Here is a 144179-nt window from a genome sequence, read left to right as displayed (position 1 = left end):
TTCCTTCGAATTTTCCTGAGCAGCTCCTTATCCATCCAAGGAGGTCTCCTGGCCCTCCTGCTGCACTTCCTTCTAGTTGGGATGCAACACTCCTGAGCTTGTAGCAGGTGATCCTTGAATATCAACCAACAGTCTTGGGCCCCCCTGCCCTCTAGGGCTGTATCCCATGGAACCTTACTAAGCAGGTTCCTGAAGAGGCCAAAGTCTGCTCTCCTGAAGCCCAGGGCAGTGAGCTTGCTGCACGCTCTTCTCACTGTCCTGAGGATCTCGAACTCGACCATCTCATGATCACTGCAACCAAGGCTGCCCTGGAGCGTCACATTTCCAACCAGCCCTTCCCTGTTGGTGAGCACGAGGTCAAGCATGGCCCCTCTCCTTGTCGGCTCTTCTATTACTTGCAGAAGGAAATTGTCTTCTGCACAATTGAGGAACCTCCTGGATTGCTTGTGCCAGGCTGTACCGTCCCTCCAACAGATATCAAGATGGTTGAAGTCCTTCATGACAACAAGGACCTGTGAGTGTGAGGCTGTTCCTATCTGTCTATAGAGCGCTTCTTCCACAGAGTAGAGCGCTTCATCCACAGAGTAAACACATGTGTTGCTTATAAGAAAAACTGTAATGTCATTCCCAACTTCTAGAAGAAGTGTTCCTGCAAAAAGGCACGTAAAGAGGAGTAGCTCTCCCTGTCCAGGGATGTGTGGAACAGCCTGGTTTTGAAGACAAGCAACACTTCTACATGCGTTTATTTGGTGGCATGTGCAAGTGGTATTCCTCAAAGTCAGCCATCAAGTAAGCAACATGGATGACACAGATGCAACCAAAGTATGTATTTCTTCCCAGTGGCTCCCTCCAGACTCTAGCTTTTACCTTCTTCAACTTCAGGGGAAAGTTTTATTTGGGGGAGGGTGAAGATATGGGTGATTTGGGTTTTTTTTAATTTCTATATAATTTCAGTAGATTCCCTAAGATAGAAAACTTCAGAAATCAAGCAGCCAAATATATAAATAAAAGGAGAGAAAAAAATTAAAAAAATGATGTCACCCTCCAGCAGTTCCATCAAGGGATGACATTTTAAATCACATCATGTCTCACACCCATTTCTTAGTGCAAAATAAATCACTTGAACAGAGTGCAAGCCAATTTTTACTTTAAAAAATGTTGTGTCCTAAGGCTCTCTTCTTGAACTTCAAAAGCATACTTCATAATTACTCTACCTATCAAAGGAAACCCAATATTTCACCTCCAACCTCCCTCCGCTTGTGTTATAATTTCTAATTGTTAATAAATTATATTAATTTTAAACTGGTTATTCTCTCTTGAAATTACATCTTTCAAATGAGTATGCAAACTTATTTTACATTAACATATTTACTTTAAAATTATATTTTAGTAATTTGTTTATTACTTTTCTTCCCTGTTAATTCTGATATTACAATTTCAATCTTGGGTTACCCCATTTAATTTTATTTGAATACTATTGTCTCAGTTTTAGAGTCAAAACCGATTTCACAGAGTTTGAGATTTCTGGCGAGCAAATACTTTTCCTTTTTTAGCACATTTATGTATTTTTGTCTGGAAGCTTTGTTATGCACTTTTAGAGGCTTTTGTCATTGCAGACTTAAGACACAGGAGGAAAATTTGGAGGGCTTACAATCTAAAACCTGCTCTTACAGGTGCATGCAGGAACTCTTAAAGAATAGGCTATACAAGTGCTTCGGGCAGGGCTACATTATTTTCTTTAACCAGCAGGTATTTTACTTAACACTCGGTCCTTGCAAATACATTAAAGAAGGCCAGACTTGTCAGGCTTCTGGTATGGTATTTTCTGTACAGGCAAGGGTGCTTCTGAAAAAGGAAGTAAGGTTCCTGTGTGTATTCAGGTCTGATAACAAAAGCATCATTCTTCATAGAGTCCAGCAGTTAGCAGTTAAGAGTTCTCACTGATTTTTTCAATGCAGGTCACATGCTTAAATGGATGAATAAGTATGCAAAATGGTGGAACAATGTCAGCACGCTGATGCTAGTATGACATAAATCAGCATTCTTAAAAACTCCAGCATGCAGAAATTACTCTCATGGCAGGAACAACCAAAATACGTTGCAAAGTTTTGTGCCTGAAAGCAACCTGGGAAACAGGCAGAGAAGTTCACACCCAAGCAATGCTCATTTGACTTCTGAGGCTCTCGGAGTGGATCAAGGCATACTGGAGCACTCTACAAAGGAAAAAGCACATCCAGTTGGTGAACTGAACTACGTGGCTGAATAAACAATTCTCCCATTGAAAAGTCTCCCCAGAGATGCCTTTGAGATTCCTGGGCAGCACACAGGAAAGAAAAACAAAGCAGAGATTGTCCCGGGAGGATACATTGCGAATGTCACATTAAGACCAGTGTCTACAGAACACTGTTCAGTGCCAGGTGGGTTCTCTTTAGTCTACAGGGTGGATTTTTAATTCAAAACAAATAATACTGGGACTGTCTCACCATCCCAGCAACTTACACAGCCACGGACAAAAGTATTTCTTTCAAAAGTATCAATAGACAACTGCAAATTGGCCATGTTAGAGGAACTCTGGCTACCAAAGGCGTAAGACAAATAGCCTGTATCTCAGAGATTGCTACCCCCAAACCTGCCACATTTTCTCATCTTGCCCTCAATATTCTTTATGAATGACAGTCTTCCTGTAGGAAAAAAAATCTGGATTTTGCTTTTCTTTCAGCCAAGCTTTCTGCTCACAATCAAATCCACAGAGTCAATAACTTTCTGTGAGTCGACAACCATCACTAGTAGATCACAGGAGGACTGAATCACAGGAAGATGGAAGAAGTACAAGCACACCAAAGAACAGTCTCAGACCAAACTGATGGTCTTGCATAAATCTCAAGACATGCTTCGAAGTCCCAGCTCATCAAGATGAAAATGTAGCTCCTAATTCCTCCCATATGTTTCAAACAAAATGTTATGAATGAAAGATGGACCTTCTTCCCAGTTGTTCCCTTCCAGCACAACCCACCCAGCTCCGGATTAACCCACTTTGTTCTAGTTCCGCCTCCTCTGTGTGGTCAGAAGCAAAGCAGGGAGCTGTGCCAACCGAGACACTGGACTTCTCTCCAAAGGAGCAGATGCATGAGGTAGAAGGCAGCACACACTGGAAACTCAGATGTTGAAACACGTGTTTTTCTCCAGCAAAATGAGAGAGGGAGGAATCTTTGTGGAGCGAGGCAGAGTAGTTCTTCTCTTTTATGTTTGCAAAAGCTTCCAAAAGAGAAGTGTCTTTCAAACAGAAATGAGGCAGGGGTAGCTTTCCAAGTGTTCTCATTTATTTCTGATAGTTGTCTTTTCTTAAGGAGCAACATGTTTTCTCTGGAGTCTGGCATAGCCACTGGCTGAAGCAACAGATGTACCATACCAATGATCCTGAAGAAGAAAAACACATCTGTCTGCAGTAGCATTTTGAGCTCTGAGGACCAAGTGTGTAAGCCGTAGGAACTTCACAGGCACTTGAACTCCTAATTTATTCATTGTTGATTGATTTGTATACCTTTATGCAGGAGCTTTGGTAATACACAATAATGTATATAGATAAGTTCTAACATATAAATTACATTTGATCCCCATTTTAAGATATCAAGCTAAAAAGAAAGAAGAGGAGGCTTTAGATATCTGTGGCATGTCATTAGATACTTGTGTATTGAGGCAGGCATTGGACGTTTTACAGTGTACACAATTGGCACACCTGGGAAAATGCATACGCTGCCAGCTAAAATGCTTAATCTCTTCTTTAGCATATTTGTGGTTTAATTACAAAACCTAGTGAACAATTAAAATTCAGGTCAGCACACAGCAGCAGTACCAGCCTTTGATGTGGGGTCAGTATTGGTCACAGTCCTGTACTCATTACATAAGTTAATCAACTTAGTGGAGTAAATATGACAGGACTGACCAAAAATCTACGTAATTACCATTGCTCTGAGAGCATTGGCAAGCAGGGCCAGTTTATTTGTTTGATATATGAACATTATTTCTTCTAAATAAAGCGCAGATCAGGAGCTGTTAGTGTAAAGCAGATTTGTTTCTTCCATGAGCAGTCGCTCTCATAGCTGCTGCCTGTCTGCATGCATGTGTGCATGTGGCAGGGTGTGCACTCCCATATACAGATATGCAAGCACACCACACACACACAATAGTCTCATCATTAGATTTGTACAAGTGACTACTTCTGCCCCTGCAGCAGCATCCCACTGACCACAGCTGATTATGTTCCGTGCTGACTCACAAAGCCATTGCGCAGGCCTCACTGCAGTAATTTCATATGAAATAACACACAGGTTACTTTTCATCTCAGTAAAAGCAAGGCATCTGTGTGACAGTGGTGCAGAAATTGGCTAGGAATATATGGCAATATATGTTTGTGACTGCCCCAGCCATCTTCACTCCTTGGTCAAGCTCACAAGACCTACTTCTTGTCAGTGCAAATTTCTGGGTACCTTTCAAAGAGTAACTACTTCATAGAAAAGAGTTGCTACAGCCAGATCAAACATTGCGTTCTCTTGCCCAGATGTAGATTGTCCTTGATCCGCAAATAGAGGAAATGTCTCACAAGCTTCAGGCAGGTCATACTCCATCCAGCTTGAGGGATGTAGCTAAGGCCAACATGTCAAAAACCTCTGTATTGGAAAAGAGATTCCTGCTGGCTTTTAGGTAGGATGCACAGTGCTGGCTTCCATCCTAAAAGCTAGGAGTTATCAGGCTGTTCAGCCTGGGATTTTTGCAATAGGCACCCCTTTACCCCTGAGAGGAGAGTGACAGCTAGGAGGTTTGAGCCGGGATTTTTGCAACAGTTACCAAATTCCCAGGGAAATTCAGTGAGAGCTGAAGAGTTCTGATCCCTCACATGAAAGTTGATAGCAAATTAATATGCATTTCAATGGGGCTAGGAGTAGGTGTGGGTACCACACTCCCATAAGCTCTTTTGAAAATCACAGACTGAAATGATAATGTTCTGGTATTCCAAATATACAGGGTTAGGTAATTTTTTCTAATTCTTAAAAATGTATTAGTCATAATTTTCTTCTGCATTTCAGTCCCTGTGAGATAAAAGGAGTCTGGCTTTACAAGCAGCAAGGTTTACCAAAATACCTCCCAAGAAGTTTTAAACCATTTCCTACAGTATTTCTAAATTATTTCCTGCTTTTTCTTTCTGAAAAATGTGTGCCATACAGGGTATAGGACTATGGCACTGTCCCGCCTAAGCATTTGTCTGGGCTGATGTGCGTGTTTGCGGTGGGTGTCATCTGAACCCTATCCATCACCTTTGTGACATCCTCCCTAGGAGAAGCCATCCAGCCGTAGGTGACAATTAACCAAGGGAGGAGACTGTGCGGATACACACAGCCATAAAATACATGACAACAGAGTACAGCATGGCATTGTAGTGGCATGCTGTGCTTTCATTAGGGTGTGTCAAAATATTAAAACAGGATAATAAAGAAGAAAATGTTTGTGTAATAAATCATGGGTCATCCCTTTGAAAAAACAAAAGCTTAATTGCTATAGAGACAAGGTCTGTGTCTTCTTGTGCTTGTCTGTCTCAACGCCCTCTTTATATAGAATTGAAATAACAATAAATAACAGGAGCCTTTAAGTGCTGCTACGCTACTAATGCATACTACTAGTAATAGGTGTTGATGAACAGATCTTTACAGCTCATTTTCTGTTTGAGTCCTACTCCCTACAACAATCTGCTCTCTCATTCTCCCCACCCACTGCATTTAAACGAACAAACCACGTTTTCTTTATGTCATCTCTATCCATCCCAAGAGCTTTGATCACCAAAGGGAACATGTCAGAGCTGGCAGTGTTCTTGTTCTGGGGGAAAGGTTGAAATTTTGAACTTATTTTTCTTGTGCATCTGAATGACAGCAAGTATTTTCAATTGTTCTCTTTTTCCAAGGGAAAAACCACTCTGGTCTGGATAGCTTCTTCTGTTTAGCTTCCCTTTAACATAGCATTTGTAGTTTGATCTGTTTTATTTTTAAAAATGACTTTTTAACTGCTTCCTAAAAAATAAAAAACAAACCTTCAAGAAAAAATTGCTTGGAAACAAAACACTGAAGCTCCTTGTTGTGGCAATTATCAAAAAGGACATATATCTTGCTTTTGTATTTTCAAATAAGATTCATTGACATGGTCACAAACCCACTAGGCATCCATTGTTTTTTTAATAAAAATGGCATTTTTGATGGAAAAACATTCCAAATTATTTTTCATGGACTAGTTGATGCTACCAGGGACAAGTGCAATGTCATCTTGCTATTCCTCACCTCCCTGTTATTGAATTTTGCTGAGAGTTATTCTGCGGACTTCAGCTGGGTCACCAAGTGTGTTACAACCCCTTGAAGTGAGTTGGTGGAGTACCAATACTCCATTAGGGGCTATATAAATACGTATCCATAACAGATTGGGTAGTGCCAGCCACCAGAGCCGTTTCTGTCACCATTCACAGCAGCAGAGCTGGTCCTATGCCCTCCCAGGCTTTACCTCGAGAAAGCTTGTTTGGCTTTTTTTTATTCCCAAGTCTGGAAAACAGGAGCAGTTCAAGGGCAGTGCAGTGCAGAGCCAGCAGGAGGTGCTCCTATAGCAAGAAAATCTGCCCAAAAGAATAAGTCAGATATGTGGCACCAAATTTCCCTTCCACTATAACATAATAAACATTTAGCATACTCAGAAAAAGTGTTTCAGCATATCAGGGAATCCAGTTTGATCTCTTCTACTGCAGAAATCTAGACAGGTGCAATATTTCTCTTGTTTTTAAGTTACTGTAATCAAGGATATTGCAAAAGAGGGAAAAAAAATAAATGAAAATGTTATTAGGCTCTAGCAGACTTGCAATTTCTTAATTTCTTCAACAAATGCCCATAGAGTATTCCATCTTTATCCTCCCAAGTCACTGAGAATAACACATCAAAGAGCATGTTTGCATTTCTATAATAGATAACAGCGTTGACATAAGCTTCAGGGTTCATACAAACTATAAACTGAATTACCAATCTCCTATCTCACATATTTATAAACTGTAAGTTGAGCCTGGAGAAAAAATTCCAACTCCAGGTGAAATAATTATTCCTGAGCTTTTAAAGAGCCACTTCTGAGCTGCAATCTGAATTCCAGTGGATGTGAATTATCGGTTTGGTTGGTACCAGCCTCTGCTTGCATGCTGAGGATCGAATGGTAACCTGGACTCTGATGGTCACTGCTGCAGCAAGTCTGGCATCATTGTTTGAACAAGGGATTTTATAAAAGCTGCAGGTCTCTCTCTTCCCTGGCCAAGGAAGTGATTTTCCACTGCCGTGCTCTTGTGTTGCTATCAAAGCTCTCTTGCAATACTCTGAGACGACAGAGAATGAACAGAGTAAGCCCTGATGGCCCAGAGCTTCTGCTTACAATCCTGAAAGCATTACAAACCATGACACTTCTCTCCTCATACCTTATGCAGGAAGAATATAACTCCTCTAATTTCTATAAACCAGAAAGCTCATGTAGAAAAAGCCTATTTTTGGAGAAACCACGCATCTTCCAACCTTTGACACCAAAGCATCAATAAAGGCAGGGGACCCTGCCTAAGAAGCAAAGGTCAGTGTCACAGATAGAGTGCTTCCATTAGACCACAGGTAACCCAGTGGCAAGTATTCCTTTAACAAGGGCCAAACTGGGAAAAGTCAACAAAACCTGCTTTTCTCCTATTGCCAAGTGATGGGTTGCTCATGACTCACCCAAACCACAAGCCTGAGACCATAGTTCCTCAGGTTAGGAGGCACAATGGTGAAATGCAAGGTCTGGAGATGGTGTGAGTCATTCACGCAGCAGCTCTCTATAGAACCACATTGAGTTTTTGTGTGCTATATTGTCAGAAAGAAAAACAAAGCAAAAAGGAAAACATTATCTAAAAAGGCTATTGTGCTGTCTCACACAAATGTTAAAAGAGAAACTGAAACCCTTAAGCCAATACAACTTCTGGAACTCCTATACTGGTCTTAGCCATCAGCTCCTTGCCATAAATCCCTAAAGCATCTCTTCTCCTGCTGCTTCTGTTCAGCATACCCGAAAGGAGAAAAAACAATAGGTGTCAGAGGAAATAACTTCTGACTTGATTTGAGGATTTGAGGCAGCATGTTCTTTCCCTGGGTAGTTTGACAAAGAACGACTGGGGCCTCACGTGGATGCATTTGTTTCTAGACCTCACACAAAACAACAGATGCAGTATTTTATGTGAACTTTACAGTAGTATTTGGTTCTGGAATACATAACAGCACATAGGCATTTAAGACATGCAAAAATGGGGGACTTTAATTGTTAGGGGTTTGTTTTGAAAATTCAGACGTCTCCTGTTAAGATCTTAAGAAACTATCTTGTCAGAAATGGCTCTAATTTTTCATCTTAGAGACTTTATATTACCTCAGCCTTATAGTTCCTCTGCACAATGCAGATACGAATGATCCATTTCCTTGCATCATACCCTATTGCATTATGCAAACACTGGAAATTCATTAAATCCAATATTAATAACTACTTTGCAACTGAAATAATAATCTATTTTTATTTCAGCTATAGGGCAAAAAGCTTTTCTCCAATGTGTTGCTAATTTATGAAGCATTTACTAATTTAACACACCTTCCCTGACAGACAGTACTGATTCCAAACTAGATAAAACATACACGAAGTTTTGCTGCGTGGTGACAAAACCATCTTATACAATGACTTTTTGGAGGTTCTCTTCGTCTCATCAGTGATTGATTCTTGTTCGCTTGCTACTGCACCAGTAAGTGCAGAGTTGGCATTAGGATTTGGGGTCAGATCAGCAAAAGGGTTCTGGTGACAATAGCAGCATTCACAAGCTCTTTCAACGTGGCATGGTTTATTTAATTCAGCAAACACTTAGCTTTGGCGGCAGAGACAGGCAAAGCAATGTAGACGGAATTATTAAGGTAGAAGTGCAGAGAAAAAAATTTCTCCTGGCTAGACCATGTCTAGATTCAAAGGAAAATTGGGGGAGGGGGGGAGCAATGGAGTGGGATTTTTTTGTTGTTGTTCCTGGGTTGTTTTTTTTCTGAATCAGAGTTCCTGTTCTTGTGCTGCAAATGGCAGAAACATGAGGTGAGGATCATTAAGTGGTGAAGGCTCTGTGGCTGACAGACTGTAGGACAGATTCAGCTCAGTCTCTTAACTCTGCTTTTCTGCAAACTGAAACACTCTCTTACTTTTCCTGTTGGAGACGTTATCTAAGAGAATCAATACATGGGGGAGAAGTAAGTTCAGCTTTCTGGGAAACAGCGAAGCAGCACTGAAAAGACTTTCAAAAAGGCCCTAAGAAGTACTTGACTCTTGAATAGGTTAGTATTTAAAAAAATGGACTGTAAGTGAAAGATGAAAAACTGTTCCAGTAGAATATGCACCAACACTTTAAAATGGAAGCTTACAAACAAGAGCCCCTTTGTTCAGCGGCGCTGTTTCAGTTGGGTTCTGGAGGCTTTTTTGTTCCTTTCTGGCTCCAAATTGCGTTAAAGAAGCTAAGAGTAAATCTTGCTCCAGAATCTTGCTGAAAAAGGTATTTTTAGAGTAAAACACACAAAAAGGCACATAAACATGATGGGATAGATTGTTTCATTGACTCTCATGTCAAACAATTTCAGAATTTGGTAGCAGCAGAGAAGTGGGAAACATCCTCCTGTCCATCAGGGAAAAGGACACCACCACCCCAAAACTGAGTTTACTAAATAGCATGCAGGTTATTTACTAAATAACATGCAGGTGCAACTATTACTGAGTATCCCTGATACATGACATCTTACCGTCAGGGGTCTTCCTTTTTTCTTCTCTCCAAATGGCTTGCAGCTTTTCTGCATGCACTGCTCTATAACCATCACGGCTGGCAGAGGTGTTTGTGCCAGATGCCATGCAGTTTGAAGGAAGAAGGGCTCCAGGGTAAAGCTTTTGCTGTAAGGCTCCTTCAGCTTTACAGAGAGCTTTCCCTGCCTTTCCCAGGACAGCATCAGCAAAGGCTCCTCACACTGCAGATAATATCTATGTAGGCTGCAGTCAGCAGAGGTGGGTTTCTGAGGGAGGATCTGGGCTTGCAGAACTGAGTGAGCAGGTTTGTGTTCTTCTAACAGTTTTGTTTGTTTTAGGCACTTAAAGCCCTACAAACTTAGAGAGCTGTCCTTATAGTTTTTATCCAAATCAAATAAATCAGTATTCCCACAAAATTCCTGCTGATAAAGCCTTCCTGTTACAACAATGTGGCTTAATGCGCAGACCTACTCACCATTACTAAGTGGATGGTGGGCTGTGTACAGAAACCTTCTTAGGTTAAGTATGTACAGTTAATGGTGTAGACCAGCGCAACAGCTTGTTTTCATATACAGTAACTTGTGCAGAAGAACACCTGCCATTGGAAAGGAAAAGTATAGCCAACAAACTAGCCCAGCTAAGAGTACATATATTGCCCCACAGCTACATGAACTGAACTCAGGCAGGGCAAGGACATAACCAGGGAGGCTGCCCTGGTTCAGCAGCCTCCTACCTTTCCAGGTAGAGGGCTGAAATCTTCCCCTTAGGAAAATTGCTCACAGCATCCCAGCTTGGCCATCTACCTGAAATAAAGACATTTTCAACCCTCAGAATCGAAGTCGTACGACACACTGCATTGCACTGTATGGCTGAAGTAAGTGCTGCTGCTCTGACAGGCTCCCACCGGGCTGCCACCACCCTCCACATGAGTTAATCAAAGACCTAAGCAGCACTTACAAGTTGAAATAACACATTTATCTAGTATTTGTGACTGTTAAGGACCTGCAGTATTACAACTGCCAAGAAAAAGGCATGCCAAGTGTGCTTCATCTGAGTAAAGAACAGGGGAGAGCAAGGTTTCTTCTGCAGCAAGACAAGGAGCTGTGCTGCTGACTCACACAACAAGGATATCCCAGACCCTCCTCAGTCTGCCTGCCTTGGCCACTGCCTTGGCTGCAGAGATGTTCACACCAAGCTGCTCAGCCTAGACAGAAATGCTATACACACACATACATATATATGCACATATAGGTGTTATTCAGACTCTAATTGGGATTAGAGTCCTCTTGTGTTCCTCACAGTACAAATACAGAGGACAGCATGGGCCTGCTCCAAGAGGCAAGTCTCTAAAACCACAAGCAAGGATTAATCTTAAGCAACTGCTGCCAAGACTGCTGAAAGTATGTGCCTGAAAACTCTTTCATTGTCCCTTGTGCTGGAGACTGAGAGATTAGGAATGAGCAACCGGCCTCCTTCAAAAGACTTCCTACAGGACCCTAAGTTCAGAGGCACTACGGTGGCTCTGGCAACTGGCTCCTCGACTCCATGAAGAGTTCGTGTTTTCTCCCGTTTACCGAGGAACAATTGTCACTAAATACTTCTAGGTCTTGGTCAATGCTGTTTTCTTTTTCTTTGTTGGCCTCATGTCTGAATCTCATAAAATTAAGACTGAGACAGTAAGTTACCTTGGGGCAATTTTCAGACCATCCATCTGTTGCACATAACTTCACAGGCAAAAGGGCCTGCGCTGCTGATATACCCAGCACAGAGGGAAAGACTCCCCAGATGGCAATTGTGAAGGCTATGTCACCTCTTGTGGTCAGACCAAGGGCTGCTGTAAGCCTCTAACAAGCTTTGCTTTCAGAGCTGAACACCTAGATAGCTCTTCCAGCCCTGGGATGGCCAGGAAGTAATTTTCAAGGACTTCCTCCGCATCTTTCATCCATCTTCTTCGGCACCACTTGGTTTAGCCACCAGTTGCACCTGAGCATTCCCACCTGTAGGAAAGCTGCTGCCTCCTCAGTTTCCCACTGTTCAGCTGGTGTGTAGCTTCCCTGTTGCCTGCTCACCAGCCAGGCTCCTCTCCTGCATCTCTGCCAAGCCACTGTGCTGTGTGGTCTCTGTCCTCAATCAGCCTTGCCCATCTTCCCTCAAAACCACTTCCAACAATCCTGTCAGGACACAGCCATTTTCTTCCTGGTCCATGTTTCTCTCCAGGATTCTCCAGCTACACAGGGATCTTGAAGAAAGCTGAGCACTTGGGTCAATCTCAAGCCATGCTTTTTTCATGTCACTCAAGTGATGGCTGACATTTAGGCTCCTGGCAGAACAAAAGGGTCAGAGAAGTGAAATGTTAACTATTGCATGGCTTACTAAATTATGTTATATTGATCCCTCCATTATCATAGGGATGGATTTCAGAATCAGAGTGAAAATTGTTGCTGCTGCTATTTCGTCTTCTACCATATAATAAACATGTATCTGCGCTTTCGATAGGAACAAGGTGCAAAGGATCTCTTGCTTGTGGACAGACGATAGCCACTCTAGGCAGAGGTCTTTAGCCTGAGCTGAGGATTCTTGCACTTCAAGTGGGGGGTTCTTCCATTTACACAGAGCCCTGCTGAACTGACATGCAGACGCTAGCCCAAGCACGACAGTTACAGGCACTGCTCCACACCAGGTTATACTTACTGCAGGGGCCTAAATTACACAGCAGCCAAGGATAACTCCCTTTGAAAAGGCTTGCAAGGTGCTATCTGTTTCCCAGGTCAGAGTCAGGACTTTTGAAAGTACATATGCTTTATAAGATCCAGATCAACTGAACAAAGTAACATCAATAGGACCCCCTGCCCTGCTTTAGAGTTGGGCACAAGGGAGCTGCACCCATGCCAGGCTTGAAATTAGCAGCAGCTCCCAAGGGATGTTGCAGGCTTACCCAGCTGTAGGGAGTGCAGAGGGAGGATGTGCAGCAATAACAAGGGAGGCAAAGGTGTGACTGAGGGGACAGGGAGCTTCTGAGAGGTGACAAAGAGCTGAAGAATAATGAATTTCCCCAGATATGGATAATTCAAAGTTCAAAAATAGGATCTTCCTCCGAAGCAGAAGCTCCTCTGGAGAAAGACCTGCAAATGCAGACAGCATCCCATGTGCAACAGAGGCTGCGCAGAGAAGCAGGTGGAGAGATCTTCCTGCCTGAGTCAGGTCTTCCTCCAGAACCACAACATCAAATCCACCAGCACAGGGAGGGGTGCAGATGAGGTAAAAGCAGCTCATTACAACCCTCTGCAAGAGCTTGCATAAAGCAATGGACCTAAACACGCCCAAAAAGCTGCTCTTCACCCTTCCTCTGGATCCATCTCTGGAGTCTGCCTCTGTTTTTAAAAACATCCATAGTAATTCCTGAAGCACCACCATTTCAGTATCTATGTACAAAACCTCCTGATGTGTTGGGCTTTAGTGAACCAGAAACTACCTTAAAAATACAACATAAAATTAAAGAATTCACTGTTCATAGCTCCAAGTAGGGAACCAAGTAATTAATATACAGCTTAATCTACAGCTTCTGCTATACTTATACAGCTCTAGTGCTTTGGCCTGCAGCCCCTTTGGTTTAATTGCTCTCGCTAAAGATAGCACTTTACTAATGCAAAATAATCTGGCAAATCCTATGCCTGTATCAGGCCTAAATGCAGGGTGTGTAAGAGGAAAAGAAGAGAGCCCAATATAAAAAGGTGTTTGCTTGCATTCAAGGGAAAACAGAAAGGTTTACTGAAAGTTGAAATAATATCTCACAAATTCAATTAAATCCCACTCACAGATGATTTTTCTAGTTGTCTAATATTATTTTTATTATGGTGAGTGTTTCATGGATGATCTTTTGTTCATATATAATATTGAGCCACAGCCCGTCTGCATGCCGATGGTACCCTCTTTAAACAAATATGAATACCATGCAACACTCTGCTTTTTCTTGTATAAAGATTTTTTTTAAATGAAACACTATTTAGATGCTTCATGGCCAGCAAACATATATAAATGTTATGAAACACGGTCTTGGCTGTGAGAGAGGTCTGAAAGACTGAATTCCTAGAGGGACAGACAGGAAAAGTTTTATTTCATTATTAACATAGTAGCAGCATGCACACATCAGCTGGTATTAATCTTGGTTATAACTTGAGGCCAGTGACCGATGGCATGCTTCAAATTCAAATTCTGAAGGGGAAAAAAAGGTGATCCTCTTGATTGATACATTAAATCTCATTTTATATTAGATTTAATTACAGACATCTGGCTTTTCCATCACAGCACGCATTTGGTCAGTTTCTACAGTTTTCAGCTTTCAACTTTACCCTCCTCTGCTGCATTACCTTTCCTGTGCCCCAAAGAACTGCCTGCAATTGAAGGTTCAAGGACTTTTAAATCCAAAGGATGTATCCAACCAGTCATGTTTCATAGCTAAAATGTGTTTGGCTAATCCTTGTCTGAATCCATTCAGCATCTGGGCCTCCATAACATCTTACAGCACAGAGCTTCATAATTTAATTACACATTGTGTATAAAGGTACTGAAATTAGTAAAAGTTATTAAATTCTTTTAGTCAAAAAGAGCATTATTAGCTGGAGTCTCCTGTTTTATTGAAAAGCCTTGCTACATGGTCAAGGATGGTCGGCTCTGCTGATGAAGGTTCACCCAGATATGCAAAACGCTACTCCTTCCTTCTGGCCAACAGAACACAGAAGAGGCAGTAAGGCAGGAACAGGAGAGAAAGTGCAGCTTTCTGTGTAGATATACAAGCCAGAAGATGGCTGATCAATCACGGTGTAATGGCCTGACCTGCCAGATGAGCAACAAAATCCATGATCTGAACCCTGTCTGGCTTCAACCCTCTGCAAGTCTCCTGGCCAGTCTCAACAAGTCCCTATCTCTCATTACCCTTCTCCAGCCAGGCAGAAACCAACCTCCAGGGCTTATTCCCAGGGGACTGAGAGCCTACTGGCCTGGCTGAACTCAGCAGGAATCACAAGTGGTCTGATAGACTCAGGACAGCACTGCACAGGGTATTCTGTGATGGTAAGTGCAACCATTCACTTACAGTTTTCTCCTTTAGCCCACACTGTCTTTAATGTCATCCCTCTCTTTTTCAGCTCAGGCTCTCATCTCTAGGTCCCTGCTCCAGCACAATTATGAGTCAGGGTCTGCAGAATTTGATCCAAACCTCCTTGTGTGTGGTGTTCACTCTCCTTTGGCAAACCTGCCATGCCTGCGGGACTTCTGCTCAGATCCCTTTCCTTCCCTCAGCCTCAAAGAGCCTTTCTGAAATTTTGAATTGCAAGCCAAAACTGCATGTTTTCACAGGACATGGACACAGTAGCCCATGAGACTGACGCAAAGGAGAAGAGAGAGGAAGGTGAAGTGGCCAGCTGCAACTTGGACTGATGGTGCTTTTCGTCAAAAGGAGGGCCCTAACTGCTGTCCCCATATGCTGTGCCTCTCTGTCTCCTAACCACTGTGAAGACATGTACTTCTGGACCATTATCAGATCCAAAATCCTGAAGCTGTGATGCCAAAGATGATGAGGCTATGAACAATGCCTCAGACTCCTTCAAACACTTAATGGTCTTCTTCTGGCACTTTCCTAGGAAACACCACTGCCTTTGACTGGCATTCAGCTATTACTGTTTAATACCTCCATCAGGCAAATTAACGGCAGTCACTTTCTTGGGAAGCGAGAGATGGTGCTTCAAAATCAGACCCACCCCCAAATAACTTCCTCAGCAAGAAGGAAAATTCACCACCTCGTTACTTGCTCCAATCGCTTCCCCTGGGGGACGGCTGCACGTTGTTCCTAGTAGAGTAAGTTCCCCAACACAGCCTGGCTGTGGTTCCCTCTCCCCATCCAGCTGCGAACGGGGGACAGACTTGGTCAGACAGAGGTCAGGGAATTCAAAAAGAGTAAAAAGGAGTCATGCTCTGGGAGCACACATTCACTGCATTGCTGAACTGTCTTACTAACCCGGGAGAAACCTCCCACACTCCCATGCCGCTAGTGCACAGCTGCCACTGGAAAGCTGCCCGCGGAGCCTCCCTCCCCTCCCACCTCTTTCAAAGGACCTTGTCTGGAGCTACCAGGCTTCTGCCGGCAATATTTGTCAGGGCACAGAGGACTACTGTCACTTAAAAACAAGCAAGGGATTACAAGATGCTTTGATTTTGTTGGGAGCACAGAAAAGGAATGGCCACTATTTTGAAAGCTAGGAGGAAATGCTGGTGCACAGTCAGCTCTGCATGTTTGTTGTATATTTGGCAGAATATATCAATTGCTTTATGCTGAATGCCACAACAGGCTTAGCTATAGCCACGCGAAAGGCTTTTGTAAAAGGATGACTTCCCCACAAAGCACCTCTCATACTTCCGGGGCTACAGATGCTAATTTGCAAAGTACAAGCAAGTACCAATAGAAATAAACATATTCAACATAAGGCGTCCAACAATGTATGCACAAAACCCCTGGCAAAAGCATTTCCCTTGTGCACCCAAGAAGTTGCAGTTGGAGACACACATTGGCAATTCTGAATGCAAATATAGAGGAGCAGAAGCAGGACTCACTTGGAGGGGCCTTTGAAAACCTGCCCATGGACACGGCGCCCCGGGTGCGGCATCCTGGTTCTCAGCGATGAAGAAAATCTCATCTGTTCTGAGACACATATAACATTTATTTATTCAGGATCAGAACTTCCCCCTCCAAGAAAGTAGGAAATGTTGTCGTAGATGGGCAAAACTGCTACTGCAATTACAACACACTTCTTCAGCCAGAATCTCTCATAAATGTAGTGACCAGCAAAACTACTAAAGTCTGGATTTTCAAAGGCTCCCTCAGGGATGTAGCACTCTACACCCTTTGAACATCCCTTCAGCCCTTTCAAAAATCTCAGCCTAAAAATCCCTGCTGAGGGGCAGCACATTGCTGTGCTCCTTTCAGGTCTCACCTTTAATACAACATTAACCTCACATTTTGCATTTTCCCATGTGTGGCCTTCTGAGTTTGGTTCTGACTTTGAGTCCTGCCTCCCCTTTTATCCACACACTGTGGATTATCTGATCTGATGGGTCACCAGAAATAATCCTGCAACGGCACTGCTCCATGTAAGGGTTAGTTAGCAAGCTACTTCACAACACCATTTATTTGAATAAGCCATGTCACTTCCCCTCCATTTTATCCTCTGCTTAAAGAATGAAGAAAGCAGCCCCTGAAATGCTAACTATTTTAATCTCAAAATAAGATAATTTAACATATTCGTGAGATCTGAGCCACCAATGCCTTCCTCTAAACAAAAGCTCTTATAGTAAAAAGGTGCTGGTGAGATTTACCCACTCAAATCTCATAAAGCCCATGTTGCTGCAAGGGCTAAGAAAACCTAGCTCTTTAAACAGAGTAATTCTGAGCTAAGAACATTAATGGCATCCCAGAACTGGAAAGCTGGATGTGTAAATTAGAAAGCAAAAAGCACATATACACTCTTAATATCCTAATACCTATTACATGTGATCTCTTTCAAAGTAGCTTTAAACGAGAAGTGCAGATGCTCTTTGATATAGCTGTTACAAACATAGCCAGGATGCCCTTTGTTATAATTTTAAAAAATGAGTCTGCATTTCATAAGGACTCATAATAACCGAGTTTCCAAAACCAGCACACATCATTCCCTTTTTGGGTTTTTTTCCTCCATTCAAAGCTCAAATCTGCAGCAAATATGGAGCAGTTCCCTTCACTCAGCAGCATCCTCTTGGCTTCTCCCAACCACAGAAGCCCTTTTAGCCACCATGAGGGAAAGGATGATGAATGTAGTGAGGAATCCTCCTCACACCACCCCTACCTAAGCCTTCTGAAGGCCACCAGGGACTGGCATCACTGCTTCATAACTTAGAACCCCACAGCCCCAGTATCATCTGGAGACTACAGAGGGCGACCCATGACGATGAGCAGCTATGGGGCTGTAGGCCAGTGTCTGCAACCCAAACCTGAACCCAAACCCGAACCCAAACCCAATGCCGCACCAGCTATCTGGACCTTGCATTTGCAAAAGCACTGAAAAGGGACTGCACTACCAAAGGTACCATCTGCCTGATACAACACAACAGTGAGGGTGCTTTGGGTTTTGCCCCAAAACCATCCAGATCTGTTATTTACAGCTTTTCTTAAGGCATTCATCAAAGGAGCAGCAAGCCTCTTACATGCAACATTGCATTTTTCTCACAGGGTGAAAAGGAGGCTTAGAAGTATTATCCTTGTTTTAGAGTCAAGGAACAGGTCCTTATTTCTAAATACATTCATGGATCCCAAGGCAGCCCAGGGCTGGCTCCCCAGCCATGCCGTGCAGCAACAGCGATATGTGCAGGAGACCACAGTGATAACGCTGCAGAGCCCAGGGGTAATGTCGCATCCCTGCTCAGAGCCTGCTCACCCCACACCCTAATGGAGAAGGATTTATTTGCTTGAGAAGAAATTCGAGAGTTCAGCCCATATATTCAATTTGCGCATCGATCAGGTGTGTTACCCAAATAGGGTGCCAAACACACACTCAGGGAACACACACAGTGCAGTCCCATTGCCTTGAAAAGGCACTGTAAAAGCTTGATTTGGGAGATTTTGAAATCCCACGTCCTTGTTTGTGCTTTGCAGCCCTGAGGGAGCAGTGGAAGCATAGAGGTGGGTGGCCATCCCTACAGCCCCGGGGCAGGCAGTGCACGCAGTGCGCTGGTGGGGCCCCCCGGGGCTCCCCTCCCGCACTCCAGCTCTGCCCCCCATGCTCCTCACAGCCCCTCAGCAGCGGGGTGCACTCCTTCCCGCCGGGAAGCCACAGGGCACAGCGGGGGCTGCCGCAAAGGGCGCCCGCCCCCAGCGCGCTCACCCTTCGGGGGCCACCCGCAACATTTCCTCTCGGGGAAGGAAAACCCGCGGAGGGTTTGCTTAGAAAGGCTCTCTCCAAACTGGCACTGGCCACTGGGCGTGTGGAAAGGGGCTTTTGGCCACTGTCTGCTCTTGTGTCGATCGGTATAAGAGAGATTCCCCCCGGGGCCGCGCAGCCCCGGCCGGGCCGGTCGCAGGGACGCGCCGTCGGGCGGCACTGCCTGGCTCCACAGCCCGGTGGTTTTAAACAAAAGGGTTCGAGGTTTTGGTCAAATCTTTTCTTCATTCATTTTTCCCCAGAAAATAACTGCGCCCCCTCCCCCACTTCAAGAATATATTTTATTTTTATTATATTTTTTCCCTTCCCGGAGAAAACCAGCTCCTTCCCGCCGGTCGGTCCCTCCCCACCATGTGCGCAGCGCTCCCCCCGCTCCGCCGTGCCTCCGGGCTGGCACGCGGCCCGCCCGGAGGATTTTCTTTTCTTTCCTTTTTTTTTTTTTTTTTTTTTATTATTATTATTTTATTTCCACTGCACATTTCGGCTCCAGCTCCCCAAACTCTTTGATCTCCCCCGCTGTCTCCTTACCCGGAAGAGATCCCTCGCCCGCTCAGCTGGGAGCTCGGCGCACACGTGGGCGCCCTGGCGCGCCTCCAGCCTCCTGCCAAATTTAGTCACACAAAGGGCCCGGGGGGGGCCGAGGAGGGATGAAAGGGGCCGCCGACAGGACATCAAAGGCGCCGCCGCCCCGCCCCCCCCTTCCCGTCCCTATAGTGGGGCTCCCGGCGGCGGACTGCGCTCCACACGCCAGGGTGTCCCCCCCACTCCCGGCTTATTGCACCCTGTGGGGGGGGGTACCCGGTACCCCAGTTCCTCCCTCTCCTCGGTCATTCCCCCCGAGGATCAGCGGGGGTCGTCCCGCTGCGCTGATCGGGAGTGCTGCTCCTCCTCCCCCCCTCGCCTGGGGACAGCGGCTGGTTCCCCTCCCGTCCCTGCTCGCCCCCCGGCCCCGGGGATGGGCTGGCCGTCGGGGAGTGCGCCAAGCTCCCGCCCCGCAAAAACAAAACAAACAGCCCCAAAAAACAAAAAAAAAAAAAAAAAACAAAAAAAACCCTCTAAAACGCAAAACCTGCTCAAACGACCAAAAAAAAAAAAAAAAAAAAAAACACCAAAAAACAAACAAACAAACAAACAAACAAAAAAAAAAAAAAAACAAAAAAAAAAACAAACAACCCAAAACACAACCTCAAAAATGCAAAAATGTGCAAAATGAACCAAACAAAATACAGGAAAATACACAACCACGCTCAAATGAAACAAAAAACCCGCATCTAAACCCCCCAAATAACCCCCGTTTAAGTACTGAACGGGGCTGCAGCCGCGCGCCGGACGGCAGCGGGCACGGCGGTGGGAACCCTCCCGGAGGGGCGGGGAGGGCAGCGCGGTCCTGCCAGGCGCGAGGTGGGGAGGACACCACTACCCAGGGCCTTTCCCCCCCTTCCTCAGCCGTGCCCCCCTCCCCAGCCCCACGAGATGCGAGTTAAGAGACAGCTTTGCGTCGTCTCCACTGAAATCTGGCGTTGGAGTTGAGGTTTCCTGAGTTTATCCTCTTGTCATAAATCATTACGGTCTCCACCTTCTCCCCACCGCCCCGTCGCCGTCCGCTCCCCCTCCCTTTCTCCCCTCCTTCCTTCCCCCCCCCCCCCCCCCCCCTTCCCCGTCCTTTTCTGCCCTCAAAATCCTTCCACCAAAACCTGATTCTGGAAAAACTCCAGCCCACATGAAGGGGGGGACATCGGGATGGCGGAGGGGCGGGGGGAGGCTGCTTTTCCAGAGGGACCCTGGAACGAAACAGAGGGGCGGCTGCGCTGCCGGCCCCTCCGGCGGGGTCTCCTGCTGCTCCCGGGCGGGGCCGCCCCGTCGGGAGAAGGGGGAGCTGACACGCTCGGGCTCTCGCCCAGGCTGGGGAAGGACGGGAGACCAAAGAAACCGGCCCGGGGCACCTGGGACTGGCCCGGTTGTTCGGCGCCCGCCGAGAGCCGGGAAAGAGGAAAGGGGCGGGAGGGATGCGGCGGCATCTCATCGCACACACATCTCCGAGCTGCGTTTACCAAACAACCGCTTCCCGATCGCCTCTCTCCAGCCAACTTCGGGGGAGAGAGGGTTTCCCTGCACCCCGGAGTGCCGCACGACTAAACCCCTTCCCAGGGTTTACATTTCCAATTTCTTTCTTTCTCGAGTATTTATTTTACGCACTTGTTCGACTATGAGGAGTCCATCCCCCTTCTCCCTTTCCCGGGGTCTGGCCGGTCTCGTTTCTCAGCTGGACAGTGACTGCTCGTCCGTGGACGCTGGTGCCGAGGCAGGAGTGGGCGTTCGCCCCGTTCGCCCGCCCTAGCCCAGCAGCTGCTGGAAACGGATCGAGCATCCACATGTTCCTGATCCTCCGTCTCCCGACGCTTAAAGGTTCAGGAACCTCGCGGGGCATGTGCACAGCACGAAGCGCACTTTTCCGATGCCAAAATCATGGGAAATTGTTTCCTGCAAAATGTGAGCGCATCGCGTTCGCAATATAAAAGAAGTTGCGGATCCGAACGTTTCCCAAACGCAGCGCCTGCTTTTGTTTGAACGGGTTTTGTTATTTTTTTTTTTTATCGCATTTAAATGCACTTGTGCTCTTCACCGGGGTGATGCCGTGCAGCCCGGGAGCTAACGGGGCAGCGCGGTTGCTGAAGGAGCGGGACGGGGCGGAGGGGTGAATCTCAGTGACTGCTCTGGCTCCATGTACCGGTCTGATACCGGGCCGTTTCCCCGCTGCCGCTCGGGGTCTGTGCACGTTTCTGCCGGGCACTTGCTGGACTCCATCGGGATATATGTTAATTCTGCCCTTCGTCCCAAGCGGGCACGGGAAGCGCTCGGGCAAATCCTCGCACGCTGCCCCTGCTCCCCACACCCGAGCAGCTCCATGTGACCACAGCAGGCCCCCCTTTTACCCCTTCCAAATGGGAAGTCTCAACAAAGCAGCCCTGCTTTTGCAGGTCTGTCTGCCGCGGGATACAGCGAGTGCCTCCGCCTGCCTCGGCGGGCTCCTGGCTGGGAGGGAGGGATGGGAGCGGCAGTGCCCGGCTCGGCACACGCACACAGACATGTACATGTAGACACACACAAACACACAGAGGCTGCTCGGCGCAGCCCGACCGAAGTTTGCCCGCGGGCCGTCCCACACCCGCTCCCCCCAGAGCCGATGGCGCCCTCCTCTCTCCGCCGCCCGGCCCCCCCGCCCCGGGCGCGCTGTCAGTCACGGCGGCGGCTCCTTTCATCCTCGCCGTCCCCGCTCCTCCCCGACGGCGGAGGGAGGGCGTGAGCGATGCTGAAGTTGCGCCGCCACAGCCCCGCGCCCTACCGCCGCCCCTCGTGGGGCGCCGTGCCCGCTTTCACCGGCAGCGGTACCATCCCCGAGCCGGGCGCTGAGCACGGAGGCTGCCGGGGGCGCCTAGGCGCCGCGGCGGCAACTCTTTTCCCTGGCCGCGGGCGTGGAGGGGAGCGGGGGGAGCCTCGCCACCCCCTCCATCCCTCCCTCGTTGTTGCCCTCCCTTCCTCCCGTGACCGCTTCGCCGCCCCCACTCCTCGCGGTGCCGCCGGGCCCAGACGTGCCCGGTGCCGCGGGCGAAGCTGTGGACAAAGGCCCGCTGGGTGCGCGCCGAGGGCAGCGCCGTCCCCCGGGGCGCCCCCTCCCCCTGCCAGTCCCCCCCAGGCATTTTAACTCGAGCCCGTCCGGGTGGCGGCAACTTCACTCAGAGGCGAAACTCGGGAGGGCTGCTCTCCCCTCCACGTACCCTCACCCCCAGGGTGAGCCCGGGCCCCGGGGGTGGGAGTGAGTGGGGTGACGGGGCTCCTGGGGGGCGGATCCTGGCGCTGTCCCTGGGGGCGGGCAGGATACAAACGGGAGCATTTCGGCCTATTCCGGCCGTGCGGCACGGCGGGGTCAGGCTCCCCGCGGGGCCGGGGCCGTGCGGGAGCAGGGGTACCTCGGCCCCGAGGGGGCGGGCAGGCGGGCGGGGGTCTCCAGCTGCCGAGAGCAACCCCGAGGACTTCACGGGATTTTTCCTTCTTCTCTCCTCCTTCTTCTCCTCTCTCCTCCTTCTTCTCCTCCCTCCTCCTCCTCCTCCCCCCGCTGCTCCTCCCGCTCCCCTTCCCGCGGCGGGCCGGCGGCCGCAGCAGACGCCGCGCTGCCGTGAGGATGCCGCAGCTGCCGGGGGCAGGGGGCGGTGGGGGGGACCCGGAGCTCTGCGCCACCGACGAGATGATCCCCTTCAAGGACGAGGGGGACCCCCAGAAGGAGAAGATCTTCGCTGAGATCAGCCACCCGGAGGAGGAGGGTGACCTGGCCGACATCAAATCCTCCCTCGTCAATGAGTCCGAGATCGCCCCCGGCGCCAACGGGCACGAGGTGCGCGGCCGCGGGGTCTCCGCGGGGGCAGCTCGGAGCGGCCAAGGGGGGCGCGGGATGCTGGCGGGGTCTGGCCGCTGCCGCCGGCAGAGAGGGAGTTTCGGTGGGGCATCAGGGAAACCCCTGTTTTCCGAATTTCCCCTAAATGAAAAACCTCATCCCAACTGAACTCCCCTTACCAAGGGGAAGCGGGCAGAGCCGAGCGGGCTCCGCGCCCCTCCGCTGGGCTGGGGGTGGGGGCGGCCCCCTCCGCGCTTCTGCCCGGGACGAGAAAGTTCCCGCGAGTCCCCCGACGGTGCCGTAAGTGGTATGAGACCGCAAGCAGCCATGAAATTTCCTCGGTAAAATACGCTGGGTCGGAGCAGTAGCCGTAAAGTCTTTAAGGGATTTGCATGAAACTGTTTGGGAAGAAATACCCGACACTAAAACAACTTCAGGAGCAACGAGCGGGGAACCAGCGGGGTTTTAAATTTTTTTTTTTCCTTGTGTATATTTTTTTTTGTTATTTTTTCCTTTTTTATTCCCCCCCCCCCCCCAAAGGTCTGGTAATGAGGGCAACCTGATTTTCATTATTAATTTTTGTATCTTTTTACCAATAGTGTTTTGGCCACCAAAGCTACAAATGTTTTCCAGAAATAAGACTCTTTCGTTAAATGTAGGGACGCTTCTGCTAGAAACGCATTGCAAAGCTCCGTAGTTATTCCCGTTGTCATAAAACGATCGTTTACACAAACGTTTCTGGTATAGTTGCCTTCCAGGCGACTTAAGACGGAAAAGAAAGATGCTTATCTTTTGCTCTAACTTTTTTCCTCCTTATACAAGAAGCTGTAGCGGTGTGGCAGATAGGTGAGCATCCATACAATGACTTTTTTCCTTTTTCTCACTCTTTTCTTATGGTGGATTCCCTTCGGTCAGGTTTCCAGGCAGAATCAAGCGCCAGATTCCTACCATGATAAAGGCAGAGAGCACCCCGAGGAAGGTGAGAAGAGCATGGTCTTGTCTTGCAATATTGTCCCTCCTAGTCCCCTTGTGAGCCTCCACATGGTCCACAAACTGGAGCTTGGTTTCTTTTGGGAAACATAAATTTAGTACCCTTTGGGGGAGAGAGATGCCAGGGTGCTTTCAAAGCACATTTAAAGAGGAAATCAGTGTGCAGGACGTTTATCTCAAGTGACCAACTGGTATTTCGGTTGTTTAAAAACTGATAAGTAGGCCAAATGGATCTTTGTTGAAGAAATAACTATTTTTAGGATATCAGCTTGAACTCATCTATCTCTTCACTCATACAGTGCAGCTGAGTTGTGTGTGTGTGTGTGTGTGTGTGTGTGTGTGTGTGTGTTCAGAAACTCAGTGCTTTTTCTCCATGATCGAAGTCTGTGACTTAAATTTCCTTTTTCAAATCTAAGCATGAGCAGACCTCTTGCTTTTTTTAACGTACCAGCTGGTTAATTTTGATTGAGGAGGGCAGAGGAAATGACAGAGTTCGCTGTATATCACTTAGGAAGCTGGACACACACACAAAGAAAGTGTGCTGTGAAAGATGGGAGATTATGTTTAAAATGAAATGCTTATCATCATGAACTAAACCAGATCATAAATTCCATATAAAGACAGACACAGTTCTGTCTTGGTGCTTTCCGGGACTGTGAGGCAACCATAATCCAAACTGGTTGGTAAACAGCCTAAAAGCCCTAATGCCCATGCTCGCAGCATCTTTGCAGTGAGGGGGAGGAGGTCAGCTCGATATAGTTTCCTTTTCAGCCTTGCATCCTCTTAAAACCTCACTTTCAAGTAGTATCACTGTCACCAGTCATGTAAGTGGGAGACCTGTTCACTCCTCTTTTCAGGACCTGGACTCAAATTCTTTATTTTCCTACAAAACAGGTGCCCTCACTTGGCTTCTCTCTTGTCTGTAGTGCCATGTGTGTTCAACAGCCCACCCCCACCTCCCAAAATTGTTAGGGTCTCCTTCCAAGCCAGCCTCTGCCCTCTAATTGTTGCCAGTGAGCATGGCCAAAATGAATTGTTTGCTGCACACAGTGGCTCAGCAAGAGAAGGAAATGATTACATCTATTTATCACTGCCCTGTTCCTCCCTTTTCTAACAATGATGCTGGAAACCGATACTGGCAATACTTCTGAATCCACAAATCCTAAAGGGACGTATAAAATGGGGGGAAACTGCTACTTGAGAAATGTAATATCATTGCTGATGTTTCTGCCTGGATTTGAACAGGGACTTTCAAAATAAATAGTTACTCTGAGGCTGTTCCGTATTTTAAGCATAAACTCCTCACTGAGAGTACTTGCTCCTTTAATAATTAACTCTTCTTAAAAAATGTTATTACAAATTGCTGCGTATCCCTCTCTGTCAAAGGCAATTTCCATGAGTAAAGAAACGTTTGCATGCAAAATATTTTTATGAATGCACAATACCTGTTTAAGTGCTCTAACTTGCAAGAAATGCGTATGTGGGCAATAATGTAATCATTGTTTGCTCTTTCATAGGAAAGCATCCAGACAGTGGCTTATACAGCAAGGGACCATCATACTCTGGTTATTCTGGGTATATCATGATGCCAAATATGAATAACGACCCGTACATGCCTAATGGATCTCTGTCGCCACCCATTCCCAGAACAGTGAGTTATCTCTTTCAAAGACCGGTTTTGGCAAGCTGGGTTTCCTCCTGTTCAACCTTCAGTGTGTGTTCATGCCGGGGTTTTTTTGAGTAGCTTCAGTTATGGTGAAGTTTGCACTTCTGCTGCTCAGAGCCTCGGTCCACTGGAGTTTGAGAGCTCTTAGAGGTGTTGGTCACGATCGCAGTGGAAAAGCTGAGATTAACGTCTGTGGTGTCTGACATCCTTTGAACAGGGCTGGGGGCTTTGTGGGGGGAGCCCTGGTTTACGACTGTAGGATAGTGTATGGCAGAATGATGTAAATGCCATCTTTGTAGTGACTGGGACAGATGTAAATTTTCTGGCTTTAACTCTTCATTTGTTGAGGAAAATTGAGGGCTGGAAGCAGAACTGCTAAAGTTGCTTGTCAGTAAGATGAAACGATCGGATTCTTTTTTTTTTTTCCTTCAGATGTGGCATTGCTCTTTGTTGATTGATATTTATTTCTGCCATCAGTTGCTCTGCATGAAGGCTTTATGTATCTGGCAGCATTGCTTTGAAACATTCTCTGTATCTTCAGCCACAAATTGTGAAATGCTCATTTAGGAACTAATATAAACCGTGCTGCAGTAGTTACCGCTTTCCTTTATGTTGTGGCAGGCGCTGATTCTTCCAGGTTGATCCCTCTGCTTCCATTGGTGTAGATGCATTTTCAATGGACTTAAATGTAGTTTTAATTTTAAATAGTCAATTCCCATTTATTTTTGTAATCCTCTTGGTATACGTATAGAGTGATGGGGAGGCAATGTTAAAACAAGCTGTGGAAATTATATTAGTAAAACCAGAGAGGAGCAGGAAACAAATTTGCTTGTAGGCACCCTGGTGAAAAATCCCGCTGCAATTGTATGTGCTGTGATATGGGAAGTTGTATGCTGTCACTTCCCTGCGATAAAGCTGTGTTCCATGTTATTTACTCTTAAATTTTTACTTGTAGGTCTCTGTCAAACAACTGGCATTATTTTGCTCATCCAACGTTCTTGATTTTTCTTCAGGTTGTGGCTTTTTGAAAAGCAAAAAAGAGGGGGCCTAATCTGTATTGGTAATTGACAGCAGCAAAGTGTGCTAAATTAGTGGATGTTTGGATTTGGAATGACAGGGCAGTTTGGCACTGGGAAGCACATGGATCTGTCCTCTTTATATGTTACCATTTGTGTTTGAAAGGTTTGCAAAACCTCATGCAGTATACTGCTTTCTGTAGCGGGGGGGGGGGGTGGAGTGGGTTGTGTATAAATTACAGTTCAGAGGCCTACAGCCGTTTGGGGTGAAGCATGATGACCATGGTCTGTTGGTATTTGTCATTGTAAATGCTGCTGTACAGAAAACTTCAGCTTGGATGTGTTGTGGGGAAAAGCATGCAGCTTCAAGAGAGGGCACTGAAACTGAGGGCTCAAACTTTCCCCTTAGAGGCCTGGGAAACTTCAGACCTTTTTTTACCCCCTCTTCCACACATTACCTTCCTAAGAAAGTCCCTGGTGCTGGTGCAAGGCTCTGAACAACAAAATCCAGTTTAGTTATTCACTGAGGATTTTCTCTGTGTATGCGTGCCGTGGGGCTGCTTCTCTGCACTGGTCTGGCATCAACACCCCCAGAATATTGGCTTCTTGTGGGAGGCCGTCAGCTCAGGTACTTGAGGAACTGTCCTACATATGTACGTTGGAGGGGAGGAGGAGGAAAACACATCTGCTTTCTAATTGTGAAGCTGCCTGCCGAACATCTGAGGGGCTAATTTAGTTCAGTGTTGCTCTTGCATGTTCGAGCAGCACCACTATTTCGGTAAAATAGTGCTGTTGCAGGGCTGCAATGTTGACATAAGCCTGGAGTTCGTTCAGCTTAACCACAAGGCTACACGCTTGAGTTATTAAATAATTTTTTTTGTTTAATTGAACTATAATCTTTGTTAGTCTCCTAGCTGACAGCTGGGTTTTAATGCGTGCGAGATCAAAACGCTGCATCCAGGAGATGACACGCTCTCTCATGGCCAACCAGGGCTCCAGTGCCGCATGGTTCTGCCTGTTCACCTTCATGAGGTCCCCACCACTGCCCCGCAGGTTTGCTGTTGCTGCCCTTTCCTGGGGGATGTGTCCGGGACAAGGAGCAGCCGAGATCTGCAAGCCTGGAGGTGGATGTGTCCCCTGGGGTGTCAGCCCCCGGCCATTTGTGCATGGATCAGCCCTGCTGTGTGTACCTGCGCCCTGCCATTTGCATGATAAAGCCGCTTCTTGTTGATGCATCTGTTGCCTGGAGGTGTTAGGCAGGATTAAAAAGCCGCCCTGGGGCGCTGAATCCTTTTTTCACCTTGGAAAGACCCTGCTGCTTGCAAACTGCCCAGGGGATGCATCCTTGGGGGAATGCAGGCAGACCCAAGACAGGGACCGTCTATGACCAACGCAGCCTTGGATCTCTATGTCATGACAGAAAGAGCAAAGCTGTCTTGGAATGGGAAAAAAGTTACTTTCACCAGCATATGTAGGAAAAAAGAAGGTCTTTTATTTAAAAAAAAAAAAAAAAAAAAAAAAGAAGGCAAACACTTTGCATTGTTGCTTTGTAAAATTAAAAATACAAGTCTATAGTCAGCCACAATAAGTCTAATAAGCTGTAAAAGCAGGAAACTGAAGTGTAATTTCAGTGCAGCTTTTGGAGGGGAAAGGGTAGAGGAGGAGGACTTCAAGTCTTCCAAAATCTGCTGTTATTAGAGTGGTCTCATCTTCCCCATTCTCCTCCTCCTTATTTTTAATTTTTATTTATATTTATCTTCTTTTTTTTTTTTTTTTTTTTCATTTTACTGGCAACCAATTTGCATTTTGCAAGTTGTATTTGTAGGAGCGGGAGAGTGTTAATTACAAGTTCAGGTACAGGCCTTGCACCACAGTTTGTATTCTTATCAGATAGCTGGGTAGGTAGGAAAGCAAAGCAGTTGGTTTGGGTGGCTGCAGGAGAAGTGGCAGCACGTGATGGTACTGAAACCACAGCAACACCTGGCGTATGTGCATCCTGTCTGCTCGAGATATCTTTTGATGGTTGCTCAGCATTGTGGGGGTACTGAAGGTGGGACACGGAGGCAGCTGCTGGTTTTCTAACGTGGGTGGGTTTTCTGACTTTTTCGTTCACAAGACTAGCTTTGGGGTAGCAAACCTTTCTTGTCTGTGTGGTGGGAACCTGGGTACAAAGGAGGTGACTGAAGAAGAATCATTTCTCTGTGTCTTAAATTCATCCAGAAAATAATTTTGTCTTTGTTCCTCCCTCTTCCCCAATGAATTAAACTTCCTGTGGATTTCTGCAGCCTTTTTCTCCCTTTTGTCTGTTGTTCTGTGTTGCTGGGGTCTGGGTTTGTTTCTTTGTGGCTAAACTGTCTCTTTGTAGCAGCTGGAGGTGTTAAGTGGGTTGGAGGATACAATCTATAAACACCTTACAGCCACTTGCAAACCACAGCATATCCATTTGAAAATGATGGAGAATTCTGCTAAGAGAGTTTGAACACAAGGAGCAATGTTTATAAGCAGCAGGACCCTCTACCCTGCCCAAGTTTTGGATATTCCTTGCATGCTTCTGCATGGAGAGGGGTATGGAGGTAGCTCCTCTCTTGAAGAGTCCCAGGAGAAATTATGCAGATAATATGGACAGGAGGAGGGGTGAGGGTAGAAATAGCAGGAATGAGTAGCTTCAGAGCCTCAGTAAGAGGGTTTTGTTTCCCTCACTGTATCTTGCGGTCCCTCTGAAAGCAGACTGGTTCACTTGCTTGTGGGGAATTTTTGGGACCCCAAGGGGAACTGCAGAAGGACATGAACCTGATTATTCATAATATTGTCTTTTCCTGAGAGTTCACTTTTGCTGACTGTGCAGTTGTAGGCGATTGCTGGGAGCTGTGGTCAGCTGAAAGCTCTCTGGGCCAACATGAAATGGGCTTAGTAGCACAGATATTGGAGCTCAGCTCCTGCTGCCGAATCACACATCAGAAGGCTTTGCTCTAATTCCCAATTTGGCATTGGAGCAGGATGCTCCAAGGGCTGTAGGCAGCTGTGGTCCTGTTGCATGTCTCTTTCTTCCCCCTGCAACCCCAGACCTGTGCCTGAGGAAATGGGTTGCACAGGCAGCCGAGGGGCTCGACAAGCTGGAGATGCTCAGCCAGCACTGAAGCTCTGCTGCTTCACCCTGCATAGCACGTCTTCTCAGTGAAGTTTAAACCATGCCGATTAGTTCCTAAGTCTTTCAAATCAGGTGCAGAGGAGCACAAAGCTTCCTGACTCTATGGAAGCAGAACTTGCTAGGGTTTATTTGGGTTTGCTGGGGAGGAATTTTAGCACTATTTGCTGAGGGGCTCAGTGAGTTGCACCAGGGGAGAAGAGGAATCTGCACAGTGCTAATAGAGGGACCTCACTGCTGCAAATGCATCTGTCAGCTGCTCTGGCTCAAGCGTCACAGCTGAGCAGTCTAATGTACAAGCCAGGTCTCTGTGAAACACAAATCCAAGCCATGAATGGTTGCAGACCAAGTTCTGGTGGTGCCTTCTTTCTCTCTCTTAGTGAAATTCATTCTCCATTTGGAAAATGGGGCCTGTAAGTTGGCCTTTGTCTGAAGCTTGATCTGGTAGCTTTCAACAAGATGGCACAATCCAGGCAGAGTCTTACCAATGTCCATGTGGTCTTTGGGGATGTACTGGTGAAGAAAACAGCCTTTCTGCTCTTGCTGTCTTCTCCTTGTCAGGGTGAAACAATTAGCGAATCAACCTAGTTGTGAATGGGCGTATGGGGAAGGTTCTCCTGAAGCCACGCACATGCAGCAATTGTGTGTGTGTGGCTTCAGTGGAGGCATAATCAAACCCCCCACCCATTACAAATCGTCAAAGTTGGAGCGTTTGTATATCAATGTGCGTTGGTGCTTTTGTATATCAATATGTGTGTATGTTTATGTCCTAAATCTCCTTTTTTCTATATATCTAGGAGCTAATTCAATATAAATTGTAAATGGCAGAGCTGCCACCTACATTTTAAGGTGGTTTTAAAAGCAAAATTTCATTCCTCTTGTTTTGGTGCTGTGCCACCTCTTCTCCAGCTTAATCACAGCCCAGAAAAAATGTTAATAAGAATAACTTGCTACTGACTGCAAGTGCCAGCTAGGATATGGCTCAAGAAGAAAGCCTAAAGCTTCACAGGTTCAGGCATCAAAAGAGGAAAAGACTTTCTCCGGATACTTGCAGCGCTGCATTGCTGCAGGCATTGTAAAGCCTGGGTACCGCAGGCCTGGCTCCTCCCGAGTACTTAACTTCTGTTTATAGTTAGGGAAAACTCCTCCTGATATGGGAAGGAAATAACCCACACAAAAGCATTTACTGCTGCTGTAATATTTCTGAAGTCCCGTTAGAGAGAGGCATGTGCTTTGTTTGCTAGTAGTAAAATACTGTGTCTGGCAGGAGAAGGCAGATGAGCAAGAGTCTGCTTTAATACAGACACGGAACATTTTACAGCCTGAAGTCTGCATCAAATGGCCTGCTGTGATGTCCTGTGCTGCTCTTAACGTGAATGGACACCATCAGTAACCAGTGTATGTCAGAGGGAAATGCTGCCACAAGCCAGGCAGTCTGCAGCTCCTCATCTTGGCGGAGGCAGGTTGTCCTCTTGCAGTGCTGCTCCAGTTGTATGTAAATCACTCCCATTTACCCCAAACCACCCCCACCCTGGCTATCAGGCATTTATCTCTAAGCTGGTTTTGGCTGCTGTGAAGACTGTTCTCATCTGGCTGTTGGGTTTGGTCCCTTCTTGCAGGACGCCAGGGAAAAGGCAGCGCAGCTGCTTGGTGTGCTGCTGCTGCCCAGGCAGTTGGGGATTAGTGTCTCTGTCACTCCGGCCCTTCATAAGCATTAGATTCACTTAAGAAAATTGCATTCAGAATAACTTAATCTAGCAACCCAACGGCTTCTATTTTGAGACTTGGATCTTGTGGATATGTTTATTTAGTTTGGGTTTCCCACTTCAAAGGAATCTGTCCTCTCAGCAAGAAAGTGATTGAGCACTTAAATAAAAATATATTCATTGAATCTTTGGGATTGAGCTAAAAGTGCAGTAGGGAGTTAACGCTTACGCCAACTGTGCTAATCAGCCAGGGATTGCCTGTTCTCCTAAAGGGGAAGAAAAGTGGTCTGAACTGCCAGAGGAGAAGTGGCATGCCTACCCCTGGCTTCTGGCAGTGGTACTGCTTACTGATGCTCCGGGTTGAGATGAAGGACCTAGAATATCTTTGTGATCTTCAAAGATACCAAATTGCTCTCCTAGAAGAACATTTTTATGGAGCTGAAAGGTCGACTCGACATTTGTTTGTTTGCTTTAAGTGGCTGGGGGTATAGGTAAGGTTGAGGCATAAAATCAATAGGATGAGCTTAGTCAGCAAAAATTACAAGTGTGAAGTTTCAAGGCTTTGATTGAATATTTATAAAATGGGCAGCTTGACTTAAAAACTAAGTGTACTGTCGTCACCAGCTGTAACACATAAACCAGAGAATCGCTTCGTTTAGGAGTTATGAGGCAAGCTGGAGAGCAGCTGATTCCCAAAAGCGTCTGCCTATCCAAGCCCTTTCAGTGCTCTAGCCCTGCACTTCAAACAGTGCCGCACAAGTCAGCAGGCAGGTTTGCTTCACCCAGGCCAGCGCACAGGGAGAAGTCCCTTGGGAGCCTGTGATTGCATGCACGTGTTTGCCACAAAGTACCTTCTGAATGTGCTGGCACTTCGAATGAGCAGGGGTGTATGCGTGTGCAGTCGGTGCAAGGAAGCTCTAGTAAGGCTGCTTCCACAAAGAACAGAAGAAATCTGTCTGTAGACCCCTGCTTTTTCCTTCTCCTTGCTTTCTGAGTAGGGAAGCTTTAAAGTAGGTTGAAGCAGGCTGCTGCTGTGTGTCCAGCGTAGTGCCAGGCACTGCACATACTTGATGGCCCTGCTCTAAGAAGCCTACAACCATAACTCACGGGAGCTACAACAAACCCCGTGGTGTCAATATGGGAAGTGAGGTTTCACAGAGTTGAAAGGCGTGATACTGAAATCCCACTGATACTGATGGCAGCTCAGCTTCCCCCTTACCTGGTTTGAACAGAGTTCTGGATGGGGGTGCAGGTGTTATCCAAAGAAAGTCAGTCTGGAGATGGTCTGATTCGTCATGTACAAAACCGGGGAACATTCGTCAAAAAACAGGGAAAGGGAACATGAGGCTTTTGTTGGCTCACAGGTGGAGAGTGATGAGCTCTAAAAAGCTATCCCTGTAGGACCTGTATTTCTGGGTCGGGGTCCTAGTGACACTGGCTGCTCAGAGACAGTCTCAGTAACTGGTCGCCTAGCTATGCTATAAGGCTCCATTTCATCAATTTTCTGCCTTTCTGTATTTCAAAACTGCCTCAGAGATTTATCTTTGTGACCGTCTGTTTCTCTCCACAGTCTTGGCATATCTTCTTGCCTTGATCTTTCTTTATCCCTCCCAAATCTGCATTGGCAAGCTTTGCGTAGCATAAAAAAAGTACAATATGGAGGTGACGATTAAAGGTGTCAACGCTTGTCAAATGCAGACAGTGCTTGGGAAGAAGGCCTTTTCCCTGCCGATGTGCTAAAATGCTGATAAATTGTGTCCAGCGATGCAAATGTGTTTATTTGGTTAAAATACCACAATCCAGCGTCTGTTTAGGGTCTCTAGTTTCTGAAGTTTGACTGGTGCTGTATCAGGTTTAGGAAGCTGCAGTTACAAGTGGCAATTGTGTTTTCGGTTGCGCTGTATCCCCTACACCCAGTCCTGTACTGTCTTCATTGCAGTTTCATGCGACTTCCATGTACCCCTGTGGTGGGCAAGGTTCCCACCACTGATCCATGTTACAAAACATGCAGCCGTGCCACAAAACCGGCACCGCAGCGCATCTTCCCACAAAGCGGCTTCCCAGATTCATTTTTATGATGGGACTTCCTTCTCACATCCATGCCCTCTCCTCAATTCGGGGTTTGTGGTAGCTTGTTTCACTGCCTGGCACTCCTCACGACCTGGTTGGCAGCATTTCTGTTTCTTAAACCAAAGAAACGCTTGTTTCTTCTGTTGTCAACAGAAAATTTGAGGTGAAGCAGGCGAATAGCCAGGCCTGACACAGTGCAGAGACCCCTCCAAACTGAGGGAGACTGATTTCTCCCCTCAACAGCTGCACATGAATTAGCCCCTGCAAAGAATAAAGATGGTCCCATGGTTCATGTACAGGTCCTCCTATCCCATATATAAATGCACATGTGGGCTCAGCCTCTCGAGGAGGTATTTTGGAGCACAGCAGGAGTGAGCAGGTGGGTGACGGTCAGGTGTGGGAGCCTGGGGTGGTGGGGCAGGCTGCAGCGCGCAGCATCCCCTCCAGGCTCCTGGGGATCCACACAGAGAGGAAAAGTGAACTCACGGAGCTGGCGCTGGAAGAGCTTTTGAGGATATTGAAGGAAATAAGCTGTATATCGAACGTACTAAAGTGCATTTTGAAAAACACAGGTGATTAAAATAATTTACCCTGAAGAATGCCCCTAAAGCTTTTTGTCTCCCTGCCTTCTGACACGAGCAGGCTGGGTTGTGTTTGCGTCTGCTCTTCACTGCCTGATTTCCTCCTGCACACAACTGAAATTCAGCTTAAAAAGTAAGTTTGAGCTGAGCGTGTTGGATTTGGAAAGTTTGCTACTCAAAACCTTCTGTCTCACCTATTATGTCTTAAATGCCCCTGGTATAGGGAGGAAACGAAGCTGTGCTGGGTTTAAAGGAAAAAAAAAGAAATAAAATTTTAAAAAGCTTAGCTCTTAGGTATGAGGATTTGCCTGGTTTTGTTGAGACTTTTTTCCCTTTTTCGGTTATTTTGGGAATATTTCTAAGATAATAGTGCAGAGATCCTGGTTTAGATTTAAATCTTCGGAGGGAAAACTCGGAATAAGAGAATCGCCAAAAAAATGCTAATTTATTAGGCTTTCCCCAGACAGTTTGACAGCACTATTGCAAACATGCTTGTTTTTTTTTTTTTCTCTAACTGGCAACTACTAAGCTTCTTATTTGGGTGACCTGTAAAAGATGACTTCATACTTTGTAATAAGGAAATATTAAGAGACGCTAGGAGAGCTGCTCAAAATGATGTTTTGCTTGAAACTTTCTAATTCAAGGGCCCTCCCAAAGCAACTTGTGCAGAAAGCTTTCCCTCTTTCTTTGAAACTTTTAAGTTCTTTTTCTTTTCAGGGATATGTGTGTAAATGAGAATATTACAGGCTAATGGGGCAGAACAATAAATATTCAGTTCGGAAATGTGTTTTAGTCAAAGCTGATTCAGAAACCCCTGTATCCTGGGCATGGGCAGACTTTTAGGTGGAAGGAGATTTCAGACAGGGGTTTTGTGGAGCTTGTCTTCCAGCTCTGGCTCCAGGACTGCAAGAAAATACATTCAGTTAGTGCTCACTGCAGTCATGCTCGCTGCACAAAAAGTGCCCTCCTCCATTAAATGAATGTTTCTGGCCAACATGTACTGGACAAAGCATTTTCTCAGGTTCAGTCAGCAGAAGAGTCTGTGGGTGGGTCTTGCATTTCCCTTCTGGAGGCAGTGTTCCACAGCCCAGGAGCTCACAAGTCAGCTGTGGGCTGATGTTGGCCTTTCATGCCTTATCTGCATCCCCTCTCCCCTGCTGGCCTCAGTGGGTTCTCCAGGAAGGGGGATGGCTGGTTAAGAGGCTGTCTGAGATTTGAGCCTAGGGGGTTAAGCCTGGACTGGGAGAGATGCCTATAGTAATGCAAGTGCTGCTGGTAGGTTATAGCTGTTTTGGGGGTGGAGCAAAAGTTTGTGCCTGTGCAATTAAGCATGAAATAGGTAAATTCTGTGTATAATTGCCCAACATAGAGTCTAGCGTGAGGACGTGACCCGTGGAAATTGCAGCGCGTCAATGGCTGCCAGCAGATTCCCAGGAGGTATCCCCGGCGCCCATGCTGGCATGGAGGAGGGGGGTCATGTCTTCTGCCTCCCCCCAACCCTGCTGCCAAAAGCAGAGACACAGTCTGGGAGCAAGCTTCTGCAAATGAGGACCCAAAAAAGCGACATTTGCTCAGAGACTTAGAGGAAGGTGTTTGCTTCAGGAACCTCCCTGAAAGACAGCTTGCTTATAAAGATCTGCTTCTTGAGTTGTTTTTGTTTTGTTGTGTTTTTTCATGAAAACAAACTAGAAGTCTGAGAAAGTAAAAACTGGGATGGGCATGGAGGGAGGGAATAAGAGGATTAAAACCAGTGCAGATAAGAAAGTTGGCTGTCGATGTTTCATACCCAGCCCTTCAGTTAAGGACCAAACAATCCTACTAAAGTTTCCAAATAAAAGCGAGGAGGGGCTTAAGAAAAATAAAACTTTTTGTCAAAAAGCCGACTTTGTCTTTCCACACTTTTCCTCCCTGCCATCACAGCAGCACCCCTATCTCCTGCTGTTTTCTGTTTGCAATTTCCCCGCGGAGGGAGGAGGCTGCTTGCCTTGAGCATCATTATTTGCATCCCCCACTTTTGTCTCCGTCCATCTCTCAGAAATTCAGTGCAAACACAGTTAGATAACAGGCATGGTGTGCTCTGTCTCCCAAGAAGCTGCTGTTTATTTGTTGCTCTTGCACAACATGGGCTGCGGACAGCCGACTAGGGCTTATCAGTGGCCTCCCCATGGCACCAGTGTGGTAGGACTTTTGTTGTTTACCAGGGCTGTGAGGACCTTGCTCAGCTGCTTCTCAGGGACAGCATCTTGGCAGCAATGGCATCTGTCTTCCTCTCCAGCCATGGTGGGCATCTGCTGTGGCCTTTGTGATGTCCATGCCCTGTGCCTCAGCAGCCTCTGGTGGGCAGTTTGCAATGAGGTGCCGACTGCTTTGAAGTTGGAGGCTTCCAGCTTCTCCCTGGGCATCCTGAAATGCCTGCCACATTAATGTGTGCCCAGGCTGTGCTCGCTGGAGCACAACTCTCAGCTTTCTATTTGTGCATCACCTCCCTGGAGTTACCCGGGTCACCCATGGTGTTTTCTTTTTTCTTCACAGCTCTGTAGCTGCAGCCTATACATGGTGGCCACATCTGGCAGCTGTACATTCTCCAGCACCACAGCCAAACTTAAAACTCAGTTTGCTGCAGACGTGCAGGTCATCACTTTGAAGGGATCAGGTTTTAAGGAACTGGCAGGATTCATTGTCAGGTCCCCCAGCTCTCCCTCTCATGGTCACCAAAACATTGCTGTGTGAAGGGAAGTTGTGCCTCTGCTTGGGCATGGAGAGCTGCCCATGCAGTCTGTATGGTGGGCTGCACAGGATGAAAGCCTGGCTGACAGCCTTCGCGTGCCTCTTTTGGACTAAATGGTGTCTCTTAAATTTCGGTGAATAGCTGCAAAAAGTAGCAAGCTTTCAAGCAAAAGTATCAAGTAGCAAGTGAATCCTCTGCAAATGAACATAAAAGTCCCTGGAAGGGAAAATAAGCAGTAATTACAGTAAAACATACTTTTTCATCACAGTAATGGTTTGATGCTGAAAGGCAGGGTTGCAGAATCATATAAAAGTAACTTCTCTGCTGCTGTTTCTTCATAGTGGTGAGTGTTTTGGAGACCTTTGCAATGCTGTGCATGTTGCTTGCTCAGTTTCTGGAGGCTGGCATTCATTTCCAGATACTTGAGACTCCTTGTGGGATAGGCAGAAGTTTAATTAGCTGCCCTGCCAACATGGCAGCCAGTACCTCTGTTTACAGTGATTGCTCCAGCTCTCTGTATCTTGCTGCTTTCCTCAGTGCTGCTTTTTGAGCATCCCTCTGGTTGTCAGAGTGGACACCAGAGCCACAAAGAATTAGTCCTGATTTAAGAAAGAAGGCTGTGCAGAGGAAGCAGTAAATTTGCTGGGAATGGCAGAAGAACGGGGAGGAGGAGGAAGGAGAAACACCAGATCTTGAATTAACACAGAAGTCCTAATACTACTGAAAAAACTATAAGTTTTTACAAAAGCTCTCAGTGAAGAGCTTGCTGCGTTTAGCTCTAGCTTCAGCCTCAGTGTGGTTAGTGTGTGTTTAGGAACAGTCAAAGCAAAAACGAGACATTTTCCCAGCCTTGAAATGACAGGGGCATAAGCTCTGGGTCCACAGGGAGGGAGGGCAGATCCCTTTGCTGCTGACTTTAAGTTGGATTTTTAATGACTACAGGGAAAAAGGAATGTTAAAACAGCAGAAGAAAAACGATACCGCTAAGAGGAAATTATTTTTATTGCTAATACATGGGTGCTCATAATGTTTAATTCTTTACAGCTTATACTTTATTTGCACATTCTGCCTTTCTCACCACTCCGCGTGCTGTAGTGGCAGCTGCCATATTTCAAGATTACTGCTCTTAAAAGCTCCTATTCAGTGGTTTTAGCATGAATAAAAATAGTTGTCGAAGTAGCAGTGGTGCTCAGACTGGTCAGCATACGGACACAGAGTGGTTCTGCTACTGCGTTCTCATGGGCTCCCGCTTTTTGCAACCTCCTTATCCCCTTCCTTTCCACTGATAAGTTTTAAAAGTTCCCTGGAAGTGTATTTTCGAGGCATTACTTTTAATCAAAGTTCAGGACTGTCTTTCTCGATAGAGATTTACTTTTGTTTTCACTAGCGAAGCCAGATGAGGAGAGAGGAGGGGCGTGGGAGCATTTGATGCCCCTGAAAGCAATGTTGTGATAAGAGTAGTTTTAAGGCAGCCTACGAGTTGTTTGTATACCTGGAGGAGAAGGGAGTCTTAGAGGAAGCTTTTTTGTATTTTACACTTTTAGATAATTATTTATCTTTGTAGATAACTAATGGGGATTTAGTGTTCCTTTGTTGTGTGTTTGGTTTAGGGTAAGTGAATGGCTGTCAGTTTGCTACAAGAAGCTGCAGAGGGGAGGCAATAGCCTGGGCATCTGCACTATTTTGCCTTGCATCAGGTGCTAAAAGTCACTAAACGTACCGTGAGTCACAATATTTTTTCCCAATTTGACTCGCTTGCTCAATCGTATTTTTACTTCAGCCTTTAGGCTTGAAAAAGCATGTGCATAATCAGTTCATTTTGTGTGGTCTAGGCTATAAAAATGCCCCCTCTGTTCTTTCCATATGAAAAACGTGTTTTTAATTTCGGGGAACTTATATAATTTTCTGTGCTTTCTTTTGTATCTCAGATTAAAAACAAATGCTCCCTTCCCCTAACTTTGCATGTTCCAATTACGGAGTTGTGAAAATAAGTCATCCTTCAGCTTTTGTTACTTTAAAACAGCTATCGGTGATGTCAGAGTCAATACTAAAAGCATTAAGAATGCTGGCAGAATGTAATGCAGCTGCAATCCAACATGATGTTGGAAATGGGGTTGAGAGCATAAAGGCTTTCCATATTCCCAGGGCGCACAACTGCTCGCGGCCTTGGCTTTGATCTCTTCAAAGGCTGCTGCCTCCTCCTAGATGGAGAGACTTGGCTGCCACTCGCTCGCATTGAAAAAAGGCAGAGGTCTCTATTCAGGCAGAAATCAATCACTGTGCAGAAACAATTATGTGTAATTCAACCATCATGAAAACAGGGCGAGATTATGGGTTTGTTACCTGAGTGACTGCGTGGAGATGGGGAGCAGCGGACGCGGGAGTCCTGCTGACATGCCACATCTTGATGACAATTATAGACACATGAATGATGTGGCGGGCGGGGGCGGCGAGATGACAAATGCTGGTCACGCTGTCCAGCAGAGCAGAAAATGAGGTTACAATTGGGAGATAATGTTTGCATATGTAACCATATTTCAGCAAGCTGGGCAACTTCAGGGAATAGCGGAGATGGGCGATCGTAAACAAAGTCAGTGTGTGCCATGGCTATCAGCTTTCTACCATACAGAAACACGTATGTGTGGTGAGAAACCTGGGTGCTACATCCTGAAGGGAAGCTTCTTTAAGACAGCCTACTGGCATTTTTTTTAGGAGGTGGAGGGGAGAATGGCCCAGGAAAAAGAGAAATCTTCCCGGTTTGGCTCTCAGAAGGCGGAGGAAGCAAACAAATATCCTTCTCCACCCCTCCGTGTCTCGGGACAGGGTGATATTAACATGGCAGTGAGAGATGCCTGTTTACAAACTACACTGAGAAGCACGTCTGGTGTCTCCTGTCTTCCCCTCCCAGCGGGGATTTAGGCTAGCCTTGTGATAGTGCATCTCTGAGCAAGAGCATTTTTAGATTTACGTGGTAACATTTTGGCTGCAGCAGGCTGTCGGTAGTGTGACGTGATGCTCAAAATATCTTCTGATGTATAATGGCCTCCTTTAATTAGGAACTTTTTTTTCTTCCCCTGAGTAGTAAGCAATAGCTGACTGTCTTTAAAAAGAGAACTGGCATGTGTAGTATCTGCCATGAGAATATTTATTTAAAGTATTATTGCCTATAAAATCTTAAAATAGTTTTCCTCCCAAAAAGGCAAAATAAAACACAGATGACTGATTATAAAATGGTATCCCCGCTCAGTTTGGTACACAGGATGAGCTTTACCTTTTATACTGCTCAGGCTTAGACATCAGAGGCGCAAGAAGCTGCTTTGAGTTACCGATCTTCAAACAATAAGTCAAAACAAAAAATCAATCCCTCTAGTCCCTGGGTGCAGTTAGCTAAAGATAAAAGAGAAAAATAAAGTTATGCTAAAGCAGATAGAGGAAAGGAACAGATATGCCAAGGAAACACAGAGGACAAGTGCAGAGTTGAAGTGGGCCTCGTGTGAGCCAACATCAATGAATTCTTGTCTTATCAAAAAAGTTTTAGGGTTGCCAATTCTTTTCAAACTGGATCCACTCTGCTCCGGGGCTGCCTGAAGCGCTGTCTTCAATAAAAGTTGCTTCTCCCCACCCTCCACATACCTCCCTCTCACTCCTAAATGTAATCACACCCAGGGATTAGGCTGCACCTCACTCAAGGTATGGAACTTCACTGCAAACTTCAACAGTAAATTAAGGACTCTGATAATCCCTTATTATTACAAATATGAAGTGAGGTTTCTTTTTAAGCATTTGGTGAAAGATGTGTAATCTCCAAAAGAGTAAAACCGTTTCCTTCTGGGGATATTTTCTCCCCTTCCTCTGCCTCCCAGTAAATTTGAATTGCAAAGGAATTTTTTAATAGATTCTTTTTAATTAGATTTTTTTTAACTCTTTTTCACAGCTGATTCATGAAATTTTTAATGCCAGTTAACTGTCTTGATTGAGTCAAGTACATGGCTTAAGCCTTAACTGTAAAGAAGAGAGCACCGTGACCCAAAATTGTGATATGAAAGCTAAACCCCCTCTGTGTGCCTCTTCATGACTGACATCTCAGGGTGTAGTGAAACCAAAAAAAAAGGATTCTTTGGAAAGAGGTCTGTTGGCTTCGAGCTGCTTCTGTTTCTGTTGCATCTTTAAAGGTGTTTATAATATGGGCCAGCATGCACATTCAAGTCCCATCAGGAGGAGCTCAAGGCATCTGTTGGCATCCCTGTCTCAGGATGGCTGATGCTGGTACCTGCCCACAGGCACATGAGAGGCAGAGAGGAGCAGGTAATGCTTCAGGTAGTAGCTACTCCAACAGCAGAAAACAAATTTATCCAACCACAAACGATTTATAGACAAGGATTGTATGTTGTGTGCAAAAATACCTGTAATGCACTAATGTTCAAAGGATTTGGGAAAACCTAGTTGATGCACTACTTCAGCCCAATAGCTGATGCTTCAAGGGCCTGTTTGCCATCTGCAGTGCATTATAATATTAATTTCATAGGTGGGACAACTGAGCAGAAGAGGAAGAATAAAGGGTTCAGGATAAGCAGATGCAAGTAAGGTGAAAGTATTGATGTTAGGTCTTGCTCTTCATTGGGAATTTGAGGATATGATTTTAGACGGCTGCCTGGAAACCCGAGGCTGGCTTTCTCAATTCAGGCTGCTGAATTGCTGCTTTCACTGCTTTGAGAAAAACAGAAACGACTCTTTTCTATGTAAACAGTTGCGTGAGCTGCTACAGAGGTGTTTATAGGTTTATGAGCTGAATGGGAAAAGGGTGAGTGAGTATAGATGTTACTATGAGATACGGTATGGAAGATGTGGGCCGCCACGTGATAAAAGTGGTGTCTCCCGTTCTCTCAATAAGGCAGAAGTTCCTGTAGGTAACACAGTCCTTCCTCTACTCAGAAGAACTGCTCAGCCAGTTATTGCCTTAAAAAAAAACCCACACAAAAACATAAAAATCTGCAGCTTGATAATTATTCCCATTCATCTCTGTGTAGATTGCATCTTAAAGATAATATTTTTTTAATTGCTTTAATAGTTCTCCTTATGGTTGTCTTCTTTGAAGTGAAGAGCAGCATGGCAGGATACCTCTCATAAGGAGCGGCTGCACGAGGAGCTGAGCTGGAGCTGGAGGCTACCCAGATACAGCTGGCTGATGCAGAGCCACTTTCATCCTTTAACAGTTTTAGTTTTCTCCAGTCCCAGCTGCAGGTGAAGTCTTGTCAGCAGTAGTTGTCAGTCTCTCGAAAGAAACATCTTAGTTTTGCAGAGGCCAAGCCACATCCCAGGCTTGGTACTCAAAGCATTAGATGAGGGATGTGCTCTTTACTGATCATAGAATCATCGAATAGCTTCGGTTGGAAGGGGCCTTCAAAGGTCATCTAGTCCAGCCTCCCTGCAATGAGCAGGGACATATTAACTAGATTAGGTTGCCCAGAACCACATCCAGCCTGACCTTGAATGTCCCCAGGGGTGGTGCATCCATGACCTCTCTGGGCAACCTGTGCCAGTGTGTTACTACCCTTGTAATTTTTTCCTCATGTCCAGCCTGAATCCCACCTCTTTTAGTTTAAAACCATTATCCCTCATTCTGTCACAACAGGCCCTGCTAAAAAGTCACTTCCCATCTTATTGGCCTATTTGAAGAATGGAAGGACTGCAATAAGGACTCTCCAGAGTCTTCTCCAGGCTAAACAACCCCAACTCTCTCAGCCTTTCCTCATAGGTGAGGTGTTCCATCCCTCTGACCATTTTTGTGGCCCTCCTCTGGACCCTTTCCAACAGGTCCAGATCTTTTCTGTACACAGTCTATACAGCTGGACACAGACACCAATGACTGGTGTGGTTTTGCAAAAGTCAGCGGGAAAAAGACCAGTAGTGCTTGGGACAGCTAATTCAGAGCAAAGATTGCTTCAAAATAATAAATCCTGCCCAGAGAAGAGGGGCATGCAAGGCATGTGGTATGCTGTGATGTTTTCTGTCCTTCCTGAAGGATGCTAAGCTCAAGCTGCAGAATGTGTTGATTTGAATCAGGATGAACTTGGAGACTTAAAGGGCTTAAACACCCCAGTCTGAAATGGAAAGTGCCTTAAGTGAACTTACAGATTACTGTGATTTTTTTTCTGTTTGTATGAAGTGTGTGTTGAATGGAAACAAAGGACGGAGCAGAGGTGAATGGGAGCTGCAGTGCTCTGCCCAGCCACTCTGCCCCTCCTGCCCTTGGAAAGCAAGCCTTCACCTACTAGCTTTGGGAAGCATCAACCATCTCCTTTCCCATTTCAAATACTTTGATTAAAGTATTGGAGATAAATGTGTTGACTGGGCCTGGTTCCTCTCAGCACGGGGCTTTTCTTCCTTTGTCTTTTTTGATCTGGCCTAGCTGATCATCCCAGCAATGGCAGCTAATTGATTTAGCCTGTGTCAACTCACTGCAGCACAGACTCTGCTATTTCAGCCCTCTCAGTATAGCATGCAGGGAATAGAACCAGTAGCCAAGCACTGCATCAGGCTGGGATGAAGCAGAGGCTAAATGCAGAGCAAGGGCATGGCATGTGTGGTGAGGGGCCGGTGCACCCGTCCTGTGGCCTCAGGGGATCCCATGGGAAGCTGGAGCTTGCGGGATGGCAGGATGGATGCGATTTCTCAAAGCTGGCCTACTTGGCCTCTAAAGTAAACACCAATTTGCGGTCTCTTAGTAGGGAGGGAGCAGTCCAATAACGCCAGGATAACTTTCTTGCCAGCAATGCTTGTTATTGAGAGCAGCATTTAACTTTGTCTAATTGGGACACTCAGGTTTCAACAGCTGGCTTACAAAAAGGGCAGACAACCTGAATGTGCCAAATGATTTGTCAGATGCCCGAGATACAGGATTTGACAACCTGAATGTACCAAATGGTTTGTCAGATGTCCCTGATACCTAGCCCAGATACCCAGGCTGGGACCTCCTGTGGGTGGCAGTCTCTGGGAGCTGCTCATTGGTGTAAGCAGGTACTTGTGGTATTGAGGTGGGCAAACCCTGCCTGTGATGGGAGTGGGAGCATCATCAGCACATGGGGAAAGGCTCAGAAATGTGAAGCCGGTTGCAGCCACAGGAGCAAGGAGTGACCACCCTGACCTCCTGTTGGGCGTGTTTCTGCCCTGAGGTCACTCCAGCAGCAAGGAGCCCTCTGTGGATGCGCCGCTCAAAGGTCTGCCCTGTTCAACTTCTGTCCCGGTGGAACCGAGCCTTAAATAACAGGCAGATGTTTGCAGAGCGTGTATTATGGAAATCAGACCAGTCACAACTTGACTGCTCTAGAATAATGCGCATCTCTTCAGAAGAGTGGCGGCTTAGTTTTTTTTGGCTGGAGGCAGAGACAAATTTGTGTGCGCAAGGCAGCGGCCTGTGTGGGGCGGCTGGGGGCCAAGTTGTGCCATTCCCAGCCCCCAGGGCACTCGGGCCGTCCCGGGGCAGCACCAGCCCCGGCAGCACATCCTCTGATCCAATGGGAAGGTTTCGCTCCTTCCAGTTCCTCTTGGCTTCCCTGCAGCCCCTGCACTGGGAGAGCGGCGGGCGTCATTGCAATTAGGAGGCTGCCATGGTGGCAATTAGGAGGTTGTTGGTGCAGCTGCTTATTTGCATGTCTGCTTGTGTCGGGCAACTTTCATGTCACTCTGCTTTCCTCCCCGTGGCTGCCAGCGTGCAGCCGTCTCCCACGGGCTCCTTCCCACGCTCCTGAGGGCGCTACCCAGAACATGGGGCTCCTGCCTCCAGTGCCCCGAATTGGTGGGTCTGGCTCGGCAGGGTAGCTCAGCAGCACACAGTGGGTTGGAAACCTGCGGCTGCGTGGCAGGGCTCCTTGCCCTGGCAGGTAATCATGGGGAGCACTTGCACAGGATCACCTGCAAGAGTGATTCAATGTTAAAAGTAAATCTTAGTCTTGTTGTTGGAAATTTACTTTTATTTTTTACGTTTCCTGCTTTTCTAACCAGCCCAACCCCCTGGCTGTTTGTGTTGCTCTCTCTTCCAGAAGAGGCGTCAGGGCAGCTGGAGGAAGGCTGTCCTCCTGCTCTCCCCTGGCAGCCTCATCAGCTGGACCTGAAGAAGTACTGAATTAGCTTTATTCTGCTGCTGATTTGAAGTCATTACTGGTGTAAGCCGATGCAGTTCCATTATTGTTGATGGGATTGGGGCTCTTCATGTCACAGGTGAATTGGACTCAATTAACTGAAGCCATGGTCTTGATTAGAAGCTCGGCTTTCAGTGGCTCCTCCTGGGCGCCAGAGGAGGGACACCTCCTGCTTTGCCTTGCCACTCCATGGAACTCTGCAAGTCAACAGGATAAAGTGCCACTTTGTCCCATGCAGCATCTGCAGGGACAAGGTATCATCCTCTCCTTATGCAACACATCCCGTTGCCTTTCCTCTGGGGCAGAGGAAGCCCAGCACAAAATGTGGGAAGTGCAAACCTGCCCTTTTGGGCTTGCTGGTGCAGAGCTCAGTGCCTGTGCCACATCGGTTCCAGGTCTGCCCCAATAGTCTAAGCATCTGTCCAGTGGAAGTTTGTTTTGCTCTTTACTTGGGAGGTGGCTAGTCAGGGGTTTGGACAGATGCTTGTCTTGAAGAGCTAAGCGTGATGTTTTGTGTTTAAAGTAGTTCACAATTTTTCAGTAGCCCTTATTATATTACTTCCTACAGCCGTGCCTGGCTTTACCAGCACCTGGATAAAGCAACATGTCCGTAAGTGCTTTATAAAGAACCCAGTGATCATTGTTGCACTTATACAAGTAGAAAAACCCAGGTCCAGGGAAGGAAGCATCCACTCATGGGACAAGGGAGCAGTGTAGCTCCCAGGAAGGGCTGAACTCCTGCCTCCCACTTGGCTGCTCTGGAACAGGGACCACTACTTAGCAGGCTTGCAAATGGTCTCCTACAGCCTGCCTTCACCTTTCCATAAGAAAATGTGGCTGTCCCAAGGCACACTCATCTGGCACAGCCAGTGGGCCTAGCCTGCAGGACCTTCCTGAGGGCATGCCCGATTGCCTTGCCCCTGCTGCTGGAGGTCACGACTGCCCTTCGGGAAGTGTGCACCCTACTGCTAAATATAGCATCAGTGCAGGCTCTCTTTTTAAGGGCACTTTTCAGCAGCAGCCCTGCAGGATTTCAGCAGCAGACCCCGCAGCTGGGTTTCCAGGGTGTTTGTGTCCTTTCCTGGTGAGGAAGGATGTGCTAGACATGGAGAGCTCACGTGGCCACATGCGCCAATGCTCTCGCCTGGCTGGCTGCTGCAAAACAGGTGGCATAGCAGCTGATTGCTGCTTCCTGCTAATTAAGAGATCCTTCTGCCTGGCCGCTGGGTTTTGTGTCCTTTCTTTCCCTTCCAAAAACTGGTTAGGAGCGGAGCCTCTTGGAGACCGTTCCCCCCTGCTCAGGTGTGGCTGCGGTTGGCCAGCATGCTGTGGAGTTAAGAGGAATTAAGCTGTAAGCATGGGCAAAGGTTGATTTAACCTGCAACCTCCAGTAAATCCCTTTCAGACCACTTCTCCCATTCAAGTCAGGATTTGGTACCCTGTCGTGCATCTAGCTGTGGACTGGCACTCCCTCCAGGCAGCAATGACGGGGCCAGAAGGTGAAGACTTGGGCAGCAGGGGGAGGCTCAGTGTACTGTGGTTTAGGCTTGTTACATGGGACCAAACTGTTCTGAGCTGTTGCTGTCGACGCTCACTCGCTCAGTTACTGCGCAGGCGGCAGGTTGCCTTGGGCCCAGCGGGAGTTTGCACCCATCAGTACCTGGGGGAGGACACCATCGCTGCCTGCTCTGTGGCTGTTTGGAAAGGGCTGCTCTTTCTGGTAGCCATCAGGAAGGAGTCCACAATTCCCTAACGAGTGTCTGGCTGCAAGATAACAAGAGACCCACGCGTAGCACCTCTGAGTTTGGGATCTGCAAACCATACTTGTAGCTGCACATGCTGGCAGTACCTCCTGCATGTGGCTATGCCTGGGGGAGTCAGGGGAGAGGAAGGTGCTGCCATTTTTGTTCCAGCGGTGTTTTATGATGATTGTTTCGTTGACTAGATAGCTTACAGTGGGTGGCATTCACATCAGATGCTACCCCACACCCGAAAAACAGAAAACAAACAAAAGCTGAGATAAGAGGTACTTTAAGGAAGATCAAAAACTTGTCTGTGTGTTTCTTCTTCTTGGGGAAACCTACAGTCCTACGGACAGATAAAATGCGGGATTATGTATGTATACATAGGGCTCTCAGTGGGCCCTGCTGTTCCCTAGTGAAAGAGTAGTATTACTGAGAGGATATGACAGGTTTGGTACGAATAACCCCATCAACACACAAAAAAGTATTCTCTGAAAAAGCTATTTTTGTCCCAATGTAGATGGTCAAACATGGCCTCATGGTGCTGCTAGGACACTGGGGGATGGTAAAATGGCTGTTTTTCAGGTGGTAATAGCACAAAACACTTCTTGTTACTTTATCTCCCTAACAAACTCCCAGCAGAACATGTAATTACTCTCTAAACCTGCTTCGTTGTCAGCTCAGCTCAGCTCAGCTTTACTGGAGCATCCCAAGCACAAGCAATGGGCTCATCATACCACATACCTATCTGTGTATTTCCAGTCCTGTTACCTCAAACGGGTCAAAACCTGATGGCTGAATGAAAAGTGTAACATTGCCGAGCTGCCTTTTCTTGCTGAAGGATAAATGCATCTTCATATCACTTGCATAACTTACATATGTAGGGCCTACTCTCTGCAGCTATTGCTATGCAAGAAGTCAGCCTATAAACTTAGCCCTGATCTGAGCCACCTTCCCCAGAAGTTGCATAGCGCTTATTTTCCTCGTCACTGCTGACAGGCAGGTTTTACTTCATTCACCCTCTTCCAGTGCTCTTCAGTGTATGTGTTTGAGTTTCACTTCTGTGTCCCTCATGTAGTGGTCCTCCTGCTGCAGCATCACGAGCAGCGCCAGGCTGTGCCTGGCATAGGCAGCAGGGCCAGTGGCTGCCTGGCATGCGTGGCTGCAGGGGCTGCCACTGGTGTTTCGGAGGGCACGGAGCTGACTCTCCTTCAATCTAAGCAAAATCCTGTGCCAGCTGGGTAATGGGGAGAGATTAATGACTGCCTTGGAAGCCAGTTTTCCAGCATACTGGCTGGCGGGCAAGCATCATGATAGTTGTAGCAGCTGGTTTGGAGAGGAGGGAAATGAAGGGAAGATAAAATTGCACACCCAGAATGCCAGGGTAGCCTGTGTCCATGCTTTGATGTCTTCTCCCTCCACACCCTCCTGTGGGTTAAAAATGAAACTAGACTGCATTTATAATGGGTGTGTGAATATCTGTATTTAGCTCCAGCAAGCAGGCTCCTGGACTGGATCCTTGTATGTGGATAGACACAACTCAGCCAAATGCAGGAATGGGTATTTTCTGTGCTGTCATTGTGGAAACGAACACACACACATGCACGCACACAAATCCTGTCCCATCAATTCAGGCATTGCAGCCTAACGAACTCTGCTACACTTGTACATGCTGTGTTATGAAACGGAATAAAAGGAGATTAAACATCCTTCTATTCTTCCTTAATGGTCCTGAAGTGTGGTCAGAATGTGGGTTCCCCCTGCTCGCTGTTGCCACTGCCTTGGGGTTAGGGCTGTGGGGAAATGGCCCTGTTTGGGTCTGCCACAAGGACACAGGCACCATGCAGTAAGCAAATGTAGCTGCAGACTGGCTTTGAAATCTCTAAAATCAGTTTGCACAACCAGAGAAGGGGGGTTCAGCATCTTCGTGATGCCCATCAGAGGGGGTAGGAGCCATCCTCACACCCTAGGGAAGGCGAGGGCAAAAGGCAGGGTTCGCCCACAGTGGCAGGCAGGGTGCACACAAGAAGGCAGGTAGCTCGGAGGAATTCAGTTTCCCTCCTGTTACTGTGCAACACTTTTGCATCCACTTCTGCACAGTGCACTTTAATCAGCTGCCCTCCCCCCTTGGCCCCCGGGCCTCGAAATTGCACAAAACCCAATTAACAGAGATGAGAGAGCTCTAGCATGTATTCATATGAAATTTCAGAAGGCTGAAAAAGAGACTCGTAATACCATAAAGCCTGCCCTAAAGTGAAATTTGCATCCGAAATCTACATAGTTAACCTCGTGAGGAAGACAGCATAGCTGAGCACAACTTTTTTCCCCCCAGAGGGGTAACTTATCCAGGTCTGCTCAGTTTGGCATCAGCCTGCTTGCAGCCAAGGAGTGCTGTAAAGTGAGCCCCATGCCTCATGTATAACCTGCAGAAAGCACCAAGGAATTGTAGCTCCAACTATGAAGACTGTACTACAATTGCTCAAACACAGCAAAACAAACAATAGCCCTAGTTTTGAGAAGATCTGTGAACTTCTCTAGGTAGGTGACCAAAATCAGGCTGGGTGGATGTGATGCTTACATAGACTCATTAAAGGAAGTATTCAAGACTGATCTAATTATGACCTACAGATTCAGCACATTCAACCCAGGTGTTTCATGGTTTATTAACCTGGTACTACACTGACTTGTTTAAATTGCCCATCACAAACTGTCCTGAGAAAGACACACACACACACACCTCCCTTTAAAATAATTACAAACAAACAAAAAAGCCTCAGCAAATCCACTCCTTTCTGTATGGGTTCAGTGTTCATAGGGGAACAGGGAATAAAGCTTTATTCCCCTTCTATGCTTTTATCTATCATCTCTTTTCCTATCTTGTTTGTGTAAGATACAAAATTTCTCCTCCTATTATCCTACTTACAGCTTAATCGTGTACTAATTGGAGACCTTACTTCTGTTGCTCTGCTCTTTTTTGAGTCTCTTGTGCATGCATCTTCTGTAAAAGCAGTACAATTCTCAATAAAGAGAAATGTAATGAGAGTTAAAAACTCTCACATGAATGCTTTTACGTGATTCCCCTAGTTGACAGCTATAGGTTCAGCTTCAAAGTGGTTGGTATCTGGGGAGGATGGTGGTGGGTACTGGGCAGTCTTCTGGGAACACAGGTAAGTATTTCCCTGCAAAAACACAAGGCCTCAAAGCTGCTTTTTTTATTACCTCCGGATTCTGCAAAGGGCTGGTTATCTCACACTGCGAGCCAGCATGATCAAAGCCCCAGGAAAGGTCAGGCATTCCTCCAGGAGTGACACTCGGCTGCCGGCAGCACTCCTCCAGCCCACAGCTCCCACAGCCCAGGCTGCTGCACCACACTGAAATCCTTTATCTCGCTAGTGAGTGAACCTACAGATTAGCCAGCCTGGTGTTAGAGCACGTAACACCTGGTCTGGGTTTTCTGAGGAGGAAAGGAGCTTTTTTAAAAAATAAAAATAAAAAAATTAAAAAAAAAAGGCTGTGGGGGAGGCAGCGTTTCCTTCCTCTGACTTAGTGCAAGAGAGCTCCGTGCTGAGAAAAGCTCTGCTCCATCTCTGTGCTACACCGAAAGGGCTGCTTTCCTCATGTTCTCAGCTCCTAGTTTGGTGCAATTGATACAAATGGTGAGTTCTGAAATACTGGGCATATGAGAAACTACTCACAGTATCTTCCAGTGAGATGATGTTGTTTTCCCACTGTTTGGCAGACTGGCATTTAGTTACTTATTTTGAGCTGCTTATTATCCCCATGAGCAGCTTGTGTGTGGAGGGAGAGGTTTGAGGAGGGTAAGCAGAACTAGATGATCTTAAGGTCCTTTCCAACCCTAACTGTTCTATGATTCTATGATTCTGTGTTTGAGAAGAGCAAATCCCGTCCCTACTTCCGCACATTAGATGACATATTTTTGCATCTGTGCTTGTTCGGTGGCGTTGAGAGATTGCACCCCTGAAGTTGAGATTCACCCTGTGGCTCACAGGCCTGCCTCTCTGGCTGTGGCTGGGGCCTCACTGTCCTAAGCCTGGCTGTTTGGTGTGGTGGTTTTGCCACTTTTGTCTTCAGTCACAGGCATGGAAACTCTACGAGAGGCAGACGGGACTTCTGTGGGTGTTTCAAGTGGGATAGCATCTTGGCTGTGACACAGCACCTGTGAGATGGTGGAGGCATGTTAACAGCCTGAAATTTGGGGTAATTTTTATTTTTACATGAGGTTAAGCTATCCTTATTCCAGGTATAGGATATATATATATATAATATAATATGTATATAATATATAATATATAATATAATATATATTATATATAATATATATAAAATATATAATATATTATATATATATAATATAATATAATATATATAATATATATAGGAGTAAGAAACACCGTGACAGGCTCTCTCTCCATCAGCAGGTGATATTACACAGCAAGGGCACTTATTGCATGAAAGGGGAAAGTTAAAGTTAATATTTTTTTTTTTTTTTAGAAAAGAACATTTGATTCCTTGTTTAAAGGTCTGAAACGGACCTCTTGAACAAACTGAACATGTGCCTGTGTGTAGCATCCACAAGGCATGCAGAAGGAGCACATGTATCTGCTGCCCAACCTCCAAATGATCCTCAGATCCCAGAGCATCAAGCTAAAAAGCCTGCTCCCTCTACAGCAGAGAGGGAAGGGTCTGGTCTTAACCTCTGAAATACCATGCTTGGGATGGGGAAGGAGTGTGCCTGTAGCAGGGGAAAGAGAGAGAATGGAGGGACCAGGGAAATAAATAGATAAATCATTTTCTCTAGTGTGGGTTGCAGACCTTGACCATGTTCCTGGCTGGTGGGGGCAGCTGGAGGGGTTGCTGGGCGGGAGCATTGCTGGCTGAGGTTGCCCAGCCCCAGTGCCAGACCATGCTGGGCACTGCAGCAGTTCCAGTTTTCACTGCCCTGTGTCAGCATCTGTACAGCGGGCAGGTCTCATGTAGATCCCTCATGTGTCCACCCCAATAAAGAAAGGGGTTAGCATTGCATTTGGGCGTTTCTGACACCCTCAACCATCCACCCTGTTGGAGGCAGAAGGGCTGGATGCTTCCCCAGGCTGTCCTGGCATGAGCTCATTTTTTGCCTGATAAATTGTTTAGTGGCGTTTTGTGGAGTTCAACAGCAGCTGTATTTCTCCCGAGCATGGTCTTCATTGCAATGAAAAGTACTGAGGAGGGATGCAGTTATGATAAGAAATTGTCCACTTCTTCCTCCGCCACGCTTTGGGGGGGGGGGGGAGTTAATTCCACAGGGGAGCACTAATTGCATGAAAAATCAAACTATTGGCAATGACGGGGCAATGCTAAACTTCAGAAGTGCCTCTTTAATGAAATTGAGCATAATTCCCATATAATGTTTGTTGAGTTTACTAGGATTGAAATATAATTGTGGGGCAACCTGTTACTACTAGTGGGGCTCTGTGCAGCCGTAAGCCCATCTGGAAGGGTGATTTACTGGAGGCTTGGGCAATCTGGCAATTTAGGCTCTCTTTTTTTTATGATGTTTAGGCTTCTGCCCATGTTATAAAGCACAGCCCAGGGTTTTTATGGGGATGTAGGTGCCTGCTGCACCAGCTTGTGGGCTGGGTGTGTTTTTCCTTTTAAAAGTGATTTTTCAATTTTAAAGGGCAGCTCTTGAATTAAAAAATAAATAAATTAAAAAGTGAGTAGCAGCAGGCAGAAATGTTCTCCATGGGATTTAAAAGGCATCACGTGTGTTGTGCATACCAGCAACTTTGTTTTAAGCCCTGGGCCAATTAAGGGAAAGAGCTTAGTAGTAGCAGACCAAACTGAGTGGGGTGGGAAGGGGGAGCAGGTGAGCCCTATGTTTCTCCATGGCTACCCCATCTCATGGGCTAGCCAAGCTTGGGCCACCGCAGCCATCTGAAAGCCTTCAGGTCAGTGCCCAGGATGCCCATGGCAGGGAGGTTGGAACTAGATGATCTTAAGGTCCTTTCCAACCCAAAGCATTCTATGAATCTATGGCTGTGCAGCTGCATGGGTGAGGCCTGAAAACTGAAGGAAGTTCCTGGTTTTGAGGAGCCCGAGGGTGCTGTGCAGTAAGATGAGCCAAGTGCGGGCAGGGAGGTCCAGGCAGCTTCCCAGGGGTGAGTACAGGGTGGTGGGGCAAGGGTGAGGATGAGCTGTGAATGGGCCTAGATCGAAGCTGGAAGAGAGCCAATGCCATCAACACTGAGAAAGACACATTTTGGGTCCTAAGGACTCCTGGGCCAGTAGGGTGCATTTTGAGACAGGGACGAGCAGCCCTTGGAAGCTCATCTAGCCTCAGAGCTGATGTAGGACCATCCCTTGAGGGGTTCTTCATTGGCTCCTCTCTTTGGCTGAAGGCAAGGCTTGCCATGAGGTTGCTCTGTATGCTTTTTGGGGGAGGAGGTGGGCAATCTTTTGTTGGCTGCCCTGGGAGACAGCAGGCACAAAGGCGGGGTGCTCCATCTTTTCTGGGAACCCCTTTTCCCTTCCTTTTTCTGCTTTTCTTGTGAACAGTCTGGCATCTTGCGTGATTATTACATTATGATTACAGTAGTTCCCTGACCTAACTCATCTCCCATCAGCAGCCCATGGCTGGAAGGCATCAATCCCTTTTTTCTATCTTCTTTGGGCAATGAGACTAAAAGAATACAGAAAATACAAAATACTAAAGAAGAATTTGGGTTATGTGTCAGCAGCTCAGCATCCAGCAGTGTTTTGCCTCAGCTTAACTGGGTCTGTTTACGCCAAGAGTCCAAATGAAACAGTCGGCATCAATAGTTTGGGCCCAAAAAAGTGTTTGCAGCCTTGCTCCTTTGAACCATTGCCTTGCTCAAGCTGTTCTTTGCTCTTCCTTAACTGTGTGCTCTGAGTTTTATCTTTTTAGCTACACGTAAATGTAATTTTAGGGCATGTTTTTGTGTCTTATTGACATGACAAACCCCCATGGGGCTGATGTATAAAGTGAAGTTAGTAGCAAAAAACACTTTTGTTTGTACTGAATTCATCTTACACAATGTGGTAGAAATAATTCCTGTTGGGACCTTCTACTGATGGTTCAGATAACCTGCCTAAGGGACATTCTGGAGGGCCCTATTGCTTTAATTCCTGTTAAAATTGGGTTTGCATTCTGTGGAACAGTGCTGAAGAAATTAAGTACTTGCAAATGCATTTTACCTCCAGATAAACGTTGCCGATTGCATTTTCAATCCTAGTGAAGCTTTGGCAGGCTGCTACTTTTGGCCTAATCATTTGTACGTTTTTAGGTTTGTTGTGTTTTTTTTTTTTTTAGTTTAAAAATGAATATTTTATTTTAAGCCTTTGGACCATCTTGCCCACATCCAGTGATGGATGTCTAATGAGATGACTTTTTGCCTTTGCTAAATGGTTATATTGTTTGCAGTGATGTATGCTAAGACTTGATGCATTAAATCTTTGGTCATTAGCAGATGCCATTAGCAGAAAAGTCCAAATCACTTAGAGTAGGGACTTAAGACTTTCATTAAAGCCTGAATTTGCATGTTATTGGATAAATCTGTTAATATGGTTTAGCTGGACTCATGGAAGTTACTTGAAAACATTTTCCAGTGTATATGCAGGGTCAGCGGAGCCTGGGAGCCTCAGATTTGGAGAAGGTGGTCCCTCTGGTTCTTCCTTCATGCCCCAACATATGCTGAGTGATCCCTGCATTAATCCCACCTGGATCTGCCTGCCTCCACTACCCTTAACACCTCACACACAGCTCCAGCTGTCAGTGTTGGGCTTCAAGCTGGACACAGATCTGCTGTACTTCTGCCATGAAATTCCCCTGAAGTGGTTGAAATCCCAGTGGTGGGGGCTCCTTGCCATTTTTTAGAGGGCAGACAAAGCAGGAGCACTTCCAGAAATGGCAGTCACACTGAGCAGTATGACCAGCACAGCTTGATCTGTGTTTTGCTAGAATTAAACAGTTGCTGCCTGGTCAATCTCTAAGTTGCAAATTTTGGCATGGTGAGCAGGTTTTAGACGCATAAAGGTATGTCAGGTGCTTGCAAAGTCATCTGAGCCTTTGTCCTTCTATGAAACAGAGCTAAGATGTCTTCTCAATGCATATCATGCTCTCACATTTTCTTAACCAAGAATATTTCTATTCAGTGCATCTTAAAAATTGATGCTTAAAGAGAAGTTGACCCATCTCTCAGTCTTTGGTCTGATGGTCTTTGTTATGGCATGTGATGCTGAATAGGCTGTAATATAGACATTGTGTAAATACATTTAAGAGATGTCGTATTTCAAGCACTTTTGATCCACTGTGTGTGCAATACCAAAAGGCATCTTCCTGTCACCAGGGTGCAGGACGGGTGTTTTCCTCAGTTCCCCCTAGAAGCCTGGGTTGGTATCCTGTGGGACGTGAGGAGGCCGATGAGGAAGTCATCCCATCCTGTGACGTATGTTGTCCGCCAGAACAGGAACGCTGGGCTTCAGAGGCTGCTGTCAGACCTCCCGCTTTCACACAAAATGTGTATGCTTATGCAGGATTTCACTTGCTTGAGCAGTTTTCATGCTTGATTTCAGTGGGTGCTCCTGCCCATGGCATGGGGGTTGGAACTTGGTGATCTTAAGGTCCTTTCCAACCCTAACCATTCTATAATTCTGTTCTTTCCAACCCTAGCTATTCTATGATTCAATGATTCTATTGAGTGCATCCCTTTGCCTGGGAGAGGCATGGTTAGTTCGCGGGTCTGAGCACCCCAGAGAAGATGCCAAAGTTGCTGTGAGCAGGGATCCTGATAACCTCAAGGCAAGCAAAACAAGCTTGTGTCTTTGTCTTAACTCAGCAGACAGCTGTGGTGACAAAAACCAGAGCAGCTTTGTCCTCGGGGAAGAGCTGAAGACGGCGTAAGAGGTGACACTGGGATGGGCTCCAGCAGCTTTCCCCCCCATCCAAAACCCCTGCGGCTGCCTGGCACGAACATCCCAGTTGATCCTGCCCTGGCAAGTGGCCAGGCTGTGGGCATCGGTTCCTCTGATGTCCTGTGGGCTTTCTCTGCTGGTTTAGGGCAACAGTCCTTATCGTCAAAGCAATTAATAAGACAGACCTGTGACTCAGAGGCTCGAGCTTGGGCTTTTTGAAACACTGTGATGCCTGTGTTCCCCTTGGCCAATAAAGTACAAAAAGGACTGTGGGCCGGTCAGGAAGCAATGGTGGAAAACGCCTTTTTGGATGACAGGACCAGCTTCTGTCTTGTGCAAGGATGCACGAGGCAAAAACAGGGGTGCTGCGCAAGGTAGAGGATGGGGAGCTGTGGCCTGTGGGGCCTGTCTCTACCCAGAGTATTTCCAGTGCCAGTGGTCCCATTTACCAGGTTTTGGGAGTGCTTAGTGACCGCTGGGCTCAGGTGTATGATTTGATGTGGCAGGTTGACACTTGTTGGGTTCAAGGCTTCTTGGTGCATGTATTTACATCAGGGGAAAGATGGACTAACTGTTCAGGATAAGCAAAGTTAAAAAGACCATCATGGGGGAACAAGAGCTTAAAATGAGCATCCTCTGGCATATTGCAGAGTGTTTGCTGGCAATTAATTGCCATAAGACAGGACCTGCTGCCGAGTTTGGAGAGTGAAATAAAACAGTGCAAAGTATTTTAACAGGGAAAGATTTCTCTGTGAGCATGTGGCTTTGCTGAGGATTTAACACCGTATCAGCCAATCTAAAACCAATGGGCTGTGAAAAACTAAGTATAATCTGTGTATATGTGAACTTGCAGTACATAAATAGAAATGGGCTTGTCCTCCCCCGATCGGAGCCTTGCAAGACCTGCCTGGCTCCCCTTGTGGTTCACCAGCGCTCCAGGTCTCCCAACAGCCTTCCTGAGCAGGCAAGAACAAACAAATTAAGAAGACACAGGAGAGAAGAAAATTGAGATAGCAGGGGATTTCTAATCAAGCTATTTTAATACTGGGTGTGTTTTAATCACTTACTTAATGGCCATGCTTAATGAACACTTGAAATAAAGTGTGTTTCTGTCAGGTTCAACACCCATGTTTTTAAAGTTGTCTTGAGGGAGCTCAAATGCTTATTACAACTTTTCAGCAAATCTCCATCACAGTTGTGCTATATTAATTTCCAAGACTGAAGGGGTTGGGGGGGGGAGAAAGTTAGTAAAGGAATGTAGATAAGCCGTTAGCATGGTGCTTTCTCACTAACGTTGCAATTAACCTGAATCCGCTTACTGATTGTAATCTGTCTAAGACAGATGCTTATTCCAGGCTTTATCAGATTGTGTTTACTCTTTTCTTTACAATGCTCTCCTGGCTGTTGTACTGAAGTTTTTATTGCACATGACCCTTCCGGCTTCAGGCAGAACGGTTTGCTCCGACTCTTCTTGCCTATACTTGTACGCTGCCTGCGTTGTCCAGCCGTGACACCCCTTTTGCTGCTGGTGTACGTAGCTGCGGACCATGTCACAGCACCATCAGCATGAAGCTGCCTTTTCCATGCATTGCAGCCACAGTCACCTGCTGCTGGGCTTCCCCAAAAGGAAGGCAGTCTGGGTACCTGGAAAAGGGGCACAAACTTTTTCTGCTCCCAAATAACCCTGGGAAGCTCTAGCAAGGACCCTGGGTACCTCCTTCATGGGCTGGTGCACTGGCAGCTTCCTCTCTCAGTCCCCTGGGGGTCTTCTGGGATGCTGCAGCTCTGTATCGCCTGATGCAATGTGTCCTGGGGAAGGGAGAAAGGATTCAGTGACAGACTTAAAGTACCTTTCTTGCTGTCCCATCACCTGGCTCCTAGCACTAAATACAAGTCAATTACGTGGCAAAGTGCTGAAGTACATTATGTAAGGAAAAAAGGGACCAGAAGGATTCTTTTCTGACCTTGGCAAGCAGCCCATTTAGCCCCTGAAATGTGTGATTTTGGTTCTAGCTTTGTTCTCAACAAGTATTAGCAGTTTTAAAGTTGTAAAGCTGCTCATCGGAGTGAACACAGTGTTTCACTTTGCTTCCTTACTGTGTTGACTCCCTGGGGTGTCGCCCTGCTGACTGTAAGCACGAAAGGTCAGTGAGATAAGTGGCCTCCCACTTCCGAGTTATGAAGCAGGGTGAAAAGACTGCCTTTTTTTATTAGGCTTTCATAAATCACAATATTCCTAAGTCCCTGTTTCCTGTGAGCAGGGTGTTCCTATGGGCGTGCTTTCCCATCCCTGCTACTTTTAGCTTCAGGTGAGGCTAAGAGGTTACAAATCCACCACCCTCATACGTTCTATTTCATTTTCCCAACTGTACTGTCTTAAGGATTGGAGAAAGTCTTAAAAATTAAGCATAAAGTGATCTCTGACATCAGGAGCCTGGAAGCAGCTTGGCTTTGGACATGAAACTATTTGCTCTAAACAAATGGTTTGGGGATGAGGGGTAAACTGAGCTCGCTCTGTATCAAGCTTGCTGCCTCTGTGCAAAGTTACCTGGGGAAAGATTTTGATTATATGATAACTTCCAGGGAAGTGGCAAATTATAATTGCAATTATTGCTGGTGTTGATGAGCTTGTTTCATCTATTGATAACTAGTTCTGTCTAAAACACCTTACTGATACCTCCTCTTCTACCCTCTGTGCTAAAGCTTGTTCATGATGAACCTGGACAAGGGCCTGATTTTGACATTGTTCCAGAACTACATTCCTCTTGGTCTTGCATTTTTATTGCAACAGCCGGTCAGCAAAGGGGTAAATGCAGAGTTAGTTTCGCCATTAAAATGCTATCACTATTTTGAGAAGACAACTAAAACTGCTGTCTTCTGGGTTTGCTAAAAACTGTCTGCCTAAGGATGACTTCGGGGCTTTAGAAACTAGAAGTTAAATAGGCTAAAAAAAGGGATGGATTTTTCTTGTTCCTTCAGGTCAACGTATCCTCAAATCCTCCAACAAGTCATTGGTCCTTTTATTTTGAGGTACTGCTATAGCAATAGTGGGATGGTTTGGGGTTGCTTTCGGGCTTTTTTGGAGGAGCTCTGTGTTTTTGTGTTTTCCTCCTGAATTTAACATTTGCTGTCAAAAATCAAAGCCGTGTTACGTCAAAATTACCCCCTCTTTCAGGAACAAAAGGGAATGAATGCATTTCTCCATTCTTAAGTTTTGGTTGTTGTTGTCTTTTTATTTTTTGATTGGCTTATTTTAATCTGAATTGAGAAGACCATCTGCTAGTGCCTGTACCCAGTGTTGACAGGAGAGGAAAAGTAGACAGGCTGGGGCCTTTTTTGGCTTCCTAGAAGCAGCTTTGTGTTTAAAGAAAAGAGGAAAAACAAGACAAATACCCACCCAGCACCTCTTTGGGTGTTGACCGAGGGACGCTTGGGTCTTGTGGGCACAGGTTCACTTGCTCGCAGTTCTCTACGAGCCCCCTTTGTAGATGCGTGTCCTTTGAAGGGCTGTTAATTTAATATCTTTCTCTGTGCAGCAGCTGGAACAAATGGTCCCCCCAGCTCCAGCGGGAGCTCCCAGCCACCCGCCTTGCCCGGTGCTGACCTACAGGCATTTTTGCCATGGCTGTCTCAGGCTTTTTATAGTTTTTGCACACTTGTTGCATATAGGATACCTTACAGGTGCAGGCCTTCGCTGACGCATTAGCTGGTGTTTGGAGGGGGGCTTGAGTTCTGTGTTTTGCTGGCAGTCTTGTTTTTCTTCAGAAACATTTAAAAATGAGGGAAAATTTCCTGGATTCAGACCAGATCCAATATGCAGGGGTTTGCCATCAGATCACCAGAGATTAATTTAAACTGTCTCAAAGCGTACTCCTCAGATGAGAGCCGAGGCGGATGTTTAAAATGGTGAGTAGCTCTGTAAATCCAGGTACAGCATTGCCATGCAGAGTACTTCAGGGGTTACCCAGCCGCATGGCAGCAGCTGTGCCAATGCTGTGGCTGGGGAATTTCTTCTCCCTATCCTTGCCCTGCCCCAAATGCCTGGGTACAGTTCAAGCTTTACCATTTGCAGACTATGACTGTGGTTTGCAAGGGAAACATTTGCTCTTGTACCAACTTGAGTGTTTTTTTCTGCCTTGTTGTAACACAGCAATACTTTTAAAGCAGCGTCCAGTGCATGGTGAAGTGCCTGCTGGAAGTGCTGATTGCTCGGTCAGGGTCCTCTTCCCTGCAAGCTCTTACCCTTTGCTCACCATCGTTTTATTAGGGATATAGCATCCTACCATTAACTGGCCAAATAATTGCTGTTTCTAGCATATGTGTATTTGCCCAGCCCTGCCAGTTTGCCCTATTGGTGTCCCTGCTGGGGACTGTTCCCTGCCTGTGCTGCCTCACCTCCATCTGAGCACATGCTAGGGACAAATAAAAGATACCGACTGTGAAGGCCAAGCTGATGAGCAAACATCCAAACAGAAGTGCCCCGGGAGGGCTAAGGAGAGGTCCCTTGAGCAAGCCAGTTCCTAGAAGATTTGTCCCTGCCCATGGCAGGGGGGTTGGAACTAGATGATCTTAAGGTCCTTTCCAACCCAAACCATTCTATGGTTCTATGCTGCCATAGGCTGTGCAGCAAGACTGTGCAGTGGGACTGGAGCCCTGATGGGCCAGCAGCTTCTGAGAAGGAGGCCACCAAGGTTTGGTCACTTGTGAGCAATTGTCCCTTTGAGCTGGCTTAGGTGATTCCTTTGCCATTAACAGTCAATGTCATAACAGGCTATGACCTATGCATGACAAGGTGCCTTATAGTGTAACAGAAGGTCTTCAGGTTTGTAACCTGCAGGTCCTCATTTTCAGTTATTTGCGTTTTCCAAATTGCAAATCTTGAGCTAGGCTGTACATTTCTAGAAGTTGCTTGGGTACCAAAATACTATGTTTCAGTGAGTGGGGATAATTTCCATACTGAAATATTGAAGACTCTTATGTAGAACAGTGGATAATTATATAATTGTCTTGTTGAAGGCATGTGGACTGATTGGGTTTTTCAGAAGGGATTTTAAGGTTGTGTTTAGGAGAAAAGGTGCTTGTCAATCCATGCCTATATTAAATGTAAATGTCACCAGTGTCCTGGGGAGAGTTGTCATGGTTGATGGCTTGGTTAGCAGGTGCTGAGTGAAGCATGGGGGACCAAGTTCCTCCTGCGTGGATATCACGCTGACCCAGACTGGTGATCTCTGGGTTCAGGTGTCTGTCAGTTGCTCAAGTGTTCCTGCAGGTGTATGCACCATTTTCAGAGGATTAGGGGAGATAAGGAGTAGGGATGGCACGTTTGTGGGGGGAGGAGGAAGTCTATGGGCAAAGACACTGGGCTGCAGTAGGAGTCTAATCAGCACTGCCTTGTACCTCGGTAAGAGGTAGGATTTGGCTGTATTGCGCAGCCTTGAAAAGCCTTTGGGGCAGTAATGCCTGTTGTGAGTAGTAAGTGCTATAACGGGCTTCAGCATTGTCCCTAGTCCAGATATCCCGAGGGTGGAGGGTACAGGCCAGCACCCATGGGACCGGATGGTGTGCATGGGGTCAGTCTGCTCCTCCCCTGACCCTGCCCTCAGGGTGGGAGGGCAACGAGAGGGGCATCCAGGTCTGCATAGGGGATCTTGGTCTAATGCCCTGAACCTTCTCTGGGAGGAGGGCCCAGACAACCCGCCTGGGTTGGTGTATAGGGCAGGTGCCATAGCAGAACTGATTTAGTCTGTAGGGCATTTGCAAAACATGTCCTCAGGCCTTTCCCATCCTGGTTTCATCCTGCACATGTCACTTTGTGTTTTCTCCTCATCAGTTCCTGTGGTCATCTTGGTGGGACCACCTTCTTGGTGGGAAGGCTCAGCTTATGCCCCTGTCTGGAGGCAGACCTGGGTGCACAGCAGAATTTAGCTGCCAGAGCTCCATAGGTCCTCCCAAAGCGATGTGGGACAGGCGGGCTGGAGAGATTATTTTAATGATTGTTGTTACTGATGTTGTTCTTGTTACTATTATTATTAATATTATTTATATTATTTATTGTTACTATTTTTCCCCCGTTTCTGGCCCTGCAGACCCCCAAATGCTCTTAATGGAGATGCACCCCGTTTATATGTTAATTTTAAGCCCGCTGACAAGCGGTTTGCTTTTCTCCTGACTTCTCACGGTTCCTTTGCTCGCTGAAAGCCGCTGCCGTGGGCTTAGGGGATAAGGTGCCGAGAATTAGAAAAGAAAATAAAATCTCCAGGATGCTGGCGAGCGAGGGGGCACAGGGATTGGCTTGCTCAAAGTACAAATGGATGATGTCTGAAAGCAAGTAACCCTGATACCAGAGGCGTGCATGACAATTACATCCAGCATAATACAGAATGTTAATTACTAAATTCCAAGAAATTAATGCTGATTAGCAGCTGCGTGTGTGTGACCTAAATACATCTATTGCTTGATCTTGATTCGTAATATATAGTTTATTGTTGATAAAGCAATTGCTGAATGGTGCGCTGCCCCTCAAGCCTTGTAGCGAAAGACTAAGGCCTGATTTGTAAATCGCATGAAATTTGTCGGCATGTGTTTTTTGTTGAATTTATAGAGACAAGGAAGATGAATAGCCATCTGAGCTATCCCCTTTACAACTCAACTCACAGACATTATTGAGTATTCATATTGCTTTTATTATTTGGTCACAAAAATGGACCTAATGCTTGCTGGCTTTGAAACACCTACGAGTGCTGCTTTCTCTCTCCATCTTGCAAAATATAAGACAAGGCCGAAGCTTAAATTAAAATCCTCAGGTTCTTATCTCTTTCCCACAGGAAAGCAAATCTGTGTTGAAAACCGTAAAATTAAGAGGAGAGCAAGGATAGCATAATTTAGCAAAAATTCATGGCACCAGATTCTGAGCTATATGACTGGAGGGATAGGTCAGACATTAAGAAGATACTGCCTGCTAATGCAAGTTCCTTAAGGTGGTGCTCTGGAAACAAGGCAAGCAGAAAATGCTGCACTGGTTCCCATTTGCTCCCTTTCCTCTACTCCTACCGGCCTTAACAATAAATTGAGTTGTTCATTTAATAATACTTCTGCTTCCAGAAGTCAGAGAAATCCCAGGTTTGTACTTGGGAGTATTGTCCTAACATCTGTTTGTGCTGGGATTTCAGTAGTGAACTCAAAGAAAACGAATTTCATTGGGCCCTTAATTTGTTTTCTTAATTCCTTATATTTGACAGGCTGTCCTTGCTGAGTTTTATCAGCATTTCTGTCTAAAGGACAGCTTTCTTTTGCCCACCGCCCCCTTTAGATTTTAATTAACACCTTTTTGTGCCATGATTAATTTTGCTAGGGGCAGGTTAGGCTGCTGGGGTACAAATGAGGAGTTCCTGTTACACGCTGGCACCATTGCTGTGGCTTGTCCCACCATGGGAAGAACAGCTTGTGTTTCAAGTAGTGTTAATACAGCAGCATTTTGTGGGGATGAAGAGGTTCTGTTGGCTTGCAGCCTTGATCAAAGAGCGTGATTTTGGGTGGCATCCGTCGTGCTGAGTGACCCCTCCCCTGTGCCTCTGAGGGAAATGCTGATGGGAAGTGTGCATCTTGGCCTGCATGGACATCGCCTTACAGCACCCATTTTGGGACCCTCTTGGGCATTTGTAGTGCTTTGGTTGCCCCTTGGCATGATGTGGCGAGAGGCCTCCCAGCTGTCCCTGGGTGGTCAGAGGGTCTCCTCCCTAACTGACCCCCCTGAGAGGCCACTGCCAACTGCTTATATGTGAAATCAGGCTTTTAAGGGTGTTTTTCCAGTTACGTGATACACAGATCAAGAGATTTCAACCAGAGTTTGTAGAATTGTAAGAGAAAAAACCCACCATACTCTTTGGCAATGGTGGGGGCTTGTTCCCGCTGTGCCGTGCTGTGGCCGTGCAGGAGAGCAGTGAAGAGGAGGAGTGAAGCTGATAAAGCTCATGTTGCTCTTAACGATGAAGATATGGCAAACCTGCACTTTAAACCCTTGGGTATTTTTAAGGCTGATCACACAACCAAAGGGTTTCTTCAGCACTGCTGCTGGCTCTGGCGACCTTCTTTCGTAGCCCTTGGTGTGCGGTGTGGTGCTCCTCCCATCCTATGGCTCTCTGGCCAATGCTTCCCCCACCCCGTCTCCCTTTCTTCCAAATGCCTTTCCTCCTGTTCCTGACCCCGCCGGTTTCCACACACTTCCTCAATGCCCTCATCCCTCCTCAGGCGCCAGTGGTTCCAGGATGCTGACTCTGGCAGCAAACCTGGTTGCCATCCACCAGCCCCAATGTCAACTCTGTCCATCTGTTCCCTCTGCTTTCAGTAATGCAGATATGTAAAATTGCATTTTGGGAGTGTTTGCTGGTTGTTTGGATGTTTTTTTAATGCAGAAAGCCCAACCTTGCTGACACAGTTTAACTTCCTTCTTCTCTTGCAGTCAAACAAGGTGCCAGTGGTACAGCCTTCTCATGCGGTTCACCCTCTCACCCCTCTTATCACCTACAGCGATGAGCACTTTTCCCCAGGGTCGCACCCATCTCACATCCCCTCTGACGTCAACTCCAAACAAGGTGAGCCTGACCTATGCCACTGTGGTGGGGGTGCAGAGTGGTCCCCATGCTGCTGATTGATAGAGCTTTTATTGCATTTTAGAGGGAGGGTTCCAGGTGTGTGTGCCCACTTTCAGAGATCGTGATTCTGACATGATGCTGATATTTAACTTGGCTCTTTAAATCTTGCTGTCTTGAATGTGATAGTTCGGGCTTGCTTTACTCATCAAAATCTTTTAAAATCTCAACAACCAGCAGCCAGTCCTTACCATTCCCTGTGGTGCCCAAGGCTTGCAGCGTGTAGATGCAGAAACGTCAATCATCGAATCATAGATTGCTTTGGGTTGGAAAGGACCTTGAGATCATGAAGTTCCAACCCCCCCTGCCATGGGCAGGGACACCTCACACTAGGCCATGTCACCCAAGGCTCTGTCCAGCCTGGCCTCGAGCACCGCCAGGGATGGAGCATTCACCACTTCTTTGGGCAACCTGTTCTAGTGCCTCACCACCAAACAAAGCTCCATAGATCTTCAACTTGGTGTGTCAGACCAGCCCCGCTCCAGGTTGATCTTCAGGCCCCTGGGAAGCAGCTTCCAAGGTGCCAAGCCCAGCCTGTGCTGAGAGCTCCTGCCCTAGTGAGCCCTGGGGTTTCCTGGGGAGGGTGTGCTTGCTTGCACTGGGATGCAGAAGCTTGGAGAGGAACATGATGGTTGTTGGGGAGGTGCAAGGGGAGGACTGACCCTGGCTGGCATGGGTCTTAGCTGAGGTTTGGGTAAGAGCCTGAAGAGGAAAGGCAGAAGAGCTGGTAGGCAAGAGGGAAGGAGAGGGAGCAGAGGGTTTACAGAGGCATTTACTGTAGTCGGGACATCTGTGCATGGATGTGAAGTCTGTCGGTGCAAAGATTGGTCCTGGAGGGTATCTCTCCCTGCCTCTTCTAGCACTTGCAAGTCCCACCACATGGCGTGACACCTAGTTGACAAGATCATGAAGCTCTGCCTTACCTGGGCACACATCCACATGCACAGTTGTCCCATTTTTCTGGAGTGGTTTCCAGCCACCATCAGTCAGGGAAAGAGACTTTTTTTAGTTCTAACTTTCCCTGAATGCCCTGGTTCTTATTTTGGCCTTGCTACGCAGATAATAACATGGGCTACATTCAGAAGGTACCATGGCCTTGTGGCTGTCTGTGTGTTTTGCATTTTGTTGGTTAGTTTGTTGGGTTTTTTTAGGGAGGGAGAATTAAAAAAACCTACTCTGCCTGGAAAGCCTGGCCTGTAAATACATGTGTAATATCATTTTCAGAGTTGGAAGAAGCAAATGGAGACGTCCTGTCCTCATTTAGAATCATAGAATAGTTAGGGTTGGAAAGGACCTTAAGATCATCTAGTTCCAACCCCCCTGCCATGGGCAGGGACACCCCACACTAAACCATGTCACCCAAGGCCTCATCCAACCTGGCCTTGAACACCACCAAGGATGGAGCATTCACAACCTCCCTGGGCAACCCATTCCAGTGCCTCACCACCCTCACAGGAAAGAATTTCTTCCTTATATCCAATCTAAACTTCCCCTGTTTAAGTTTGAACCCGTTACCCCTTGTCCTGTCACTACAGTCCCTGATGAAGAGTCCATCCCCAGCATCCTTGTAGGCCCCCTTCAGATACTGGAAGGCTGCTATGAGGTCTCCACGCAGCCTTCTCTTCTCCAGGCTGAACAGCCCCAACTTTCTCAGCCTGTCTTCATACGGGAGGTGCTCCAGTCCCCTGATCATCCTCGTGGCCCTCCTCTGGACTTGTTCCAACAGTTCCATGTCCTTTTGATGTTGAGGACACCAGAACTGCACACAATACTCCAAGTGAGGTCTCACGAGAATTTGTCTTCCTCCTTTAAGTGCCGAGGAGAAGGATGGCTATTCATGCTCATTCCTTGAAATCCCAGGGGTGCTGCACATTAGAGAAAGGGATTTCCACCTCTTGCCCAAGCTGCCTGCAGTGTCTGGGGCACACCCTGCTGCTGCAGTTCATGAGCTCAAGAGGTTTTCACCTACTGCATGATGGGTTTTTTCTCCTGCATCCCAGTTCTTTGCCTTCACCCTGGCCTACATTTGTCCTTCCTGTCCTGCAGGTCCAAACTGAACATTTGGTTTGTTTTTTCTGCTGCTTTTTGTCCCTTCTGCCCTTTCTCGCCCTCTCCCTTGCCCAGCCCCAGTGCATTTCACCACTCACATCCCCACTCCTGAAGGTCTCCAAGCCTGGCGAGGGGCTCTGCCTGGGGGCAGTCAGGGGTTTCTCTGGCACCCGGCTTGTGCCCCTCTGGTGTTCCTGAACGGGCTCTTGGTTCCTTTGCTCAGCATCTAGTGAAGATGGGGATGGATAATGTGGGATGGAGACCCAGTTGTGGCTGTGGCTGTCTCCTTGATGTGTGTGGTCCTTCCATACTCCCCGCTTTGGCGCCGCTGGCATGTGAGAGCAGCCCCAGTGAAGTGGCCCATGCAGCTGTTGCAAAGAGAGGATTTTTTTGTTTTCCTTGGGTCCTCTGCCAAATGCCTCCAACCATTGTTTCTGTCCTCGCCTCCCACTGTGGGTCTGGAATGAGGCACTGCTCTGGTGCCCTAGTCCTGATGCCAGGGTGCACTCCTCCCACCAAAATCCCCCTGCCCGCAAGACTGCTCCTTGCACTGCAGGCACTTTGGAATGGACACACAGCCACTGCCTTGCTGAAGGTGGTCACTTCTTTCTTTCCCCTTCTTTCTTCCCCTTCTCCCCCCTCCCTTTATGTTTTCCTTAACCCTCTCATGCATAAGAACTTGCTCTGGAGAGCACTGGCTGTTCAATAGCTGCATGTGTTCCTGCTGGGTATTAGGTAGCGGATAGCCCCTCATAAGGGACCAGAAGTTTTGTTCTAGCACCAATCGCCGTGTATTAGTGCAGAGAGAGCAGCATTGTCTCCTTGGGTCAGAAACGTGGGTTTGGGGGAAGGAGCAGCCCAGCTCCCTGTGCAGAACTTGGTCTGGCAGGGGGCAGGTCACGTTAGCACTCCCAGAAGCATCAACCATCACTATAGATGAGATGCTGCACTTGGTTTTCACCTTTGCTTTTGTTGTGTTTTGGTTTTCTTTAAACTGCTCTGAAAGAGCATTCCCTCTCACATAAAAACCCAGGGATACATAAAGTGTTCCCTCTCCTGTCAGCCACCAGCTGGTTTTTACACCTTTGAAAAGACAGCTGGACAGAAATCCAATCCTCAGCCAGGTTGTGGTCCCAAGTCTGGGAATTAAGTGGTTTTGAGACAGTAACACCACCAGTATTTTTTCCTGTCCTTTCCTGTACACAGTCCTGAAGGGTATTCTTCAAATCTTGTAATTAAATTCAGAAGATTTAAATACAAACTGAGGGTGGGGAATAAATCGGTAGCATCAATCTATAAACCAAGTCTCAAGGTAGCACACACTCAGTCTTGGACCTTTGGAGTGTCACCACATAAATATTTAATACCCTTTTAAAGCAGCTGATTTAACATGTGAAGTAGACTTAACAATTCCTTCTGCTTCAGCCCCCTCTTCCCCAAACACATTTAAATAAACTGATGTCTTTCTGGCCTCTGCAACTGTAATTCCATGTCTCCTGGGGACACAAGGTTTAGGTGAAGAATGGAGACCATAGACCCTTTTGGGACGAGGATTAGCTTTAATCTTGAGGTGATTCTTGCAGTTGTAGGACTCTGTGTTCTGGGGAATGTGAGCTGATGGATCATTCCTGATGGGACTCTTATTTGTCCGTGAAATACTACCAATGCAAAACAGATTGACCTTGGAGCCCACAGGAGTCAACTTGATGAAGAGCTTAGTTGGAGCTGGAGTGACAATTGGAAGCCAAATGAATCATATCAAGTGTGACCATTATGGGCCTGAAAATGATTCTTAATTAACCACTGATCCTCCGTGGTAGCAAGTTTCCAAAATCTGTGAATCCATAAGGGAACCCGTGAAAATGTACAAGTAGCAATTTACCTAATCTAATAGCTCTGCTGTGCTGCCTCTTTGACAACGCTTTATTTTCGTCTTGTTTCATGCTGTGTTAGTAGAGGTCTTCAGGATCCAGCTGGGTTTGGTGAAACCATTGAGAGGACAGTATTGCCTAGTGCACTTTTCAGGAGATCTAAACTTGCACCAGTACTTGCCTGTACATTTATTTCCTCCTTCCACTTTGTTTTTTCCAGTATTTCACTTTAAACTGCAATATTCTGTGCAAGTTATTTATTGTTTTAAAGGTGATATGGGTAGCCTTTTGCTTTTAACACTAACCAGGAAGGTGGTTAGTTCTTATCCAGAGCCCGAATTCCATCACAGCTTTGGCTGTGTTAGCTGTGAACTGTAGCTCACATGTAGTGTTTTGAGGGGAAAGTCATTCATTCTTCTGTGCTCTTTAACAGGCATGTCCAGGCATCCTCCAGCTCCTGATCTCCCTACCTTCTATCCCTTGTCTCCAGGGGGGGTTGGACAGATAACACCACCTCTTGGCTGGTAAGATCTTTTAGCTTCTTTTCAGACAAAGGCGCATGTTCACACCATTTCCTGTTGTTGAATCAGTTGCAGCATTTACAAAATCAGAATGTTGCTGCAGTAAGAAATTACTATGTTATTTTAGTTGAAAAGATCAAAAAATGCCGATCTTTGAAATGAATTGAATCTGGTTTTTGAACACGTACAGAAATTGAAGTGTGTAGATTTCACTTTGAAGTCGATATATTTCTTATGGCTCAGATTTGTGGCTCTTGGCATTTGGAAAGATAGCAGAAAACACTTCTCAAGGAATTAAATGTGAATTTTTAATAAACAAAATTGCAATTACTGAGGGGAGGGGAGGTGAGAAAGAACTTTGAAGTGTGTGTGTGTGGGGAAATCCACCCAAATGGAGAACAAACTTCTGTAGTTGCTGCGTTTTGCACTTTCTACATGGAGGGAAGCCTCTGTCATTGGGAGATTTTGCTGCTCTTGCTAATACTAGCACTCTCGGGTTCTCTCTCTGCCACTCAGGGTGTCATTTTCCTTTAGGAGGTAACACATGGTATTTTCAGAGTAATTGATTTGGCAGGATGCTTCACATCTGCTTGGGGTAGAGAGGTACTTGCCTTCAGTGCTGCCGGAGCAGGGAATAAGGAAACTCTGCAACAATTCCAGTGCTTTTGAATCTGTACCGTGACTTGTCTGTGCCCATAAGCGATGCAGGGGGGGTTATTTTTTGATGTGTTTATGGGAGGAGAACATGATCCAGGTGACAACAAGCACAGAAAGTAGAGAGCAGAAGATGGTGAAATGCTGTATTGCTGGCAAACCTTTCAGGAAGTGCCGCATGCCTTTTTGGGAGCAAATTATTATCAGAAACCAAACTAAAATATGGAAGTATCTGACCCTGTTTTTTAAAATAATATCCCCCCAACCCTGTCCTCCCTGTTCATTGGTGCTCGGCTCAGTCTCCACCTCCACCACCAGGCAGCTCCTGGCAGGCATTTTCCAGATGTGGTCAGTCATTTCTTCTGAACGGCTTCTTGATACAGAGGCTGGGGGGACGGAAGAGGGAAAAGAAAAAGAAGAGACCCAAGATCTGATGTTATAAGACATGTTCAGCAGGACATACCCACCATCCCTTGTGCTATACAGCTTCAAGCTGCCTTCTGTGCAGTCACACTGCTGAAACCTCCACTATTTTCTTTTACCTTTTTTTTTCCCTTCCCTTTGAGCACTGCTCATTTCCAGTAATGTAATCCAAATGTGAAACCTGTGTCCTGAACCAATATCCCTTTTTTTCCCCTCTGAAAGCTGATCTGCCAGTCAATATGTTAACTGATCGAATAGGATTGATGTGTGCAGTGATCTTTCTGGGCTGTTTCGGGTATTTGGGCTGAACTGGCATTTGTTTGCATTATCATAGCAGCCTACTTCAGGGTGTTAATTGTAGTTGCCACCTGAACCATTGCTAACTGAAAGTAACCAAAATCCAGTGATGAGGATAAAAATTAGAGAGTTCAAATGACAGGCTGGCGACAAAATATTCTGTATGTGTGGGAGTATAAAGAAGGTAAGAATTTCACACAAGCTTCTGTTAATGGATTGTAGAATTTGCTCTTGAAGTAGTTAAGATGGACTTGTGCTGATGTAGGCTTCTAGGTGATTGTGGTTGGGGTTTGTGTTTTGGTTTTGTTAATCAAATAAACTTCCACTTTCTCAGAAAAGCTGCCCACTTATACTTCACTATAGCAGATGCAAATGGGAGAGTCCCAAGTTTTCAAAGGCTTAGAAAACCTTTTGGACAATTCTGTTAGCTTAATAACTCACAATCTGGTGTTCTTGCACTGATCCACAGTAGAACTATTTGGAATAAGATACCTCTTTCCTAAGAGCTAGTTAACCAAATCTGATTCCAGTGCTTTTAAAACTAGGTGAGAGAGGGATAGAGACAGAGGAGTGTGCATGCGGGGGTGTGTGTGCAGGTGTGCTTTGGGAGAGGAAGAGTGGCTGTTTTGCTTTCCTCCCCAGTGGCAGCCTGGATTGGGAATCTTTCAAAAGCAAAGGAGAAAGTCCAAAGCATTCAAGTACTCGTTATCTTTGAATACAGCAGAACTCTTGAAAGTTTCACCTATTACTATTCATATGTGACTGGCAGTGAGTTCCCATCAAGTGCTTGTAACTCTAGAGTAACTATTGAATACCATATCATATGATTGATGGGTTCCTTTCTTCTGTGACCTCAGGCAAGGTCAGCCTGTATATCCCATCTCGAGTGGATTCAGGCAGCCCTATCCATCCTCACTCTCAGTCGACCCTTCCATGTCCAGGTAGGTGTAGGAGGTGAATGACTGACTGGGGAGTAACTGCTGGCATTAGAGGGCAAGTTGCTCTTCTGCTTGCATCTTGGTCTGCCTTTGCTTGCTTTTCAGTCAGCTAAAACTTTATGCATACATTTTTATTTAACTTATTTTGTGTATATACAGTTTGCCTGGATCCCACACTGGTCTTATTCAGCATATTCTTGGCAGTCTCTGGAGTATTGCAATTAGGAGCACCAGTGAATTGTCAACAGTTAATTGAGCTGTTTCATCTGAAATGAGTTGTTAGTTCATTTCTATATGCAACATACAGTGTGCATCCTTGAGTTTTGCTCATGCAAGTACGTAACAAGGTGGATTGTCACTCTAGTCTGCGTTCTGTAGTTCTAATTTCAAAGTTGTTGGTAATTAGTCTTGAACCATTTAGGTATCGCTCCATGTTGAAACTTGCTCGCAAGTGGGTGTTTCATAGCCCAAAGCCACTAATGGCAGGGGATGCCAGCACAGTGTGTTTGTACTGGTGTGTGAATCAGGCACTGTGTCTTTGTGTCTAAGTGCAAGCAAGCAATGCTAATTGAGACTTGGCCACGACACACTCCAGACCTCCTCTCCTCTGCTTTTTGCTTTTACTCTAAAGACAGCTTCTACATCTTGTGCTTGGTGTACACAAAGTTGCAATGTACCATTCTTGGGGTTTTTTTTGTGTGACTTATAGAAGACACGTCCTCTTGCACGGGGATTTAAGACAAGCCACTTGATAAGTGGTGGGTTCTCTTGCCTCTGTTTGTGTGGGCTCCTTTGGTTTATCTCTGTTCCTTCACTTCTTTACAGGGGAATGATAAGCATATGCCTGTCAGGGTGATTGGGAAGAAAACCAGTTCTTTCTCCATGATAAAATTATTTGCTTTGGTTACTGGGCTTTGTGTTTGCTTTATTTTGATGACATGAAGGAAAAGGGCAAAGGGACTAGAAAATGGAGAAAGGAGAGGCTGGATGCCATTCCTTAACCTGCACTCATTCAGCAAATCTTTGTAGTGTAAGCTTGCTTCTGATGTTAATGGTACTTTCCACCAAAATCAAATAAAACACAAAATGAAGCATGCAGGTTTTCTGCTGCACTTGACCTTGCAGTGCTCAGCACCTTCAAAATCTGTCTTAGATAACCTTGAGGATGACTTGGGTTAGTTGGGTGAGATGACTGAGTTAGTAGTGGTACTTCGGTTTTCTTTTCCATTTTCCTTCTTGTACAAAGGAAAGGAAGCTTTATTTAGGACAAAAGTGTCTCCCTTCCATCCCCCCCAGATGTGGGGGGGGATGCAGGACCCAGATGCAGGATTTTTAAGACTTATTGTTTTTCTAAGCATTTCAGGCAAAGATAGTGAGTTAGGTGAAGTGATGTTAAAGCCTTTTGGCTTAATACCTTGAAAAGTAGGAGATTCCTTAGAGAGCCACCAGGGACTTCTTGAAAAGGCTCCTCTTTCATTTTATTTGTTTCTGCATGGCAGTTCCCTCCTTTGCCTTGGCTGGTGGTGGATATTTTAAAAATGTTTATATCTTGGTGTGGAAATACAGCTTTTGGTTAAGAAATGTGTATTTTTATTGCTAGTCAGTGCAACAGTACATCCATTAAACCTCGTGTTTGCATTGCTAAAACTGTTTGCCTGAAAGGTAATAAAATAACTTCTGTACAATCAAAACGTTGACTGATCTGTTTGTTTGTTTGTTTTTCTTCAATAAATGGGCTACAATGCACAAATCTTAGCCAATATTTTTCATGCTCTCTTGAAGAATTATCTCCCATTGCAAGATCTGTAACGTTTGCATTCTTGGGGCACCCTGCTGCTGTCATACGTGTTTGATGCCAGTCTTCGGTAGGGTTACAGAACTCCCTTTGTTTTCTCTTCTAGGTTTTCACATCACATGATTCCTGGTCCTCCAGGCCCTCACACAACTGGAATCCCTCACCCAGCTATTGTAACACCTCAAGTAAAACAAGAACATCTGCACAATGACAGTGAGCTGATGCATGTGTGAGTCTGCCTTTCTGCACTAGCCCCTAACCTATAAATGTTTAAGAACTAACTCTATCTGAAGTAGAGTCAAGGGTGTATAATAAGGAAAAAAAAAAGTGCCTTTCATGACCTCTTTGAATTTTAAACCTTCTGTAACTAAAGCAGGAGATATGGGATACTGTTTGGGAAGAGTAATGAGACATGAAGCCATTTTCCATTTCAGTTCAGCACTTTTTTAGCTATTGGCAACAATCACCTTGATTCGGATGTAATCGCAGGCCTGTCTACCTGTGAATGTTGCTTGAGTATGAACTCACAAACTTCTGCTGGAAAAAGTCTTAACTAGTAAAAAGCAGCCTTCTTGCTTAGTGTACTCAGAGGCAAGAAGCTGGAAAAAGAAGTGGATGAGGCACTATCCTCCTGCCTGTAAGCAGTGGACTTTTAGGGTACTATGGATAGTCTTTCAAAAAGAGAATTGAAACAAGTGATGAATTTGGAACGGATTCACAGCTCAAAAGTTATTTACCAGAGAATGACAACCTGACATACTTCCTGAGTGTTAAATTAAGTCACTTCTCTGAAAAGATACGAAAGTGGATGGCACATGACCACTGAAATTCTCATTCTTGCTACTTAAATGCTCCTGTAACCACAGGTTGGTAATTTTCCACTAGGGTTTTTCAGGCTGAAGGTAAATGGATGCTTTTTTTCCCCTCCTTTCCCTTTCCCCCACCACGTTTTAGGAAGCCTCAGCACGAACAGAGAAAAGAGCAAGAGCCAAAAAGACCTCATATTAAGAAACCTCTGAATGCTTTCATGTTGTACATGAAAGAAATGAGAGCGAACGTTGTAGCAGAGTGTACTCTGAAAGAAAGCGCAGCTATCAACCAGATTCTTGGCAGAAGGGTATGTACAGGAGGGGGTGTGTGTACTCACGTGTGCTGCTAATTTGTGTGTGTTTCCCTTTGGTTGGGTGCGATAGCTCACTTTCTGCTTGAGGTGCTAACTAATGTGCAACTATCAAATTAGCTATAGAAGATAAAACATGCAACTAAAATAAAAGCAGCATTAGCAACATCATCAAATTGGTGTCTGTTCCACTCATGTTATGGTGTCAGCACCTCAGGCATGAAATATCCTTATTCACACATGGAAGGAGTATTCAAATCACCTTCTGGGTCCTCCCTGGGGCTGGTGTCCATCAGGGCATGAGGGGATCATTCAAAGACCAACACTGGATGCCAGTGGACATTGAACTCAAAAATGAATATAAGGTGGTTCAATTGTAAAGTCATGTAGGTTGGGAAGGACTTGTGGAGGTCATTTAGTCCATCAGCTGCTCAAAGCAGGTTGCTCAGGAACTTGTCTAATCAAGTTTTGTATGTCTCTAAAGTCACCAGCTGAGTACTGATGATCCCAATACATGTCCCAGAGCCTTGCTGAGAGCCACTTGCTTCTGTAGAATTGTAGGCATGTTTTGTTCTTTCTACGCTTCGAGAAAGGTATGCAGGTCAACCCACAATTGCAGACTTCATGTGCACTGTCAGTGTTGTTCTTCCAAGGGAAAGCAGCAGAGGTAATGCCCACTTTGCCCTTGACTGTCCCAGAAATGCAAAAAGGGATAACTTTTGTACCAGTCTGAGTTTGAGTAGGGATTGTTTATCTCCGTTTTGGTAACAAATCAAGCCCCAGTGCTCCTGCTTTTTCTGCAGCTTGGACTCCTCCTTTCAAGGGACTGTTCTCTGTGAAAGTACCCAAAATTCCACTTTTACTATGGTACAAACAATGCACAAGTTATCCATTATAATTGCTTAGGGATTAATTATCGTCAGATGTTTTGTGTTCAGTCATCCTGGTTACTATTTACTATACCGTGTGTCACTCCAGAGAAGGAACCTCTGTTCTCAAGAGCTGATGCTTTGCATGATGGGCTCTCTGATAACATTTAATGTTTGCTACTTTCCAGTTTTGGAAGGCACATGTGGAGTTTGAGAGTTGCAAACAGGCTGAACTGCTGTGCTTTCAGTAACACATCGAACTTGCCAAGTCAAGACAGACAAGAGCTTTAGTTCACATCTTCTGATGTGTAACAAAATGACATATTAAATCATACAAATGTGATCTGATTTGAAATCCTAATTCTGTAAATTATTCTTGCATGAGTGTCTTAATGATTTCACATCTGTCTGGTTTTTGGGTTTGGTTTCGTTTGGGTTTTTTATAACATCTTCTCCCCCATCCTCCCATGCATGTTGTCAAAGTCAAACAAGACACATCTAATGCTGCAGCAGTGGAACCTCATTCTAAATAGGTCTTTACTCTTTCTGGTTCAGGTCTATGATAGGTATTTCGACAAGAACAAAATGATTCAATACTAATGTAGCTGCTGTCTTTTCAAATGTGCAGGTTGTGAGGGGATTTTGGGCTTTGGTTTTGGTGTTTTTTGAGGTACATAAAAGCAGGAAATTTATCCCTACTTGGCTACAGAGGTGAGCTCATGTAATTTGGAAAACTCCAGTTCTGTGGTTTCTGTATCATAGAATGATAGAATAGTCAGGGTTGGAAAGGACCTTAAGATCATCAAGTTCCAACCCCCCTGCCATGGGAAGGGACACCCCACACTAAACCATGCCACCCAAGGCCTCATCCAACCTGGCCTTGAACACCGCCAAGGATGGAGCATTCACAGTCTCCCTGGGCAACCCATTCCAGTGCCTCACCACCCTCTCAGTAAAGAATTTCTTCCTTATATCCAATCTAAACTTCCCCTGTTTAAGTTTGAACCCGTTACCCCTTGTCCTGTCACTACAGTCCCTGATGAAGAGTCCATCCCCAGCACCCTTGTAGGCCCCCTTCAGATACTGGAAGGCTGCTATGAGGTCTCCACGCAGCCTCCTCTTCTCCAGGCTGAACAGCTCCCACTTTCTCGGCTTCTCTTCATATGGGAGGTGCTCCAGTCCCCTGATCATCCTCGTGGCCCTCCTCTGGACTTGTTCCAACAGTTCCATGTCCTTTTGATGTTGAGGACACCAGAACTGCACACAATACTCCAAGTGGGGTCTCACGAGAGCAGAGTAGAGGGGCAGGATCACCTTCTTCGACCTGCTGGTCACGCTCCTTTTGATGCAGCCCAGGATACGGTTGGCTTTCTGGGCTGCGAGCGCACACTGAAGCCGGCTCATGTTCATTTTCTCATCGACCAACACCCCCAAGTCCTTCTCTGCAGGGCTGCTCTGAATCTCTTCTCTGCCCAACCTGTAGCCGTGCCTGGGATTGCTCTGACCCAGGTGTAGGACCTTGCACTTGGCATGGTTAAACTTCATAAGGTTGGCATCAGCCCACCTCACAAGCGTGTCAAGGTCCTTCTGGATGGCATCCCTTCCCTCCGGCGTATCAACCGAACCACACAGCTTGGTGTCATCGGCAAACTTGCTGAGGGCACACTCAATCCCACTGTCCATGTCACCAACAAAGATGTTGAACAAGACCGGTCCCAACACCGATCCCTGAGGGACACCACTCGTTACCGATCTCCAGCTGGACATCGAGCCATTGACCACAACTCTTTGCGTGTATCTTACAAACTTTTTGTAGTTGCCATTTTCTTTTCCTCTATTACAAGAAGAAGAAATCAAAAAAGCACGTACCTTGAACCTCAGTACTTAGAAGTGTATTTTGAAACAGGAATCTGCTGGTGCCTAGAAAGCCCTCTGCATTGACATTGAAACCCATGCGTAGTTGCTGCTTAAAACCAAGACAGCAAACCCTTCTATGGTGGGGAGCTTGCTGCCCTTTAAAAGCAGCACAAAACCTTTCTGTTTTGTCAGGATCTTAGGGGGGGGTGTGGGGGGGTGTTGGTGGGGTTTTGGTTGGGTGTTTTTTGGTATTTTGGGATTTTTTTTTTGTTAAGTAGTGCTGGAAAAGCATGGTTCAGTGAGAACATTATTTGGTGAGCCCTTTTTCCATTAATTAATTTTGTCTTGCTGAAGGCACTTGCCGGTTGCCTGAAACTTGGTTAATAGACAGGGGTGCTTGCAATTCCTAACGAATTTCATTTTTGCAGCAGGGAAGGACTGAATCAAAGTCACAGAAACACTTGCTCGGGTCATCTGTTGCCTGGGTATGAGTTATTTCCTAGTCTACTGCTATGTTTATTTTATTTGCAGTGGCATGCTCTCTCCCGTGAAGAACAAGCGAAATATTACGAACTAGCTCGTAAAGAAAGGCAGCTACACATGCAGCTTTATCCAGGCTGGTCTGCAAGAGATAACTATGTAAGTTGAAAAAATTAACCTCCTTTACATAACTTTTTTCTTTCTTCTTGCAGAAAGTTCTGGATGTAGGGATGGTGAACAAATGTGTAACGTAAGCCTTACATGTGTTTGCATTTCAAGCATTCAGAAAACTTGGGATTTTACTGTTGCTGTTGAGATGTTTCTTATGAAGGTCATGTTTTTTGAAAGGGAAAAATAAACATGGAAAGTTGTGGGGGTTTTTTCTAAGGCAATGGTCAGCACTGTCTGAAAGCTTAGGTTCTACTGTACATCTATGAATTTTCCATAATTTTCTATTTGATCACTTGCTATTCAGAAATCTTTCTTAGACCTGAGCAAAAAAGGCATCTCTGTTACAAGAGAACCAAAAGCCTAGGGGTGTTAATGCAGGCTGAACTTTAGCTGAAAGTAGTTCAGAATGGTCCATCTCTGAAATAAAGCCCATAAAATATGTATAAATAAACTTTGTGCTAAATCATGCTTTTATACTGTTGGTGAAGCTAAAAAGTTTTCTTACAATTACTCTTATTTTGTAATTAAATCTCAAACAAGTGTTAATAGCACGCTGCACAGCTTGCAATGCACAATTACACAGTTGTGCTTACAATGAGCTGTCAGTATAGTCATATGTTAAGTTATGAAACTCAGAAGCCACAATCCTGAGAGCCTGATCCTAGCCTGAGGTCTGGGCTCCTTTCTGTCCCCCCATAAGCTGTGGCATTATTTACTGTGGTAGAAAGCGCACATGCTATATCTGGCTCAGTTTTCCATCTCTATTAGGTGGTCAGTAATTTTTCAGTACTTCTGTGATGTCTTGTGAATGTTAAAGATTGAGGTACCTAAATACAGTGTCGATAGAAACCGTAGAAACTGGCACAGAAGGCATTGACACAGACACTACGCAAATGCCTTGGCCTTGCCGACATCCATGCCCAGTTTTGTAAGCACAGACACTACTGCAAGCCCTAGCAGCTTGTTTCTGCCTGTTTTATACAGTCATCTTTTCTAGTAGATGAGCTGTCATGACCTTACGCAGGTAGGGTTTATTTCCAGTAACCAGACCACGTCAACAGAGCTGTCTTGAAATACAGCTGGGGACAAATAGGGCCTTACTGATATACTCCTTGAAAAGGATGGGATTTCAATTGTCTTGAATGTACTTGCCGGAAAATCAAACCACTTTGGAGCTTTGTCTGCTCATGCTTACTGGACATCAGCCTTCAAGAATGTCCCGTGATGCTTGGTCATGTTGACTCTGAGAACCCGAGGCGTGTTGCCACAGCTTACAGCTGTACAGCCTAAGCGGTGGACTGCAGTTTCTTAAATGGCTTGGTAGACATTAGGAGTGTGTAAGGTGGCACATATGGATGCTGTCTTTGATGTGCTTCCAATCTACATCCTGTATGGAAGCATAGCTCTGACATACTTCTGTCCTACATGTTACAATGAAGAACTTCACTACCTTCCTCTTGCAGTCCTCCTCTGCCTTGGCAGGAGTGCGCACCATTCTTGCAGTGGTGGTGAGGTGGTAATAATAATAATAGATCACAGTTTATCACTGAAACGTTTCAGAGTACGTCATCTGTTGGGTTTTTTTCCTTTTTTTGCTTCAGTTTTTCTAACTTGAGCAGTCAAAAAATGAAATTGCATTCATGCAGCACAGATATTACTGCAGTATTTTGAGAGCTGAAAGTGACTTAGGAGTGACTCTTCTGTTTTATGTGGCTGAATTTCACAAAACAATACAATTAAAAAATATGTACTACTTGGTTTTTGTTCTTCTGTTTTGGTGTGCCTGGTTATTCAGGATTTCAGAAATTGCAAGAAAATTTGAAGCATTGCTATTCAACTGTGGACAGTATCTGTGTGCTTTTTATTGTGCTTTGATTACTGACTCCCAAAGAAGTCCTGCAAGGTTGTGTGATAGTCATGAGAAGCACAGTGTTTCCATGATGTAATGGTGTCTCTGTGTGTTGGAGCTGTCAGAAACTTCATCATTTGGAAACACTGACAACTAGTTTTCAGCCCAGCCTTTTCCTTCTGTTCCTCTGCTTCTGGTATCTCATAGCTGGATCTCAGAACAGCTTTCAGTATGTTTTGGCACTTAAAGTCAGCCTGCTGTAGGGAATAAAACACAGGTTTTTTTCCATGATTTTCCATGTTAACATCTGCATTAATGCACTTTCCTCTTTAAAGAAGTGTTGGTGCCTAAGTGATAAAGCATATAACTGTGAGTCACCCAAAGCCCTTGAAATCTGCTTTCCAACTTCTAGTCTTGGTGCTGTCTTTGGAAGCTCATTCACAATGCATTGCTCAGCCTTGTTGCCAGCCTCTGGATAAATAAGGACAGGAGCTTGAGAATCAGGCAGGCACAGACTGTCAGAGCAGACTAGAGATTACTTAAATTCATCTGCCATAGCTTCACCGGAGCCCTCGGTTGAACAGCCCTTGCTGTCCTTCCGTGAGCACTGCAGTGGTTTGAGGTGGTTGCTGTCCATCCTGTTGCCTTGCAGAGCTAGCTGATGGAACAGTGTGTCCCTCCACCTCAGCCCTTCCCATGTGCGACTGCTGTGTGTGCTATGGTCTACAATGGGACATGTGTTGGCAGCTGCCAGCTGTGCTGAGTGGAGTAACCTCTGGCTGGGGGGGCAGAAGGATGGACAGTGGGCTGCCAGTCCCACTCACAGCAACTTCACCGAGGTTTGCCCAAGCTCACTTGTTAGAGCCTGTCCTGGCAGCTTGAAGGCTTCTTTAAAATATAAATGGATAAGACTTTTTTTTTTTTTTTTTAACAAAACAAAACCAAAGCTTTGACTGACAACACAGGTCAATAAAGAGAAGTCACATGGAGGAATATCAAAGTGGTAATTAGGGCAACGCAAGATGACTGTGGTTTAAAATTGTGGGTCTAAACTGACCTTTTGTTTTCCTGAAAGACACTGTGAACTGGGAGCTCTGGCCTTTTCCATAGATGGGGGTGCAGGAGAAGGCTGAGTGTGTGGGTTGGCGTGATGAGCCTGTGCCAGCACACTGGTGCAAGTGTGGTGTCTGAGAAAGACAGCTGCCAGACGTCCATTTCTGTACTGCACCTCGGTCACATTAAGGGTGCTGTGTTGTACAGCAGTCTGCTCTTTGCCTATTGCACACCCATGTTCTCCTGGCACAGCCCCACAAGACTTGGCTGTTGTTAATACACAAGCATTATCAGAACAGTTTCAGTTGGCTGGTTTGCACCCTGGGGACAATCATGGTTGTCCTAGGTACTTTCAACACCCTGTCTGCTGTTGCCATGTATGACAGCGTAAGCATATGAATGTGTGAAGAGTACTTGTAAGAGCCATAAATTATGGTATCGACATATGTGTCATCAGATTATGAAGCGTGAGAAGCCTTTTAGATGCTTGCGGCTGCCAGCGTTAGTTGAAAAAACTGCCGGAAATTGCAATTCCATGTGGATATAAAAACATGTATTGTGTATGTATTTCTTCATAGATGCTCAGAGCAAAGCTTGTTACCATTGAAACACTTGGAAGGGGGTTAGAAAAGGTTTTAGCTACCATGAAAACAACTGCTCTTTCTTCCTAACCCCTTTCTCAATGTGGAGATAGCTTTTTTTCCTATGCTGTGAGGTGAGGAAGCAACAGAAGAAAGCTATATGCACGTAACAATATGGTAAAATTTCCTATTTTTCAGGGAAAGAAAAAGAAGAGGAAGAGAGAAAAGTTGCAGGAATCAGCATCAGGTAGGCCATGGCCAGCTCTTACTTACCGTTCACCTCAGGTGTATTTCAGAAACCAGGCTTGCGCTACCTAATATTTACATGCTTTTCTCTTAACACTTGCTTCTGATGGATGTTTTAGGATACTTCACCTTGAATGCAAGCTCTTGAAAATGCACACAATACACATTTCCTTTCCCTTATGCCTTTCTGTGCAGCATCCTGATGGCATCAACATCTTTGGCTGAACTTGAGCATCACTGTCCTGCTTTACCTTTGCTTTTCTCCTCAGTCAGTGTTGTATCATCCTTAGACTTAGCTAGGTCTCAAACACTGTGTGGGATTATTGGACACTGGGAACTTTACACTGACTTTTTTGTAGCCACTGTATTTTTTATCGTTGTATTTTACATTTCTGTGTACTCTGCTGCCTAGTAGGCTGGCTAAAAGCATCAGTGAGGTCTCCTCTTTGCCTGTAAAACATATACAAAGAAACACCCTGTTTTTCCCAACAAAAATGGCTGGTATAAGAACCATAAAAACAAGCAAACAACAAAATCAAAACCACAAAAGAAAATCCATGTAATGCTGTAGCAAACAAACTTATTTGGAATGTGCAAAAACTCTGTGACAGAAATTTGTTAAAGGAAAACAATCTTCTACAGGTACAGGCCCCAGAATGACAGCTGCCTACATCTGAAGCATGGTAAGAACATCTCTAAAGCTTTCCTGATGATAAAACTGAATTGTGAAATAAGCTTTCTTATCAATTTTATGCAATAATATGAATTTAGCAAAAATTGCAGAAGTATCATATCCCAAAGCTGTTGTTACTTTGACTACTGATGGTTTTTATACCGGCTATCTATTAGGTGTTCACCATTTCACTTCTTAACCTTCATATTGTCAAATTGACCATACCTCACTGACGTGCTGCAAGTCTGCCTGGGAAGCACAGGGATGGGTTTATCAAACAGTGCAAACCCTCCCAGCCAGCAGACTGTCACAGTTCGTAAGAGCAGGTTAGACACTGGCTTTAAGTACATTTTATGTGCTGACACCTGCAAGATGCTGGCTGGCTGGGTACACCTATGTACTAATGAAACATCCGCTAAGAAAGTGGGACTGTATTTCAGTTACAGCAAGAATTTCTCCCTCAGCTGTGCAGTGGTATTTCATTTGTGCGGGTTGGTTTGTTGTTGTTGTATTTCCAGTGCGTTTTCTCTCTTCACATCGTATCATCTGCACCAAAGATGGAATGAGTAGTGATTACACATATCCAGTGACACCATCTAGTCTGCTTGTCAGTGCACAGTGTGATCTTCATTTCATAGTGTTTGCACTGGAAGGCTGGTCCTTCCCTTCTTCTCGGTGTGATAATGTTCCCTAGTAGGAATGGCATTCACTTGACAGAACAGTTGCTTCCACACTGTCTAATTGTTCTTGGAACACCCCTAAGAATTCCAGGAATCATGCAAAAAAGGAACACTTACTAAAGTCACCAACAGAATTGGTCACTTTATCCCCTCTGCCTTGTCTGGCTACATGATGCCTTTGGCACTCAGGGTGGTCAGCAAAGCAGCCTCCTGTTGCCCCTCTGCTCTGCTGGGACTTTCAGCTAGGAGACAAGTTAAGTTTGCTCTGTGTAGTGTGTCAGTGTCAGTCAGTGTGATTCAAGCATCTTCTGCAGTTACACCATTTTGCTGGTTAGTCTAAACTTGGGTGGGTTTAAGACTTTGTTTTTTCTTTAAAGCTGAAGTGAAAAGGTGAAATGCGTGCTCTGGTTTTTTTCTTCCCGCTAAGCAAAAGGTTTTCAGGCAAGCCTGAGTCATGCTGATTGTAGATGGGGATTGCAGCATTTGGGTTCTGTAGCCTACACAACAAATGTAGCTGTAAAGTATTGTTACAGTGACTGCCATAGGTGTTTAAGAAATACCTTGATTTTTATAACTGATGTTTCAGTTTAGTTACCCAGGTCCATGACTGTTGTATTTTTCCCTTTGATGTCAACACAGTACCGGTAAGCAAAACACACATAATTTTATCTGAATTGATGCCGAGCGTTTGATTGGGATCAGAATACAACTATGGACCACAGCGGTTGAAAACCAGGGCATATTTGGTTTCTTGGATGCCTTACATTCTAAGGATGAACTCCTTTTGATGGAGCTTCTCTGTCTGCATTTTCCATAGTAGAGGATGCATGTTCTGAGCACATGAGTTTTCTCTTTCCCTTTCACCTCTACACCCCTCCCTCCCTCGCTTCCTTTCTTTCTCCCCCTTAAGGTCTGAAAGAGTGTGGAAACCGTTGGTAATACCTGTCCCTGTCCGTTTTGTAACGTTTTGTCCCTGTGCAATTTGTAACACAGAGTATGAGAACAGTGGGTATCTTCTTCCACTGAAGGGGAAGCGTGCTGTTGACTCCAAATATGCACATGTAGGCAGCCTCACTAAACGTCACGTGCCGAGTGAGTATTCTCCACTGGAGACATACAGATGTCGCTCTAGCTGAAGTAAATGCACAGAATGATTTAGGGAACCTGAATCAGCCAGACAGACTTCAAAGTAAACTTCTGAAGGTTAAGACTCTTGCCCTTTCCAAGCCTAATCCAAAGAATGTTTTGCCCACAAGCATAATATCTTACCAGGCCCACAGCAGAGCTGTTGTAGTCTTTACTGGATGAAGATGATAAGTTTGGAAATGCCTTTCAGTGAGTGCCGCAAAGAGCTCTTGAAGACAGGAAAACACTAGCTTTCTTACTTGTACAGATGGTGCAAGGAAGAGGGGGAAGGAGGGTGGGAGGTCTGGGAAGGAGACAAGCCTTCTGTTATCTGAGAAGAATCAGAAATGAGTAGGTGGCAAGACCAAAGAAAGAATCTCGAGATCAGCACAAAGGAGATCAGCCAGGGCTGTAATTACGGTGATGTAAGTGAGAAGGATGAAATGGTGGGAGGGTTGTGTGGTGGGATGTTCAGAGGAAAGTAACGGAAGAGACATGCAAACAGAAATGATTTAAGATACTGTGAAAGTTTTGGGTGTGGGGCTTTTTTGTTGTTTTTGGTTTATGTCCATGAACACTTCAGCACATAACTGATTCTTAAGGTGAACCTCTCACCTGCTTTTCGGCTTGGCCATCATTTGACTAGTGATGCAGTGAAGGTGGTAGCGTTAAGTTGCCCCTCTTCCCAGGGTTGTACACAGCAGCTTCACTTCTTATGGCTTCACTGCTTAGGATTTAGCTGAGTTCCACAATCTCCTCCAGCTGGCTGAATGGCCAGTTTGTAAAACACTTTAATATTAGGGTGCTTTAGGAATCCCATGACCTGGTGCTCCATTCTCTGCTGTATTATCCTGGGGTACTCCAAGGCATGTCACCATTCTGTAAGAGTTGTGTAACTGTCCCTAAGCAGGATCTTGTTTTCAGTTGACATGGCCTAACACAGTGTTTGATATAACTTACTTGTTGCAAAAATAAGTCGTATTTATTCTCTCCTTTGAAATAAACCAAGAGTTGCATAAGACCTGATAATGCTAAAAATTACTTTGGGAGAAGCCTGGAGGGAAGGATAGGTGAGAAAAGCTAAGATTAAGGACAATGTAGAAATTGTCTGTTGTGCACCTTTCAGAAGGGTGGTGTTTTCTTACTACTTTAAGCACAGCCTTCTAGAAGTTTTGTAAATGAGAGCAATTCTGTGGCAGAAGTGAAGATATTTTATTTCCTATCCAGTTTGACTTTTGGAAGGGAAAAAAGGCTGATTTTTTTAGCATCCCATGAGTATTTTTAAATCAGCAAGGAAATAGAAGGGTTTTCATTAGCATGAAAACTCCTAATTGTTCTGCAACATGGAAATAGTTAACTTCTGACTTGCTATGTACGGTAACTGTAAAAGACACATCATCTGACATATGGTAGGATGTAGTTGGGAAGTCCTCACAAGCTACATAATTTAACATTGTGTTTTGGCATATCTTCAAGGGCTAAAAAGGGTGATAGAGAAGCTTAATAGACATTTGAAAAGCTGTGAGATGTGTATTTGTGGCTTGCAAAATTCCATGACAACTGGCATTTAGATTAGCAAAGCTTTCAAAATCAGAAAACTTTGACTAACACTGATTTACATCAGAAGTACTTAAAAGGATCAGATTAAGACTGTTTAACTTTAAACAATGAATTGTCTATAGAATGTTTCAAACATCCTACATGGAAACTAGAGTCAAATTTTGGTGAAGAAGTGAGTTTTGGATAGTGTTGTTACAAACAATTTATGACTAGAATATCTTTATCTTATTACTTAGAAATAAAATGGAGTGAAGCTGTGAAAGCAGACTGTCAAGTGGATCGATCTACAGCCAGAATACTGTGGAAAAGAACCATCTGATGACTGTGGTTATGGTTGACCATGGGTTTCTGGCCAGCATCCTAGAAAGGCGATGCAAAGAGGATGTGGTACCTTGCTGTCTGAGGCACATGCTTTCTAACCTGGCTTGTCCGGTGCTCTTGATGTTGCTGGAGTAGTTGAAAAAAAAAACAAACACTCCACCCTTTTACATACCCCTTGACTGCTCAGAAGCTTTAAGCAGAGCCCCTGAAGGATTTGTGCAGAAGTAGGTGTGTAAGAGAATTTGTGGTGATAGTGGTGCAGAGACATGTGCTGATTTGTTTTAAAACTTGTGTTTCCTGTGTGACCCATGTTTCTGTATTCCCTGTTTTGCCTATGCACGGTGGTCTTCAGTGTAGACAAGGGGGACAGAAGGAACAGCAGAGAATTTGCTGGATTGAAACATTCAGATTGAATACTTCAGTTAACTTCAGACTTTTTCACATAGGCGTTGAAATTTCCAGAGAAAAGTTGTATAGCGCTCAGACAGATCCTCTTCTGCAACTTAATTCTGATTGATCTTGCCACGATGAAAGATAGAAAACCTCCTCTCTTTCAGGCTCTCTGACATCAGAAAAAACGTCAGAAGAGCAAACGTGAAGCACTGTTTGGGTGGCAGGTACGGGGGGCACTGACACCTGCTGGGAGAGATGCGGCAGAGCAAACCGAGTTCTCCCTTACCAACCTGCCGGAGGACCCTGGTGAAGTGCAGGAAGGAAGGAAGGGTATAAAAGCTATTTTGGGTGCAATCAGAGACTATAGGAGGGATAAGGGTAAGTCAGGGTAGAGGCAAAGCATAGGTTTTCTAAATAAAAAAACAGCAGAATGCTTTCAACTGGACAATCAGCACAGATATGGGATTAGAGAAACAAGAACATTTTTTAAGTATTTACAAAGCAGGGGTGTAGCATGGTCAGCTATGAAGCAGGCCTTCAGCATTTCATGTTTTAAACTGGCACTGACAAAGGGAAAAGTAGATAATTCAGCAGGTGAATGTCTAGAACCTGTTTACTTTGTCAAAGATGCTCAAGTTGTAGGTGCTGCCACAAAGTCAGAGATGCTGCATGGAGTTTGAACTCAGACACATTTACAAGTGATAAAAAAAACCCCATACAGTGTCACTTCTGAGGGTTTAGCAGTAGGCGGCTTGGGCTAGAATGAAGGAACAGTGGGACGACTATTGTTCTAACTCTTCCTGTGGGATAGGGTGGGGACAGGGAGTTGACGGCTGGTGCACCATTCTTCTGTGGATGAGAACGGTGTATTTTAGTGGATTTAGTAAACTCACCACTAGATTAAGACTTCTAAGGTCATGAGAAAAACTCTGTTGAAACAAACTTTCAGAAAGAAAGAGTAAGGTTTTGAAATGTGGCTTCATTCCCACTTGGAAGAAAACCTCGGCGTTTTAGTGTTCATCTCAGGTCTGTACTGCATTTTCATCCTTCAGTGTATTTACATGAAAAGCTTCAAAATGAGAAAATGCTACTGCATTCCTGAACAGCTAGAGAGCAAGTTGTTATGACACCCACTGGCAAAGTCTTCCCCATTTTTTTCTGGAGACTAAGCTTGGTGAAATCTGTCCTCTAATTCAACAGAATTGTATTTAAATGCAATTCTGTCAAAGCTGAGCAAACTCTAGCACTGAGTTGTTTCTGTTTGACTCTGACTTTTAGAGATTATGATTGGATTGATGAGGTCTTCTGATATACATGAATGCAAACCAGCCATCCTAAAGACAGAACCAACCAAACCGAACCAAAATTTGGTGATGCAAAAGTCACTGCTAATAGAGTGAACCTTCTCACACCAGTCCAGTTCTTTAATTGTCTACTTTAAGAGTTTTCATGCAAGTCTTGTTTCAAATCTTTGATCCTTTACCCACTTGTTAAGACTGTACCATATAAACAGATTTGAACATGTGCAGTGTGGAAAGCTGTACAAGTAAGGAGGCTCACAGCAGAGCCAGCTGAAGCACCACTGCCTAGGGAATTAATGTGAGGCTGAGAGCCAGTTAGGATTTTAGTCTGACCTTTCAGGATACCAACTTTCTGCTGTTAGTTCCAGCATTAGGAGCAAATGTTGGAAGCATTTGTGCTGAGAAGGTGCCATTGGCACTGGAGTGTTGTGTGTGATGCAGGGTTACATGCAACTGAGGGAAATGGTACCAGTGACCTTCTCTCTGAATTAGTGTTCTTGCTGCAAGTATCAGTAGAGCGGGAACAGGGGGTAAGAGAACTAAGACAGCTTAAGTGGGCAGAGAGACATCATTTCTGAAGTTGCTTCCTCTTTGCTAAAGTAAGATAAGTTTCCTCATTAATACTAGTTGCATCAGAATTAACCTCGTTCATTTTGAGAACTCCTTATCCTTCATCTTGGGGATACCTGAAATTGCATGAGGTAAAACGTTATTGCCAAAATACTGTGTATAATCAGTTCTATGGTGTGTGCATTTGCCTTGACACTAGGCGAGACCATGTTTTGATGAATAGTTGGGTTTCTTCCCAAATGTGTGTCGTTTGAGATACCCAACAGGAGGCTTGTGTATTTCAGATCAGTAGAGATTTTCTGCTGAGATGACTTAATTGCATCAAAGTGAAGTTGTTGTGTTTGAATTCTGTAGCTGTTCCTGTGTACTGCTGTCTTACATGGGTAGTGTTGCTCTGTGATGTCTGTGTGTAGAAGAGTTGATGAAGCTCAAGAAGATATTCAGGTTACAGCTGTATTACTTCTTGTTGCATGAAAGCAACTATTTAAATTATTCCATGTATTAGAAGATTTAAATGTTGAGATTGCCTTTCAAAGTACAGCACAAATTCTAACTAACCTGTGTCAGAAAAGATGATCTACAAAGGAAACTTCACCTATGTTATTTCTTTCTTTTGAAAGAATTTTCACTTACTCCTTTACCCCTACCTCGTGTCTTTTCTGTTGCAGCAGGTGAAAACTGAATTAGCAATTTCAGTGCCCCTGAAACTGATGCACCTTTGTAAGCAGCTCTCAGTCTATAAAAGAAATAGTTTTTAAAATAGCCTTCTGAATATTTATTATATGCTTTGAGGATACAAAAAGGGGACAAGCCTATTTCTTCCACCCTTACAGATCACTTTTAGTATTATTCCTCTTTAAGAAGCTGCTGGACATGGCTGCCTAGAGGTAATCTGGTTTTTATTATAAACATGGAATCTCTCTCCCCTCCCACCCCCAACAGGAAAAACATGTCCTGGGTCTCCCAGCAGGATCATTTTAAAGATTGTAGCACAGTGATAGAGCTGCTGGTTTCATGCTGCCTACACTGGGGGCCTTTGATAAGAGCCACACCTGCTTTGGCATCACCGACTTCAGCTGCACAAAGCAGGAGCCCTAAAATATCTGGGATCTGGGCATTTCCCGTGCTGACACTAACCTGCTCTGGAAGAGATCTGTGCCTTATGGAAGAGGGGGCATTCCTGCTGTTCACTTAAGGCATCAAGCTTAGGCCAAACTAAGGTCATAATTTAGGACTCTAATTTAGGACTCCAGATTCCATGTATCAATGGAGAGGCATTTTCAGGTGTAGTTACTAAAACACTAGTGGATAGTTTGTTACTTGAGTCTCCATTCATCCGTACTAGTGATGGGCTGAGGCTAACAGTAGCAAGGGAGCGGAGGGAGACCAAGAAAACCAGGAAAAACTTACTACTGCCATGGCTTCAACATGGCAGTATCTGTTACAGTGTTAGGGTACAATTTCATCTAATTTCTTTGGCAACAAAGGCAGCTTAAAAGGTTTTCTCTGCTGCCTGCTGGTATCCAGCTCTTGCAGAGAGGGCTTTTTCCTGTCTCCTGTAGGTCTCTCCATCCACATGCTCTAACAGCTTGTTGGACCCTGCAGCAAATCGGATTACTAAAATGACTGGGGTTTTGTTGGGAGGTGGTTTTTTGTTTAGAAGCAACAACGGTTGTGGAGTGTTTGTTTTTGTTTGCCCAGGACATTTCAAGGATCTGGTTTAGGCTAACCCCACAAACCATGGCACAGCTGGGCAGGAAGAGGAGCAGACTGCAGCGCCGGCATCTATCTGCTTGCGCCTGAAACTCTCTCCAGCTCTGCTGCTAAAGAAAATACAAAGGGGCTTCACAAACAGTGTGAACTTTCCTGATAAATAATGACCTGGTTTTGCTACCCAAGTTTCTGGAGTATTGGATAAACCCTGGCAGTAAGTTGAACATGTTCGTTATGGACTTCAAAAGAAAATGACAGTTTTCAGCTACCGGGTCCCTGAATTTGCCATTTGTTTGAAGTACTGGATTAAAAGCCAGGTTTGGAGACTGACTTTAAAAAAAAATAAATACATAAAACTGCCATTACTATATGTAGCCTTTTTTTTACTTTCTCTTGCTTTCTGTGAAGGATTATCCATCTCTTTTACTCTGTACTTACTACTGTACCAACCCAGATGCTCTTGACTTTCTTCCATAACTTCTTCCAAATAGCATGACCTGGATGAAGCTGCATAATCCTCTTCCTTGTTCTAGAAAAAAGGAGATGAGTTAAAGACTAGAGGAGGAGCACAAGGCCCTTGTGGACTCACCCTTCAATCCATCTCCTTCCCAAGTGTGGGGAGGACTTCTGATCCCCCTTTGATGCTCTTGCCCTCAGCCATTGAGCCCAGACTTCTTAGGAGGCTTGTGTTTTACTGCAGTGATTCCCAAAATACACTTTTATCACTTCAATATTAAGGCTTTTCTTTTTACACCGAATTATTGTTGAATTTTGCTTCTCGAGGTAGGCTTTTCCCCCCCCTCCTTTTCCTCCTGCAGTCAGATGCACACTGCAAATGGCACAGACAGTGCCTCCTATTGTGGCTCAGACTCAAGACTTCACATATGTAAAATGTGACTTGCAGCACTTTCTTTGAAGCCTAACCACAGCCAGGGAGCTGTAATTGCAGTCTTTGATTGTGCCGACTTCACTTGTGGATTGGGCTTTGCTAGGGCATGCCTTGCTTGGCCAGACTTCAGCTGCAGCCCCCCAGTGAAGCCTTAGATGTGGGAAGTCTTCAGTCTCCTTAGCACATGCCTGTGGTTTCTTGAAAAGAATCCTGATTTGACCTGTTTTATATCTGTAAGGCAACACCATCATCATTCGTATTTTTTAGGTATTATTTGGTTTATCAGCAGTAGAAGCAATTTCCAGTGTGTAGCCTTAATGTGCAGCTGGGGAAAGGCTGGGTTCTAGATGCTGTTTTCAGTGTAGCTACTGTGTAATTTGCTGTGCTGCAGTATTCACTTAGAAATAAAAGTATTTGGGACTTCACTGTGCCTGTCCCCTCACAGAATTCCAGTAGTATCTGCAAGCTCTCTATTGGAGCAGGGCATAATCAAGCGCGAAGAGGGGCTATGGAAAGGAGGCAAGCGCTGCAAAAGCTGTCTTTGGATTGAGAAACAAGTGATGGCTGCTGCTTGAAAAAGCTGAGGGCCAGAGCAAGGCCACGGTCGTTGTTTTAACCTCCTGACTTCAAAGACAGCTTGCTGGTAAGGGAAGGGGGGAGGAGGCAAGGAACCATCTCAACAGAAGAGCATTTCATTTCCTTCAGTGAAGTAGACATTCCTGGCTGCTAATGGGGAGTAGCTCTGAATCACATCGCTTGTATCAGACTGCTGTGAACTACTGGCCTGGCGCCTCAAGGCCATTCCTCAACAGGAAGCTGAATGTTTTCATGTAAGACTGAGAGGAAAACCTTCCCAGGAAGAGCAACCTGGACCAAACCTTTGAAAATCTGGGATGAAAAGGCACAGAATAAATATAAAGCTGCAGGGTGCTCTCCCCAGTGTTCCTCTGCTGTTTGCTTGGCCTCTCTTTCGTGCTCCTTGGAAAGGTAGAGCCCGTCACAGCTCTTTGATCCACACGTGTTACGGAGCACTGTGCTACTTTATGGAAAGGAAAAAAAAAAAAGGCAGGAAGCTCAGAAGGCTTTTTTTAGTTGGGACTTGGGCTGGTTTTATGAGGAAATAGGAACTGAATTAGTCAATACAGACCACCTCTGTTGAAACCACTTGGTTTGCCAATGGACTTTCAGCTGTGATGTTTAAGAGGCCGCAGTGGCTTTAAATGTCCTTCTGTGGCTACCAGCAGCAGGTGAAAATCATCCATTATGTATCAGGGATGGTGGCATTTTGGAAAGGGAAGAGTGTCCTTCAAATTAAAGCTATATATATGAATTTGTACTTGTTCTTTCCACTCTACTTAGTCTGCAGCCAAACCTTTTCAATGTCCTCAGCTTTCCACTAAAACAGTGGTCATGTAGGTGGCCTCTGATGAGGAGTCAACTTATTTAGTAAGATTTTGGGGCCTCAGCTTATGCTAACTAAAATCAAAGGGTCCAGAATCAGTTTTGGAGACTTTCTGTCCTCGAGTAGATTAGCCTGTGTAACTTCTTATTCAGGAGTGTACTCAACCGGTACACTGGTTACACTCTTGCATAGAAGCTGCTGCAGATGGGAGGTGGGTGCCCAGTTATAAATGGCCGTGGTTTAAATACTGCTGCTGTAGTATTTGCTGATTAATTCTGCTTGTGGCTTTTACAGGCTCATGCAGTCTGTCTATTAGTCTAACAGAAGTTTGACTCGTGGTTTAAACCATTTCTTCATAAACTTGTTCTCTCTTGCCTTGTGTGATTCGGGGTGTTGGCAGCGTGTCTGTGTGTGACAAAGCATTTTGTGTTTCTTCTGGTGAAAATTCACTCACCTTCCCCACTAGACTACATTCTTGTGCTAGTTTGGGTCATTCACAAAAGCTCTGCTCATTGAACCCTCTAGTTGTTTGGCAACTGAGTACTACACAGAGGCCTAGAGGTTAACGTAGATTTTTTGAGATACCAGTAATCCTGAGACCATTACTGGAGAGCATGTGTCTGTCTGTGGAAAACCGCCTGACTCATCAGACAGTCTTGGGCGGAGTCCCTGTTATAACCCAGTTGTCTGGGTCAGAAGGGCAGGGGTGATGGTTGAGTTAGCAATTGTGCAAGTCAGCTGATGTAACCCACAGACCTAGTGATGAAGAACTGTTCCTCTCTGAATGAGCAATACCTATTAGGCTTGCCCTGTTGACCTCTTCATATGCTGCAAGAACATAAATCCTTCCAAGATGCTAGTGAACTTTACTGCTAGGTAAGAGACCCACGGCTCTTAAACAGCTGGGAGATGTTCCCTACCCCACTGAAGAGCAGAAAGACTCCTCCCCAGTTGTGTGGACACATGGTAGGGTCAGCGCTCACGTAAGCCTCACCTATCACATTCCTCTAACCAGCTGCTTACAGAAGACAGCATTTCCTCAGGGAGCAGTGCTTGAGGCTATGAAGTAAGAGGTTTAACTGACCTCAACCACTGTGGTATCAAGGCCTGAGGATGTCTGGTTTTGTAACAGATATCTGGGTCACATGCTGTAGATAAATTAACTCCATTATAAAAGGGAATTTATTCTGTAATGTGTTGGATGTCTAAACAGCTTAAACCCCTAGCTTTCTAGTTGGTGTGGACATCTATTTACAATCCAAAGTACACAAATATTCTTGCAGACTTCAAGCAAGAGCAAGTAGCAATACTCTGCACTTGGCCATTGCAGACGCACATTCCACTAACACAGTTGTGTCACAGAGTTACAGCTTATCTGAAGGATTTAAACAGAAAAACTTCATATATTCTTTCTCTGTCTCTTCCTCCCCCTCCCCGCTTCCCTGTAGGTGGGAAAAGAAATGCTTTCTCAACTTGCAAAGCAAAGGCGGCGACACCAGGACCCCTTCTGGAGATGGAAGCTTGTTAAACCCTAGGTGTGTCCTTCATCCACACAGACCACCCCCAAGGAGTCTGTCTAGGATGTCATTCACCCTGATGTCACTGCTAGAGACACTGAATCATAAAGACAATCACTGCCAAAATCCTTCACTATCACGAGGTCCAGCCCTGATATAAATAGAGCAAAATGAGCTCCTGGGTCAGCAGAGCAGCTTTTGTCTTCACTCCACCTCTGCCTTGCACTCTTAAGCCCCGTCTCATCTGTGTCCATATCAAGTCAGCAAACAAAGCAGCATGGCTGTCTCTGCCTGCTTCAGCCAAAAGAGTAACATAGACCACAGCTGCCCCATACAGCACATCGAGGAATGGAATTTTGCCTGGACCAGGATGACACACTCACCCTTCTTTTTATTTAATGGTGCGACAGGATCAATTTTGGTTTTAGCTTTTTTTAAGAAACTTGAATGCTTTTATATTTTAACTTTTAGTTTGTAATTTCTTTGGTGTATATTTTACTAGGTATGAGCTTTTAAACAAGTGTCAGAAATCTGAAATACTTTTTAAATAAAAGGAGGTTTTCTTTTTTTGTTTTCTTTTTTTGTTTTTTTTTTTTTTTTTTCTGCCAGAGGAAAAACTGTACAGAAAAAAAAAAAAAAAAGGTGGCTTTTTGTTAAACTATTTGTAACAAATAGTGGCCTCTTCTCAGTCTATATAATACAGTGTCCTATAGAACTAAATAAATGTAACAACAGTCCGCTGGTCAGTAGACATGTTAGTCTTGCATCATCTACTTTGTAAGCATAAGCAATACATCCAGCAAATCTGACTGCAGTGAGTTCTCCTTCTCACCCATTCCCCTTCTCCTTGTAAAAAGCCCAGCACTTGAATTATTACTTCATTCGTTCTGTATTTGTATCTGTTTTTGTTAGCCTGTTAGTGGGATTTTATGCCAGTTGTTGAAATGAGCATTGATGTACCCATTTTTTAAAATAGTAAGGCACAGCCTTTGCCAAAAATACTGTCAACCTTTTTTTTTTTTTTTTTTTTTTTTTTTTTGTCATTCCAGTTTGAGTTAATGTGCTGAGCATTTGTTTTTTAATAAAAGCTTTGTAATAAAACTGAAGTCAATTGCCTGGCTTAACGTCAATGAGAGTGGCTTGCACCGGCATCCCACAGAGGTAGAGGCGAGGTCAAGAAGGCACAGTCACTTCTAAAGCTGAAGACTTTTGGCTCAGTCTTCCCCTGTAGGAGATGCAATGTGTCTGTTCGGCTGTTTGCTCACCTGAAGTAAAGTTGTCCTGGAAAATGACTTTTTCTTCCTAAGAAGAGCAGAAGTCTCTTGTTTTCATACCAGGAGTAAGGAATGGGCAGACTCAGTGCTCCCTTATACTTCTCAGGTAGATTTGGTCTAAGTGGGAAGTACCAGGGCCGATGATCTCTTCAGTTTCCTACTAAAGCCTTAGTGAATGCAGCAGTGGTTCTAAGATGATGATTTGGAATATGGATTCCTTTCTCTGAATGCAGTCCATTCCCACACAAGGGGTAAGAGCCTACAGTTAGCTGCATAAATTATCTTGCAGTCGGGGACTGGAAGTGGCTGCAGAGGGCCTGGTTTCAGAGTGTCAGATCCAGAGTTGGCGTGGTCTGCCCTACTGCCAGTGGTGCCTGTGAGATGTTCCTGCAATAGCAAGCAGCTCCTCTGCACGCTTCAAAGCTGAAAACGCAGGCCTTTGAGTCTTTCAAGCCCCAAATGCTATGAGCAACCTTTCTGACACCTTTCCTGTTTTGTTCAGGGACTGGTATTCCACAGCTCTGAAACCAGACACAGGTGCCTGACCCCTACTAAAAAGAGCTAAAAAAACCCAGTGCAGCCATAGATAAATTCCTCCAATGGTTTGTGAGCACCACTGCAAAATAAACATTATGAACTGCACATTGAATCAGCATGCTTTGTATTCTGGCTCCTGAATCTTGTTACATGTGAGAGTGGAGTCAAGCTTGAGCTACAAGAAATGACATAGGTGAGTTACAGCACAGGGAAGCTTTGTGATTAGATTGTTTATACCTGACCCTTAAACTCTGTTGCATAAGAAGCGTCATAATTAAAAATGTTATAAAACAGCTTCCTCTCAAAACAGCGTGCACTGCACACAACCCCAGCTGTAAGAACGCAACCAGCATATTAGCTCTTGCAATATTTATTTATAGCAACTAGTGATTATGTTAAAAAAAAAAAGCAAAAGAAGTGACCAGGCAAGGGAATGCACTCAGATGGCAGGAGAAAAGGCCTCTGAGAGAACAGCAATTGCATATTGGAGTTTTGCAAGACTTGGCTACGTTTCCATTCCAGTCATTTACCCCAGCCTTTGCTGGAAACCTGTTTGGTTTTTGGTTTGGGGTTTGGTTTTGTTTTTAAAAGGAAAAAAAGCAAGTACTTTAGTGCAGTAATTGTTCTAAATCAAGGATTACTGCAGTGAGTTCTCTAAATTACATGTTCCAAAGATACCAGTTCTTTTTAAAACTTAAACACGACTACTTTATTTAGGTTTTTTAATGGCAATTTAAAAAGCCACTTACCCATTTTGCAAAAAAAATTGTTCCCAATAGAGGTGTCAGCATTATGTAGCATGTCGTCCCAAACACACTATGTAGCGAACAGCTGCCTGTCTTAAGGACGAAAGGTCTTTCAGCTCTAATAGTCAAGGAGAAAAAGAATTCAGGAGCCAAAAATAACATCTCTGCTGTTAACATACAGTGAGCAAGCACCATGTGTTGGGCCCATTCATAGATCAAAGACCTTTCACATACAGCAACTGTGGGAAAGGGTAACTAATATGCAAGGCTTAGGATGCTCCCATGAGAGCACCTGAAACAGTGACCATGCTATCCTGGAATACCCTCTGTGACTTGGGCCGGTGTCTGCTCCTTCCCCCCACTGCTAACTAGCATTTGTTCCTGCAGGACCAAAAGAGCAAATTGACCTGGGCCCTCAATTGCAGCACACCAGCTTGTCAGTGGAGATGGATGAGCTGGTAAAAATGGCCTAGTGATGATGGTGTTACCCTGGCAGGAAGACTAGGTTTAAATCCTTGTGATACGGAATAAATTATTCCAGGTCAGACTCAAAAATGACACCTCAATTCCTGATATGCAATTAGGTGGAAGTCAGCATCAAACCACGTCTCTCTTGCGTGCCTGTACTTCCCACAGAAAATGTGTTTAAGGATTTAAACACTCCTACCTAATAGCTGAGTTAATTATCCAGATGCTTCTGTACAAGCATTCATAAACCCACTCTCTCCATGCTTCATTCCACGCATGCACCAGAACCAGTTCACAGTACAGGTAGTCCCATTCATAAAAACAGGGTCTCCTATCCTTGTAGCTAGAAAACCTTCCCCCTCCTCTCACCAAAAAACCAGCAAAGGGCAAAGACACAGAACAGGGCAGTTGAGCCCGGATTATTTACAGCTAATCAGGCCAACATCACAGGATGGTCTGGCTCCTCAGGCTTCTGGATCACCTGGACCAGAGCCATTTCCCCTCTGTTACATAAAAGAACAATGCTTCAGGCTAACTTTGGCTTCTTTACACAGCAAGTGATGACAGATTCACTAGTTGTGCTTATAGGGACTCACCAGCTCTAGAGAATTATCTTCTGTTGTAGTTTCCGCTTTGGCTTATCCAGCAGAAAAGGCAGTAAGCTAGTCGTACAAGTGATAGCTCAGTGGTTAGGTCAATTTGCAGCAAATGTGGGACCTTAAGGACCCAATCCTTGCTCCAGGCTGTAGGACAGCAGAATCTGGATTGTCAGTTGTCTGCACTCCTTTGAAACTGCTACAGTGCACAAGGCTTTGAAGCAACCATTCCATTTCCTGATGGCCTCTTGCTCCAACTGATCTACATGGTGGCTAATTAGGCTAAAGAAAGACAGCAGAAAATGAAGGACACTGTAGAGACTAAGAAATGCCCACTAACCTCTCCAGTAACGCAGCTGCAGTTTGTTCCCTTGCATTCACAAGGGGGCTAAAAGACAGGAAGCCTCTTCTCCAGCATAAGGACCTAATACAAAGTAGGAAAGAAGGGGGGAAAGAAGTGACTCCACAAACAGCCAGAAGCCTGTCAGCTATAAACACATTTCTCTTAAGTCAGGTCAGTAACAAAACTACTGGGCTAAGAAGTTAGCTAAAAGGAGAGCAGCTCTAACAGCGAAATGGCCTGCTGTAAACACAGAAGTTCTGAGATGAAGCCAAAATGATGCTTCCAAGATGAAGCTAGACAGTGTGTCCCAGCACATTCATTTTTCCACGTAACAGGCTAGGAAGAGAACTTCTGGATTAATGTATTAAATTTACCCTGTGAATCTCCTCACAGATACACAGATCAGCTTTAGAAAGCAGGCAAACAAACAAGCATCTGCTGCCTCAGGAAAAGGGACATGTCTGCCAGAAACATGCTAAGTGAACCTCTTAACCACCAGCTTTCAGCCGGGTCAAAGCAAGGGCTAAAAGTCTGGTCCCCATCCTTCCAGATACTCATACCTTCAGGCCATGTGCTTTTAATGATGTCTTCTCTCTGGGTGGCACACTCCTCCTGCAACGACTTCACTGAGCCACAGAAGCAACATGTGCTTAGCTGGGGTAATAGTCACTTGCTTACCTGGTTTGGGATACACATGAACCAGCAGAGCTAGGAGTAAAATTTCCATCTGCCTCAAACCACAAGAGCAATTCACCCAAGAGCTGAGCTGTCCTGTTCACTGCTGAGAAAGGTAGCTACAACAAAATAAAATCTTCAACAGAATAGAAATAAGATACTCCACAATTTAATGGTGGTCAAGACACTTGGAGAGCCAACTCTCTGAATTTGGATTAATTTCCTACAGCTAAGATAAGCGGCTGAAAAATCCTGCAGGATATTGATTAGGCTGAGGTAGGACCATCTCTGTGTCTTCTTTTAAGACAGAAAGAACAAACCACAGAAAAATGGACTCGGATCTTGACAAAGAAAATGCTATATAAGAGTTAGTTCTCAGCACCTGCCTGTGACAGTGGAGTGCTGGGTAACAGAAGAGACAACACACATGAGAAATGGCAGTGGCTACACCCCTTGACTGAGATGAAGTTTCAAAGCCTAAGGTGGACAAGATTCTTAATATCTAGTTGTTGTTTATGCTACCCTGAAATATGTTTCCATTTTACTCTTATGTGAAATGTTTTGTCACGACTAACATCACCAGCAACAACTTCTTCCTCTCCACTCAATCCTAAATTAGATAGGCACTAATCATACTTGCAAACATAATGCCACTGGTTTTTTCCCATTGAAACCTGCTAGCTCAAACTCTTCTCTTCATACAATGTCCTGAAACAACTCACAAGCAGAACACTTTAAAGTCCCTCAACAAATTTAACGAGTGGTTTTAATCACTTTGAAAAATTGAGATTTTATAAGGAAGATTTTGACTATGGTCTAAAGCCTGCAAAGTTCTTCAGAGTATACACTAATTGGGGTTGAAGGATTCTTGCTAACTCCTATCTTGAAATCAGGTCTATTCAAAGGTATCTAACACAGGCTGGATTTCCAGCTGCCATGTACAATATCAGATTTTGTTACTTCTCTCTCTAGGTCTCAGCAGATGCAGCAGCTTCTCCAAAAAAACTTCCTTCCATGCAGAAGGCAGAGAAAGTGGCTCTCTTTCCCTGCCAGTAGCCAAAAATATACATGGAATATTAGTTAAAAGAAAGCAAGCTTTGTGGGCAAGCAAGCATTAGCAAACTGCTGTACTTAAATCTGAATAACCTGCTGTATGGACACTGTTTTTGTTTAGACTGATTTATCCATTTAGATTGCTTTTTAGATTTTAATTCCCAATTTCAATATAAATAAGTTGTAATTTGAGCTAGGTGCCTGTGGGTTTGCACTACTCTCACAGGAATTAAAATGACATTCTAAGTCAAACTGATACGAGCCATAGCTAAGCCCAGTCTTATCTGACACTCAAACTGTTCATTCCCTAAAAACATAATAAAAGCCATTTTTCACGAATCACAGCCTTTATTGGAAACTTTCCTCCTTGTAATGTTAGCTGCTATTGTAGAAAAGCTCTGCCTTTTGCCAAAAAACAGCCTCTGGGTGAAGATTGTGCCTACTGTATGATCATTTGACATATTCATCACCATTTGCTATTATTCTTCCCTTCCATCAACTTGCTACTTTAAATGTCACATGTCAATATGCTAAGCAACATTTTCAGCTCTAAGCCTACGCAAATAATCTTTAGAAGATAACTCTGCCCTTGAGATAAACGATATGCTCATCCTTTATTCCAAGACAACCAAATGTCCTTACAAATTTAGATCCAAGTAACAATACTGGCTTCAGTTCATAGATTTGCCAGTTTAGCATTAAGTTAGGCAACAATAGCTTTCAGTCCTAGCCAAAAATAAAATACCAAGTCTTTAAGAAAGGCTTCTTCCTTAGTTCCAATTGATGCTTTTGTTTAAAGAAATAAAAAAGATTGTATCAGGAAAACCACGTATGTGAAATTAACAGCATCTTTCCCTTCCCCTCCCATATTCTCTCTCCTTTTTAAAATAAAAATTTACCACTTTAAAAACCTCATCTAATACTGAAGAAATTAATTTCAGCAAGTATCTTCTGTCTCCTACTCTATAAAGCAAGCTATTAAAATGTTTATCATAGATCTCACTCTTCACAGACACTGCCGTTTTCCTAAAAGCACCCTGAATGGGTTTAGAATCCACAGCCTCATCCAAATCAGCTCTTTCAATGAAGTATTTCCCTGTAGCCTACTTCACCCACACTCCTTCCTTAAATGACTCAAACAAGTTTTTCAGGCACATAAGACATTATTTGGGTGCCTAACTCGCACTGCTGGTTCTTTGACACTAATGTCATGATAGCACCCAGAAATCAATCTACAAACAGTTGTGATAACCCTTTGGCTCAAACGAAAGTGAAGCAGGAGTGTGAAGCATCAGGAGGCAGTATTTTTTCCTGACAGAAGCATAGCCTGATTGCTACTATCTGAAATTACTAATTAGCAGCATGAGCAAAGTTTTGTCTTGCAACTGATTCTGTTCAAGTAGATAAACAGCAAACATAAGAGGGAAAGACTGAAAACTGCTGCTTGCTTTCACATTCTCTCAGGAACTGAAGGGAGGGTGGGGAACTTGTCATTAAAATCCACACCAGTTCTCTTCTAATATTCTCCATTCTTTTGCAAGTTAAGTTCAAGATTTAATAAAACTAGGACCTCCAAAATCAAACTCTTCCAGTAATACTTCTTAAGTTGAGAGGCATTTTGGTGCTGAAAAGAAATCACTGGGAGATACCTCACCTGCTTAAGGCATCCTGCAAAACATCAGCAGGCTTTCAACTGAAACAAAGGCTTTTAGAAATCTCAGCCTAAATTGCAAAGAAGAATTGCTACATCAGCTGTAAGGAACCCACTAGCCCTCTTATAGTCTTCAGAGAAATAAGGACTTCAAGCAGTTGTCAGAAACATTTTACCTTTTACAACCTCTTTATAGAGAAAACCTACAGTTAAAAAGGCCTGTGAAATATAAATGCAGTATATCTTATACCTACTTATGCTTGCCAGCTTTGTAGGATTCAAACCAGCAGGTCTGAAAGTTAATGTGAAGTAAAGATTCAGAATTGAAGCGAAGGCTTCCAGTGGCTGCAGCACTCCAATCCAGCTCAGGGCATCACTGCATGCTGAGGAGTCAGTGATTAGAGTGGTCCCTTCATCAGATCATAGACCATTACGTTAAGTACGCAGGCCCTGGCACCACCAGAGCAGAGAAATCTCTGTCTGTGCACAATCAAAACTCACGTATTGTAAATGTGTGGTTTTACCAATTCCTATTGCACAAACGTTTAATAGATCTATTCGAGTATGCAAGGATAATTAAGAAAAAGAAAAGAAGATTAATTTTATTTGGTGCTAATTCACCACATGTAAATTCCAGCTGTTTACTGCAGACCTACCACCAAGCATACGCTTCTTCCCACAGCTCATCAGAAAGCCTCTCGCTGGTGAAAGTGGTTAATCCACAAGATTTTTGTTGCTGAAGCCAAGACTCCAAATGGGGGCTTTAGGTTACTAATGACAAAAATTTTGCATTCTTTTAACTAGCGAATACTGTCCATTTACAGAAAACCACCCTAGAAATGGTTGCTGGCAGAAAAACAGGACCAGAATAGAAGAAGTTGTTACCAGGCAGGACTGAGATGCACCAAGCAAAGCAGCAGCAAACAGGCTAGGAAAAAATCCTGTTATCTGGCAGCACAAAACAGCCAAAGTAAGCGACAAGTTCCTTAGTGCCCGCCAAGAAAAAGCCTTGTACTAAAATATCCTCCTATGCCCTGGCCAACTTACAGCATCTGACCCAAGGCTGGAAACAAAACTTGGCCTTATGCCTCATTTTGATGCCTCATGCCACCACATGACAACAGAAACAGCTCCTTTAATAACCAGGTTTAGTGCTTTGTATTATTCCTACCCCAGAAGCAACCAAAACATCCAGCCAGCATTAAGAGCTTTATGGTGCTAGTTTCTCTGCAAAGAATGCATTGCTGCAAGTTATCTGCAATTTACAGAACACCAAATAGAAAACCTCTAAGGGAACAGAAGAGTGAACAAGTGCAAAGCTGCTCCATGGGCATACAAACCTAAATCTGATTAATATATTATCAGTAACAACCCCAGACCTCATTACATACTGTTCTGTGATCATATACATTTAACTTAGGACTCTGCATAGCACTGCATTTATAAACGGAAAAGCATATTGGATAGCAAATGGTACATAAAAAGGGATTCCAGTTTTCATGTGAACTTTTGAGAAGATCATAAAATTCAAGACAGGTCATTCTACAAATCAAATTTACAATTACCAGATTGTGTGTCTACTTAACCCCTCTCTAACAGAATTCAACAGAAGCACTTCCCTTTGGCTGTGAACAATAGGAAAAGCTGCTGAAGGAAGACATAACATGAAAAGATCTAGCTCTGAAAATAATCACAGCGTCTGCTTTTGCTCCTGGTCTCAGCTCTTCCAGAAAGCACAGGGAAATAGGCATCATTCAGGTCAGTTTTATAATTGCTTATGAGGTTGCATAACTGTAGTGAATAAAAAACATGAGATATGGGTCACTGCTGTGATACTAGTTAGAAAAGTAAGAACATAGCACTGTAGCTACAGGCGCAAGAAGACTCTTGCCTCTCTTGAAAAAATTAACCTCAAAACAGTCAGCAGTAAATTTTCAGGGAAAGTTGGCAACTACAAACTACAAAAGCAGCCACTTGGTACTGTAAAATGGCTTTTTCTAGATATAAGGAGAACAAACACATATCAAACTTTGGCAATACGTGTGGATAACTTAAAAATTATTAGTCTGAACATTTGCAATAACCATCAGATATATGTATATATTAAAATGGACACAGGCCTGAAGAGCAATACTCTGAGATATGGAAAACATATTGTATCTCATGATGCTACACACTGGATGCTTACAAAAAGAATTCACTAGAGAAAAGCAAGCATCTGTACATTCACAGAAGTTCTCCTATCTCTTGGCAAGGAAAAGAATTTTTCATGAAGTAAAAAAAGTCAGTATCAGCAGAAACAGCACGTTTCCTCATGTCCTCATGGCTGATATTCTTTCTCTTTTGGGGAGGCAATCTGGAAACACATCTTTTTCAGATGCCTTTCTCTTTCTAATAAGTACAGATTTTACCAATCACATTTCGCTACACTTAGAAAGTTTCTTGGTTTTTTCTTGTTTTCTTCTCCAGCCTGATAAACCTTCACTAATTTATAGTAAGAGGATCTACAAAAGAGATTGACTGACAAGCCTCAAAAGTTTCAGAAATACCTGAAAGTGTGATAAAAGCCTTAACCACAGAATGAACATTAGGAGAAGAACCACCAAATATGGCATTAACAAAACAAAACCAAAAGTCTGAATCTCATTTTGAAGCCACTATGATGCTTTTCAGAGGCCTGATTCACTGCTGGAGCACTGGGCTTGTAGCACTGGATCTTATGGCTCTGAAGAGCTCATGCTAGATGTTGTACTTAACTCCTGCCTTGTCAATAGCCTGCCATTTATATAACAATTGGGTTTAGAAGGACGTTTACATTGTCACTTCAAAACCCTTTGGTCAGAAGGCTTGGGGGGAAAAGACAACTTCTGTAGGACACAAGAAACAACAAGTTGCTTTATGCAGTTGCTCACTCAACTCTTCCTTCCTGCTGTGTAAAATAAAGCACAGGTTCACAAAACTCCCATCTGGACAGAGCTGGCCCATTCACTCCAAGGCAGCTACTCATTTCCAGGGGCTAAATTTCATCAACAGACAATTGAAATACATTAAAATTCTTTGGCAATGCTGTTTTCCCAACTAAATTCCTACCAAGGAGATATTCTGCAAGTCCCCACAAGGAAGGAAGGAGGAAGCAATAAACTGCATTTTCCATTCCAGATTCAAATCCATAATGCATAATGGTATCTATCTTCTAAGAAAATTAATCTACAATAATATACTGGAAAAATTCAATGATTTGCAAACACAGATGCTAATTCAGAACTTCAGGACATCTGCACTCAATACACAGGCAACTGTTACTAGTGACCCACATACAAGTATTCTTGTGCTCAGTGCCATTAATAGGAAATATTTCATTCATTAGAGCAAAGCTGACTTTCAGCTTCTACACAGTTCCTCTTCGTATCAAACTTTACTGCCACCTCTTGCACTTTAAACTCCATACGCCACTCATGCAGAGCATTCTCCTCCAGTCCAGTTAAGATTCTGCTTTCATCTCCCTTCATTAGAGTTTGCCGTGCTCCTATCTTCTCCCTAGCCACGTCAGCAGCAAGGAAGAACATAGATGGAGCACGTTTGGCAGATGAAATGACCCAGATGCTGAATCTGGAGCCATCTTCCCAGCTGCAGTAGCTGGGCTCACATCCGACTCCTCAGCTGCTGGCTGTCAAGCTCTCCTCAAGCTGTGCCAAGCATACAGCTCAAAGCTTTGACTGAAGCAGGGCAAATGCTCTAAATCTGTGAGGCCTGCTGACAAAAAGAAAAACAAAGGCTGAAGGCTTTAAAAGTAGGTAGTGAGGGAAATCAAACACCCTTCCTCCTTTCTTTTCTATTCCTCTTTTTTTTTTTTTTTTTTAACCTCCACAATCTTTTCCCTTGTTAATAACAATTCAGGAGGAGCTGACTGCTGACAGCAGGTCTAATGTACCATGCCGTAGTCTGAGGTACTAACTAGCAGAAGATTCCCCTTCAGGCATCAACACTACATGCAGTGGAAGGTGGCTCATGTACCTCCACATCAAGTCACAGGCATAGCAAGGGCTGGGAAATAAATTTTTACTGAGGGAAGGGTGGAGACAGACAATTCTGTTATTTCATTACTTATTCTTTAAGTCTCCTAGAAACCTTTAAACTATCAGAGCTGCAGAAGTTCTTATACAAATCAGGAGCGACTATTTAATACCCTGCTTCTGACCAATTTCATCATGATCTTGAACCCAAGAAAGGACTTCTACATCCTCCATGCCTCCTCAACTGAAGAGCAAAAGAAAAGGCTTACCTTGATTCAATGACCTCAGTCATTCAATTACCATTGTGTGTTTTCATCTAGATTTAAAGGAGAGTATTTGAAGTTTTGGCCCTTTGCCTCACCTGTGCTCATCTTCACACAGCACTCCACATGGTAATAAAATAAACCATCCCCACCCACCAGTAAAGTACCTCCACATGGCCCATTTGCTACTGAGGAAAGTAAGTCTCTTCTGAACCAGCAAGCCAAATTTACAAATGCCTCTATCAGGTTTCTTGTATGTATTACATATATACATACTGTACCTGTTAGAGAACCTGAAAGGAAAACACTGGTTTAGAGAAAGTTTGTTTTTTCTAAAATATCACATTCAGGAGTGAAAAATATTTTACACATTCAATATTACATAGCCTATGCCTGGCTACAAACCTAAGTGTTTCTAAATTAAAAATAAAGATGATCTTCTGAGTGAATGGAACAGCATCAATTTAATTCTGCCTAAACATTTTTGTAAAAAACAAATAGTATTTTTTTAAGACACAGGAGCAAAAAACGTTCCCATTTTTAATTACTACTTTAAACAGAAGTTCTGAAGGTAACTTCACCCTACAGCACTTAAAAGTCACTAATCTGAATTACAGGCACTGAGAACCTTCAAGTGAAACAGACCTCAGATGCAGGAAGTGGACTATATTTTAGGAAACCAACTCATTTTAACAATATCTTAGTAAAGGAAAGAGAATGTCTACAGTACCATTTATTTCCTTTAATCTTCTTCTTTCAAGGCAAGCAACTCAATCATAAAATCTGTAATTAGGAACCAGGAATTAGGAACTATTGGTTAATAAACCAACAGTTGTTACTCTCTACTTACATATTTTTGTGTTGTTGTGTGCAAGGAAATTAACATCTGTCAGCCTCAGTTTTCTTACATGCAATCTGAATGAGATGTTGGGGAGGGAGGAAGAAGCAAATTAAGAGTTAAATATTCATAATTTCTTTACTTAAAAAATTACCTAAGCTCTCAGTTTGCAGATCCAAAATACACAGCGTAAAAGACAGCTACCACTCAGCTGAACTGGAACCCCAACCCTCATACTTGCTCTGCAGTAGTTGGAGAAAAGGCAGGATTTGCAGCACTCCGGCCATGAGCAAATCCAGGCTCTGCTAAACCCCAAGGAAATAAAGTTGCAAAATAGAAAGTGCCTCACAGAGCTGGCTATTTGTTTACACAGCACACACTCCAGTTTCAATCCCTGTAAGTACTACACTATAGTAGTAGTGTAGTGAGTAAAAATGACACTTAAAATGAAGACCCAGTAAATAAAGCTAATTTACAGGTCTCTAGAAAGCATAAAGCTTTCACCAGCTTCTTAGCTTAGTCAATAAAAAACAAACCTATGTATTAGGCCCTTCAGAATAGAAGCCTCTTCAGTATGTTTCTATAGCACCAAGCAAAAAGGGGGCCCTCAATCGGTAACTGAATATTGCCGAAAATCCCAACACAAATTGTGAGTTCTGCTTTTAAATGCCTTATGGGGAACCTTCTGACCAGGTGACAGCCTGGAGGATCCCTAAAAATCCACTGGAGGATTTTTTTATTTTTCTTTAAACAATATGACCTTCAAAAAAATTATTGTTCAAGGCATGGTGATTTATACCTACAGATTAGCACTGCACGGAAGAAGAATCCTCAGAGAACAACTTACTGCCTTTCCCTGGCTACATTTGCCGGAGTGAAAAGAGACTGCCACCCAGTGGACTGCAACCGAGTACATCAACTGCAAGCCATGACATTCAAATACAGAACTGTTGAAAATTTTATTTTTAAGAAAGTGTGGTTATTTTCAGGATTTTCCCATCAACATAATAATGTTTCAAATACATAAATTTGCTTTGCATTCTGTCCTGCACCTGGAAAATCAGCATTTGCATGAAGGCACTGTACATATAAGGCTTTTCAGTATTACAAGAAAAAAAATAATCTACCAAATTAAGCTTTTACCATAGAAATAGTTAGCTAGTGCAATCACTCAGTTCAGAGGTGGGTTATATGTTCTAAATGCAGCTTGTGCCATCCTTGGGAAGGTTTAAGCACAATTCACCTGTAATATAGCAATGCTGAATAGCATACACAGATCATTTAACACCTCTCAAGGTTTGAAGTTCATTTGTATTTGTAAAATCCTTCTCCAGTCTTCTTACCCAGCTTCTTTTCTTGTACCAGTTTATTCAGGAGTGGGCTGGGTGCAAAAAGAGGGTTGTTGGGCTCTAATGAATGCCATCCTGGTGGAAGAGAAGTGGATGAATTAGTAACAGTTCTGTTTATATGCAATGATAATAGAGATCTGCATCTCTCTAGAAAAGTATTATGAGGTCAGAAAACTGAAGGCCTGGAACTTATTCTAGACAATCTGAGATCTTTCAACACATCTTCATAAAGCACAGATCAGTATTGATGATTATGAGCAAATCTGAACGTGTTATAATCTCCATGACTGAGGATTTTTAATACTTAAAAAAAAATTAAGGAGAATTTTTAAAATATAGTTCAGTGCAGGAAATAAAACAAAGACTATGCTGAAAAGAAATTCAAGTGCAAAGAAATTCCAAGTCGAATTTCTAACCATGAAAGACATGGTCCGCCAGAATAATATAACACTACTCCACAGTGCTGCATAAAAGCAGAGGTTTCACTGAAGATGCCATTTTTAAAGTCTCATTCTGCCTTGGAGAATATTTAAACTGCACATTCAAAATAATACAACCATCAAGTTATCCCAAATTACGTTGGGCTTTTTTTGTTATTGTGCTAACATTCATTCACTTAACTAAAGTGAAAGGGAGACGGCATGCTTGCATCTTTTAAGGTATTTACTGGGTTTCATATTAATTGAGAATGAAAACGTGGCTGGCGGAAAAAGGAGAAGGAGTCTAAATGTTCTTTTTCATCAGAATTTCTTATCTCCAGTATGTGTCTCTCTTCCCACTGGTTCTTTTTAGTTATATAAGTTCCACTATTATTATTATTTCCCACTGGAACTTGACAAAGCTAGCAAAAAAACCTCTGTTCTGTCCCCACGTACATAGGGTGCAGGCATACAGTACAAATGCTGTACTCATACAACATTATGAGCTGAATTCTCATTCCTTTCTCCTCAACAGTTAATGGGCTATGGCATAAACATTCAGTTTAAACTGCTTCAGATTTTCATTAGAACGTTAATATACAATTTAGCTAAAAAGGAGAAAAACAGAAGAAAACAAGCATGCAGTACCATCTATAATGCTTTTACTGGTATCCAACCCAACATAGTCCAGCAGTTCAAATGGACCCATGGGATAGCCAGCCCCAAGCTTCATAGCAACATCAATATCTTCCTTTGATGCATCTCCTAGAGAAAAGATTGACAGTTTGATGAACAGAGAAGATTCCACATCTACTTGGCACCACTTCTAAATAATTAAGAGGGTGTTATTTCACCCTGATGCAGCTCTTCACAGAAATCTCTGCACATTTCAGAACCACAAAAACTGGAGTCAGCATACACTTGCTGCAGTATAAAGCTGAATCTCTCACAAAAAAGTAAAAGCCCTGCAGGCTCACTTTCTATTTTTCAAGCTTCCTCTTGCCTTTCAATACAGATCACTACGCTGTTGACAGTGTCACAGCTACTGCACTCATCAGAAAGACCAAAGGAAGAACTGGTCCACCATGAAGATTCAAAAGTTTCTTTTAGAGGCAGCTGAACAGCATAAGTAAGAAAAGAGCTAAATTTCAGCTTCATGGGATCAGCAGCAGCTTTTGAATGATGCACAGGACAGCACTTCCCTTTCTCTAAAACAGCCAGAAGGCAAGTGATATCCACCTGACGGACAAAGCAAGCATAGGGAGGGGAGCAGTAGCAGCTGAGTAACATGCTTAGTTACAACAGCTTTCCCCGAGGACATTCATCAGCATCTGAGATGGCAGATAAGAGTGACTTATGAAGACAGGCTGAGAAAGTTGGGGCTGTTCAGCCTGGAGAAGAGAAGGCTGCGTGGAGACCTCATAGCAGCCTTCCAGTATCTGAAAGGGGCCTATAAGGATGCTAGGAGGGGCTCTTCATTAGGGACTGTAGTGATAGGACAACGGGTTAAAACTTAAACAGGAGAAGTTTAGATTGGAGATAAGGAGGGAGTTCTTTACTGTGAAGGTGGTGAGGCACTGGAATGGGTTGCCCAAAGAAGTTGTGAATGCTCCATCGCTGGTGGTGTTCAAGGCCAGGTTGGACAAGGCCTTTGGTGACATGATTTAGTGTGAGGTGTCCCTGCCCATGGCAGGGGGAGTTGGAACTAGGTGATCTTAAGGTCCTTTCCAACCCTAACTATTCTATGATTATGACCTGAAGAAACTGTGCAAGTGCAGTTAAATTTGTGAAATCCAACATTATATAGATATGTATATATGCATAAATCAAAATATACATAAATCAAAATTATCAGAAATTCGTTACTTATACTTCAGTCTATACCTACAAAAATACAAATCTTGCACTGCCACATTATCACAGTTAATATCCACCTCATCCGTTTGCTGGAAATGCATATTTTATACTTTCAGGAAAGCAGATGCACCTCTACTGCTTATTTTTAATACCCCTTTTTGATAAAAGCACTGTACTTCTTTGCAGATTGCACAAGAAGGATGAAGTTAAACAAACCCCATAGGTACTTGTTAAGTAATTTCCATGCTTGATGCGTACAGGCATTCAGGGTGTCCAAAAGCTTGGCAGACATAGCCTATGAAATTTATACACCTAAGATCAGAGAATCTCAGAAATTAATTTTCAAAATTTCTTGAAAGGCAACAGCTTCAGTGACAGTTCTATATGAAGCAGTAATTTAAATGTATCTCCTTTTACTCTTTAGAGCTGACATTTTTCCCTTTTTTTAAACCACATTTTATTTCTGAAGAACTGGGAAAATAAGCCTTACTTAATTCTAATCATTTAAATTCCCCAAATTCTGACACATGTACATTGACACACTCATCTGAAGGTGATGCAGAAGTACATACTTCTTATATCAACAGATTTGTCCCATTTTGTTTGTCAAACTTGGGACTTGGCCACTTGACGGTATACAGCTGTGTTACAATACAATTAAAAATAGTAAAAGGGCAAACCAGGGTAGTACCCCTAGGTCATACTAGTATCCTAGTATAAAAGAGACTTCCATAGGAACTTGACTGTCTACTTAGTTTTCCACTCATAAAACGGCGGTACATTACACCATATATTAATATTTATAGTATGGCACCTGTTTAAATCACTGTTAATATATTAAAGGTATTTCGCCTATGCAAAAGTGCACATTTAACCCAAGGAGAGTCTGTAGAAATAAAGACTCAAGGACTGACCCAATAAAATGGTATTTCAGTGCTTGGTGTTGCCAGGAAAGAGATCCTATATCATACTAATGTGGATGACAATCTGGCTCATGTGTCTACTCTGAGAATTAACACAAAGGATATGATAAAAATTTAACCTGATTCAATGGAAAATAAGAATTAGAAGACAGCCATCAGGCTTATGAAAACATTATCCAGCTTTTTAAATAGATTTCATTTGAGTTAAAAATTCATAAATGAACTTTAACAAGTCTGGAAATATCATACTGATGAACAAAATACAAACAGAATAAAGATTAAATCAAAATATTGTTTTGCTTCTGCAGAAAAGTCAATTTTAACATACAGTCCCAGTGACTTTTTTCTTCTACATTTAATTAAAAGTTCTACTGTCTCCTTAAATATGCACAATGATACATGTCACTTAACAAAAGCACCTCTTCTACACGCACTGGATCACCTATACACTTTACTTAAAATTGTGACTTTTCTAAGAGAATAATGGCCCCTCAAATCCATGCCTTTCAAGTCACTAAATTTGCTCTTTTCTCCTTTTGACATGTAATTAGGTATATCTGTTGATGGATAAACAAGTAGTGTTGATTTATATTTTTTTCCTGGAGATCAAGCCATCTCTTCCATGTGCTGTAAGAGATTTTTAATACTTAATATTCAAAGCGTATTGTGGGGAATTCTCATGATGGAGTGCTTTCATCTGTAAAAAAAAGCAGACTTCAAAATCAAAATGTTTCAAATGCCATTCTTAGTAGCACATAACTATGAGCAGAGCACTTTAAATAAAAGTAATTATACTCCGTAATTTTCTCTTTATCCACTAAATTACTGGCTTGTTTCTTTTTCAAAACAACTATCAATGCTTTGAAAAATTTAGTGGTTATTTGAGGATTTTTGATTATTTCTACCTACCCTCAGTATCAAAGGAAAAGAGACCAGGAGTGAGATGGGAGTTCCTAAAGAACCTATGTCTAAATGAAGACACAGAATAGAAACGGGAGGTTTTATGTGGCAACAGATTAAGCCGAATATTTGCATACCAGTACCACTGCGACACTACTTACCTCACCTATAAACAGGTGTTTTATTTCACAAGCCAAATGTAAGTGAACTCAGAAGAACTTTGCTAATCGTCCCATTATGGGATTTTCAATCATTTTCATTAACGTCTTTAAGGACGGAGAGAGGGAGGTTCTGATTAGTTGACAGAGGATATTTTTGCAATGGTACTACACTCACCTTGTCATCTCCAAACCAGAAACATTTTCCACCACCAGAAATTTCCCACAAAAGTAACTAGTATGACTCTGCACACACTGATATTTCAAAGCGCAGAGAAGGTCCTTCTAGTGACACGTATTGGCTTATATTTGATGTTCACTGTTCACTTCCAGCCTTTAAGGTCTGAAAGTTTTGAGGGAATCCCAAGGCTTTTCTGAAGGGATATAAAATTTCACAGTGTTGTATATCAACATTCCCTGAAGTCAATATCCCAGCAAGTACCTCTCTCAAAAAGTCGAACAGCTTCCATCATATATGGCACCAACAGACGGTTCACAATAAACCCTGGAGTATCCTATGGAAAGAAAAAGAAAGGATTCTAAATAAACATCCTTTACCAGTACCACACTCGAAAGCTACATAACAAGTCAAACAAGTAGATGAAGAGACTTATTGAATCATCAACTTCTGGTACAATCTAAATTGTATTTTTCATCTGATTTATCTGCTCAGTATTAAAAGACAAAAGATGAACTTTACAAACAAGGAATGGCACATAAACATTCATCATGACTGAGAACAATAAGACTACTACAAGCTCAACTCAGTTAATCTTAATTTATGTGGCCATTTGGCAAATGCCTTTTCTTTAGCAAAATTCTGCTGATACAATTTCCTGAAGGATACAAGAAGAGCCTCTCTTCTTTAACACTTGTGTACATTACCAGAAATGCTTCTGGCTAAAAAGTCTACTTCTCCCCCACTGCTCACTGGCAAAAAACGCTTTTGAAAGTTAGGATCACTGCAACAGCAAACACCAGTGGTATCAATGAAAAGATAAGATACACGCTGTCAAAAGATAACGAACTGATACAGAACTTCTTTTACACAAACTTTAATCAAAATCCAAAACACAAAGAAGAGAGAAAGTGTTTTGCAAACTTATAACAATAATTCACCATATATTCTGCACACCACATACTGAAAAGCTGCGACAGAAACAGGAAAAAAAGTCAACTAAGGCCACAGAGCAATTTAGCAGTAGAGCCTGAATTAGAATCCAGCATCCAGATGCTGAATCTGGTAACTACCAGATTGCAGGCCCTTCTTTTTATGACCAAATGTCTCCTGGGGGCTGTGAAATGCAGGGCAATAGCTTGCATAAAGCTACCCAGACCACAACTTAATGGATTTGGAAGAAAAAAGCTGCAAAGCAGTGAAGATTAATATGGGTCTAGTTACTGCAGTCTTAAGAAAAACTTGCAGTGAGCAGCACACACCATGGAAGATTCATCCAGCTGCCTTATAGTACAAGAGGTAGCAGTCTTGTGTCTAGCATGGCTAAAGATGAGCTCCTGCTTAAGTTCCCCAGCCCAGGCTTCTGCAGGACTAGAAAAGAAAAACCAAAAACTGTAGCCCTGATACTTGCAAGTTTTGCTACTCTAGACAGGATGTCAAGAGTCACTCTGCTTTGAGAAATATGTAGTAAATGTGGGTGTTTGGCCAAAATCCTTTTAATAGTGAAGAGAAACTGGACAAAAAGCAGCCTGGAAAATCTTACAAAGCGCTCTTATATTCAACTAAGACCTACCACTTTAGTGATTTTCAAGAACAGACCTTCTGAACATTATACAATTAAAATGTACTCACCTTACAACTGACAGGACTCTTTCCTACTGCTTTACTGAAATCCATAAGCGACTCAAAAGTTTTTTGGCTGGTCATTGGAGTCTTAATGACCTGGGCAGAGGGAAGGTAAGGAAAGCATAAGCACATCTATGAGCAGAATCTCTCCCATTTCCCAGTACAGCAATGATTAAACTGTAATAAAGAATACTATTCCAGAAATGCACCAAACATTTGTTTTGCAAAAAAAAAACAACAAAAAAACAACAAAACAATTTCAGTGGATATATATGTGTAATAGACACAGAAATCTATTTTAAAGACAGATACAACATTTTGCACATTTTGAAATTATATGTTTCTTTAAGACACTTTCCCACTACGGATGGTAAAAGGAACCATCCTTTGGAATCATATTTACAGATTATGTGTACAACAAGTATGACAAAATAACTTTAAAAGCTACATAGTCTGTTGTCTTGGGAAACACAACGGCACCACTCTAGAGAATCACATTAACAGACATAGCTCCTCATATAAAGGGTTGTAACATCTACCCTGTGCTCAATGTAAACATGATGCAGATATTTAATTCTAAAGAAAAATTTAAATCTATTTTCAAATTTGTGACAGCCTCTTAGCTTCAAGTAATATGTTCCCATGTTGAATTTCTTCACAACTGAGTCTGTCATTACAGGTAGTATTTTCTAAACTTCACTGGAGTTGGGATGCCTTAAATAATTTATTAGAGACCTACCCTCCACTCCCCTCACCCCCCCAACAAAAAAAGAAAAAAGACTTGCACAAGCTGAACTGGTTGTGATATTTCTGTTGAAACTGAACTCCATGTGCAGCAACTGAAAACCGCTACACATGAGCAGTTAAGGTTGACCTCCTTGTTCATACCATTAAGTCACACAGAGATTCCATCCCTCTTACTGAAGCAAGGCCAAGACAAAAACAGGCTATTAGAACTGAGGAAAAGGCTTGTTTCTCATCAGGGGAAAAAAAAAAACCCAAACCAACAGTGTTATTTTATTTTGATATTAGATTAAAATATCTGAGATTCTTACATAAGACTGCAACAGTTTCAAGAATGAGTTTTTAATATGCACTTTAGAATTTTGAATCCTTAGAGCTAGCTTTTTGGATTATTAGAAAAGGAAATCCTCTCAAAGCTGTGTGCTTGTAAGCATGAGACCAATAATCTGTGAAAAGAGCAGATAAGACTCAAACGCACTGCACATTTGTCACCCATGAAGGACGGATTCCATGACAGATGACTGGCAATTTCAGTAATGTCTTTTGTAGTTTTGGCGATTCTCTTGATTTCCCCTCAATTATTTCAAACCAAAACATCTGTTTTACATAGCAAATGTTGTTCTGCAGTGTCTGTCAGTGTCAATCATGATCTACAGCAGTAGATAGGAAACAAAAGCAAAGCTTTAAGAAATGTATTTACCTACTAATACTGGAACCTTTCAAGATCAAATCAATAGAAGCAGAGCTTCTGTGTTTTAAAGCTCTTAAATACTACTCATCAACAACAGTCACACTGGGGTAGAATGTTCACAAGTTAGGTGAAAAAAATACAAATTATAAAGACTGACCACAGCAGTCTCTGTTTCGGTATTTTACAAACAACAAGAGATATCTTCTGTATTTTTCAAATATCACAGAGGCTTAGTTTATATTTCTAAAGACTATGATTTGGTTTAGGCTTGAGACAGGGCACAGAACATTTCCTCCACAGAAATAAATTACTGCCAACAAGTAGATCTTAGCACAGAAATCAATAAAGCCTATGTTAGCCTAAGGAATTTCTGGTAAAGACTTCTGTTATCTCTGACACACCTATAATACTCTTCTCTTTCCTTCTTACACCATTGCCTCACAGCATTTAGTCACAATATACAGGATGCAATATTAAATTTAAAAGAAAAATCCACATGGGTGCAGAGTCAGTGAGAGAGAATTTGCAAGTGTCTGACCCTTCACCGGACAATAATACTCTGAATCAAATTAGTTCATTTCAGCCAAAAGGTTCAAACATTTCAAAAGGAGAAAGAAGAGAATTAGACATTTAACAACACAGAGCAAGCAGCTGTGTAACATGTATCTTGATGGGAAACAAGCAAAAAATATAATAAAGTGAATCTCAGGAGTTCAAAAAGCAGGCACAACATAGTTGAAGCTCTTGTCACCAAAGCAATACTAGAACTAACCACTCATGGGACAGAGGAAAAAGTTTTACAGCATTTAATGGTATGAAATAAGTGAAACTTTGGGCAGAGTAGCCAAAATGAAAAGTTTATTTTCACTTACTCGAGAGCTTAAGTTCTAGCTGATCAAGGTCAGGGGCCACAGGGGAAGGTAAGAAAAAAGAGATGAGAGACCTGTCATTTTTTTTGCAATGTGAACTCTACTTTGGAGACTTAGATAAACTCTTCTATCAGATGATTTCTTATTCTGCTCTGCACTGCAATATTACTAGAAATTGCATGATGTAGCCAAAGAGAGTATGTTTATAAAAGACATCTGGAGAATTACGTAAAAACTTCTTTTTACACTTCCTTAAAGGCTGGAAAATACTGTAATACTTTCAGATTAATCATCTGGAACACTGAAACAAACATGACTGACTGTTTCATAAGCCACAAGGCAGTAAGATTTCATCTTATTTTGTATCAATGTCTACACCGGTAGCAATCAAATTCCTGTGTCAGTCATCGGATGATTTTGTTTAAGCTTTCAGTAGTTCTTATTAATCAGCTTGCCTGCATGCTTGAAATGATCACTATAAACAGCACCTGTCTTGGCAGGTCAGTGGAGAACTTTGGAGCCTCGAGACCGGAAGAGTTTCCTCTGTCTCTTTAACCCGCTCCTCAACAGAGAATGCACCACCCCCTTATCAATAACAGCAGCTTGTTCCATTATCAGAAGAGCTGCAAACTGAGATCTGCTGTTTCATCCAACTGAATTCTCAGCGGTGACAATTGCACTGCTGTAACACAGTGATTGTGATGATTACATTACAAGATGTCTACCTCCACGAGCTTCATCACAGGCACAGGATTGAAGAAATGGAGACCACCAAATCGGTCCTGCCTGGTGGTTGAGTTAGCCAACTGTGTGATTTGCAAGGATGAAGTGTTGCTTGCAAATATTGTATGCCTGGAAGAAAAGAAACATATGGATTGTGTAAATGATGACTATTTTCCTGTCAGCAGGAGACTGGTGCACTAAACATAAGTAGACATCCATCGGCCAATCATCCACAGTATTCTCAGAAATATTCCTGCAGATTATGACCATTCTTTTTCTGAGATATAAATAACAGCAATGATGAAATAACCACTGGAAGGGGTACGTGAGTTTCTGACTTCTGAGCAAGCATGTTGAATATTGATATTAGGTGATGGGGAAAAAAAGAAAACTGAGTAGAAAATTTTTAGCTTCCCAAATCTATTCCACCTTAATTCCTAAGCAAACCTGGAAACCTAATGCTATTTTTTTTTTTTTGTGAATCATTTACACATCTATGGAAGCCAAATCATTTGCCATGCCAAAAATGTACTCTGGAGCATTAACAAACATTCCGATTCTTTTTTTTCTATAATGATCACTGGCAGATGTGATAAGCAAACCTATCACCAGAGCAAAGAGCTGATGGAAAACAAAAACAAAGAAAAGGTAAAACCTGCCATGCATAGGTCACTGCAAAGGATACACTAAATCACAAGAATCTTAAGACATATGAAGTCCTTTTACAGATTAAAAAAATCCATACAGATTTCCATTTTTTATTGTTTTCTCAGTTTCTGAGCATGTACTACAGAGAAGGAAATAAAAAAAAATTCTGAAAATTCCTGTTTACGCTTCTTACAAATATTCTTTTGTTATTGTTCCATCATAAATTGAGCCTTACACTGTTCTGAGTTGGGGTACTAAAAAGAGTATTATACACCTCATAGTTTCGGCCTCTGAAGATCAATGCATCCAAAAAACACTTATCTTCACTAAAAACCTGCCACTGTACACGAAGAATTCAAATATTCATGTAAAAATTAAGCATGTTGATTTGTTTATATCTGAGTTCACTTAAAATAATTGTCTCAGCATCACTTCTGCGGGTGAATACTGTAGCCTCACATAACAAAAAGCCCTGGGGAAAAAAAAGCATTAGATTTGTATTGTGTACAAGGACATTTTATTTACACTTTCTGCTTTGACCAACCAATTGATTCAAATTGAGTTTAAAATAGAATTTACATGCCTCTGTGACTTAGAACCACACAATCCATGCTTCAGGTCACAGCAGAGCTGGAATGCATTTGAAAGCAATGGCACTAGTGAAGCCTCAGTGATGCTTTCCCAGGCACCAGTATGCTTTCTTTTGGTGACATCTAGTGGGTCAGGAGACAGCATTAAAAACAGAATCACACACAAAGAGAAACACATCATTTCAATAAAACCTACTCTTACAGCCCAGCTGTTACACAGTTGTAGAGGGAAGACCGAACACTTCTTTTGCAACGCTTTTATAGAACACTAATTTTTAACACAATGAACAGTTGAAAACCACTGTCAGTACCTAGCTGAGCTTCTATGTCTACAAATAAATCCTAGACTGAGAGATGTTGATGGGTATTCCCACCATTCAGAAGGCAGGTAGAGAAGAGCTCTTAAAGTGGATACCCCAAAATTCTTTTTCCATGTTCATTATGATCCTGTTTGGAAAAGGGCTGTGGTGTTTAAATGCCTAAAGGCCACAAAGAATGTGGGGATAGTCTACAAAAAAACTAGTCCGACCTTTTCAAAATGGAAAGGTGAGACTGATTCAATTCAAAAAGAAGACAAAACTGAAGAGCGGGCAACCACACTGTATCGCCTGCTCTGAAGATGCTGACCATGTAATTCAGTAACAATTACCGTACTGGGAGGATGAGCGTGACATTGAGAGGAATATAACATACACAAGCAATACTGCAAAGCTCCAGAAACATAAACCAGCATGCTCTCAGACTGAAGGCATCCAAGAAACAGCATGCACCGTTCCACCTGGACAGTTACCCTTTTCTTTATCCACCATGTAAGGTACCTGTATGTTTGTCACCATTTCCGATTCTACTCTTAAAAGGGAAGGCTTCTTGTCTAATGTCATTTTGCTCAACCCTGCAAAATCATGCCTTTTGCCACAGGAAGGAGCATTAATCTGAACATCTCCCAGTGTCTTTTAACACTCTTATAATGTAAAATTTGATGTTTCAAGGCAGCTATGCTTGCTGAGCTCAGCTATGCTCAGTCTTACAAAAAAATAGCTCCAGATGTTCCAAATAAACATATTAGTAAAGGAGGCTCCAAGTCCCTGTGCCCACTTTTCTTTGCTGACTGGTTTTAAGACAGTTTGCCATTTAGTACACTCTGATTTGCTCATTAGCTTTCTCTGCTGAATATGAACAAAGACTGTGGTCTGTTTTCTCAAAATAAGCACAATCTATCATGACAAGGTACCATAATTGCTGAAGGCAGCTACTTACGTCTGTCTGCCAGACCAAGGGTCATGGCAAGTTACCCTGTGCTCAGCGCACAACTGTTTGTGATCATTTATTGTTTTCAGAAGTACCAGGCCATTTAAATAACTAACAATATGAGACAGCCTAAAAATCTCCCCAGGCTGACGTCAACTTAATGGCAACATATTTAAGGTGCAACCTGCCTAGTTCTTTAGTTAGACAGTCTAAAATACCTCTAGTCTACACCCCCAGATTTAGCTGTACTGGTTAAAACTTCCACCTGCAAGCAGTCAAGGTCTTGTGATCCTGAGTCATCCGTTACAAGGATCAGCTTTTGCATGCTCAGCTTAACAGCATTTTGGGTTTGGAGATAATTCAACAGTAACTTCCAGCTGTTATCAAATATAGTTCAAAGAAAGTTCCAGAGACTGTAAGTAACTGAACACATGCATGCTAAGAAGTGATTTACACTTTTACCTCAAACACAAGAGCAATGAGCTATTTCCAAACTCTTGTAATACAGAGTAAACTTAAGCCACTGCTGAGCTGACTGTATGGCTAAGAGGCTGAGATTTCTTAAAACTTGCTCATGCCAGGCATACTGAAAGCAAGGACCTTATCATCCCAACTTCCTATTTAAATATGGAATTTAACCATACCCTATATGTACCAGGACAAGCTTATTCTACTGTTGTGTATTTGCGTTTGGATTTAGATTTGAACTTGTGAGTTAGATGGACAAGCTTTATGACTAAACACACCTGAAACCACATCAAAGGAAGCAATGCAACACGTAAATGACCTGAAAGCAGCTGAAAGCATTTGTAACATATGCACCTGGCACAACTGTTCCATATCACATGACAGTCTGGAGTCAGTCTATGGGAGAAAAACTCCTGCTATAAGAAAAAGCAGCTAAGAAAATGGAGAACTAACAGTGTAAGATTAAAAATAGGAGATACAAAGGTCTAAGTTTCAAAATGTAACAGGAAAAAATACACATACTCTGGAGCAAACTTATCCAGCTGCTTGAAGAGTTCATTTTTAATTTTCTGGTTCTCGACAATAGCTTCTATCACCAAATCCGTGCTGTGGACCACTGCTACTGCATCTGTGCTTGTTGTGAGGTTCTTTAAGGTCTTCTCAATGAACTCAGCACCAGCCTGAAACATTTCCAAGAAGTTGGAATGTCTGGTTACAATTATTTCACTTATTTTCACGTGAAAACCCCCTTATATGCTCTGAAGTTTTTTTGAGCCCTGAAAAATTGAAGCAGTCTGCCACATTTCCAAGTCAGTGAGAAAGTTCTGTACAGAGTCAATGCCTTCACTGACAAATTTTCCCAGCCAATCAAATTTCCTAGCAATCAAATTGCTTTGAAGCAAATAAGAGACCTTTGAATTCACTCTTTTAGGAAGACTGTTTGCTGCAGTCCAACCTTCAGCTTAAGAGTTTGAATTAACAACTGGTTGGTCAATCAGTAGTTTCTAAGACAGCCTGGACTTACCCTCCATAAAGAGGAGTTCTTCCAGTTTCAAACCTTTGCATTGTTTTCATTCAGTGATTATCTGGTTTCACTCCTATGAACAGATTATGCGCTAGTTCATGAACACTCCAGGAAAAGATCTACATTCACTACAGTTTCAGTGCAAATGTGGGGAAAAATAATCTGTTTTATGAGCAGTAAATCTGGCGATCACTGGTATGTTTGTGAGGACAGAAGTAAAAAAAAAAAATTCAATTTATGCAATTAAGCATATACCATTACAAGGAGTTTCAAGACTTTAAGCAAAGAGTAAATGGAGACACAGTGCAATTAAAAAAGATACCTGCACTCTAGAATATAATGTCATATATAAAATGCAAGAATTACGTGCACAATTTTATTTTGGATTAAAAGACTCCGCATAATTATGTATGTATGCTCTGGCTATCCCGATATTACTACAATTTTTCTTCTGTAGTTCCTCATAAAAACAAGCCCTTTTAAAGTTCCTTTGTCTGCTGGATCATTCATGCTGGTAATCATCAATGCCAATATATAATATATATGTTAATATGTATCAAAGGAAGAACAGAATATGTTGTGGAATTTAGAGAAGCAAGCACAGCAACAAATAACCTTTATGATATAAATATAGATGCACCAACTGCTCCACAGTAACTTACAGTATGCAAATCTTACTCAGTAATGTGCATGCAACGTATCTAATTCATGTTACTCCAGAGCAGTTAAACTTGCACTATCATTTACGTTGTATTAAATCTGTATCCAAGTCTTGGGGCACAGGAGAAAGTCTCCTTCCTAACCTATTAAACCACTTTTGTTACTATTCACTGTTGGACAAATTGGTACATCCCCGGGGTCAGTACTCAAAGGTATCTTGCCATTAAATTAGGGTTAATAATTTGGCACCATTTCCCATTTAGCATCTGTTACAAAGGTAACCACGTTGTTTTAAATCTTTATCTCAAGGCTGAAGTCTACAAAAGAAACAAAGTAAGGTAAGATATCTTTCCATCCCCTTGAATCAGAAACAGAAAACCCAAGTTCTTCAGCACACTGGAAACAGCTTTCTTTTTAAGCCAGTATGTTAACATGCTCTATAATGCATAACAGTAAAAAAATCTCAGAACTTCAGTATGGTAGCTTTTATTCTTCTAAGTTTTCCCAGAGGAATAAAGAAGACAATGTCAACCTCAGGCTTATCCGCAAACTTCTTCTTTGTCACTCTCTTCAAACTCTCTTCAATTCCTTTTGTAGACTTCTTAAGGATTTCATCTGACTGGTCTACTAACACCACAGTGTGACCACTGGCTGCTGCAACCTGAAAGATAAAAGCATCATCAGTATCATAAAACCACCAACCATACTGATTTGTGTTTGGGCAGGCAACACGTTAGGCAATGATTTAGACAAAACAGCGCTAAAGAACATTGAATTAAGACTTAACGCCATTTACTGAAAAAATCACAAAACCCCACACACAGTTGGAGCAGAGGGGAAGAGATAAAGGTCTCAGCTCAGGAAAAAAGCAATCCAAAGGGAAAAAGAAATCCATTTTTCCCCTGCACTGTCTACAGAACAGTACCGGTACCTGGAGGCAGATGAATCTGCCGCTATGGATAGAAGACAAACAGCTGTCTTGAAAAGAGCAAGTAGCTTAGCTGTGATCCTTGGATCTTGGAAGGAAAAAGGGCTGTGAAGAGCAAAACCTGAATGCTGGCAGGGTGAGCGAGAGGCATAAGGGATGCCTAACCCTCCTGGGTCAGAGTGTAACAACTCTGCTGATTGGCCATGAGCATGTCTCAACAACAGGAAGGTGACAGTGAAGCTGGGGAGTAGCAGTAAAACGTTAGCCACTCCAGGACTCTGCACAGACCCAAGTGTCCTGCAAACACTCCTTACTATGTATTTGGCACAAACACTAGCTCAGCTACAGCACTACTGCATTGCATTTTGGGTTGGTATTCAATTAATTTCAAACACAATGTCACTTTCTCACATTGCAACAGCCTATTAAAAATCAGCTGTTCATTATCTGTTACTTCACCGTTCATTAATTTCTGTTTCTCTTGTTAGTTAGCCACAGCCTATCTTTGTCTTCAGAATCCTTGAACTAACGAGCTGTAATACAGCAATTGCGGAAAACAGATTAAAACATGGTTTCACTGGCTATTTCTGAAGTCATATAACTTGAGTGCTTCTCTCCTGTGACCTTTTACTTTACATCTAACCCTGCACCTGGAGACTAAAGATTCTCCTGTGCCCACAAGACCTATTCCAACAAGCCTAGCTGAATGAAAAATAGAGAGATATCTCCTGAAGAAAAGCATAGCACTTTTCTCATCCAAGTTGCCTCAGTAATCCATCAAATAAAGAAATGCCAGACTGCTTCTGGACAGCAGCAGTATAGCTTTAACAACATGTCAGCCTGCAGCTGGACATGTCTTTATCCATCTTTTTTTTTTTTTTTGTTATTTTATTTTCACTATAGGCATTTCATCAAAACAACTGAATCATAAAACCCCCCAACATTTAAACCAAGCTTGGACTTGCACTCCTAACATCTGTTAGGATGTGCTGCTGATTATTTGCAATGGTAAAGCAAGACCTGCTGATTATTTGCAATAATCTGCTGCTGATTATTTGCAATGGTAAAGCAAGACCCTCCGCTCTTCAGAAAAAAAATCAATACCAAGCACATTTATAACAGATCCTTCACTGATTATCCACCTACAACTACACCACTACTGACCAGCTGACGAAAAATCCTAGAAAAATTGACATCTCCCTTTTCCCATCTCATTCTTACCATATTTACATGGATAAGAAGAAAAATGGCAAAAGGGTCATATCATCTCCCTGTAATTCACACATGCTCGCTCACTATACTATGAAATGATCTGAAGAATACTAAGTAACAAAAGAGTGTTGGGGAGTCAATTAATGCTTTTCTCATACAGAAGTGCTTCTGTATCAGAAATTATAAACCCCTGGCTTTCAGCCATACATTTTAGCAGACGTGAGCTTTTTCTGACATTATGAGAAAGAAAGTAAAGAGGAGGGACAACCCTTTACATGTTCGAAAAAGGAGGAAAAGCTTTATTAACAGGGTATGGAGGAGACCCCACTCAGTGTTTTAATCATCTCTGCGTTGAGATAATTTCAGATTGATAAATTGGAGGCAGATGGTCAGCAAAATCATGCCTGGTCCTTAACAGTGGTAGAAGATTCTGAGCTCTGTTAGAGGCAAATACCAGACATGCCTCCCTGGACAAGTCACTCTCTGAAAATGTGCAGATTACGCAGATGAGTTTACTTTTCCTGCAGAATTATAACCTTCGCATAGCGTGCATCTGCCTCAAATCTTTCATCTTTCTCCACAAAATCTTTCTCCAAAGTTGTTCTTAGATTGTTCCCTCAGTGGAAACCTCATGTTCCGGTATCAAGATACAGAGCAGAGGTTTCACCAGACAAGTTAATAAACAACTAGCTAATTCCTTAGCAAAAAAAAGAAATAACCCCTGCATTCCTACTGCCAGGAAAGTGAGCAATCTTCAGTCCTGAGAAAGAAAACCATTAATTCATTAAAATGGAGAACTACAATCTATGAACTCCAACCTCACTATCTGATTCCACTTGTGGATGCCTTCATCCTCCAGTCATTCTTTGTGAAGTTTATGATCTACCCTGGTATTTTGGGCAACAAGGTCTTTCTGTGAAGTAGAGAAACATCTAAATCTTAAATTACTGACAGGACTGTTCAGTCTTCTGCCCCAAACTATAAAGTTAAAGACGAGCTTGAAAACCAAAGGCCTGAGATTAAACACTGGGAAAGTAAGTCCTATGTAAATATTAACCACTTCATAACTCTGCAGATGACTGACAGCTAAATGTCCATTTTAGATGCTGTATTCTACTTTAATAACTTGTAAAATGTCACTTGATCTGTTCCCTTGGCAAGTCAGAAGCTTCCTGGATCAGTATTTTCCAAATGTTATTACACACTGCCTGGTTTATAAGTAGTCCACACACTGTCTTAAGAACCACCTTAATTTATAGCATTGACCTTGGTTCTTCCTGCCCACCTATCTGACCTGAAGACATGCGGATTAGCAAGAGAACAGAAAGCCTGAAGGTTGAGCAACCGGACAGCAGGGGTGCAGCAGTACTTTCTACTCCCCCGCTGCAGCAGTAAACCCCAAATTCACACAGGTCTGCCAACAGGGCAGCCTGGGCACGTCCCTGCTCGCGGGGTGATGCGCACACGCTGCCCACGCTGGCTCCTCAATATGCCTTGCAAAAGGCAGGCTGATGGCGTGAGACTCACCGAACACTCAGCTGGTTCGAGGGCCAGGGTCATGGTCAGGTCTTGCTCCTCACACGAACAGCTCTCTAGTGCAAGAGCAGCCACCACTTCTCACACAAACACAGCATAGAATCACAGAATGGTTTGGGTTGGAACGGACCTTAAGATCACCGAGTTCCAGCTCCCTGCCACGGGCAGGGACACCTTCCACTAGATCAGGTTGCTCAAAGCGCCGTCCAGCCCGGCCTTGAACACTGCCAGGGACGGAAGCCTGAAATGACTTTCGGAAGAACTGTAATAAATTCGGGAAAGCGCTATTTTTTTTGCCGTTGTTTCATTCTAAATACCGCTGCCGCCTCACAACTCGGAGCGGCGGCTCGACCCGTGTAGGTCGCCGGCAAAGCCGGCAGCTGGCCCCGGCACGTGACGCCCCGCGGCCTCGAGCTGCTGCTCCGTCTGACGGGCACCCCGCTCCCGTCCGGGCTGGCTGCAGCCATACACCCCGGGTCGGCTCCTTCCCTATAAACCAAGAACCGAAGGGGACGCGGGAGCAGAAGCGCTGAGCGGCCGGAGCCGGGGTGCTCCCTTTCCGGGAAAAGGTCTCCGCTGACAGCAGAGCGCGTCCTTCGGGTGACCACAGCACCAGCGCCCTCCCCGCCTCACCCGGCGAGCCTCCAGAGAAGCGTGAGGGGCCCTTCCGCTGCACGAGCCGCCTAACGGCCGCCCTGCAGCCGTCATGGCGCCGCCGCCTCCCCTCACCACTGTCCCGCCGCCGGGTCGAGCCGCACTCACCTGGGCGATGCCGGCGCCCATGAGGCCGCCGCCGATGACCGTCACATGCTTGACGATCAGCTTCTTGGCGGCTGCCGTGGCGGCGGTGGAGGAAGCGGCGCGCACGAAGTGACGGGTGGCGAAGGCCATGGCGGCGGCGCGCAGCGGGGATCACTGGGCGAAGGCGGCAGCGGGGCCGGGGCGGGCGGGGCGAGCGGGGCGCTCCGCCCCGGGGAGCGGTGGCGGCGGCCGCCCCGGGCCGGGGTTAAGTCCTTCGCCTCCGCTTCTCGTGGTTGTTGAAGAGGAAGCGAGTAGCAGCGCGGAGGTGAGCACCGCAGCTGAAGTCCCTGCGAGTCCCGAGCTGGCGCTTGGGCAGCGGCAAGTCTAGGGCAGCCTGCTCTAGTGTGTGTCCTTGCAGCAGAGGTCACTGCACAGCCTGCACACGGTCACGTTCTGTCGTACTGCTCGTTTTCTCAACATTAGAAGTGTTCCATAAGATGGGTGTTCCCAGACTAAGAGGAGATTTTATTTTCAGGCTAGCACAAACTATACAGTAAAATTAAAAATTATAATCCTTCCTTTATAAACACCAATGGCTGAAGCACACCAGGTGCAGACCACCACCGTAATTACCCATCTAATTACCAGAAGGACCAGCACTTCCAATCAGCAGCAGGGGTATTTGATAATCCAGCAATTGCAGCATATTCAACTTGAATCAGCATCGGGGTAAACATTAAGCAACTTGCTTTCTTCAGACAAACGAAGTGAAGTCTTCTCGTATCCCTATACTTTGTATCAAGAGCGCGATGCAAAAAATCACCCCTTTCCTCGCTCGCTCTCATCTAGCAGCACATTAGTCAGGAGCAGCAAGTGGCCTCTGGAACCACCTTTACCCAAGGACTTAGAGTTACCTTTCCCTGGGTATAAATGACAGCTAAGTGGGTAATTAACATAATTACCTAGAAGAAATACGTAGTACTGTGCCAAGGTACCTGCAACCTACTCCAGGGTGTAAGACAGGATTTTCACACACAGTTGTGGCTCCAAGCACTCAGTTCTTGCTACACACCAGCACTGCAATCGCCTCCAGCTCAGCCCTCTCTGCCTCTCTGCACACAAGCATCTTCTGCCTCTCCCCGGGCTCCCTCAAGGCCAGAGGCAATCTTCATCCCATCCCAAGCTCTCCCTGAGCACCCGCTTCCTCCTCTGACCCTCTCTACACCAGGAGTCCAACAAAATCACACTTAAACTCTTTCCCACATCGTTCCTCAGACTGTGCATCTCCTCCTGCTGACAGCTCATTTGCCCTTCTATCTTCCTCACCTCTACTCTTCCCTCTCCTTTTATTCTGAGTAGCAGTGGTTTTGAAACATACTCTTTCTATCATTTGAACATAACATGCCTGGCATTGTATTATCCCAGTTCCACTTTATTCTCCCACCTTCTCCACTCCTCATCCAAAACATTTCGTATCATCCTCTAACTCAAAAGCTTTCTTTGTAAGATGTAAAACACCAAACATCACAAGCGGAATTCATTAAAACAACTTACTTGGAAATTACTTTATTAAAAATAAAATTAAACTGAAGCAAATTCTGAAGTCAGTTTTAGAAATAAAGACATTTTCAGCATTCAGAAATAGCCATTCACTTATATAAACACATTTTTATCAACAAGGCATTTGAGATGCTTCCTCTGCCCAAAAAAGGGAGGGGAAGGCTACATTTACAAACACAACCCAAATTTGCTACCACCTTTACTTACAGCTTACCAAAGATGGTAACACACTTTTACAACAACAAACGTTTCACTGCTTTTATGCTGTTGTTTAGCTACTCTCATGGCATCCTGTGAAAGTTTCAGTGCATCTGGAAGGCATGAAAGGCTGGTCTTTATTGTCACTCCCAAAAGCATCCTGCATTCTGGCAGACATCGACACGGTTTCTCCTTCACATCAGTAGTTTCAGCTCATCGCACTGTGCAGCATTTTGATGATAGGTATCACCAAAATCCACATTCTCAAAGTGCTACTTCTAGAAGGATAATTTTGAAAGGATAGTTTTCAAAGGTGACATTTTAAACTAAATCCAGCAGGCAAAACAAGCACAGTCATGTACAATTCCACACCTAGGGGACTATGGGCATTGTGCCTTCTTTGGAATCTGTAAAAAAAGCCTAAAGTGCTTTTCAAATGTGTCCTCATTAATTAAAAGGACACGTATTTTACATAAGCGATCAGTTGCACACATCAAGTTGCTGCAAGAGGCATTTCAACAGAAAGATAAATATTATTAGCACTTACTTTTAGCTTCGCAATTAAGCATACAACATTTCAAGGAGTTCCAGACAAAAATCCCAACTGTACAAAATCTATTTATTCATTGAAAAATAGAAAGTTAAAGAAATAAGTGCTTATTACTCCATTACTGTCAGTGCTTACTGCAAGTTTAGTAGCATTGGCACAAACCTCAACTTTTACCATGCTACATATGACATTTTTGAAAACCCCAAAGAAAAGGTTTTAACATGAGCAAGGGCTAACCTCTAAAGTCAAAAGTTGGCCTATATATGAACTGGAAGTTGTCACACAAATAGTGGGGTACCTGACCAACCAAACACATCATCCAGAAATTAAGACACTATGTTATTCAGAACACATAACAGAAAACCTTAATTTAAATTCAAAATGACTATGTTACAGTTCTTGCTAGGCACTACCTGGCTTTTAAAACTTCCAAGTTAAAAAGTGACAAAACCAGAGGTTAATTTAAAGCTGAAGAGTCGATTCTTCCTTTACAATTTAGGCTTAATTTCTGCTATGCAATTCCCAATTCCACTTTACATTCCAGTCTTGTAAACTTGACATTAGGAGGACTGCAGATATTTTCTAGATCTTCAGTGAGGGGTGGAAAAAATATGTATCTCCTTAAAAGAATACATACATACTTACTTCATGTCATATGAAGTACTGCTAGATCAAAATATGTATATAGAGTGATTTAAAGATGATTAAGAACAATTATTTAAAGGTTATTTGTCACAAGTCCCCCAAAAGACCGCTTTCAATGTTTGAAAGATCTTTCAAATAAAAGACAGAATGCCCCCTTGTGAAACACCTTGGTAATTGGTTTGACAGTAGTGAACAGAACTAGAATTTTGCATGTGAAAAGAGTAAGGTGCTGATACAGTAACACTGTATGAACTACAGATCTTTCTACTCCATATGAAAGATAAAGTCTTTATACTCAAATGTCAAGTTTGTCAGATTTCTCCTGTTCCATGCCTAAAAGTGCAAAACCCACATGTGCAGTGCCATATTAATGCCATATTTGAAGTAAAACTCCAGTTCCCAAAGCCAAACAGGTTGTGGCAGTACTGTTCACACTGCCTGTAAGTGAAAAAAACAAGTGCAAGCCTCAGCGTCAGGATTATGCACGTAGAGTTTTCCCTGATGAGCAGGCTGTTGGTCTCAGCCACACTGCAACCACTACTGACATGGGGAAAACCACAAATGTGAAGTGGCAGCACAGATGTCTGGAATATCTGCTTGGCACCAGAGAGTACAGACTTCTGCTGTTTCCTGATAGAGAAATCTGCTCTCATTTATATTCTGAGAGAGAACATCTGCATCCAGATGCTGCACACTGCTTTCATGTTAAGAACATGGTATATTCAAAGATTCATTAGGCCTCCAAGCCTGAGTTTTCAGAGTTGGTACCTGCTTGCATAGTGAGCACTGATAACCAAGAATGTTTGGATCCAGGAATCCACATTGATTAGATCCAATCTAAACCTGTGAGTTACTTGCAAGGAGTAACCTCCAAAGTTAAAAGAAGTGTCATTTAGTAATTTCCAAAACCAATTTGCTATTAGTTAAGCTCAGTTATAATGCTTCTTTACACAGAAAATGCTAATACCCTCTCACTCGTTAATCCTTTTGGTATCAAATGATGTCCTTCACTCATTTGGTAAAATAAATGCTTATGTACTGGTTTTACCAAAATAAAAATTGCTACTTGCTAAAGCATCAACACATGTTTTGGACCATTCTTCCATAATTAACATTTGACAAACTGACAGTAAGAGCTTATAGACAGAGGGGTTAAGCCCAGCTAGTTTTAATATCAAATTGCAAACGATGCCGTTGTTTGTTTGTGGAATGCAACAGCAGCCAAAAAAAATCTTCTCTTTCCAGAAGTGCAAATGGATCATTCTCACTGACTATGAAAGCCTATGCAGTTGGTGTTTTTCTGGGAAGAAAGTAACAAAACAAACTGGAAACAAAATAAAGCTGGATTTTAAAAGTGCAGTATTTCTTTGTGTAATCTTTTTTGATGTTGTATCATTTCTTCAAAGCTATTATGTTGAATGGGCATGGAGCTAACGTTAGACCAAATCTTCCATCCATAGATGGCTTTGCAGCATTTTCAGGGTACAAAAACGTAAAGCTTTGCATTAGACTTGCAAAAATTAAGAACAGCTCCATTTTTGCCAACTGCTCTCCCATGCACACACGTTTACCTAAAGAACAGTTAGAAGAGACATATTACTGGTCTTATACTCTTGATCCATTTGTTAATATGCATGCAATTCCTATGCTAGTATAGTCCAAACACAAAAAAGCTCAAGCAACTATCAAGCTATGAACTCTGAAGCTTTGGTCTCCCATATTTGAATATACGCCATGCTCAGCTGTACTGCTTCATGTTAGCAGCAGAAGTATTATCAAGTGAGAATTCATAATTTCTCATTTCTGCCTGGCAACTGGAGACTTGAGGAACCCAACCCATCCTGCAAGCCACTAACTGTAATAGTAAAACAACTTCTGCAACTGGTCCTATGCACAACTTTTACATCTCACGTCTCCAAGGCCCTACACTTGAAACACCACCGCCTCCCCAAACAGCTACTGACTGGATGTGGATATCTTACCCATTCCAAAAGGAATGAAAGCCTCTTTCTTAATTAGTTGGCCATTTTCATCCAGAAATCTTGATGGTTGAAATTCATCTGGTTTCTCCCAAATGTTAGGATCTCTGTGTACTGACCACAAGTTGGGCACTATCACACTGCCCTTAGGAATAGTATATCCCTGCAGCACTTTAAACAAAAGCATAGAGACAGAGGATCTAACAAGATGCTAGAAGTAAACATGGGAGACTTATACTACCAAAAAGATGACTTGAAGGTGTCACAAAAACCAACACTGATCCCTAACTATGGGCTGCAGATGTAGCAAGGAGCTTAAAGCAAAGTTGGTCTATGCTAGCCTACTTGAGTCAAAATCATGCAGGCCAGAGCAGCTGGAAAGGTATTTTGTTATACGAGAGCTCCCTGTGGGGAAAAGGCAGCAGTGATCATTAGAAATTAGCTGCTGCATCAAAGTACTGTGACGCAGTCTCCTCCTGTTCTTGTGCTGTCACAGAACCCCACCACAGCAAAGGTAGAAGTAAAGAAAAAGAATAGGTTTTGAACTCTTACTGCAAAAGAGTTTTGAAGTGACTCATCTCATTTCAGCTTGCTGCACCTCACTGTCCTGCAAGCCAAAACATTTTAAAAGCAGATCAATGCAGTACTGGGTTTGAAAGCCAAGTATTGCTACCTCTCACTCGCTTAAGCCTGTGAGTCATTTAATGAAAACATATTGCCAACAAGATGACTTGGAAAAGGATATTTATTATTGTTTCCTGTAGATGTGGAGCTCAATGGTATAATCCTTTCAAGCTTTAGCAAATCAACTGCTCCGAATTGATGTTTTCAGACCTTGATGTGTCAGATGGCCAAAACCAACTCCGCTGTTTCAGGTACAGAAGTGGAGTCTCAGCGACCACTAGGCACAACAGTCAACACAAGCTGACCCTCACAAAAGAAATTGCTCTAAATTAGAATGCTTCTGGATGTTAGATCAGACATGCTGCTTAAATAGAGGAGTATCTCAAGGCCACCTACTCTCTATAAATGGCATTTTACATACATGGGTTACATGTCTAATACATAAATGAGGTCTTTGTAAATTCTCACTAGAGGTCCCATCAGACCAAAGACCACCTACTCTCTATAAATGGCATTTTACATACATGGGTTACATGTCTAATACATAAATGAGGTCTTTGTAAATTCTCACTAGAGGTCCCATCAGACCAAAGACCACCAAAGAAACACAGCATTAGTAAGTCTCTAGAAACGCTTACCAGCGGTTTCTGAGGCCATTCGAGGAATAGAAAGGGGAACAACCGCAGTCATCCTCTGCACTTCCATAATGGTTGCCTCTGTGAAGGGCATTTGAGCCTTGTGGGTAAGAGAAGGAACTTTGTCACGTCCTAGAACTGCTTCAATTTCTGCATGAACCTTCTCTATTCAAAGGGAGCGAGAAAATAAAAAAAGTATAAAAAATACACACAACATGTGAGAAGACATCATCTCAATTTCATTTGCCTATGACTACAAGACACATGATCCCTGGCTGAAATAACTACACCAACATAAGCCTTAAGAACAGAGTCAGCTGAAAACAAAACAACAAAGCGCAATCTTGACAACTGTCAAGAATAAAGCCACTGAGATGACAGACATTGCTTGCACCTCTGTATTGGAAAAGTACAGGAGAATTTCTGTTCTAGTTCCAAGTGTATTAATAATCTTAGTTCAACTACACAGTAGTTTGAATGGTGAAAACATCAAGCTTCTGGTCTGCATTGAAAAAATGAACAAAACCAGACTGCAGGCAGTGCATGCCTGGGCTGTCCCTGGGGAGATCCAGTTCTTAGAACCCGGAAAGGAGGTGAAGAGATGGGAAAGCTTTCCTTGCAGCTGCTTTAGATACTTCATTCTGAAGCAGGAATTCTGATGCTGTTACTGCAAGCATTGAAGCTTACACTAACATTTGACTTGTTCTTGCTGTTTCCTACTTTCTATTCACAGAACCTAAACTCTAAACTCACAGAACAGCCATTTCCCAGTTCCCCCAAAATGCAGCAGCTGATGCCCTTTACCCCACACAGCCCTTCTGCAGAGGAAAAACAGAAGTTAATGAGCTTATCTCTCCTCTTGTTTATGTGAGGCACAATGTGTCAGAAGACGTGTTTGTCCCTTTCATCTCACCCAACAGTCAGCATAAAAGTCATTTTCTTCACAGAAGTTTCCAAGATGCAACATTTGCTTCACTCATGTATAGGATGACATGCCTTTTCTTCCAGGTAACTTGGAATCTGGCTACACAGAAAGACGATTTTGAAAGAGGAGACTTCAAAATTAACCTTTTGTCAAAAGTTTTCATTTTTCACCCTTGATATCGTATTTTGTGGTTGTCCTGTTTGCCTTTTCCAAGATCCAGGCTGCTGATACTCTGAGTTTTTTGCTATTTTCTCTCCTTAGCACTGATTCAAGATTAAATAAAAAAAGCTCAATGCAAAGAAAGAAGTGTCTGTTTCAGAGAAACATTCAGAAATAAGTGTCAGGTCCAGGCTGCATGTGGTTTTGGGCAACCTGATCTAGTTGAAGATGTCCCTGCTCATTGCAGGGGGGTTGGACTAGATGACCTTTGAAGGTCCCTTCCAACCCAAACTATTCTATGATTCTATATTGTACAAACTGTGTTCAGTGAACAGTTGCTGCCACCTGCTGGGTTTGCTAAGAAAACAGGTCTTCATACGAGGAACACAGAGTAAAAAAGTACCTTGGTGGTGGCTCTTGAGGACCTTCTCTGTGGGATTTCGCTACTTTTTAAAAGGATACATTATGGCCTTGTTTTCAAGTATGCATGTCCACAGCAAATTAAATGAGTAAAGTTTATTGTTAAAAAAAATAAAATAAAGATAAAGGAGAGTGTCTCACGTCAAATGTCACACCAGCATTTTATCCTGAACAACGTTTCTTTGGAGTTTCTAAAGATAGGTGGAACTATACAGAAAGCAGTTAAATCGCTGCTCGCATTACCAACTGCAGAAACGCAGACTTCAAGAGTTCTCTGCTAACTGTGTTAATTGAACCGCTCCACTGCCTTTCATGTATTTTAAAATCACACTGATCTTCAGAAGTCACAGACCAAAATGAAGTCAGAGAACAGACCAAACCAAATACTCCCCGCTGCCTCCCTATATGCACCCATGTGCACACACACCCCTTCTCTTTTTCCATGTAAAAAGCAAAACTGGCTTCCACAGACAAATACATCCTTTCCATTTTTAACCTGATGGCCCTTCATTTGCCCTTCCATGTCTGCAACATTTGCTATGCTAAGAGCTATGCAATTCAGGTATTTCCTTTACAGGATAGAAGAAACATGCTACCAGGGGGGAAAAATAAAAAATAAAAAAAGAGGCCCATACGTGACTCCCAGGCAATCAGGATATATACAGAATGGGATACTAGGTGTAAGAGAACCACACTACATAGCTAAGTGATATACTCTGGACTACTGAGCCTATTTTTATGTTGCTCAACAATAGCCACAGCACAAGGAAAAGTGAAATCAGAGAGAAGCGATAAAACTTAGAGATCAGCACAAGAGCAAAAACTGATGAACACATACATGTACAGTACCAGGCAGTAGAGAAAGGGGTTAAACCCTCCCAGCCCCAAACTCTTCTAATCTCATTTGAGTCATTCAGAATATATCTGATTCATGTATCTGCATATCAAGTCAAGCAGTGATAACACACAACCATTAAAAACAGAAGAATAAGTCTATGCAATAAAACTTTATTTTACATTTGTCCCCAGTGGACTCTCTCTCGCATGTACTGAACCGATGCCCTATTTTGCAACCTTTGCTCAACAATTTGGTTGACTTTGTGCAATAAACTATGAACTTGACCTATTTAAAGAGATTATTCCAGACAGACAGGTAAACAAGTTATCTATTTGCTTATTTGCAAAGCAACCACAGCACATGAAAACCTCAAAACGTTGAATACTTGATAGAAGTATTCCAGGTTTATAGTGTTCTTGGATAACTTGAGGCTTACGCTTCCCCACTCCAGGCTAGCAACAAGCTTGGGCAAAGCAGTGGTCTCTTAGGGAAATGTTTCACTACTGTAAACTGAGGTAGAATTGCCTAAGTAGAATCTGCTCAAGGTTTCTAGTCAGCATATACCCAACAATCTTTCTAGTGGAAATCAGTTGCTATGCAGCACTTCAGGAAAAGCTGATAATAAATGAATAAATCAAATTGCTTTGTTTTTCTTAAATCCAACCATCTAAATTTGCTAAACAGTACTATAAAAATCCCACAAACCCACAACACTGGCTTTGCAACCACATGTACTGTAACAAGACTCAATATAGAAAAATATTTAACCAAAATGAATTGTAAGTCTTTGGCAATGGGAATTTATCCTAAGAAGTCCCGAACACAACGCTAGCAACTACTATTTTAATATTGCAACACCTCCAACACTACTGGTATTTTTTTTTTATATCCACTAAAATCTAAAATTAATTTTCTAGAACTCTATTACAAACAGTAACCAGATCATAGCACCATCAAATATCTGTTTTGCAAGGAACCTCTGGAGGTCATCTGATCTAAACTATTACTCAAAACACAGTCATCTTCCAAATTAGATTCAACTCTGAGGGTAGATCAGACTACTCGGGGTCATACCCCACTGAGTTTTGAACACTTCCAAAGCTGGGGATTCTGTTAAGCATCAAGGCAACCTGTTGTACTCCAGGCTCTCTTCACAGAGCAGAGTTAGGTTTTTTTTCCCTAAAAATCAGAAATTTGCTTATTCTAGATTGTCTCTGCTGCTTCTCTTCCCTCCACTTCACACGTCAGAGGAGACTGCCATCATCTTCCTAGCATCTTCTGATCGGGTAGCTGTAGGCAGCATAAGGTCTCCCCTCAGTCATCTTTCAATAACACTGAACAAGCCCAGATCCCTCTGCTTCTCCTCTGGGGCCACGTGCTCCATGTGTCTTCACCTGCTGTCACAAGCATCCTACCCAAATGCCAAGACTGCTCAAGACTGATGGGGAGAGACCTTGCAATGACATTGACCAGATGTTGCCATGGACTTGTGTTAGTCCAATTTACTTAAGCTGTCTCTAATTTGATTTCCCTTTACAGTGGGTTGTGTTTCACTTCTCCAGGCTCTGTCAATAAGCTCAAGAACCTCCCTGATCACAGATGCACAAAAGCAGACTTTAACCACTCGATATCTCTCATATATCATTACTATAGGCCTGGAATGCCAAAACTGACAAAGTTTTTGAAATATGCTAAGGCTCCCTGGAATTGCTTGGGAAAAATTGTCACAAACCAGAAAAAATTGATAGACTAAAGTGCCATCTGGATAGTTAATATATAGTGCTAAGCTAGAGATGATCATAGCAGAGCAGGATAGAAGACATCTGATTACATACCAACCTTTCACATTACACATACACTATTTGCACTCCAAATGACTTCTCTACTGCTGCTGTTTGCTTCTGTTTCTGAACATCCATCTAGAGTTTTACAGTCTGGAATAAAACACCCAGAATACAAATAGTCTTACCTTGTACTTCTGGGTAGAGAGACATGTAGAGCAGGCACCACAGTAATGTGTTTGAAGTAGTGTCTGTGCCTGCGATGAAGAGGTCACCAATGATAAAAAACAGGTAGTCTTCATTAAAACTGCTCTCCTTGTTGTTTTTTTCTTCTTCTGCATGGATGAAGTACATATCAATGAAGTCCCTGGGATTTGCTGCATCCAGTGTATCCCTGTGCTGTGCAATTATTTTCTTTAGAAAAGCAGTAATATCTAATTCTGTTTTCCTAAGCTCCCAGAAAGGCCCAAAGGGAAGGTAGTACAGCCAAGGGCAGATATTGACCAGGATCATATAGCGGTTCACACTTAGCTCTAGGGCACGGGCCATGTTCTTTAGCATTGTCTTGAACTCAGTATCTTCATAGTTAAAACGCCTGCCAAAGGCCATGGAACAGATAACATTGGATACTGCATTACGAATTATTGGAAAGGGATTAAATGAATCCTTTCCATGCTTCAGCATTTCCTCCTTTATAAACTTCAGCTCCTCAATGATTTTTGGCTCTAAGCTGAGTCTTCCTACTCCAAAATGACGCAATGTTGAAAGAGAGAATTTCCTCTGTTGCTTCCAGACAGGGCCGTAAGGTGCAAAAATAACACCTGGAAGACAAAGGGAGAGTCTGAAACCAAAATGTTCTATTTTCAAGAATTAGTTAGACAAGCCTGCAACCCAAGCACCAGAACAGGGGGAAAGAAATCACAGCAAATCTATCCCAACCTAGGAGCTAAAGGAAGACCACAAGGTTCTTTATAATAGCTTTGGGAAATCCTGCCTCTCTTTTTTCCAACAAATGAAATTAATGTAACAGTTACATCAATATTTTTACTAGTCTTTGCAAGACACTAATAAACAGAGAAAAGCCACTGTAAATGCTTTATTACCAATTTATCACAATTTATTACATCATTATTACAAATGATGGCAATTTTGTAGGAACTGGCACTCTGGGACATATGCTAGCTACAGCCTTTTCCCCTCAATGTCCTGAAACACAAATTCCTTCAGCAAGGCAGAACAGATGATACTAAAACAGAAACTGGTTTTCATTTAATTTCCCCTTCACACTATGCAAAATTCTCAATAGTTTTTGCCTATGTACCTATTTCTATTACAAGCAAGGTTTTTCTTCAGCTTACAAAGTGTTCAAATGGTCAAGAGCTGTCTCGATGGGGCTTTGACCAATCTGATCTAGTGGAAGGTGTCCCTGCCCACGGCAGGGAGGTTGGAACTGAATGATCTTTAAGGCTCCTTCCAATCCAAACCATTCTGTGATTTTGTGATAAACAAAATACAGGATATGCATGCTGCAGACAACCTGGGAAGGCGACAACAGGTTTAGAGCCACTTGGCAAAATCCTGCTTGATTTGCATCTTGACATTTTTGATGCCTCTAGGCGCCTGTTCTGCATGATTGTGTTATTATGAAACACCATTAAAATTAAATCCCTTAGCTTCAAGTATAAAAATTGCTCTTTTGTTGAATTAACAGACAACACCAAAGATACCACAGCATAACAAAATACACAACTTGTTATTTCTAACAAGTTGTGGTTTAAGCCCAGCCAGTAACTCAGAACCACACAGCCGCTCTCTCACTGCCCCCCTTTTCCTTCCTCCCCCTGCTCCAGGAGGGATGGGGAGGAGAATAGAAAGAATGTAACTCCCATGGGTTGAGCTAAGAACAGTCCGGTAACTAAGGCATAACACAAACCACTGCTGCTACCACCAACAATAATAATGATAAGGGAAATAACAAGGGAAGAGAATACAACCTTTCACCACCCGTCGACTGATACCCAGCCCAACCCGATCAGTGATCTAGCCCTTCCAGGTAACTGCCCCCATCTTACATACTGGGCATGATGTGCTGTGGTATGGAATACCCCTTTGGTTAGTTTGGGTCAGGTGTCCTGTCTCTGCTTCCTCCCGGCTTCCCCTCCTCCCTGGCAGAGCGCGAGACTCAGAAAGTCCTTGGTCAGCATAAACATTACTTAGCAACAACTAAAAACATCGGTGTTATCAGAGCTGTTCCCAGGCTTCATGATTAACCTGAGAAAGTTTAGTCATCAGACTACAGGGTAGTTCTGATCTTATTCTTCTGGTAAAGCGATGCCATGTATGTTTTTTTTCTGGAAATAAGAAGTTACTCTATAAAAGCAACATCAATTCTTCTGTCAACTGCAAATCTTACTGTTAAATTCAAAAGAAATAAAGAGAAATGGCCACAAGAAATCAGCAACAGAAAGATGAGCCATGTTTCGATACTTAACATCATCTACATTTCTATTACAACTTAATGTTCATAGCCCCTAATGCAAAAAGCAGACTGAACAAATAAGATGTCTATGGCTAGCAACATAAATCTATAGATATGTAAATGAGATAACTATACTCACAAAGGTCTGTAATTCCAAAGGTATAAACAGTTCAGCATAACATAAATCTGGTAAACTTTCCAGCCAGATTTCCTGATTACATTAACTACTCATAGTAGCAACAACAGACTAAAGAATACAAACACATGACCTAGGTTCAAAAGTCCTAAACAAAATAAGCAGAACATTATGAGTCAGAATCAGCTGAACTTCCTCTTCCCTGTGAAGATAATCTGTGGGAAACCTACTGAAATGTCTACTCCCTGGCACTTTAAAAACAGAACTAAAATCTTTACATATTCCCTTTCTCAAGTGATGTTTCCTGATAGCACTGGTGTCCTCAAGTAAGGTAGGTGAAAAAACAGGGTTATTTAGGGCTGAATTTGGCCAAGAACCAACTTGGGTTTTCAGGGTTTGTGGCTGGGGTGGGGAAATTGAGGATTTATTGAAATAACATTATCACTATTTCTATCCCACAACAAGTATCTACAGAACAGACTATACATCCACAATCTCTTCCCCTTTCTGTCATTAGGAAAACTAGTTTTAGGATCAAAACAGAGGATCCTGTTGTCTTGAATGTAAAGAAGACACCTGCAGCCACCTGGGAAGGCTGACAACAACAAACCTTCCAGCAAACAGTCTCTCCAGCAGTACCGCATGAGGCATAGCTGAATGGCATGATGTCTTCTGAAGCCCAGAACCCCCAGACTGCAGAATACTAATAACTGATTTGCAAACTAGGAAAGAATAAACAGGAGACACATTAAGGAGGAAGAAGAGCATAAAGTTAGAATAACAAGAGATGAGATAAGAAAGAAAACTCTTAACTGGATCACTGCCAGGCAGTAGTAATGAAATAGCAGTTCACTGTTTTTGAAGAAAATCTCTGAAAAGTCAACATGCCCAACACAGGCAACTGTATTTTTTAAAAAAAACAAAACAACATCAACAAACAACAAACAAAAACCTCAAAACAACAACAACAACAAAAACCCAACCTGAAAAGAATACAATAATAAATTCTGAAGCACCATGAACTCAGAACAACCAGGATTTCATGCTTATTACACAGGGCTAATTCTATGAACTGGTAATGAAAACCTGTCAGTACAACACACACAGAGAAAAATAGAAAATTTGTTTTATTTCCCCTCTTTTCCTCCCCCCAAATTTCTTTCTGCTAGCTTTAGTGTTGCTGCAATACTGGAAACATTTACAAACACAGAATTCATGACATTTAATAACATTTAACTTCTGTATTGTCCGATGTCCACATCTGGATGTACACAGGGCAGGACTATAAAGGCAGACAACCACTCAAGCACCATCCACTCTACAACTGAGTCTTTGCCACGTCTCACAGATATAGAATAGAAAAAAGTTTTACTAAAACAAAAATACAAAAAACCTACTTCCCCCATGTAGTATTTCTCTTTCTGCAGGCATATGTGCAGAATCCTTCAATTAATAATTGACTTCTACCTTCTCCTTAAAGCTTTCACCACACTTTCCATCCAGCTAAGGCAGCTACTCAGTTGTTGAAATGCAGTATTTGCCATTTCTGATACTCCTACTTGCTCTCCCCCGTGCACAATATTTTATCTGCATCTTGCACACAACACAGCCACACACAGCTGAGATAAGCCCTTCTTTCTTCTCTAACATACTTCGCATGCCAGCTCAGGGTAAAGACAAAATTACAACAGAAAACGTAGCTTAGAAGAAAACAGCTCCCGAAGTTTACACCAGGTAGTTTGTTTACAGAATGAATATGCGGGAATCCAAAATGGACGCTTGCTGAATCCCAGCATTGTAGTAGCCAAGTTGGGGCAGATCTAAAGCTACACAATCAATCCACTTCTCTTGTTTTTTTTTCCTAGCACAAACACAACTGTCACTGCCCTGATCTATAGCAAAGTCTCACCCATGAACTCCTGAAACTAAGCATACGAGGTTCACAGACCAAACATAAGAGGCCTCCAGTTTGAGTGCTGTAACCCAGCCACGTCCTCCACAATGAACCACACACAAGAAGAAAGACTCGCTAGCACATAGCTCTTATGGACAATATCTGAAAACTGAGGTATATTGTACCTATAGCACAGAAAAAGGAAGAAAACACAAAGCTTTCAGAAAACCTATTGCTCACCTCTGACCTCACTGGTTCTGCAGCAACTGTCTTCCCAGTACCACAAATGCAGCACTGCAGAGGTTCGGTCCTCTCCTACACGCTACCACTAAATCCAAGCCAGGCTACTGAGAGCAGCTGTGACTTCCAGTGGCTTTTAGAGAACCTCCTTGTGTGGAGGCCAGGCAGGCCCACACTGCCCATAGTCACTGACCTGTCCCTTTGTGTAGTCAGAATACACAAAGGGAATTTGTGGTTAATTCTACAATAGTCTCACACCTGCAGGAATTCATCTGGTTGCACCAGCTAACATACTGGGCAATGTAACAGTCCTCATTCCTATGATGACCTCCCAGCTAAAACTAAATGTAAGGCAATATAATGTCCCTGCCACCACACAGTACAATGCAGACAGGTACAGTCCCAGCACTTGGTTGCAGAATGCTCCAGACAACAGGCTCCTGACACTTTCAGCTCCCCTGGAGCATCCACCAACGGCGGAAGGTGCTAAATGCCCTGTCTCCTCTTGTGTCACTGTGCTCAGAAAAGCCTGAGACCTGTCTGCAGAAACCAAGAAACACACAAAATTCACAGCATTCCAGGAGAAAGAAATACACCACAAGCCTTAATATGCAGTTTTACAGCACTGCTAAAAGTGATCTAACATCTAACTGCTCATAGAATCAAAGAGTGGTTTGGGTTGGAGGGGACCTTAAACTCATCTAGTTCCAACCCCCCCTGCCACAGGCAGGGACGCCTTCCACTAGACCACATTTCTCCAAGCCCCATCCAGCCTGGCTTTGAACACTGCCAGGGATGGGGCGGCCACAGCTTCTTTGGGTAACCTGTGCCAGTGGCTCATCACTAGCACAGTAAAGAATTTCTTCCTTACATCTTACCTAAATCTACCCCTTTTAAGTCTGAACCCCAAGTTTAAGTTTCCTCCCAGTCCTTGCTGAATGTACTGCACCTAAAAATATTCACACACTATTACAACATGCCAGTAAGATGTCCCCGACCAATATAATTAAACCAATACCATTAATAATTTATTTTTTATCCTTTAAACCAATTAGAGCAACAGTACCCAATTGCTGTTTAACAAACACAATCTAGGTCCACCCCTTTCCTTTTATCCTTACTGGGGTAACACTGGTACAGTAAAAAATTGAAGATAAAAGTTTCAGGCACTTAACCAATAGATTTGCCAGGCCTTGAGAAGGTAAACAAGTTTCACAATACAGTGCGGCACATTAACAAGCCTCCCGGGCTGTACCTCCTAAATGGACAGCGGAAGGCAGTTTTCCACAAACACTGAGACCCTGTAATGACCCTAAAGGCCAAACACACAGAAGTGCTAACCGTGAATTTGCCATCATGTGTTTGAACTCCTCATGCCCTTTTTTTTGTGAAACCTAGTGAACTCTCCTTCGACCTATTAAAAAAATCCAACAAAACAAATATGCTCAGTAAGTTTTGGCAAGCAGAATAACACACCTGGAAACGTCTCGGTAGCCGGCATGCAGGCAGTGCAGACTGCAAAGCTACAGGACTCTGAGGAGCCTAATCTTAGCCACCGTTACCTTGGCGAGCACTGGGGAACCACACAGTTTCATACTGCTGCCAAAGCATTCGAAATGTCTCCTCCTGACACAGCGACAATCAGAAAGCCCCGAGGTGACAGACTAGGTGTCCCATGAGTGCGTGCACAAACGCCATCCCCTCCACAGCAACCAGAGCTAAAGGGGTCGGGCGTTTCAGTGTCGTGCTGTCGCCTGCGGTGCGCACCACAGCGTGGCGCGGCGAAGCTCGCACGGATGCTGGACGTTCATCTAAAGGTAGGAAGGGCGCGTTTCTCCCTGCAGGCTGTCACCAGCAGGGCAAGGCACACGCACCATTAGCGCAAAGTAAGCGAACGGTAGAGAAGCCACAAAAACGAACAGGTCCAGCTCCGGGCTCTTGACAAGTACGGCCCTGGCAGTCCATTAACCTTCCCCGGCCAGCCCCCCCAGCAGCCCGCCGGCCCCGCTTACCCTTCTTGCGGGTGATCATGAGGACGATGGGGACGGAGGGCCGGTCGCTGAACACCTCCGCCTTCTGCACCAGCGCCTCCCGCACCGCTCCGAAGGTGTTGAGGACGATGAAGGGACGGCTACCCACGAATAGCCGGAAGACGCCGCCGTACAGCTTGGTGAGACCGGTGAGGAAGACGTGGGGGGAAAAGGCGGGGCAGCCCCGGCCACCTCCCCTCACCTCCACTGCCCACCTCCGCAGCAGCGGCGGGGGCAGCAGCGCGAAGGCGAAGTTGCCCACCAGCGGCCAGGGCTCCGGGCCCGGCGGCAGCCCCGGCGGCGCCCGCGGCCGCCGCAGCAGCCAGTAGCAGCTCAGCCAGCACAGGGCCGCCAGCAGCAGCTCGGTGGCGGTGGGGGCCCGCAGCAGCCACGTCCAAGCCGCCATGCCCGCCGCCGCCATCCCCTCAGGTGGCGAGGCGCCCCGCCGCGAGCCCGCCGCCCCCTCCCGCTGCTTAGCGGCCTAAGATGGCGGGGGCGGGCGGCGCGGCCTGTCAGCGCCCTGACCCCGTCCCCGCCGGGGTTGTGGGCGGGTAACGGTCCGCCCTGGGGCCGGGCTCCGCTCCTCCGCGCCCGTTAGATAGCGGCGGCTCCTCAAGGTGAGCGGGGGAAAAGCGGGGGGAGGTGTCGGGGAACTTCCACACGCCTCCACCAGCCCCGAGCAGGGGCAGCAGCAGCACCCGAACACTCACAGGTTTAAGGGTAGGGGGGCTGTGTAAAGCACGGTGAAATGGAAAGTTAGTGCTTGCAGGGGGGTGTATTTTTGTTTATTTAGGAGGGTTGGGTTTTATTTTTGACTAACTCTTGAACTTGGGCTAAGCCCAAGGGCAAAGATTTCATTGAACATAAACACACTTGTCCAGCTAGCAAGAAAGAATGGAACTGCTCCTCCCAGCTTCATAGGGCTTCACTTCAAAATCCACCTTAGCCAAAGACCTATTTTATTGGGGTGTAGAAGGAAAGGAGATACAGATAAATGCTTCTTCCCCTTCCCAAATACAAAAGCTGGCACTGCACAAAATGTTTGTTTTCATAATCGAGGACAAACCTGGAGCAATATCCCAGGTCTAGGTTAAGTAACTTAATAAATGCAGAACAGCACAGGGAGGGGCCTGAGGCAAACCTAAATTTTAGAGGAAAGAGAGGTTTAGTTCTTATCTGTCCATGCCCAGGGTATCGTGCACTCTTCATACTTCCCTCACTAAAAGAGAAAAGCATTATGGGCAAATGAGAAATACACCACCTTTAAAGTGTATATATACACCACTTTTAACTACACCACCAAAAATAAAAAGGGAAAGAACAAGTGATTTTTACCCATTAAAAAAAGTGTTTTTCTTTGCTTTTAAATATTTGACCATTCAATAAAGATAGTGACAAGTGGTTCTTTAAACAGTGGCTGGTCTGTATTAAAAAGGTTTTATTGCAATTATACAGAAGTTAGAGCAATTTTAGAAATACATAAAGCTTCAAAGGGTTAAGATCAGTTTTCCTCCAAGCAATTAAGGCAACTGGGTGCAACATCTCTTTAGTCTAACATGAACAGAAAACGGACATTTTACTAGCCATGGATTAAACAAAGTAGGAAAAACTAGATCACAGATTTAAATGGGCAGAACGGAATGCACCTTTTTC

At 43.9% G+C, this 144179-nt stretch overlaps 3 protein-coding genes across 8 annotated transcripts; 1 reads left to right on the top strand and 2 right to left on the bottom strand.

Annotated features, from left to right (window-relative positions):
- Window positions 1-22992: 22992 nt before the first annotated feature.
- Window positions 22993-93495, top strand: LEF1 (lymphoid enhancer binding factor 1; the record flags this gene model as incomplete). 5 transcript variants are annotated; one of them, XM_080635196.1, is made up of 11 exons in its annotated part: window positions 22993-23202; window positions 24118-24181; window positions 25710-25843; window positions 64377-64509; window positions 68920-69010; window positions 71239-71322; window positions 73221-73343; window positions 74069-74231; window positions 77492-77599; window positions 81293-81341; window positions 93416-93495. In XM_080635196.1, the coding sequence occupies 11 exons, from the start codon at window positions 22993-22995 to the stop codon at window positions 93493-93495; spliced, it is 1239 nt and encodes a 412-aa protein (XP_080491322.1). The 5 variants fall into 5 exon arrangements, with proteins under 5 accessions (XP_080491322.1, XP_080491323.1, XP_080491324.1 ...); XM_080635197.1 differs by lacking the exon at window positions 93416-93495 and adding an exon at window positions 81983-82017; XM_080635198.1 differs by lacking the exon at window positions 71239-71322.
- Window positions 93496-106559: 13064 nt separating this feature from the next.
- On the bottom strand, window positions 106560-125583 carry HADH (hydroxyacyl-CoA dehydrogenase; the record flags this gene model as incomplete). Of its 2 annotated transcripts, none has more annotated exons than XM_080639258.1 (8): window positions 106560-107365; window positions 108358-108474; window positions 111990-112062; window positions 113358-113447; window positions 116381-116507; window positions 119855-120012; window positions 121549-121677; window positions 125455-125583. In XM_080639258.1, the coding sequence occupies 8 exons, from the start codon at window positions 125581-125583 to the stop codon at window positions 107247-107249; spliced, it is 942 nt and encodes a 313-aa protein (XP_080495384.1). In that variant the 3' UTR covers window positions 106560-107246. The 2 variants fall into 2 exon arrangements, with proteins under 2 accessions (XP_080495384.1, XP_080495385.1); XM_080639259.1 differs by lacking the exon at window positions 125455-125583 and adding an exon at window positions 124684-124769.
- A 1386-nt stretch (window positions 125584-126969) lies between these two features.
- Window positions 126970-143041, bottom strand: CYP2U1 (cytochrome P450 family 2 subfamily U member 1). Its single transcript, XM_080639257.1, has 5 exons — window positions 142509-143041; window positions 135936-136568; window positions 131628-131789; window positions 130369-130536; window positions 126970-129957 (listed from the first exon to the last, which is right to left on the bottom strand). The coding sequence occupies exons 1-5, from the start codon at window positions 142945-142947 to the stop codon at window positions 129779-129781; spliced, it is 1581 nt and encodes a 526-aa protein (XP_080495383.1). The 5' UTR covers window positions 142948-143041; the 3' UTR covers window positions 126970-129778.
- Between the last annotated feature and the right edge of the window lie 1138 nt (window positions 143042-144179).

The sequence above is a fragment of the Psittacula echo genome (genome assembly GCF_963264785.1).
Source record: "Psittacula echo genome assembly, chromosome: 1".
NCBI classification, from domain to species: domain Eukaryota; kingdom Metazoa; phylum Chordata; class Aves; order Psittaciformes; family Psittacidae; genus Psittacula; species Psittacula echo.
Note: the sequence above shows the minus strand (reverse complement) of the source record. Positions and strands in the feature narration are given on the sequence as shown.

Bases quoted from the DNA above. Each gene is read 5' to 3' on its own strand.
- CYP2U1 (XM_080639257.1), bottom strand. From the start codon at position 142,947: ATGGCGGCGGCGGGCATGGCGGCTTGGACGTGGCTGCTGCGGGCCCCC. The intron at 131,790-135,935 runs GTAAGACTATTT...CCCTTTGAATAG, and splicing joins TCTCTACCCAGAAGTACAAG to AGAAGGTTCATGCAGAAATT. The intron at 129,958-130,368 runs GTAAGATATCCA...ACTGTTCTTTAG, and splicing joins TTTCATTCCTTTTGGAATGG to GTAAACGTGTGTGCATGGGA.